The 144,179-nt window shown below is 38.7% G+C and overlaps 1 protein-coding gene across 1 annotated transcript; it reads left to right on the forward strand.

Annotated features, from left to right (window-relative positions):
• Positions 1-6,599: 6,599 nt before the first annotated feature.
• SLC6A11 (solute carrier family 6 member 11) lies at positions 6,600-119,030 on the forward strand (the record flags this gene model as incomplete). The annotated part of the gene is made up of 14 exons (XM_082487736.1): positions 6,600-6,819; positions 10,813-10,947; positions 11,113-11,253; positions 12,713-12,803; positions 43,643-43,775; positions 66,353-66,487; positions 100,737-100,840; positions 106,812-106,936; positions 108,863-108,975; positions 110,332-110,469; positions 114,444-114,546; positions 115,426-115,526; positions 116,609-116,779; positions 118,811-119,030. The coding sequence occupies 14 exons, from the start codon at positions 6,600-6,602 to the stop codon at positions 118,961-118,963; spliced, it is 1,863 nt and encodes a 620-aa protein (XP_082343862.1). The 3' UTR covers positions 118,964-119,030.
• Between the last annotated feature and the right edge of the window lie 25,149 nt (positions 119,031-144,179).

Below are 144,179 nucleotides of genomic sequence, written 5' to 3' on the forward strand. Positions count from 1 at the left end.
AGATCCAGCTTCCTATCAGGTTGATTTTTTTTCCCACCTGAGGTGTAGAGTTGTTAAATTCTTTGAACTTGGTAAATCCTAACAGTATCCCCACGTTAACTGGGAGCATACAGTGCACAAAGCAACTCCTTACCCTACTTTTTCTTCTACAGCAAGAAAGAATGTCTGGGATAAGATAAAGGACTTTAGGTACCTGCAAAGGGCACCTATAATCTGAATTCAGTTCTACCTTTATTTTAATACTTACTGTGTACCTTTAATAATACAAATTCTGAAGTCTTAATATAGTTGAAAATATGCCCAGAGGATCTGAGCACCAACTTTCCTCAGAGTTCATTCCTTTTCCAAGTTGTAGCACCTCTCAGTAAGTATGAGTTTGGCATACTGGGGTTATGCATAGCTACATGAAGACTGCAAGTTCAGTTTTGGATCTGGAAGAATGATTTTACTAGTAACTGCTAGTGGTAAGGCAGTTGTGGTGTTATGTATCTAATATTCTGAAGTAACTGTCTGGCATTTCTTTTATTTGGTCTCACTTGTAAGTCACATTAAAACATCATTCCATAGGCATCTTCTCCTTTAGTGCTGTCATTTATATGGATAGGTATTCTCTGCTCTTCACAAAAACTAGTGCATTTGACTCTTCATCTATGTCTTGTTGGGCACCTTTGGCTGCATACATTTGCTAAACTACTGGAGGGTGGTTATTTTTTGTCAATGTGTAAAAATATACTTCCTGTTGTCTTATTCAGAAGTACAGTGCCTCAAGGTTTACAGTCAGAAGCATGAGGATGCTTTTTTCATAAAAATAACTTCTTGCTTATTGTTTATTTTCTTGCTGCTCTAGGCGCTAGCAAAAGTGAAAACATGCTTTTGTTAACTGAGTCAGCAGATATGACTTTGACACAACATATAAAGGGTCTCTGTTCAATTTGGATAGATGACTGCTAACTTTTGGAAGTTGTGTATAAGCCTCACTATTGGATGTTCCCTCCAAGTGCTGTCTGTCTGTAAAACTCATATTTAGGAAGCTCAAGATACTATTAGCCACACTAGCAGAGAGTATCTCCATAAAATACAATGGGAATTGTGCTTATGTGTGGGAGGCAACATGAGGAACCTATGATGTATACCACCTTTTTCACGAGACATTAGATCACCTTTGTCGTATGTTAAAATACAAGCAGTCACCAAATAACTGTCAGAAAAGTCTGTCTGACACAAAGCACTGAGAGGAACCCTGTAAGGGAACTGAAGTTAACCCTTTCACACCAAGGTGCCTCAGAGGTGATCCAAAGATGAAGACATGTTAGCATAATTCTGTAGCAGAAAACCCATATTGTGGAACATATCACCCGCTCCTGTTTAGAAGATAAGATGGTCTGGAAGATAAAGTATGTCTAAAAGAAAATATGGGTCTCAAACTGACAGCGAAAGACGAGAGAAGGCCCCCAAAGGGCAACATCAATAGATGGAAAAAGCAGTTTTCACAGCTCTCTTGAACTCTGAATTCAGCATCTTAACATGGGCAATAAATTTGAGAGATCTCCAATGATAGATGTTAAGCCTTTCTAAATAGAAGACCAACATTCAGTTGTTGCTTAACTTAAAGTTGTTATGTGCAACAAATGAATCTTTTTTTTCCCATTGCAGAAAACTGATTAGGCACAAATCAGGCAGCCTATTGCTGCCTTTAGTCTGCCTTTAGTTTAGTATTACTTTAGTCTGTAATAGCATAGCTAAAGGTGTCTTTCTTCCCAGATTGCTTCATGATCTTAGGCTTTTGATCCAAAATACCGTGTCAGATCACTATCACTAATGAAATTCTTATTGTATTTCTTCTCTTTTGTGTAGTTATTTACCCATGAAGATCCTGACTTTGTGAAATCTTTACATAAGCCTTGTGCAGATTTTGCTTCTATCAAATCTAGACTAAAACTTTTAAATCTGGAGAGGATTGTTTTTCCCTCCTCCCTTCAATGATATTGACACAGGGCTCTATATTAGTTAAACAACACAGAAATCAACAGTTACTGTGGTTTAATAAGGAGAAGGTTTAATGGAGCCAAGTCCAAGCCTTTTCATTTCCACAGCTATATGACGTGACTTTTGCTTATGTCAAACTCGCATGAACGTTGCATTGATCGCTCTATTGTGAAATTGGCTCTGTTCATAGTAGCTTTAATCCTAGTGAGAATTCTTTTTTGGACAACTATTTATTTTATCTTTGTGTGTGTGTTTTGTTTATTCAGGAAAATGCAAAAATCTGGAGGCAGTCCTGAGTAATGTGCTCTAGGCAATGCTGCTTTAGCAGGGGAGTTGGACTAGATGATCTCTAGAGGTCCCTTCCAACTCTGATGATTCTGTGATATGTGGGCCAAAAGATAACACAGTGTAGCAGAGACTTCCCTCTTGTCCAACTGTAGTGTTACAGAAATGGCATCCTAACAAGGATCCAAAGTGCAGAATAAGCAAAACATCCTGATTTTCAAGAAAAGTTATACATCCAAAGCATAAGAAGGAAAATGTTCAACTGTATCATGCAGTTTTCTTCACGTGCATTCAGAATTGTGTAGGGGTTGGGCACTAATGAGAGGAAAAAAAGCAAAAGAGCTAATCCTCCACATGTGTTGGTATGTCTTAACATTCTGTGGATTTTTTCCCAAAAGTATGGAACAGGTAGAAGTCCCAGAACAGAATAAATGGAAAAATAGGCTGAATGCGAGTTCTGTCAGTAACCAAAGAAGCTTGGGTACAGTGGGTATTCCTTGGTGCATCTGGGCTATATGTGTCAGCATCCTGGCAGGATTCTGTGGGACTATGGCTTTTGGAGGTTTTTTGGAGGTTCTTTTTTTCAAGTTGCTCTATATATCAATTCCTCATCTTTATTAATTTTGGTTTATAAATCTAAATAAATGTATTTTAGAACACTTGGTACTTCACAGCACCTTCCTTTTGCTAACAGAAACATCTGGTTTCCACTCCCACCCCTGTCTGCTTTCTACAGAGTTTTAATGGTTTCCTTGGGACCGTGGAGATAAATCTGAATAAGGCAGAACCTGAATTCCTTCATTAGGTCACATCTTTTTAATATGGGACTCAAGAGGAATGGCCAGGAAACTTACTTCTGATGAGTGGGTTGTAGGCAACAATTTGAAATGCTTCTGCAGAATTGATGCTACATTATCAGGAATGAAGTAGACAATGCAGAAGAAATCTGGTTGGATGTAACTAGATTACTTGATGTATGATGCTGTGAGCCCTTCTACAGAGTATGTACTAATGTTTTAATTAACTAATGTTTTAGTAGCAGATATTGGTTTTACTAGTAACAGTCTTCTGATATCGGTAACTATCAGAATCTTGTATTACAGTACAGCCACGTTGCAAGGTTTGCTCTCATCCCAGTCACAGAGTTCAGCTCTGATTGCATTTCATGTGCAGGTCTCCCAACAGACTCTCAGAAGCAGGCATGAATTCGTGATGAGGAGCATGAGGAACATCTCAGTTCATGCACTAACCTAGTGTAACCTACAAACCAGAGATTTTTTTTTCATTGCAACAGAGGACGTTCCACCAGATTTAAAAAAAAAAACAAAAACAAAACAATGTTATCAACCTGTTTTAAAATTTGGGAAGTTTTATGTTGCAAACACTGTGCTGTATTTCAGTAAAGTATTGACAAAGATTAGCAGCTAGCAATTACCTTTGTAAACCCTTCATTTGGTAGGAGACTGAATGAGAATCAGTGCAAGAATAGAGCAGTGGATAAAATACTTGTCACTAGGAATTAATCATTTCAAATACCGAACAAACCAGCAGCGATCAAACACTTCTTGCATCTGCCAGTCATCCTACGGACTGTTCTTGGAGCAGGCCCCTTCAATTTGGTATCATTGGTCTATTTGAAGAAGACTGGTCTCTCCCATGTATTGAATCATCAGTCAAATGTTTACTGTCCCTTAGCTTCCCTCCATTTTTAGAATTACTTTCAGGAATGAAATGAGAATTCCGTTTCAGCTTTGATGTTTAAGTGCATCCTGTTGAGCCTGCTCAGCCTGGCTGGAGTACAGAAAAACAATGCCTGTTTTGATCCCTGCTGAAAACTAGATGGGGGGGGGGGGGAGGACTAAAACAAAAACCCCTCCAAGTTGAGTTTGGTTTGTACAAAGCCAGGTTGAGAAAAATGGATCTATTCCATCCTCAGTTAATGAATACCAGCTGCATTAGAAACAAAACAGAAGTAAAACACAAAAAGACCACCCAAAACCAAACCCAACTGTGGTGATATGTGTGGGGGGAAAAAAAAAAATTGGAAATCTGCAGTTCTATCATAGTTTTACCACTGGCAGTTTTTTCCTTCACAGCATAGGTTTGATTAGTGCTGTATATGTTGGTATCAATCAGAAAAGAAAGGGCCTCATCCTGCACCTGTTTATATAGTCAACAGAGTATGTAGGGTGAGGCCCCAACACCCACTCTTGTGGCATGCATAATTTAAAAATTTAAAAAATTTTAAAAAAATTTTAACCACAGTAGGAGCTTCTATGTGTAAACACGCTGAAGGTAAGTGTATAAGCAGGGTATGATCAGGCTCTAGGTTCCAAAGTCAGCTAAAGTTAATATAAAATCTGTCTGTTGTGGTTTGGGCCAGACTGGCCACTGAAACGAAGGATTATCCATGGGCATCTTTCCACTGTGTTCAGTAAGTGCTGGATAACAGTTTTCCTGGCACTATGAAAAGTTCAGGGAGCTGGAGGACAAGAGGGAGAGAATTCCCATGGAAGAGCACACTGTGTCTGGGACAGCATCTTCTGGCATGCTTAAATGTAATCCAGGACTTAAAAGTGTTCTAAGGTGCATCTCCTGTAGTTTCAGAGCAAAACGTTGATGATTGTAGCTGCAACTGAGAGGTTGGATCTCGGGGAAGATTTGAAGCTAAAGCCTGGGTTGGGTCTTGCCATTTGCCAGGGAGAAGCTGCAGAGATGAATAATGGAAGAGTTATTTAATTTGGGTTGAGAAACATGGCATGGAAATAACTGACCTACCAAAAAAAAGGGGGAGGGGGGGAATTAAATGGGAAAAATGTCTTTATTTCATTCAACCTGAAACATAACAGTTTATATTCTCTTTTCCTATTCTTGCTATTCCTATTTTACACTCATTTGGTTGAATTTTAAGCAAAACCCCGGCTAGAAATGTCCACGTGGGCCATTTCTACATTTTTCCCAGTGTAACTCCAAAGCGCCCACATTGTTTCCACACTTTCCAAATGTTCCCCCCACATCTTTTATTTTTTTTTTTTTTTAATCCCGCTCCCCTCTCTTCCTCCCCGCCCCTTTCCAACTGAAGTTAATGTCATCTGTTTTTCTGTTTTACGGCGGGTTCTTTTTTTAATTTATTTATTTATTTATTTATTTATTTATTTTAACTCGCTGGGCCTGAACTCCAACCATAGCCCCCCCGCCGCAATCGGCAGGCGCGGGGGAGCCGGCGGCCGGGGCGGTGGCGGGCCCGAGCTCTCGCCGCCGCGGCGGGCACTGCAGCAAGGCAGCCGGCAGGTGCGCAGCGAGCCGCTGCTGCGGGCCCTCCGCGGGCCGCATGCAGGTCGCCTCTCCGCGTAGCGGGGGGAGCCGGGGGGAGGTGTGCAGGGGAGCAGGGTTTGGGTACCGCCCGGTGCTCGGCCCTGGTTGTTTTTGCGCGGGGCGGGGGAGCGAGGGGCTGGGGATGCTTCGGGTGGTGGTGCTGGGTGGAGGAGGAGGAGGAAGAGGAGGAGGGGGGAGCTGGCGGGACAGCCTGAGGTGGGCGGAGGGGGGAGGCGGGTGTTATACCATCGCTCCGGGGAAGGCTGAGCATTTGCAGATTCCGGCTCCAGAGCGCGGGGAGCATCCTATTCCCGTCGGCCGGCCGGGCAGCAGCCGCAGAACAGGACGGGGCTTCCCGGCTCCTCGGTATCCTAACGCTGTCCGCGTTATCCCCGCCTCTGCCGCTGGGCGCCGGCGGCTGCCCTGCCCCGTGTCGCCTGTGCAACAGAGCGAAGAGCGGCAGCCCGCGGAGGTCTAGCACTGAGCTAGAGACCCTGTCCCTCTCCCAGCCGCGCAGGCACAGGCAGAGCCCTGGGTGAGTAGTCTGGGAGCTCCCTTACTCCTCCAGGCAGGCCAGAACCATTCAGGCCCCCTTCACCACATCCCTTTCTTCTTCTGCTCTCAATTGTGCGCCTGGAAGGTGCAGCAGATCAGTGTCCTCTGGTAGGTTAGTGAAACTGGGATCCTTGCTTGGGGAGGGATTGAGGGATTTTTGAAGGGCTTCACTATCTGTGCCTTAAAACAATGTCATACTACTAAGTTGCCTGTCTCAACTTGGAAATCTTCCCTTCCATTATACATAAGCTTCTCCCCCACCCCCCTTCCTTTTTTCCTTCTTTACAACTTTTCCAGCCTTACAGAGTTGCCTCCTTCACTTTCACCTGTAAGTTTATGTAGGTAATAAGAAGCCAATGATATGCTGAGGGACTTCTTCTGTCATTGAAGGTTATTACTAATGAGTGACTTAAAACATCTGTATGTTTTTCTTTTGTTCTCTCCTAGGCTGAACAGTCATGACAGCTGAAAAAACTATTCCTATAATTAATGGCAAGCCAGAAGATGTTTTGGACCCGGAAGCCTCAAGTACCAACCTCGTCCACAGCAACGATAAGAAAGTTCATGAAAGAGGTCACTGGAACAATAAGGTTGAATTTGTGCTTTCTGTGGCAGGGGAGATTATTGGGTTGGGAAATGTATGGAGATTCCCATATCTTTGCTACAAGAATGGAGGAGGTAAGATGGCATCATATATTGATTTACAGCTCACCATAAATCTGGGAAATAAACAGCTGAGAATGCTTTACAGTGATTTCTTGCACTACTAAGAGATAGGTATTTGGGATTTCAGTGTATCTGTTGATAGGGAAGTATCAAGCATCTGACAACTAAGAAAAAATAGCTGCGCTTCTCTGTCCTTCTCCACAAATATTGTGTGGTTTACTTCCACAAGTTTCTTTTGTGTTAGTAAATGGAAATATTTTTTTCTATAAGATTTTTAATGCAGAAGAAGCAAGTGTTCTGTTATGGTTGTATACTGTGTTTTTTCTTCTGCATATGAATAAAGACCCAAGCATACTTAAATAAGTTTGGCTGACATAGAAAAGAATGTAGCGGTTTATTTTTCACAACAGTATACTTTGGAGAGCACAAATATTGTTTTTGATAATGCTAAGAAGATGAGTTTTTTTAATTTGTCATATGAAAATTTCTTTATATCAACTATACTTTTTTGTTTTTTCCCCTCTTGTTACTTCCCAAGTCACTGCTGCGTGTTACTCAAAGAGAGCAAACCCTATAAAATTTAGAATAAGAATGTTATTTGAGAAAGAAAAGAACAGACTTAACTTCTACAAAAGTATAACATGTAGCATGTATTGGTTATAGTTAAGTATAAACCATGTAAGATTTGTGGCAGTTAAGAATAAGCATGTCAGCTGTGACTTGCAAAGGAAAGAAAAGTAAATTAAAAATTTAGTTTCGAATTCTGTGGACTGGATTCAACATTCTCCCCACTTAGGGCCTGAATCAATGTTAGTGTTAGCAGAGAGGCTGGCAGAAAAGTAGTATGTTCAAGTGGCTGATATGCAAAGATCTGTTCTTTAACAGGTTTATTTGCGAACAATGCTGTGCCAAGTTTCTTTCCCTTGTCCCTCCAAAACTAGGCACGGTTGTCTGAACTCAGGGATGGTTTTGGCCCATTTTGTCTGCTGTGTCTATAAGGCTAATGCTACTGTGGAGGATGTTTTTATGGTTTGCAGCTCCTTTCTTTGTATATCTGTACTTTGGCAAAACTAAGATAACAAGAATTCACCTGTTTTCAGAATAATGCTACGAAGTGCTGCCGTTGGTATGCAAATATTAATATGCTGGGTATAATATGCAAAACAGTTTCTTGGTTGACAAAGTTTTCCCAGAGAAATTTTCACAGAGGAAAAGATAGAAATTTTTGGGGGGTATATAATGAAGATCTTGTTTACACAATGACCTTTCTATACCCATTTGTATGCATATGCTAGCTTGTCAAAGTGTGATGTTATCATTTTTAAGAGTATAACATTAGGTAGAACAAAATCTCTAACCATGTTTTGGGGTGATTTGGTGGAAAAAGTAATTACTGAAATATTGTACTTAATCACCATTGTATTCTTTAAGAATAGAGTTAATGTGTGTGGTTTAACTGGTCATGTCCTGTCACCATGGGAAATTTGCCATTGACTTCAGTGTTATTCAATGAGGACTTGGTCTATGACCTGTGTTTTTGTAACTCTCTGGAATACCCTGCTGGAATTAGACCAGAGTTGGACTTGTTTGATGCATCAGATGTAAATACTGAAAACTACTTAGTGTGTGGTAAGTGGAGACAATGGTAAGATATATGAGCTAGTTCTGAAATAATTTGGTAGATACAGAATGAATCTAGAAGCAGTCGTATGAAACTTGTGAGGTCTGACCTCTCTTTGGTACTTACTCCGAGTCATAACAGGTGGTGTAGGCATAAGCTTCTAGAAATTTAATTTGTTCTTATGGATATTGAGGGTTTTTTTTAGGAAAATTAGTTTCTTTGCATGTTTAGGTATTTATTGGAATATGATCTGTTTGCAAGCTGGGAAATGTGATGACCTTAATTTTCATGATGTATACCTGTTGTAGAACAGTGTTGGAAGCATTAGCTTTGACTCTGTTTTTCCCATTTCAACAAGTTGCCATGTTAAGCTTGCTGTGATTGTGTGTATGAGTGGGCCGAGCTGGACTTGATACTGCAGTTCACCCAGCCTATAAGGATAAATCATACAGAGAAACCATGTTTTAGATGTAAGGATTCCATTCTTTGTGAAATCCACATGTAGTGCTTGAGGTGTAGCCGAGATTCAACTATAGGCAAATTCTCTGGTTGAGGGAGGAGTCTACCCATTAAGAGATCTCTCTTGATGTGCTGGGTCTGAAGAAAGAAACTGCGAGTCAAATCAGCTGTATTTAGTTGTCTCAACTTTCTAATCAAAGTGACTAAAACATAACAATTGTTGCAGGTTGTGGGTGTGTTGTGGTGTTTGGGTTTTGGTGTGTTGTTTTTTTTTTTGTTTTTTTTTTTTTAGATCATGAATGGGATGCCTCATTGCCTTGTAGTTGTAGAAATATTCCTGAAGTGTATTCAGAAACATTTTGCTCATAGTTAATATTCTGACACAGATTTAGTATTAGAGGGGTAGCTATTAAGATGCTGTTCATTAATGATCAAATTGATCTTCAGGACTTTCACTGAAGGAAGAAATGCTGCTATTGCTAGTTCTCTACAGAACTGATCAATGTTTGCAATGATGCACAGCACTGTAAAACGCATCTTCCTAGGAAAAACTGCATCCACCAAAACTTTTGTGTTTAGCATACCTTCTGTTGATTTGAAATGGAGTGAATGATGGGATGCTTACATCATTTAATAGGAACTTTAAATGAAGTTAGTGTTGTGGGATTATTAGTCTGGGAGCAAGTAGGTTGTGAGGCCTGGATACAACACATTATGTATGTTCTACTAATCTTTATCATCATAACTTAATTAGACAGTTAGCACTTTGTAATTTTCCTACAACTTCAGATAAATTAGTATGTGCAGTACTTTGTTATGCTAGTCTGCCTGGTTAAATCAGTAAAACTTTCTTGGTGTAAGCAAAAATGGCAGAATCAGTTATTTTGTGCTTTCTTCTCAGTATTTGTTTCCTTCTTTCCTTGTTTCAGTCTAAACCAATATAGTTGTTTGCTTTCCACCTCATCCTTTGACTCATCAGAAAATCCGAGTACTTGGGGAATGAGGAAGAAAATTCTTTATGCCGTATATGTTAACAGATTCTCTACGCAGTCAAAAAGCTGTATCTTATTCCTTACTATTCCTTATTATTTAGGTTCAGTTCTAAATGGAATGCTTAAAATCTACGTTATTGGCAAGTGACGTTATGTCTAATATATGTATCTCTCTCTTCTCCGATTTCTTTGCTTCGACATACTTCACAGCCATGTTCTTTAGGTGCTGTACCTAATAACGTGATCAATCATTAAATAATAGAGTTCTGCTCTGTGCTAATAGATAAGATATAATTTTTTGTTGTTGTTGTATACAATGCTTCAGCATTGAATTGTACTACTAATTACCTATGCTGTAGTTTACTGTTAGCATCTAACAAAAATGTTGATGCTTTGTTATTTTCCTACGATTTCACATTAATATTTCTAGCTGATAAGGACAAGCCCTGCTTTCCTGTTCTTGTAAGTAGTTCTGAAGCATATATCATCAGTTCCCTTTCATGATCCTTATCATCAGGCTCATCCAAATAACATAAAGGACTTCTTGGATTTAGTTTCCGTAACACTTGTTCATCTCTGCTTTCCTGAGAAAAGCAAGGAAGACAAGATAGTGTAGACTGACTTTGTGATGATCAGAGCAGAACTGTGTGAATGAGCAAGACTGTGCTCTTTGCTGCATTTGAGAGACTCATGAGCAGAATTTAGACTATACTGAGGAACTTTGTTCTGGTCTTTTTTAGTCCATGACATTGGCTTACAGGTTAACTTTTTTGATAAAAAAAGTGGGGCCAGGAGTAAACTCTTTCTGCACTTTCAGCGTGATGCCTGAGAGGTGGCTAATAGGTGATTCTTTATTAAGAAAATTAATTTCACACTGTGCTGTCAAGGAGCTGTATCCATTATAACCAGTACCCCCTCAATGTTTGCTTGTAGGTGCTTTCCTCATCCCGTATGTGGTTTTTTTTATTTGCTGTGGAATACCAGTATTTTTCTTGGAGACGGCCTTGGGACAGTTTACTAGTGAAGGAGGCATTACATGCTGGAGGAAAGTTTGCCCTCTATTTGAAGGTAACAAACAGTTCTGTGTTTTACTGCAAAATAATGCATTAAATTTGAAGTAAAATAAATTCTGTCAAAATTCAAGTTAGGATATACATAAAGCAGTAAGCATTTGTTTTTTAACTACCTGAAAAGTAAAAGTTTTCTATTGTGTCTCACTTTTTTTTTGTCTAGGTATTGGATATGCTACCCAGGTTATAGAGGCACATCTAAATGTATATTACATCATCATTTTAGCATGGGCTATCTTCTATTTGTTTAACTGCTTTACTACAGAGCTTCCTTGGGCTACCTGTGGGCACGAATGGAATACAGGTATGACCTTAGTAGAGATTACTGCTATACAAATACTTCCAAGTAATTGATTAATTTATTAAAATGTCAGGAACAAAACTATTCTGGTAGAAAAGTCTGGGGAAATGGGCCAATCACATCATGCTTATACCATGATAAAGGAATCCTGGAATGAGGACTTACTCATACCTTTTTGGTTTAGGTCAATGTATAAGCATTTTTTCCTGCAGAATATAATGTCAGACAGCAGAAGATGACTTTGGATTTTGTTAATTCTGTAAGATATTCTGGCTAAATCCCAAGACTCTCGTTTGCAATCATATCTATTCTCCCTGAATACAGTAAATGAATTCTACTGAAGAGCTGATGACAGGTTACAGTCTTGCTCTTTCACTCTAATGAAATCAGGATGAATTTAAATGGAGAGGAAAATATTAAATATGGAACTTTGGATTCTCTCTTTTTAATGCCAGATGTTGAGGGATAATGTTCATCAAGCTACTTCCGAAAATTTAGTCACATAAATAATTCTTACTGCGTGCAAAGTAGCCTCTTACATGAAAGGTGAGGTGTGCATTCATACGGATTTGCAGTATAGGGCTCTTCATCTGCCCTCTCATTGGTACTTTTAATGCTCTACTTACTGCATTTGAAGATCACAAACATCTATGGGGAGGAATACATACCAATGCCCTTATTTCCATGTTCCTGAAGTTTTTGCATTTATTCCTTATATTACTTTCCGATTTCAAATCATATACCAATTGTACTGTCTTTAATGGTGTTTATTAATTGGTCATTATTATGTTCTTTGGGCACACCTAACCTAAACTGCAAAATTTCAGATAGCTTTATGTTAGGGAAACCAGTCTTGGGCACAATAGATGTGGAAGGCTTTAGTGTCAATTTTGGCAACCCTGCAAAGGAGCTTAGCCAATGTTGATCACTGTTCAAACACTAAGTGTCAGCTCAGCAATGCCAAGCTGCTTTGATCTCCTTTCTCTGTATTAGAAATAATAGTAATAAGCCAGAGTGACTTTTCACTTGCCATATTAAGGCAAAGTGGAAACTTGTTGCTGGCAGTGTTTCGTAAGCCAGTTGTTACCATTAGCCATTGAACCAGCAGCTGGAGTAGGAGCATGTTGTAATTCCCAGCCAGCTGCCTCAGTTTCTCAAAGCATCTTTCTTTTGCCTCAGATGTTTTATTGGCCCTTGCCATTGCAACTGTGCTTTTGGAAAGTGTTATAGGACAATGTAGCATACTGCATGGATAATTTTCTGGGGTATACTTGTGATCTGGTGATCAGTGTTGCAGAAGTAGCAGCTGTGGCATTGTAGTGTACCTAGAAATTCTTTAACCACAAAGAGAAAATGTATTATAGAATGGTGGCTTTACAAGATGCATAAACTAGAAGATGCACAAGAAAAAAATGTGCTTACGTGTCAATATAGCAAACCATTTTTTTTTCTTCTTTTATAGAAAACTGTGTGGAATTTCAAAAACTTAATCTGAGCAACTGCAGTCAAGTCTCTTTACAAAATGCCACTTCTCCAGTGATGGAATTCTGGGAGTAAGTGCATATAAACCTTACATTTGATCAGATGACTCCTTATCTTCCTGTATCTTGATCATTTACACATGATTAGATACTTTGTAACCCTATAGTACTTAATGATGTGAGTTCAGCTGGAAATTTTCTCATACAGCCAAAAAGAGTCAGGATGAGAGTTTTAACTCTTTTTTTAGAGGATACAAGGAAAGGAATTCCATATCCTGAAAGAACATAGAACAAAGTGTGCCACTTGCTTGGGAGCTTGGCTCCTGCTGCTGGAGGAAAGAGCCTCAAATCCATACTAATGAGGAGGCAGAGGTGAAAGAAAGTGGATTCATTTTAATTTTTTTTTTTTTTTCCAGGATGTTGCTTCTCTTAAGAGTTTGAGAGTTGCATCTTCATACTTGTTTGAGCTAACTAATACTTTGGCTTCTGTATCTCAATTTTTAAAAGACTGCGTAAGTGTTAGTTATCCAGCTCTAATAACAGGAGAGTTTAACTCTTGTGTCTCCTTGATTCTGATTTCTAGTTAGAATAATAGAAGAGAATTGTATCTTTACAAAATATGGTCTGCTTTTGTGATGTCCCATATTTTTTCTTACTATAAATATTTAATTAGTGCATGTGTAGTTGCATATTTGTTCCTTGCAGGGTGCAGTGTGTTTTAAGACGGTCATAGAAATGGGATGTTACTTTTAACACTAAGTCATCTCACAGTTCAATGTCTGTTACAAAATTCTGGGTTACTAAAATTTCTTGAGGGCCCATTCTAATCTCATTAATTTTATTATTAAGATAGAGCCTTATTCCAAGGTTGTATGTTTAAAGCTCTGCTTTATGTTCATCACTTCTTTGTCTTGGTACATCAGTTACCTTAGCTCTCATGGGTGGTAGTTGTTGCTTCAGTAAATACTATTTTATTTAAAAATAAGAATTCCTAACCCCCAAATTAAATCTGAACAAGGCATGAAAATGCCCATGCTGTCTGGTTAAAATTGTTGTTTTAATTTCTGTTAAAATTTTCAATAATCTGAACACCTAACATGTTACATCAAAATATACCTACTCTACCCAATTCCCAGCTAATGTTTCAGAATAAACAAGGCTTTCTTAGGTGGCATCTCTTGCTATGACTTCATCATTTTAACAAAAATATCTTATGGTTCTTTGGGATAACTAGAACTGAGATTTCGCATAGTTAGAGTAAATGAGCAAAGTATTTTCTCCAGAACTAGCCTTCCTTACCCACTGTGTTTATTTGCTTATTCAACAATATTCAAAACTCAGCAGTTGATGGTAACTCCAGTTATCAAGGGAAGCAGGCAGTGTTCAGTTGAATTATACAGAGAGTACAGATTAAGTTTTATATCCTCATGTTTCTAGGGTTTGTGGGAGTGTTTTGTTAGTGCTCATCTTTGGATTGCCTGAATTCTAATGTCAGTGTTATTTTAATGCACATACAGATACTTTTGAAGCATGTCCCCTTCTCAGAATTCTCTAAAATTCAAGCTAAACAAGATTCTGTAGCTAAACTTGGATTCAAGTTGCACCTCTCGTCCTATCACTTGTCGCCAGGGAGAAGAGGAAACGGGTTCAAGTTATGTCAGGGCAGGTTTAGATTGGATATTAGGAAGCATTTTTTCACTGAAAGGGTTATTAAACATTGGAATAAGCTGCCCAGAGAGGTGGTGGATTCACCATCCCTGGAGGTGTTTAAGAAAAGGGTAGATGAGATGCTTAAGGACATGGTTTAGAAGTGGTGGTGTTTTTATCAGGGTAGGTTAACGGTTGGACTTGATGATCTTAAAGGTCCCTTCCAACCTCACTGATTCTATGATTCTATGATATTTGCCTACCTTATTTTGGCTGAGTTAGGAAGGAATTATGAAACTAGAAGGGATAATTAGATTTAACCTTTTCTCTAACTTGTTTTACGGTCTTGTGTATACAAAGTTGAAAATACACAGTCCACAACTTTTAAAATCACAAAAACTAAGAGAGATGGTAAAGAAATAAATTTGTTATTTATTTGAAACTTTTTTTCTGTGTTGTGGACAAACTTTTTGTAATACTAACAGTTTACTGCCCAAAATAGCTTAAGATATATTAAACTTTCTCTGCCCAAGCAAAACTGAAGTTGCATAGCTTTTCACCCTTTGAAAATGGCTGGTGAGGAAGGTATTTTTCCTAGTGAAAATGTAAGTAGGTATGACATTGCACAGCTTCAAAATAGATGTGACAAACTAGTTTAGTACTGGAAGAGTGAGTTTTAAATATAAGGACTAATTTTGCATTAAAATAACTAATTGAAATGAACACGAGATTATAATTAAGATATACGTTTTAAGTATCAGACATAAAAGCACAGTAGAAGTTTTGTGTATAGATGTGCAGTGCAGATCAGAGAGTAATTAATGGAAAGTAAATCTATTACTAGACTAATTAATTTGTCCAGCAAGTCATCTCATAGTCTGTAGGTAAGTGTTACCAGGAATCTTATTTCACTTAGCCAGAAGTCTTGTTCGCATGATGTTGCTTTACTCCTTTACTCTGGTGTCAGGAACCAGAAACTTATTGAAAGACTCTTTTTGAAACAAATAGTAAAAGGAAAGTTGATGGGGTAGGCTGCACAGAGCAGATGCTCATTGCTGTTTTGAGAACCTGTGTGGATAGTGCGTGATAATCTTCATTGCTACAATAACCAATCACAGGACTGAATTCACTTAAGTAACAACCAGGTTCCTTATGATTAAGTTGATGCCTGTGAAGGGAAGGGGAAGGCTCTAGGTTTCTTCTGAACAGTTACACCATTCAAAACCTTTACACTTTGCTCTCTGCAATGTCAAGTCTGCAATTGAAATTCCTCGAAGTTGTGGCCAAATAAAGCCAATTTATTGTGTAAAGGGTCATCTGGGGAAAGAAAAGCTTGGGTTTTGTGGTTTTTTTTTGGTGGTGTTTTTTTTTTTTTTTTTTTTTCAGTTACCATCTACTCTTGAGATAATCTGTGAATTAGAGTGGTGATTATTGTAAATAGTGATCCTCTTTGCTTACTCTGTGATCTCATTTACATGTAGAACTGAATTCTGTGTTTTTAAACTGTCAGGCTTATGTTACGTCCTTCCTTTGATAATCTTATCGCACTACCACAGTCTTCTAAATTATTCACAATATCATCAGACTTTTTTTAATTTAAAAAAAAACAAACCCAAACAACAAAACTGAGACCAAAATGCTTGGGGAAGACTCGGTATCTACAAAAAGGCATGTTTTAGCAGTGCTACATGTTTCTTTCCAGCACAGTGTTCTCAGTCTAAGGGTTATAATGGTGAGGGATATACAGGTTGCTATGTATCACACAGCAGACTACAGACTGGCATTATGTAAACAGCAGCAGAGGTTAGTAGCAGGAGCACAAATTGGACTTGGTTGTGTGTGTGTGTGTGCATACATAAATGAGTAGACCAGATCCAAAATGATACCTTTATTTCTGGCTTTAAAAAGGACTCCCCCTTCCCCTTCTTTTTTTCTTTCTTCTCCCTCCCCCCTCCCCCTTCCTCATTTAACTAGTACTACTAGGTCTTTTCCATCGTCTACGTTAAAAGGCTTAGCCCTTGTTTATTTGTGACTGGAAGCAAATCCAAATCCTCAATGGTTTGAGGATTGCAAATGAAGACTTCAGCCTCTCTGAAATATTTCCAGCTTTTATTGCTTCTGTGGCCCTGGCTACTCCTAAAGCTATAGCTGAAGTCAAACAGACACTCACCCAAGTGCAGCAATGACTGAGAGGGTACTTTGCAGTACTACAAAGCTTTTCTGGTGTACAGACTAGTTAGTTACCCTTCCTCAGGTCTCAGGTTCCTTGCTACGCTAGCAGGTATAGGCTTGCTTCCTCTGATAATTCAACATTTTCTACCAGCTTGGTTGGCTGGATCACATAGAGGGTGAAGGACTGTGTATTGTCTTGGATAGATTGTTTGCTGTTAAAGAAAAAGAGAAGACTTTAGAGATAAGTACTGCAGTAGGTGCTACGTGCTGTTTTCCTTTTGGTACACTCAGAAGAATCTCGTTGCAGGTGCAAGGACCTCAAAACTTAAAGTATTTTTGTGAGCCTTTAGTTGATAAATACTTACCTGTAGCTATACGGTGAAAATGGTCTAATCCTGCTGGAGGAGCAGTAGGCAAAGTCTGGGAGTTTGGAGCCTCTGTACTTGTTTTCCTGTTTAGAAATGTCTATCCCTGTTCATGTTTTAAGACTTCAGTCAAGTTAGCAGAACTTGCCACTGACTGCAGGTATCAGTTGACAACTCTGGGAAAAATTAGGAGATTAAAGGATTTCTTACCTTACTTAAAAGACTTTGCAAGCCACAGTCTTGAGTAGTTTCACATGGCATCTGCATAAATGGTTTTCTCAGGTAAGCAACTGAATCGATCAAAATTCACTTTTTGTTCTTCAAACTCACTGATGCTAGGTTCTGAAGGACAGGGAAGAGTCTGAAACTTCACTTTTCCTTTCATACTGGTGCCCAGCATTAAGAGACTGTCCAGATAACTGCTGTTTATGGTGTTTCTCTCATCCTAATCATATAGCTTTACTTAAGGGTTTTCTAAGAAAAAATAATTATAACTTCAAGGTACAGCACATGGAATTTTTAGTGTTCAAACTTTAAACAGTTAATAGTGGTAGCTGCAGTAATTATAGAGCTGTTGTTCATTTTGGATATGTTAAAGCAGCCCCGTGAAAGAGAGTGGTGGCCATGGATGAGGCTATATTTATAGCCTGGGAAACATAATAGAGAGAAGATACTCTATTCTGTTGTTCAGTATGCTTTCCTAGGGGAGGAAATTGGTAGGTATAGGGGGCAGCAAGCATGTCTGTGTATTCTTTTGGCAGCTCCTCCAGTCTGTCACCATGGTCAGGAATTTGAGGTTTCTAGTGCCTGGGAAGGGAGCTGGACAGACAGAGGACCCATGGTTTTGTGGCTGATTCCACCTCAATAGTTTTTTATTGGCTGTATAACAACTTAGTCCTCCGTTAAAGAAGGTCTGGTTGTTGGCCTGTCGTTCTCTGGAGGGGGTGACACATCCTTAGCATTTCCAAGTAAAGCCTAGTGAGAAAAAACATTTTTTTTGTCTAGGGAAAAGAAAAGGGCCTGTTCTCAGCGAAAAGGAAAAGGCACAAACACTTTCCTTGCAAAGTCAAAAGGAGTTTTTCCTGTTTCATTCAGGCTGCAGATGACTGCAGAAGTCACATTGTGGTTAATCCCTACTACCCTATGAAAAGTCATTAGCAAGTTGGGACTGATCCTGCAGTGCTCAGTACCCAGAGACCTGCAGCACCTCTCAGAACTAGGCCCTTTGTGCCTGCCTTGTAGAACATAGAGTTGTGCCAGAGTCACTTGTTTCTGTTTGGTTCATAAAAGGCCATGTGAAAATTGCTTTTTGTTTGGAGTGACATGAGCTCTACATCTGGTTTTGTGTCAAAACCACTGACTTTGCCTGGTTTCAGTTGAAAGAAGTAAATGGGATAGGTGTAAATGCCAAGTTGATTTCTTAATATTGAGGGATAAATGTTACCCTAAACTGGGCAGATGAACCTCTATGTTTTTTTTTTTTTATCTCGAACTCTGTAAATAATGTTTTTACTATGGAGAAAAAATGACCTTAAAAGGTGCAGAGCCAGGTATTTGGGTAGTACTAGAAGTAACGTCGTGCAGTTTTAAATTCACATATTACTTATAAATATGATCATCTTTAGTTGAAGAACTGCCTAATACTTTTTTCAGTAGATCTGCTTCGTTCTTGCTGGAGGCTGGATAGGGAGCAAGCACTGTGCAGGTATTCAATATTTTGTTGTTCTTCTCTTTGTTAATTTTCTTATGTTTCATATTCTCATTATTATTCAGTTCCTGCTCTGCTGGCAAAGTTATTAATTTAATCAAGGCTTCCTAGGGTGCTCATGGTGTCAGTGGCTTTGCAATCATAGTTTTCTTGATTATTTACATGTTCATGTATCTTCACAAAATCTTGATACGGTAAAATTGTTCCCATTTTACAGAAGGGTATCTGAGCTACATGGAGACTAAGAGTGCTAAGTATGAGAGGCCCAAGACATTTCTTCATACTATTTAGCATTATGGTTGTGCAAATTTTGTTGCAATTAAGAAACAAGAAAATGTACGCGTCAGTTTTGTCCGAAGATGAGGGTAAAAAAAATTTACTTAATTGAAGACACTGTAACATTTGATTGAAACAATTGATATTTTATTCCAAACAAAACATTTTTTGTGCTCTTGCAGGAAAATAAAAGGGAATTATTAAAAAAAAAAAAGCAGTAACTTTTTGTTGTCTTTGCTGTAATGACTCAGTATTTGGAAGTCTCTCTTCATTGTACTTTGCTTCCAAGAAATTGAATATGTATGTTTCACTTTATTGAACGTGTTCTGTATGGGGTGGGAATTCTATCATCTTCATTTGAACTTGCTCTAATTTGTATAAAAGTTAAATAATTGTGGAGTATAGACTGGGATCCTAACATCTTGCTTCTCAGGTGGGTGTCTTGACCAGAAGTTTGCAGGATCATTCTCCCATTGTCTCAGGACTTGTTTAGATGGTTTAGATCAAAGAGGATACTTGAGGACAAGAAGTATTGAGGCGAGACTCTTCTGATACTTTATAGGTTAATAGTTAAACTATCCAGTTCCAGTCTTTATGCCAATAAATATTTAATTGTTTATACACAGTACTAACAGGAGAGAATGGAAGCTTTTTCTGAATCCAACTACTGCAGAATAGCAGGAAGCTTGATAGCTAGGGAGTTCTCTTGATAGAAAACTTCATATGCTTTAGGGTAGAGGAGGGCTATGAATGTGGGTTTCCAGCATGATAGGTGAGCTTTTTTGACTGTTTGTTCCCTGTCCTAGCCTCTTTTCTCTGTTTATGAAAATCAACTCTTCGTTCCCTATGTTTCTAATCTTAGTTCTGTACAATTTCAAAGGTCTGTTCAGAGGGAACCTAAATGTTAGCATGTGTCTGTAATATTGGTGAGCTATCTTAGTTCTTATCTTAACTCCTCAGTTGATTTGTTACTCCCTGGTCCACAGCTTGTGCCTGGCTGGCATCCCCAACACAACTATCCATTTTAGTATCCTACTCTATGATCACATCCAATTCTGCCTCTTGCTGTCTCTTCTTGTATTGTAATTCATCCTAGTCCCTTTTCTTGGGTAGTTCAAACTGTCCTCTGACTTGTCTCTAAATCTCTTCCCACCTCCAGCCACCTAGTCCCTGTTGTTTTACCCAGCCAGTTGTCTGCTCCCCAAACTTGCATCTAGTCTCAGGATGTCTTAACTCCCTAAGCATTTTTCATCTGCTCCCTTGATTCACTGGCCAGTTAATCACAAATTGCTCTTCCTCCCACTCACTGTTCTCATCCTCTCTCATGCCTGTCTGCTAGTTTGAGAAAGACTGGCCTCCTTGTCCAGACAGTCTCAGTCCAATATATATTCTAGTCTCCTTAACTCCCAGTCCTCCAGGTGTTGTTTTCCTTCCTGATGTTCTGCAAATTGTGCAAAGTTAGTAAGTATGCAGTGTTAAAGCGTTTTTGACAGAGGAATCTAGGAAGATTTTATCTGTATCCTGATGAATTCTGTTGGCAATGAGTGCTTTTCTTTTTTGCTTCAATGATAAGGCTGTAAGGTTATTGCAATAATTTTTTTTTTCCTATGCCTGAGTTTTGCATGCAGGCAAAAAGTGCCATTAACATTTTTGAAGCTAATTATTGTTAGAACCTTTGTTTAAACAGTAGGAGTCTGAATTAAATATATTTGTATCTGAAAACAGAGTATTCTAATGGAAGGTTTTCGTCCTAATAAAAATAGGGTGTTAGGAGATGCACCTTTATGTTTTGGAAATGTAATTTTAAAATGTTACAAACTCTTCAGTAGTTGTAGGTACTTAAGGTAATCATAAACTTTTCTTTGATTATGAAGGTGCCATGAACAAATTTTTTCTTTTATTTTCCTACCTATTTAGAATTATACTGTTATGTCAGGCATAGTTCATAAAGCATTTATTTCACTATCTACTACTTAGAATGTCTTTTGGGAATTTGTAGCATTCAGGTGGTTCCTACAATAAAATATAGGAAAGAGGTTGGTTTTTAGGTTTTGGGTTTTTTGCCTATTTTTTTTTTTTTGCCTGTAGTGTTGGCAAAAACAGAAATTACATTTTGTAGCAAAGATCATATATGAGCTGTTTACAACTGTATAATTAAAGGATATTTTAAAAGTTCTGGCAATAATATTATTATCTACCAATAGTTGGAAAGCATGCACAGGGAGCTGAGTGACATGCTCAAGAGACTGTGCCCTTTAGAGGCTGCTGGCTCAGCTATCCAATTTTGCTGAAGAATGCTTTTTTTTTTTTTTTTTTTTAAGAATCAGTAACATTAAGGGCATTTTAATTATTGTTATTAATGTAGGAGTGTGTCTTTAAAGACATGTAAATCTATATATGTACTTTTTGATATTGTAGGGAAAGAGATATTTGAGAGAAACACAGTTTGCTTGCAGGGAAATTAAAAAAAAAAAAAAAAGTGAAAGGTCTAAAATAGCAAAACCATAGTTGTGCCGTGACAAGCTTAGCCAAATCCATCAATTGCAAAACGTGCCAAAACAACCAGGTATGTTTCTTCTGGCTTTTCTAGGATTTTAACTGGTTTCTCATAGATTTTGTTGTTGTTGTTCTTGCTTATATAAGAGAAGACCTCTACTGAAAGGCCTCCTTTCAGTTATGCCTGGTTTTGTGCAAACAGAAAAGTAAGCTCATCCCCTTCTTTAAGAGTTATTAAGTATATCCTCCTACACTTGTATCTAAGCAAACTTTTAAATCTTCTAGAAAACTAAAGGAATTGCTGCCTTATACCAGTTAGTTCACTTCAGTAGCTCCCCTGTAGAAGAGAGGTGTCTTGCACAGGACAAGCCGAAAAGTTGCGTTCATGTTCTACGAGGTTGCCCACCCCAATAAGTATTTTCTCCATCAGTTTACCACAGGCATTGGATTTGCAAGACTAGATGTGCAAGCAAATACCATGTAACTTTTCCAAGACGTATTTTTCAGTACCTCTGGAATTCTTTAAATATGCATGTGACTTTGTAAATAATAGACTGTAATTGTCAACTGTCCAAGAATGTGTCCATTAGAGCTGCTTACTGTCTTAAAATTGAGAATCTTAAGGACCTTGGTGCAAAGGATTTTAGAGATGCCCAAGTAACTCTGAAAACAATGTTAAACGGCAGTCACGTTCATTTACTTCTTGGCTATCTTAGCATGGGTAATGCATAAAGCAAATAGTTCCATGCAATTAAACAAGCCTGCATCTATTTTCAGCTCTTGAAAAAGTATCATCACAAGAAAAAAAAAAAGCTTAGACACTTTTTAGGAGTATTTCCCAAGTATGAATTTGTAGATTCAGGGCATTAACAGGGAAGGGTGGTTGCTTAGGTTTTTTAGTCAAATTAAATGCTCAAAGGAGAGACCTTCTTGCTGTGCAAAAATATAGTGAATGCAGACTGGAAAAAAAAAATTTTGGTACATTTTTCACTGTTTTCTGCTATACTTTTGTATGACAGCAAGAAAATTGACTTGTTGTTTCAGGAGGACTTCCTGAGGAAGACTCATTAGATATTGTTATGGAATTCCTATAAAGGTTGCAGAATATCAATCAATGCAGCTCATGAAACAAAGATGTTGGCATAGTTGTCCTCTGTGTGGAAAGGGAAATGACTGATATTCTCCCAAAGTCCCTTCCACAGCTATTTTTTAATGATTTCAACTCTGTTGACTATTGGTTTTAGTTTGAAAATGAAAAATCAGGCCAGTAGAATTTATCTAAATTTATTTAATTAAGAATCATACTGTTAGTTGCGAGTGCTACAGGAGAGTGGCATTTTATGAAACAGAGTACTTGGGACCTCCCAAAATAGTTCTTGTACGCTTGCAGTTGTCTTTGTTCTCTTTTGACCTATCAGCTCTTTACTGTCTTGTGCCCCTGCTCCTTTGCAGTTTCACTTCTTAGGTTTTTTTGTAAGTAGGATTTAGTGCAGGGCCAGCAAATATGAGACATAGGTTGACAGAGTAATTTTGTGTCAGATAATGAGTTTATATCGGCTCATTCCTTGTGGAAGAGATAAGAGCTTACCATCACTCATTTGTTACATGAGTTTTGTAGCCAAGAGTTCACTATGAAGGACTATTTTACAAGATCGTGGAATAGTTCTCAATTTTTTTCTGGTCTGTAGTTCCCATTTTACGAACATTTAGTTAAGAGTACAAGTCTACAGACTGTCTAAAAGGCTTAATGCAAATTTTGAGAGCCATCAGGCTTACATATATTTCTTCTAGGTGCTTTCAGTTCACAGCTGCTACTGGGTTCTGCGTGCTGAACTAATTTGTCACCCAGAAAGTAAATAAAAAATATTTTTTTGCCACTGCACGAATTCTTCAGAGAGGAGTAGGGGGAAAACTGCAAAAAGACTGAAGGAGTCATTGGATATATTAAGCGAGTACTAAGAAATTATAGAGCAGAGGTGAGTGAAACAGTACAAAAAAGATATTTGACAGGATTAAACTGTCGGTCTTGGTTAAGAAGAAGGTGCCATGACTTCAGTAAAAACTGTTGAAGGAGAATAAGTCGGGAATGGCGGGAGGAGAAGTGGGATGTTTTGTATTTACCCATCATTGTCTGTGTCCTATGGATGTACACACACACATACACATAAAAATGAAAAAAAGTAGTACACAGTAGCTGCTAAGCAGTGTTACATTACATTCAGGTAACTTCAGTACTGACTTTAATGAGGCAATAGTTGACACAAGAAATAGGTGCCATTATTTGCAAGCAATACTAGAAATTTTAGAGAAAAATCTGCTGAGGAATGTTTAATCTTACATTTTAATTTGATAAGAAGTCTGAAAATGAATAATGAATGGAGCAACATTCAACCCTATCAGGACTTTAAGAAGAAAGAACTAAGCTGAACAGGAGCAGCAAATGTGGCTCAACTAGGAATAATTCATTCTGATGTGTAGGTCACAGAAAATAGGCTGTAAGAGGTAAATATTTCAGAGCTGTGCATAATGCTCTAGCTGAGGCATTCTCAGTAATGTGACCACAGGGAATTGTCTGGCTGCTGCTTAAAAAAACAAAAAACAAAACCCAAACAAGTATGGAATTAAGTGGATTTCCAGAAAAGAATTGTTACAGTTTGAGAGAATTTTATTACAATACCCAATTTTATTAATTCTGTGATCTGTAGATTATATTCTAAAAGCTGAAATACATATTTCTGATCATTGAGCACTGGTGGTTGGAGACTACAAGTGGGATATTCAGCAATATCTGGCAAGGATTATTTGTAGCACTTCTAGAAACCTGTAGATATGTTATATTTCCTATTTTGGAATTTACATGAAACCTTAAAAAGAGATGCTTGTACCGTACACAGATTCTGTATCCTTTGTCAGTTCTGGATATACAACTTTCAGAAAACTGAAAGTGTCAGCTTATGTTGGCTTCCAGTGAGAATTCAGCACCTGTATTCTCTCTGTTCATTTCAAAGAACATATACTTTTAGTAACTTAATCTGCTACAAATTCACTGGGATATTACCTTTGTTCAACTTTGTAGTTGTATCCACGCTTGTTCTGGAAGTGTTTCAGTGATTACCACACTGCAGCACTGGAAAAAAAACCTGATGTGACCAGACCATTTTTAGTTTCCTAAATGTTAGAATCTAGAGGGGAAAAAAGATGGTCTGAAAAGAATCCTTTCTTTTTAAGGCATTCGCCTTCTCTAAGATGCATGCCCACTCTATGGTACTAACATTATCAGTATGTTATTCTTTCCCATGTCATCATCACATAATCAGAGCTCCGTGGGTTAGCAAGCCAAAAGATGGTTCATGCACTATCCAGTCATGCAGTGTGCCTTCTGAAAGCTTGTCTCCTTCCTTCCTACTAAGGTTCAAGATTGGAACAAGTTGCTCAGAGAAGTTGTTGAGGCCCCGTCCCTGGAGGTGTTCAAGGCCAGGCTGGATGTGGCCTTGGGCAACCTGGTCTGGTGAGAGGTGTCCCTGCCTGTGGCAGGGGGGTTGGAACTGGATGATCTTCAAGGTCCTTTCCAACCTAAACCATTCTATGATAACATGGATGCAAGTAAGATCAGAACCAATTTAACACACAGCCCGAGTCATACATGTTGCTAAACTTTGACATTTATTTAGGCACTGCAGTATATATTATATGTAGTATAAGAGTAGTATGTAGTATCTATTATACTCTGGGCTTACAATTACAAGGGTTATCCCTGTTAAAATATATGTTCCCTTCCTGTAAAAGGGAGAGGTCTCCCACACATTTTTGTTAAAGAAGTCCTACATCAGGTAGGTCCTCTTCTAACAAGAATTTTTATTCGTTCTGTTGATTGTTGCTCACTCAGTGATGCTCAGAAAGTCTCCTTTACTTTAATTGACAGCTACCTTTTAATATAGAGTCCTGTAAAGTATAGAACAGGATGTTTGATTTATATTTTAAAACTGAGAAACATTTCACAGCTTTCATATTGCTAGTATATAGAATGTTGCTATACTTGTTGACGAAGACAATATTCTACCATTCTGTATGTTTTCTTATGTCAAGAGATAATGAACCATGCTAGAGAAAAGAGAAACTTTGAAAAACAATGTGAGTAATAAGTACAGTAATAAATTGACTAGGGAATTAACAAGACGACCCTTTTTAGGTTCATTTTATTGAAGGATAATTTTTCTTTTTACCTTGTCCTATATATAATATATATATTTAGTAAAAAATCCCAAGAAGTTTACAAAGTAAACTGCTAGCCTTTTGGTTTTGTAGAGTTTTATATCATATAGCATTCAGCATAGATTTTTGTGAGGTGGTTATGTGAGTACCATTATCAAAAGTTATCATATGAGTATGTAAGGCAGTGGTGAGTACCATCTCAAATCTTCAGTATCTTGTATGCTGTTTAATACTGTCGGGTTTTTTTGTTTGGTTGTTTGGTTTGTTTGTTGTTTTTTTTTTTAATTCTCTGTGGGAGAAAAACCACTTTGTATTCAAAGAAAGGTGGGAAGCATGCAATTTTAGTGAACTCGCCTTCTCTTATCTGTTATTCCTTACTTTGAGACTTTTAATGTGTCTAGACAGTAAACTGGAGACTATTGACTCAAGCCGTAAAGCCTTCTCTGAAATATGGCTGTTTGTATGTTTCTGTACTAATATTAAAATAATCATTCTTTCAAAAGTTTTTGTTCCTCCTAAGCTGCTCCTTTTCCACCTTTGAGTTATGCAGTCTGGATCCGTGGATCAGCCTCTTGTCCAAATTAGACAAAAATTAGTACAGATTATACAGCCACAAAGAAATGTTGCAACTCCCTGAAAGATATTTCAGTTCAGAAAAGCTTCTGTACTGTTCAGCAGAGCTTAATTTTTTAATAGAATGAAAAGAGCAATTTCACTACCTGAGAGATCCTTTAAAGCTGCTTGCAATCATAAGAGTTGAGGAAGCACTGACTTGAGCAAGAATTCACAGCACTGCTGCTTAGGAAGGGTGCTGGAGTCAAGTGAGCCTCAGCATTCAATTTTTAAGATTCTCTATCAGACAGAGGGAAAGCTGCAGTGATTTAAATGAGAAACCAAATGCTGCTGGTGGGGAAACAATTCAAAATAGATGTTTCAAAGCCATTCCCATAGTTGTATTCTTGGCCACACTCTCATCAACAAATAATGTGTCACAAATACATTACATAAGCAGCTGCCTCTGATCTCTGTGACAAACAAAATGCCACTTTTTACTTACCTCTGCATCCCGGGCAAACATCTCAGCCTTCCAGTGAGTCTTGAAGTAGTTGCCATCTTTATGGTCTTACAAAGGAGGCTGATTCTATGACTGCTGACTAGTTGAATAAGCATCTGATAGTGCAACAATCCACAATGTGATTGTCTTTGTGCAGATGTTTTCCACAACCTTGGATGCGGGTAGCTCTCTGGCCTGGCAGTTTAGGAGTCCACAGAGGATTCTGATACATGAAATCTGAATCCCACTACTTTCAGAATTCAGTTAATATCTGCTCAAGTTTCTGCATGTCAGAAACTTCCACACAATACTTGAATACATTTGGGTATGGAATACTCAAAGCAATAAGTTTTCACAAAAATTAAAGGATATTTACTGCATAAAGTGCAATGCGAGAAAGTAAGATGAGAGTTTAGAAAACATGTCTTTGGACAGAAACTTAAACTCACTTTAACACAGCAATAGAGGATGTTTTGAGAGATATTGATACATTTCTACTAAACTGATGGGGAAATCTGTGCAGTACTGGTACTCAAATACGTTATGCTTTTTGTACAAGGAGCTCAGTAACAAGGACCACAGGGTAAATATGGACTAGGTCTGAAAAATCTGCAGGGGTGAAAGGAGCATACCAAAACATACAATAAGGAAGGCCACTGTAGAGTAGCACCACTGCTGCTTATTGGCTTCATTTTGTTTTCCTTTCATTCCCCACAGAATTCTCTGAGGACAGAGTCTGGCCCAGAGTAAAAAGGAACATTGCCACCTATGTTCCTGGCTGAACAGATACAGATGGAGAAGTGACCTCAAGAGGCTGCCTTCTTTGTTCGTTTTTTGTTGTTGTTGTTGTATTTTTTTTAAGAAAAATGTCTTGGAAACTGCTGCAAATCAGCGAGGCAACATGAAGGGACCTTCCTCAAATAGATTGAATCTGTTCTTCAGCTTTCCAAATCATGAAATAATGCAATAAGTACTCCCGGTACATTCCTTTCAACAATGTGTTGGCAGCAGTTAATCCTCTTTCTATTCAAGAGCCTGGTACAGCTCCACACATTTGAACACTTTAATAAAGACGCTCTTTCACAGGAAAATGCGGTGGTCTCACAGCCAATAATGTAGTGTTGCAAGCTTTCAAAACATCAGTTTTCAAATTTGGATGGAAAGGTTACTTTTCAGCTATGAGTAGTCAGAAGTAGCAGTTATCTCATAATATGCCCCTCTACAGCAATTCCAACAATGGAAGGGCCCTTCTTCCTCTTGGATGTACTACTATTAAATTGAAAGGCATTTTAGTACATTTCAAAAAAATTAAAAGCATTTTCACAAATAATTCTTGAAATAATTTCCCCGTGGGATTTTATCTTTCTAGATTTTGCTAGGGCATATACGTGCAATGATGTTAATTGAAAGAACAGAGGTAACTATTAGCAACAGTATGTTCCTGGAATGTAGGTAGCAAAAGGTCGTAGTATGCTGTCTAGTTTCTTGCTAAGGATATTATTTTAAGTGTACTTAAAGTATGCTGAAATATTTCCATAGTCCTGTTACCTCTTCCCCGTGCTGTCCATGTTTATTTGTTTTTATCCACACTTATAGTTTGATTCAAGTTAAACTGTAAGCTTGCAATAGGCTTTACAATATTTGGTACTATAAGCTGTAACCAGAATAAATCTATACTGTAGTAGTAATGTCACGATTTTGGTCAGTCTAGTTGTAAATGCTCGTGACCAGGCATCAGCATTTCTGACAGCTCACAGGAAACAGAAAGAATCCCATGCTTCAGATTTATGTCCTATTATTCCACTTAAATTTATCTTCTATTCATTAGATTCTTGTAACTTTTATCACTTTTCTTCTGTGTTATGTATAGGAAGAAAAGTTAAAATCTTACTTGAATAACATTTAGTCAAGCTATGTATGCGTGACTAGATGTAGTGAAACCTTCATAGTGTGCCATTGGATGTGAGACACGTTACAAATGCACTCTGGTTTAAATTTATTTTTCTATTTACAAGCAAAATATCCTGTGTAGAATTAATAGTTTGTTACTACTGAATTAAAAACCTTACTCTGAACTAACCGTTGCATTCCAAATTAACCCTAATACCAATTTCCCTCAATAATCTGTTTAAGATGTTCAAGTGCCACCAGTCCTCTGGCTTCTTTCCCAGGCTATTGGCCAGTTCAAGAAACTGAACTGCTGCGTATTTTTAAACAAAAAAACAAAACAAAACCCAAAACAAAAAAAAAACCAAACAAACAAAAAAAAAAACACAAAAAACCCCAAACAACTACAACAACAAAAAACCCCAAACTCAATATCTACAATAAATCTTTTCAAACTCTCATCAATTTCTATTTTCAGTGAGATCCAAAAATAGGTAATGCTTTGTATCTTCAGGTCTCTGTGCAAGACAAATCTTTTTTACAGCAAAGTTTCACATAGTCTTAAGTTTTTGGCAGCAAACTGAGTATACTCAAAGTTACACTGCTTAAAAAGGCCTGTACTAACCTGTGATCTTACAGTTTGTATTCATTCAAATGGCTACCTCCAGTTTGTTGGACTGGCCGCTACAGTGGTCCTCTTGGCTCTTCAGCTGTTTTCTTTTGGGATTGTTGTTGATTTTTTTATTTCTTTAAATGTATGATGATTCATGGAATATTTCATTTATTAAATGAACATTAGATAACCTTCCTGAACCTAGTATCTTTTCCCCTAAATGCCCTGCAAGGTAGATGAGTTTGCAATATTTTTTTGAAGGTAAGTATGTTCAGGCCTTAGGCCAGTGGCAGTAGTGAATTCTAGTCATAAAGTTTCAAGACATTCCAATGAAATATCTTAACAGACATGTCTATTAAGATATTTTTCCATATTTAATTGGGGGGGGGGGGGGGGGGGTTTACTTAAAGATCCTTAGCTTTAGTAGGTCTTGATAGATGTAAGGAAGAAGATACTTTTTCTTCTTGCTTTTTTGTTTGTTGGTTTGGGGTTTTTTTTGTGCAATATGAACCAAACCAGCTGAAGTAAAAGTGAACTCTCCAGGTTCTGTCTGTGTTTTTAATAGTGCTGGGAATGACAGACGTGTCATTCCTTTGGGAAAGCATACAGAATTCAAGAAGCAAAATCTTGGAGGCAATTACTGGACATGTCTGCTTTCTTACAGTATGTCTGGCATGTGGTGGCACCTTTGCTAAGTCATATGGCCACTGTCATTCTAATCCCTCCTGGGATATTCAGATTTGACAACTGAGAAGTTTTATCACAAAGAAATGTCTTGAGCTCATCCCTTAGCTCAGGTTTCTGATTCAGTTATATGAATTAGCTTCGTCTGTTATCTCCAGTGGCTTCCCTGAGACTGTCAGGCTTACATAGTTATTTAAATAAGGTGCCTCATGCTCAGGAAATGACTATTTTTCATTTTTACTTTTAATATCACCTGATAATTAGAATATAAGACCAGTATGAGTTTGTAATTTGTCTTGGGATCCCATTGTCTTATTTTACAAGACCACGTAGTATATAACTAGGGGATGCTTAGGGTGAGGCTGAGGCCCTCTGTTCAAGAATAATTTCACTTACAGTGACTGTAAGACGTTCACAACCTCTTCCCATTGCAATTGGCATAAATTATGCAATGTGCATAAATTACTCCCTTCTGTTCTGCTTTAATATGTGCAATCACAAACGATGAAACATTGGTGCAACCAACCTTTGCAGATTTGGCTATTCCTGGGCATCTCACTATAGAATTTCTTTTTCAAATGCTTGTTATTTCGAAACAGAGTATCACTTTCAATGCTGATTTTACTGCTCTTGTTCTTTCTCTCTCTTTTCCTGCACAAGATGAGGAGAACAAGGTAGCGTAGGGGACTTGCAGTGGTATGAGAAGAGGAGGAAGACATAGTAAAAGCTACACTATCTCTTTTTTTGTTGTCTGTGCAATTTATGCAAGATCATGGCTGCTTTTAGATAGAAGCTGAACTGCTGAGAAGCAAGCAGCTGTGATCAGCTGTCATCTTCTGATCCCTGCGTACATCAACCTCACTTCTTAGATGCAGGGGAGAATCATGTATTTTTAAAATGCTCCCCCATTTTGTTTTATTTAAGTTGAATAATACTAAGAGCAGATACGAGAGTATCTACAGTCAGCCTGAACTGAGGCTCTGTGAGAAGAACTTCACATTCTGAATGCCTCCTCCTTTCAAAACCTGCATCTGCTGCTGCTGTTTGAGATGGTTGCAGCAGGAGAGCTAAGGCCCTGGCATTAGGGAGAGCTGCATTGTGCCTGCTGAGGAAATCGCTGCTAGCCTCTGAGCAAGACTTTCTCTTCCTATGATCTATTCTTTGCATACATTGTATGTTATAGTTTAATTATTATGTTCTGGACTTGTTGCTGCTTACTTTCTAAGAAAAACACTAAACCTTTGTTCTGCTTGAACAAAGAAAATACAAAAAAAACTTAGTGTTTCAGTGTATTTAAATACTCATTACGGTGCTAACAGTTCCAGTTGATTGGCACCACGTGTTTTTTTTTTTGAATGGAGGCAGCAGGCATAATTGTGTTGAGGCCATTCATTTGCCATTTACCTTCTATGACACTCTTTACAAAAGAATTAGGCCAGGTTTTTTGGACAGGTAAGGTAGGTGTGTCTGCCATTTGAGACTTCTCAGAGCATTCAGAAAAGACTGAGCGTTGACTTTCTTCAGATGGCTGAAGAAGGAAACTGGTTTTCTTCAGAAGAAATGGCTTTCTTCAGAAACTGCTTGCTTTTAAAAATCCTCATCTCAAATCTTCACTGAGAATTGTGTTCTTAAGACAAAGTTGTCTTTTGGTGTGTAAAGCATTCTAACCATGAGAGAGAGTAATAACATTTATTTATTAAGAAGTTGTTATGCAGTTAGGGAAGAAAAGTATAGTAATTCAAGCGACTGACTGCTGGAATGGATTACTTTGACAGCTGGATGCAGATTATGGTGTGAGTCCAAAGGAATTCTGCAAGCTCTGTTTGAGCTCCGAGTATGCTAATGTATCAGTTATGTACTGCCATCATGGTCTCTCTTTTGCAATGTGGTGGCAGCGCTGTGGAATTATTATTGAACGCTTTCCATACCTTTTTCCCACAGCATGCAATTCTGCAATCATGCTACAAGACAGCTGAATAAAGATTGATATTTCAGTTCATGGCTCTGGAAGTTGAGGAGTGCTTATAGCCCTATGCATAACTGTTGGCAGGACGTGAGTGTTGAGAGGTACTGCGAGACTGCACAGGTGGTATTCATGGGAATTAGTGACTGGTGTGATGCAGTTCATTGTTCATATAGATGTACATGAATCTTCAAGTGAGGAAGTTTCCATCCTCTTAAGTAAATTTCCCAATCCTCTAATTGTGAAGTAGGCATTTCTAATCGGCATTTCTGTTGCTGGGGTTTTGTCCTGTAGTGGATTTTGTTACAAAGTTCATATCTACATGATACGACAGAGTGTAGTGCAAAGGTTCCAGGCCATCTGAACTGGCTAGCTCATGTACCAAAGCAGTGCAGCTATATCCATAGTATGTGTGTTACAAGTATCAACTTGTAATACTTAGCCCAGGCAGAGTGCTGTGTTAGCATGGCTCTATGCCATTCAGTGGCTGAATAAGCTTACATATTACTGCAGCCTCTTACATGTGTTCACACTTCCCTGTTTTGGAAAAGAAGTGCTACTTATTTATGGATATATACACCTAAACATATCATCTAAGTAGCCAGAAAAAAAATGGTTTGATTGAAACATAAGGAAATCTGTCATTATTTTTCAGTGAAATATAAAGCTCAAGGAAAAAAATGTTCCCATTTCACAATTATTGTGGCACAAACACAAACGTTTTGGGGTTTGGTTGTGGGTTTTTTTTTTTGGTTTTTTTTTTATTCCATGGTCTCTTGATTTAGTTTTCTTTTTCATCTTAAAAGAAAGTGTGAGAAACACGCTCACTATATTGAATTTTAGTCTGGGGCAAATTCAGTGGAGCAAAGAATATTTATTACAGCGCTGGGAGTTACACAGAGGATTTCTCCTCCTGTGGCTCATTTTTCCTTTACAAAGGCTTGTTTTTATTTTGTATTCTTTATACTTATTCATGTTTCTTCTTGGAACATAATTTGCATAATCAATGAGTTTTCGGAACACAACCCACCTTCAATTACATAATCAATAAGTTAGTGGAATGCAACTCACCTCCGAGCACACTCCCTCCCTTCTAGCGGCACAGGCGCTATGCTGCTTCAGGGGTCTTCCTAATAGTCATTGGAGGGAGGCTCGAAGTCTTTATCTTTAGCGGTTCTCTTAGCTACCTACACCACCCTTTGTTCTGCAAGTTTCGGTACTCCCAACTGTTGCTCTCGTCTGACATCCTGTCTAACACTATCCCTTTCCTAAACGCATAGTGGGCACACACCCATCTTAGCTGAAGCCATAGCAAGCACACATTCATTTGAGCTGAAGCAAAATTTTTTGCCAAATTACTTATTACAATTCCACCCTTTTTCTTTTTATCATCTAATTTTGCATCTATCTTGCAGGATTCTTTATTTTAGCAAGAATTTGAGTGGCTTCTTTGAGGTTGTCTTTTTTCTTGATTTTTTTCTCAAGAACATGATTTTCTGAGGCATGGCTGCCACTTGCAGTCTTTGGACTACAATGTGAATTAATCTTATGAAACAGGGTGTTTAAACAAGGCAGAAATAAGAAACTTGCTAAGCCACACAGCAGAATCAGTCTTAATTTCTTCCTCTAAGTGATCTCCAGCAATCATTTCACCAACTGGCGTTTACTATTGAATTTCCTTTTTGCACCAGCACATGTGCTATTTTTTTTATATCAGCAGCAATTTCTCATACTGCTTCTTCATTGTCATCAATTTTTAAACAACAATCAGGTATGTTAAATTTTATACACACCTCTCCTTTTACCGCTAGCAGATAGTCTAGTGCAAGCTGATTCTTGTAGAATGCTGCCCTTGTCTGAGTTTGTTGGTGGATTAACAGTTCTAGTCTTGAAGCTGTTTTGTTAGTGATCAGCTCAACTACTGCTTGTAGTCTTACAGTCTGATTCAGCATATAGATGGGTTTTTATATCCTCAGCTACTGTCGGGCCCACATGGCTGGTCTGTATGTCTTGGTTGAATTATTCTTAAGGTGCAGGTCTTTCTTCAGTCAAGTGGTAGTTCTGGGAATGCCCAGTTTCTACCTATCTAAACCAACTTATCTGGAGCCTGCCAAAACTTTTTCATTGTATCTTCTGCATTTTCTTAATATTGTGAGCTGTTCTTAATTCCTGAGAATGGATTCATACCTTCCTTCTTACATTTAAAGAGACTACTTTTTGGTACCTGGGTACAATTTTTGGTTTTGTGTTGAAATGTTAGATATGACCTTGGTTTTTGAGGAAACCAAGTTTGGGTGAAATTTGAATCTATTTGTAAGACTTTTTTTTTTTTACATAGGGTCTCCCCCATTCGATCTGTAAAGTTCCCTCCCTCCCGGGTTAAACAGACTTTTCTAATTACTGTGGAACTTATCACCTACTTGTCAGGCCTCCTTTTTTTTTTTTTTTTTCTCTCGTGGTGAGGGTATAATTCTATTCCAGGATTTCAATCAGACTCAAAGTTGCACTTCTCCATGGCCACTATTCAGTCATTGAAGGTCCCTCACAGACTCAGCAGTCAGTCATATTTAATTCTTTAGCTTTGTCTGTTGTTAGATTTAAAAACAAGTTAACTGCTTTTGCAGCTTTTTGGTATATGCTCTTGTTTTGTACTTTTAATTTTTTTTTATTTTGTTTGTTTTATAACTTGTCACGTTCTTTACTAGTTCTTTTTTCACCATATCTTGTACTCCTCCTCTGTTTGAAATATCTCAGTGACTTGCCTTAATGAAGCAGAGCTATTGTTCTCCTTTAGGACATCTTGCTTTTAATCTTGTTTTGCCTATTCTTAAGTTCTGTCTGACCCAATATTCTTGTCTGTTGTATTTGCACACTTTTAAACTCCCACGGTTATAACATTGGCGATTGATATGGGTGTGCACGGTCATAGTATAAAAGGACTATATACCTTAGGAGGCTGTCTGATAGCACTTCTGGCATTTGTCACCAGATACTAGAGATACCACTAGTGATAATACCACTAGAAGTGGAGGTCCAGCATGGCTTATACTCTTACTTCTCGTGCCTATTAGGGTGCCTCCAACAGCCGAGAAATATTTCTTCTTGGCAGTGAGTACAGAGGCCAACCTGGTCTTGCTTTCTATTTTCTTTAGTTCAGTATTTCTGATTTTTGCGGCACGATAGGGTTCTTTCTTTGGTCTCGGAACTCATATTGGACTTGATATTTCAAGGATTTATAAAACATTCTGGTTGGGTCAGTCCACATTACGTAATTCTCTGTGGGTTCTGCAACAATAATATCTAATCCACTGCCACTTATTTATTGGGGTTGTATACTCACATCGGATACACTAAAGATCGAGGACTTGGGAGAGGTACTGCTCCTGTCTGCCACGGGGACTTAAAATGACCTTATTACAATTAGTAACTGCTCTCATGCAGCAGCACTGACTCTTATGCGTCTTCTGAAAGCTCTCCAGGGCTTTTTCTGGTCAAAGCAAAAACACAAGACTTCCTTCTCATGGTTAATTTCCATATGCATAATTTGAATCTGTATAGGTAATGCCTTCTTTTCCTTGGAGATAATCTAAAGCTTTTTTCAGAGGGTATAGTTCACAACTCTGGGCTGACTAATTTTCTGGTAATCCTCCTTCTTCAATTACTGCTTTTTCTTCTTCATCGATGACAACATAACTACTTGCTCTCTTTCTATCTATACATCAGGAGGAACAGTCTATAAAAATTTTTTGGATATTTTTTTGTTTTTGTTTTTCTATATAGGGCATCGTTGTGTTTATTAGGTCTTCTCTTACCCTGGTTTGGTAATTTATAAAATCTAAACAATTATGTTCTGGCTCCCCACTTGCTTGTCCATACAGGAATTGTGAAGGATTCAGGTTTCTGAGGGTCAAATCATTCTTTTCTATTAAAAGGGGTCAAATCATTCTTTTCCATTAAAATGGTTTTGTACTTCAAAATTCTGGAATCTGTTAACCACGGGCCAGACTTCTGAGATAACATAGTTCTTACAGTGTGTGGGGTATGTACGATTAGGGTTCTTCTAGAGGTTAATTTTCATCTTTTTTCTACTAATATCGCTGTGGCCACTACTGCCTGTATGCATGTGGGCCACCCCCAACATACTGGGTCTATTAATTTTGGATAGATATGCCACCGGTTTCCTTTCTCTGCCCCATTCCTGCCTTATGACTCCATGCTCTATCCCTTCTTCCGCGTTTACAAAAAGGTGGAACTTTTTTTTTTCTTTTTCTAGGGAGGGGAGGGCTAAAACTGGGGCTTCTATTAACTTCTGCTTTAATTCTTTAAATTGCTCTTGTTTGTCTTCTGTCCACTGTATTGGACTTTCTTTTACAAGTTTGTCATACAGAAATTTTATTGATTTATCCTTTAACTCATAATTTACAGTACTCTAGTAACCTTAAAATCTTCTTTATTTCTCATTTCATTCTTGGGACACTTAATGCTGTAATTTGTTCTGGATTGATTTTTCTTTTTCTTTCACTAATTAGATGTTCTTACTTTCTTTTTGTACAAACTGCAGTTTTGTTGTTGAGACTCTTAATTCTTGTTCTCCAAAAAAAAATTTAGCAAACGTATCGATGTCTCTCTCTGACTTTTTGCTTTTTTTCTCTTTACTGATACCAACAGATCATTTACATATTGCAAGATTCTTACTCCGGGTTCTGCCTGGAACTCCCCTAAATTTTTTTTCTAGCATCTGTTCAAATAGATTTGGGGATTTTGTGAATCCTTGAGGCAGGGAGGTCTAGCAGAGTTGCTGCTTCTTCCCGGTGTCTGGATATTCCCATTCAAAGGCAGTTTCATAATACAAGACTTCTCAGATCCTGAGTCTACTAAAAAGGTGTAAATTTCTTCCTGGGGGCCTAATTTTAAATTTATCAAGGGCTCACTAATTCTTTCTTCCCCCAGGAGGTAGAGCCCTTGACACCCTTAATTGGTAGCGTATTCTTCCTGTTGACATATTTTAAACACTCGTTGATCTCTCTTTCGCCTGGGACACTCTCTTAAAATGTTCTTCCTGCCCACAATAGTAACACTTTCCGCCGTCTGGGGCTCCTGATTTCATTCATATGGGCTTTCTGAGCAGTGGCAGATGGGCTCCTTGTATCTTGTATGGTCTCATCACTGGCCCTGGATTCTGGGGCGCTTTATCTTTAGTTTTTGTTATTTTTTTTACAGTCGCTACCATTAGTTTCGCTTTTGCCCTCTGTTTCTCCTCATCGTGCCTGACATATACTTTTTGTGCTTCTCATAACAACTCATTGATTCCTCTCTCATGCCAGTTTTCCATCTTTTCCATTTTTTTCCTAATACCTGGCCAGGCATGTGTGACAAAATTTACTTTTTAATAATTCCTGGCCAGCCACAGTCTCTGGGTCAATCCCAGAAAACTGCTGAATATTCCTTCAGAGCCTCTCCAACCATTCTGTTGGAGATTCCTCTTTCCCTTGTTTACTATCAAAGGCTTTGCTCACATTTGACCCCCTCAGGGCTGCCTCTTTAATTCTCCTTAAAATTGCTGTCCGATAATCAGACATGTTTCTTCTCCTTGTGGGGTCATTTTGATTCCAATCAGGTCTTTGTAGGGGTAACTTTTGGTCCCCCACCGCTCTATGAACTTTTTTCTCATATTCTCATCCCTGCTACACAAATCATTTGTCTTTCTTTAGGGGAGAACAAAGTTCCCATGATGGATTGCAGTTCTTCCCAAGTGTATACATTTGGACTTAAATTGGTCTAATTGTTTTGACAAACTTGGGGGATCTTCCAACAATTTCTTCATTTCTTTTTTAAAGTTCTTGACTTCTGTACTGGTTAGGGGCACATTCGCAAATCCTACCCCATTTTGAACTCCTGGCATCGGGACTTCCCATAAAGGATGCAACCCGATTGGTTCCGTCATCTCCTTGTTTTCTTCCACTATGGTCCTCCCCACTTCCCACCTCCATTTCCTCTGGCTTTCCCTTCTAACAGGGGCCTGAGGCTCTCTTGCACTTTCCAGAGGGTCCGGGTTATATGGGGGAGGTAAGTATTCAAGAGGATCCTAGACTGGTCTCTGGTCTTCCTCCTTCTCCTTTTGTATTTCTCATTTAAAAACCCCTGCAGCTCCTTTCCAACACACTGCATATTCGCTCTCTTCTTGATCAAATGATTCTTTAGACTTAACATATACATTTAGTGCTTGACACAGCCATCCCTCTATAGAATCATACTTTGGCAAAAACAACTTGTCTGGCCTTATGGGCTCTTTGGTCCATTTAAACATACAATAATGAATCTTCTTTCCTTTATCCTTATCCCGGGTGCAGGACTCTCCTTCCTGCCCCCATTGTAACAACATCTCTAATGGACTATCTGGAGGTATTCCTGGAATTTCCCTTAAATTCCTTTTCACTTTTCCCTTGTTCCATTTTTTTCCCCGGGGGATCTCTCAACTCCAGCATTTCACTTTGTCTCTTCACCGGCCGGTCTCCTCGCAGAGATACGGAACCGCGGTTAGAAAGACTCCGCACTTGCTTTGCAGATCTAGTCTGCGTCTCATTCACACCACTCTCAATCCCCCGTCACCCAGCTGCCCGAGCAATACTTAACAGTCAATTTTCTTACCCGGCTCTCATGCACAAGTATTATCGTCTGCTGCGGTAATCCCTGGGACTCCTCTTTGGTCCACGAGCCCCTTCGCTGGGCTGTTGCCGCTGGTCCGTCACCGTGGACAGGGAGAACCTGAGGACTGCTGAAATCGGCAGTGGCGCGCTGTCCCAGTCTACTCACCCATCCAAGGCTCCGAACGTTGGCTTCAGGTATCCTGGACGAGCCCCCAGATTGTGAGAAACACGCTCACTGTATTGAATTTTAGTCCAGGGCAAATTCGGTGGAGCAAAGAATATTTATTACAGCGCTGGGAGTTACACAGAGGATTTCTCCTCCTGTGGCTCATTTTTCCTTTACAAAGGCTTGTTTTTATTTTGTATTCTTTATACTTATTCATGTTTCTTCTTGGAACATAATTTGCATAATCAATGAGTTTTCGGAACACAACCCACCTTCAATTACATAATCAATAAGTTAGTGGAATGCAACTCACCTCCGAGCACACTCCCTCCCTTCTAGCGGCACAGGCGCTATGCTGCTTCAGGGGTCTTCCTAATAGTCATTGGAGGGAGGCTCGGAAGTCTTTATCACCATGTCTTTCTTGCAGCTTCTTCATTTTTTACATTCCTGCGGTTCTCTTAGCTACCTACACCACCCTTTGTTCTGCAAGTTTCGGTACTCCCAACTGTTGCTCTTGTCTGACATCCTGTCTAACCCTATCCCTTTCCTAAACGCATAGTGAGCACACACCCATCTTAGCTGAAGCCATAGCAAGCACACATTCATTTGAGCTGAAGCAAAATTTTTTGCCAAATTACTTATTACAATTCCACCCTTTTTCTTTTTATAATCTAATTTTGCATCTATCTTGCAGGATTCTTTATTTTAGCAAGAATTTGAGTGGCTTCTTCGAGGTTGTCTTTTTTCTTGATTTTTTTCTCAAGAACATGATTTTCTCAAGAACATGATTTTTCTCAAGAACATGATTACAAAAACAACCCAAACTATTAATTTTAAAATGTAGTATGCCACTTGAAAATAAATATTAGAACCTTTATAAGCAAAACAACAATTAAAATTCTTTAGGCTGCCCCTGCTTGTCTTCTCAGTTTCTGTCACTTAGTCTGATTGTGAATCACAGAATCACAGAATTATCGGAGTTGGAAGGGACCTCTAGAGATCATCTAGTCCAACTCCCCTGCCAAAGCAGGATTGCCCAGAGCACATTACTCACGACTGATTCCAGGCGGGTCTTGAAAATCTCCAGAGAAGGGGACTCCACAACCTCCCTGGGCAGCCTGTGCCAGTGCTCTGTGAAGTTCAAACTGAACTTGGACCAATCTTTTTCCAACCTGCATCTTTAAGTCAGTATACTAATACTTCTCCAAAAAAAAAAAAATCGATTACAACTATAAACTGGAAATTGTAGGTAGTCTACACTTATGTGTTTTTGCAGAAATGTTGGATATGTATAGTGTCACAACAGAACTGTGTGATTTCCATATTGCAGGTATATACTGTGTAGATGCGTTGGCTGTACATTATGTGACGACAGACTGATAGTATGCTGCTTTCTTTTCACAAGGTTGCAAAAGATCAGAATGTTTACAACAATGTGTTTTTAATATTAGCAGCTGTATTTGTCAAAGCTGTTCCTCCTTAATCCTGGCACAGCAGAAATTTTACTTTTGAGTTAATACTGTTGGTCTGGGAGGCTCTGCATGGAAACACTGGTGCCCAAACGGGGAACATTAATGTATTTATTGGCTAGTTCTTTTCCTTGAAAGTAACTTATAGTTTGAGGCTTTTTAGTCCATTTAGAAAATATCTTTGGTTAAAAAGAAACTTTTTAGTACCTGCAATCAAAAGAGGTCTCTTTGCAAATGCCTGTTCTTTGCTTTGTCATCAGGTTTCTGTGGTGGACAATTCACTCTTAACATGTCTTTCAACATGATTGTCCATAGCCTGTTGTCAGTACACGTGTTGGCCTTTTTTTGCCTAGGCCCTGTTTAATCATATTTTACCACTTTTTGTCTTGGTTCTCTTGAAAGTAATACCATAATAATTCAAGGTGAGATTAGAATTCAAGGATTTCTTTTGCTTTTTGAATGAGAATTTATAAAGAGGGTGGATGTCATCCTGAGTCAAATTCCACATGGTATAATCTGTCAAATTGCTTAGAACAACTTGAATTTTAAGTGTCTATTTGTGTCGTCTGCCTTTCTGTATAATTATAGTTCAGTCATGTTATTTTCAATTCTAGACTGTAGGTGTAAAATATGTACTTCCCCTTCTTGATTAAAATCTATCCTTCATTAAAAGCTACCTCTCTTCATTTGTGAATGTATTTCAATATTTCAATGACAGTTCTTTAGTTCCTTATGGGTCTAGCTGAGGGTGTTCCATGCTAGATCACTTCTTTCCCAAACTACATGATGGCAGAAGCTGTTGCAGAAAAAGCTAGTTACTGCATGAGGAGGAATTGTGGATAAGGTGGCAATAATTTTACATTTAAGCACTTAAGACTTTCTGTTGCAAAAAGTTTGTGTAACCTTGTCCACTCCCCCTGCTCCCCCCCCCCCCCCCCTTTTTTTTTTTTTTCTTAATTGGAAACATCTTCCACCTCTGTCTTTCTTGGAAAATAAGACAACAAACTTCAGGCTTTAGGGGTTGAGGAGGGCGGGGAAGGTGGTGATTTTTCTTTAACCTGTTAAATTTTGTCCTGCCTTAGCTAAGCAGTAAACTTTTAGGACCTACATTGTAAATGGCTGCACCAGGAACAGCAGCTGCAGCTCCTGAAATGTGTGAAAGACTGAATAGGTTCTGCAGCATCCCTATGGCCATCTGAAAGACATGGTGATAATTAGATCTTTTTGTTTTCCTACCTTATCACCAGCTGTTGATGTCTCCATCCTCCTACCCCATCATCAGAGGCAGGTGAAGGAACTTCTCTTTATCCTCAACCTGCTGCTGGTGAAAGCAGAAAGAACCAGATCAGATTGCTGCCCAGGTAGCCCCAACATGTATTTATTTATTTTAAGTGTGCTCTTGAATTACATAATCATACTTTTTACTCCCCAAATTGATTGCCTTGGCCAGTGACTGAGTCAAATGCAAAAAGAATTCTTTCAAATGGGTAATTGTAGGTTGGACTTCTTTTAACTTAATACTCAACTCTTAACCTAAATATATATTTTATTGTAATTGATTACACTATCTATATATATGCACATCAATTATATATATGGGTGTTTGTCTCTCTTCCCAGGTAACAAGTGATAGGACAAGAGGAAATTGCCTCTAGTTGCGCCAGGGGAGGTTTAGGATGGATATCAGGAAAAAGTTTTTCACTGAAAGGGTTGTCAAGCATTGGAACAGGCTGCCCAGGGAAGTGGTGGAGTCACCATCCCTGGAGGTATTTAAAAGACATGTAGACGTACTGAGGGACATGGGTTAGCGGTGGGTTTGGTAGTGTTAGGTTTACAGTTGGACTCAATGATTTTAAGGGTCTTTTCCAACCTAAATAATTCCATGATCTAATATAGTGATTATTGTTATAGGGCTTTTAACTATATCGGAGTACCTGTGAAATTCAGTTAATTTGTTTTCATTTACAGCGTCTCTGGGAGGGAGGGTAGCACAAGTCTAGGGTCTCTGAGGTTGTATAGATAATGTGTAATACATTGCAGAGAAAACTTTGCTCAGGATAATTTAGGTAAGGTTGAATGTTGAAATTTTTATGTGAATGTGTGTATGCAAATATATTTATGGAAATGCACATGAAACGAGCTGTGACCTGTCCCTATAGAAATTTGATTAAGCCGATAAAAGGCATGAATGACTGAAATGAATTATTCTGTGTATATAATTAGCAAATGACTAACTGCTTGCTTTAAGTTGTTTAAAAATGGTGAGGCATTTCTAAATACCTGAATGTATGGAATTTAAATCCATATCAATTTCTGACCTCACATACCAGTTAAATCATACTTTTATTGGAAAATTGAGATGCCTGAAAAAAAGTCTTTTAACTATCTATAGGGTTTCTTTCAGGCTGAAGGACAATTAAAAAATCTCAAGAGAATACATAAAATCATTGAGCATTATAGGAATAAATTTCTGTTCTTGCCTTTAACCTCTTCATCCATACAGCCAGGAGTACCCATGTTTTATTTATGGGTCGGTAAATAATTTACATTTTCTTTAATCTGAGTGTTTATTTAAAGTAAAAATAAAAGGGCATGAAAGTACCATGCATCTGCCAGATAAAAGAATCATTCTTATATAAAAAAAATATTCTTGTGAATAAAATGCTAGCCCAGATTTCTGGAAACTGGCATTGAAGCCCCGTTCTGTAGGTTTCCCGTGTGAATACTAGCAATTCACTTGATTTTTCTGTTCCCAAATTCTTGTTTAAAAAAAAATAATAATTTGTCTCTCTCTCTCTTTTTCTTGTTTACTAACTTAGTAAATTCTTTTGCCCAGGGCTGTGAGCTTTGAGGGGTGTTCCTAAAATACATGAGGACTTATGTTTATAGAACCAAGTGGCTAGTATTTCAAATATGCTATTTTCAAACAGTAAATGCAATATACAGTTTTGCTGACCACTCTTCACAAAAAAAAAAAAAAGTTGTGGTTTTTTTTTCTTTCTTTTTAAATACTAGCATTTTAATGTTAGCTTTTCCTAAATAAAATCCATCTGGAGAATGTCATGATGCTTGACAGTTCTGAAAGTAAATGTTTTAAAATCATAGTTTCAATTAGAAAAGGAAATATATGAAAATAAATTTTACAAGGTAAAAATAAAGGTTAGAACTTTTTTTCTGAAAAGAATAGTGAATTTGAAAAAAAACATTTATTATTAAAGTGCTTTACCTTGGGCTTATATAGGTCAGTTATTAATTAAAATAATTTTGGGTGTTTTTCTTTGACTTTTACTTCATACAAAAAATATTTTTAAATCATTCTTTATTTTGTCACTGACCTGGAAAAATTAAACATTTGTTTATTTTAAACCAGATGTAGAATCCACTGAGAATATTTATTTTTTCCTTCTGTCTTAGTATGGTGCATTTTCAGTAGTCTCAGAAGTCTCCTTGATTGCAGTTGATTTAGTTTTAGCCCAGTGTTTTATATTAGTGTTGTTTTGCTTCAATATTATTATCTTCTTTTTTTTCTTTTTTTTTTTTTTTTCTTGGAAGACGAAGGGTGCTAGCTATATCTGATGGAATTGAACACATTGGGAATCTTCGCTGGGAACTTGCACTGTGCCTCCTTGCTGCTTGGACTATCTGCTATTTTTGCATTTGGAAAGGAACGAAGTCTACTGGAAAGGTGAGGTTAAAATTCTGTGTATCAGCTGTTTAATGACTCTCTTGTGCTCCAAACCTGTGTTGTCATTTATTTATTTAAATCATAAGGGTAATCTTTCACATGCATCCTGCATTGCTGTAAGTAATTATACTTAGGAGTATATAAATTGTAATACTAGATAGTTAAGAATCAGTCATACTTTGCATTGTTTTCTTCCTCTTGGTTTTAATGATTTGCTTTGTCCCTAATTCTGTTAGATGAGGCTGGTTCTTTTTGGTTTGGTTTTGTTAATTTACTACTGGCCGATCTTTGAACCAGGAAATCAATACTGGGTTGTGTTGATTTCTATGCACGAGGTATCCAAAACTTGAATTTTGTCCCAAACTGGCAGGATTTGAAACTCTTAGTGACACAAGAAAATTACACAGCAGCAGAGAGAATTCAGAAATACAAGCAACTTACAACAAATGCTAATGGAACACCAAAAGCAGAAATAATGAAAAAACTTGGAGATAAAGATGGACATATTAGGGGAAAAAGAGAAAAATATCTAGTACTTGTAACTTTTTGAGTGAATGCCATTCCCTACTGGACACCCAACAAAGAGGTACTACTTCACAGCCTCAGCGAGTCATGGGATGATGGAGAGGTTGCCCTGGAGTAGTAGCAGATGTAGTTCTGAGTAGAATATACGATTCATCAACTAAACAGAGAAAGGAAAAGAGCCATAGTTCTGGAGGGGGAAGGGGGTCTAAAAAAGCACTGGTTTCTCATGTTGGAACCAAACAATACAATGAAAAGAATTGGTGGATTGAAACATTTTATGCATTTAATTTTCAGTTGTTTATTACTTAGTTTGGAAGTGCAGTTGGATTTTTTTTTTATTTGTTTCTGGTTTAGTAGCCTACACTTATAAATGAAATTTTTGAAATGTAGAGTGTTTTTTTTAATTTAGAAAATGTCAGAGTGAAATTTTTCAGCTTTCTTAACCACACACATCCTTCTTCCTGTCAAAATTTTTGCTGAAAGTATTTGCTGAATTCTGTCTGTATTTGCCAACTGTGTCAGTCAATCTGGTGCTGCATTTTTCATCTAAGTATTTGCATGCACAGATTTATGCAGCTCTGCTTTTATCAAGTCATTGCAGGAAAAATGTTGAGAAAGACTGTCTAGGGATATGTATAAGCTTGAATAGTTTAGAGGAAAGGCGGGGGGGGGAACTAAAGAGAAAAATATAGAGAAGCAAAGGTGATATAAGGGAATGACAAGATAAATGTCCATATGTCTTTGAAGCATGCACTCCAGGGAGGTACAAAGTGGTTTGGAGTTGTCTGAGGAGCTACAGCCGGCAGTGAAGAAATGAAACTGAGCAAAACTAATTTTCTTTTTTCCATCAGAAAGAATGTCTGAAGATGGAGATCTATTCTACCGTAGTATAATCTGACCCAAGGGTGGAGGAAAAAACATGTATTGTGAATGCACCTGCGTGCGTTCATGCAAGGTTGTGCAAAATTGCACTGTACTTAAGAAAAATAGCGTTGGTAGAAATCATTTGCTGATAGGAAGAGGCTCTAGTGATTTCAGAAAGCATTCATTTTTTATTTCTGCATTTCTGTGGTTTACATTCACATTTTTATTGCTCTTCATATACATATCACACAAGATTCCTTCAGCTTATACCATTTCTCCAGAAACAGATCTTGCATTTTGGAAGTAATTAAATTGAAACTGACCTGTTTAACCTTTTTTTTTTTTTTTTTAACCTTTTTTTTTTCCTAATAGTTTAGCTAAAACCTCAGCTTACTAGTAGGTGGAAGAAAATTATTTGGTTTTATTTCGGTGTGGTTTTGATAACTGCCTTTCTGATGAGGTTAGGTGAAACAGACTGAGGAGACAGGTCTTGCCCACTTGAAATGGGATGATAAGCTTTTCAACTAAGCAGAAATGCACTTCCGTTGCAAGACTGGTAGTTAAAGAAAATGGAATTAATACCCAGTATTCAGCTTTATAGATCTCAAGCTTAAAAAGTTTAGATCAGGGTCCTGTAAGAAGTAGACTTATCATATATTTACACTACTTAGATCGGTTTACTATGAGCAGCAGTTCTGGTTCCAAAATCATGAGGAAGCAGACTGCTGGATTCTCGTGTTCCTCCGGAGACACTGTGGTACTCGGCAGTCTGCCTATGCAGAAGATCCATTGCTTCTCGAGATACATGCAGTAAAGATCTTTCATAGCCAATATTGGTCACTTCTTTTTACAATTCTGCTCCTGTAATTAGTAAGGAAAGCCTTTTACTAGATGAATCTGTGACATTGTAATTGGTTTCCAGTGGTACCTTTTTTTTTCCCCTGGATGTAAGCTCACTTTTTAGATGTATTTAAAAATTTTATTATTTTTACACTTGCCACTTGTTACAGCCAAAGTCACTGGAAATCTGTGCCATCTCACTGCCTTCCCAGACCAGCTAAACAAGGACATAGCAGTCAGGTATTGTGGATGATACCAAGGAATGAAATGCTTTGAAATATAGATGACTGGGCTGCAGTTTTCATTCTGATATATTTCAAATATATTTCGAAAGTTCATGTGTAAGCTCATCCAATCATAGTCCTTCACACTAGATTGAATTTGTTATATGCTCATTTCCAGGAAACATTTAAGATTGACTTCTGGACTTTTATCATAATATTAAGTGTCTTTAGGCTAGCCTGTTAAATTTGCCATATGCTTTAATTGGATTGAATAATTTCAATGAAATAACAACCTTATTCAAAGCGGAAAACTTCTTAAAGTTTTATTACTTTTGGAAACATTTTCAAAGCAAGGTGTCTGTGGGACAGAATAGCTAGAGCGAAAGAGGACAGGGGAACAGAAAGAAACAAAATGAAGAGGAGAGAGAGACTTACCATCTTCATACAGCTGTGTTCTGTGAAATATTTAAGAGGTTGGTTTACTCTTTTCCTCTTTTTACTCTGCATCCTAATGCATGGTGGAGAAAAAAACCCCAAGCCTTAAAAGCTGTCAAAAAATAAAGCCATCATTCTCCAACTAGCACTACCACAGAACTAATCTACCCAGATTATTAATATTTAATATTTTAAGGTATTAAATATATTAAATCTAACGTAAAGTTTAACTCCAAATGAAGTGCTTATGACACTGGTAACAAGGTGTTTCAAGCTTTTTCCATTACTGTTCTTGAAAGTAATTGTTTTCTCACAAAAAAATTTAGTTTTCCATTCCAACAAATGTGTAATATTAAAATAATTTCAGGTGGTTCTGACGGCTTTCAGGAGAAACATATTTGTGCCTTTCCTGACATTCTTGCCATTAATTATTCAGTTTTAAATCTGAAGTAATTTGTATGCTATCTTTCACATTAATCATAGAATCATAGAAAGGTTTGGGCTGGAAGGGGTCTTTAAAGGCCATCTAGTCCAATCCGCCTGCAGTGAGCAGGGACATCTTCAACTGGATCAAGTTGCTCAGAGCCCCATCCAATCTCACCTTGACTGTTTCCAGGGATGGAGCATCTGCCACCTCTCTGGGCAACCTGCTCCAGTGTTTTACCAATTTAAAATTTAAACTTTTAAAATCTTGCATATATACTAAATGCAGGCTCTTTAAATAAAAAAATCAAAAGCAAAAGGAGAAAAATATGACAATAGCGTTATCACAATGTTATGTGTATATTGTAACTTGCTGAGCTTGATAATACGTGACAGGCATCTTATGCAGAAGTGTTTTTCAGTAGCTAGCATTAAACGCTTCCAAATAGGAGGTAAGAATGATGTAGAAGGCTAAAGAAAGTTAATTTTCTAAACACTTAAAGTATTGTTCTAGACTCTGATCATTAGGGCTTGGTTTAGTATCTTATTTTTCCAAAATATTTATGATTGCTATTATGACAATTCTGAGTGTTTCTATAATGTATGTACCTACATAGTTGCTGAGTCTTGCTAATTTTTGATCTTCATATAACAGTCATGAAATCTTCAGGTACCAGGGAACCAGTTCTTTTTTGGATCTTGACTATCCATTTGTTAATTTGACTAAATGTCCTTGTACTTTAAACTTTGAGAAAGGGACACCAGAATGTCCTAATCTATTTTTCCTAAAATGCTTGCTGAAGAAAGTAATCCCAATATTTACCTTTTTTTTTTTTTTTTTTTTTTTTTTAAATGAGATTATGGGAGTTTTTTCAGATAGTGATCACTCCTCTGAGCTCATAGTGACTCCTCACTTGTAGCAACTTCTGCACAATTCTCTTTGAAGTGAGGAGGCTGGTACACTGAGTTATATAAAGGCATTATTCTAGTCTGTCTTATTCATCAGTCCATTCTTTTTCTGTTCAAGCATCTTGCTTACTTTTTGAATGCAGCGATGCATTCCTGTCTGGTGCTGATACTGTTTTTTGGAACCCTGTCAGGTACATGGGTTTATAGAATCACAAAATTGTACAGGTTGGAAGGCATCTTGGGAAGTCTCTTTCCCAGCCTCTTGGACAAAAAAGGATTGAGTCTTTCTTTCCTAGTCAGCATCATTGGCCTATTCATGAATGGGAGTGGCAGCTAATCAGTGTATAATATGTCACACAACCATGGAACAACTGATCAGACTTGCTCATCTCTTTATAATAGCATTGCATGATGTGCTTCTGTTCTCTGTGCTGTATAAAAGAGCACTACTTCTGCCCACTCTGTAGATGAGGAAGGGTTGAATCAAAAGTGTTAAAAAGCAACCCAAAGTCTTGCTATCATTTTCAAGTATGGATATTAGAATAATTTACCACATCCCCAGCTTTGCATTTTTAAGTGTAATATCTTATGTTTGAAAGTGAGCCACAAAGAGAAAAGGGAAACTAATATAATAATGACCAATAGTTTTGGATCCAAAGCCTGGTTGAGGCAAGTGAGTATTCGATGTGTAATAAAGTCCATAAACGGACCTTGTCCCTATGCAATACATTTCTTGGAAAAACCAAACTGAGACCCTTTCAGTCTTATTGAAAGAGTTGGACCTAGTGAACAAATAATGCAAAGTCTGCTGAAGACTTCAATGGGTCTGCCAAAGGGCGTTATAGGTAAACATTGCCAAAAAGGCAGGTTCCATCTTACAGAATATTTGTAACATGTAATATTGCCATGTGAATTTGTATCCCAAACCATTTTCTTTGCTTTGCCATGTATTCTACAGCAACAGAATATGTTATTAAATAATTGTTTGGTTATAAAAAGCAGACAAGAAGCAGTTTATGTTCCTTGCAAAATAGTAAACTGCATTCAGATTTACAGTGCATTCCAGTTTGTTCTCTGAACCCTTCCATAAAGATGTTTGTAACACAAATAAGTGTAATTATTTCTGATATAATTTGTCTGGGTAACACTAATTTGAAAAAAAGTCTGGATAGCTAGAGGAAAATTGCTTTTGGTCTGGGAAACATCGTTTAGTAAACAAACCAAAAATTAATGTCTGTTGTAAAACTGTAGGTCAGGTTTTGTCATCTTATGACTCAACACCAGGTTGGCATTTTCTGATATGAAAGGTGTACCTTTAAGATTTGTGCATTATTTAGTATTAGAATATCACACTGCTTGTTTGACCACTAAGACGAAGACTCATGTATTTTTTGGTTCTTTTTGAATAAGTTGTCATTAGTATCATAAAGACTATACTTCCATTCTTTTGCCAGAGCCAAATGCAAATAGTTCTTCCACACTGTTTTGTACTTCTCTGTTAACTGCTGGCTAATATGCAATGAGAAATCCTTCTCACATTGTTTCAGGATCATCTGGAAGAGGGACAAATCTCTTAAGAGTCCATTCTTAAATTTTTCTGGAACTAATTTGTGTATCGGAGAGATAGGCTTCAGTAATCACTGAATATTATGCTCTCTAATTCTGACTTCGGAATCTTTTGATCCTTTCCTGCTCTTTGTGTTGAGTTCGCTCAAGTTCAGCATCATCCTAATCTTAGAGTGTGTTAACTTTATTCTGTCTCTCCACTTGATATACTTTAAAACTACAACAGAAGGCGAGGATAATAAAAATAGAGGGTGATGCTGAAAGGTAAGGTCAGGAGCGTTGTCCTGACTTGACACAAGAACATGCAGAAAGCATAAACTCTTGTATCAAGTGGCTGCAAAGCAGAGTCTGAAGGAGTAGACCCAGTCCCCCCTGTAAAAAGCTGTGGATGTTGCACTAAAGCAAATTTGCTTGGAGGTTGTTTTTTTTTTTTCAGATCATAATCTTTTAAAATGTCTATCACACTGTCTCATTAAGCTTTGACTTGAAAATGTGCTAGAAAACATTAATATGATTCTGTTTATCTCTTACTACCCCCTTTCACTTTGTAGGTACTCTGTTAACCGTAGCACGGAAAGCATAGCTGAAAGGTGTTGGTGCACTTGCATCTGTTTAAGTGCTACATAAGAAAAAGCACTGATATAGCTGCTCTCTCTACATAAACATGAGGTGTCTAAGATGCTTGATTAAATAGTCCCTGCAAGTCAAAAGCTAAAATAATAGATTAATGATTACACACTATCTCCTCATGAAACATTTATGACTTTTCTCCTAATTTATCATTGGATAGCCTCATATTATCCTTTGTATCTCTAAAAAGGATACTGTTCGGTTAAAAAATAATTTGCAGTTCATCATTGTAAACTATTAGAAATGACCTTGCAGGTTTTCTTGGTGATGTAGTTATTGTATATAAGCATAAAAGTATGAGGCAGTCCTATTTTTTTTACTTGTCACTTGGATTACTCATTCAAATATTTAACTTTGTACCGTGATATTATTAGAAAAGTTATAAACACCTTAGCAAAGCAGAGAACTTTCTTTTCTTAAAGGAACAGCAGTACTGTTTTACCTACCATAGGTAAGCAGGATATAGGATTGAATATGTGTAAATGATGGCATAATTTGTTATTTTACTCTTATGCTATCATGTTTTTTCTTTTTTCTGTGTATGTCCATAGGATCTTAACTTGTAATGTTCTCTCTAATTCTTTTCTGCTTAATGGTTCTGATGGGAGCCTGTCTCATTCTAAATGTTACCTTTGGCAAACTTACTCAGATTCCATACGGACTCGCAGATTTTTCCTGGTTTGAGTGTTTTATTTAAGCTTTACATGCAAAGCTTAGACATGTATATAAATTGGAGAGACATGGATTTGATGGATGGACCAGACGATGGATAAGGAATTGGCTGGATAGCCACACACAAAGAGTTGCAGTCAATGGCTCAATGTCCAAGTGGAGACCAGTGATGACTGGTATTCCTCAGGGATCAGTATTAGGACTAGTGCTGTTTAACATCTTTGTTGGCAACATGGACAGTGGGATTGAGTGCACCCTCATCGCCAAGCTGTGTGGTGCGGTCAACACTCTGGAAGGAAGGGATGCCATCCAGAGGGACATGGACAGGCTTGAGAGGTGGGCCTGCGCAAAGCTCATGAAGTTCAACCAGACCAAGTGCAAGATCCTGCATGTGGGTCAGGGTAATCCCAAGCACAAATATAGGCTGGGTGGAGAATGGATTGAGAGCAGCCCTGAGGAGAAGGACTTGGGGGGTGTTGGTTGATGAGAGCTCAACATGAGCCGGCAATGTGCACTCGCAGCCCAGAAAGCCAACTGTATCTTGGGCTGCATCAGAAGAAGTGTGGCTGGCAGGGCAAGGAAGGGGATTCTGCTCCTCTACTCTGATCTGGTGAGATCCTACCTGGAGTCCTACCTCCAGCTCCAGGGCCCCCACCAAAAGAAGGACATGGACCTGTTAGAGCAAGTCCGGAGGAGGGCCACAAAGATGATCAGAGGGTTGGAGCACCTCTGCTGACAGGCTGAGAAAGTTGAGGTTGTTCAGCCTGGAGAAGAGAAGGCTTCAGGGAGACTTTATTGTGGCCTTTCAATACTTGAAGGGGGCTTATAAGAAAGACAGGGTTGGACTTTTTAGTAGGGCCTGTAGGGATAGGACAAGGGGCAATGGTTTTAAACTGAAGGAGGCTAGCTTCAGAGTATATATAAGGAATAGGGTAGTGAGGCACTGGAACAGGCTGCCCAGAGAAGTTGTGGAGACCACATCCCTGGAAGTGTTCAAGGCCAGGTTGGATGGGGCTTTGAGTAATCTGGTCAAGTGCAAGTTGTCCCTGCCCATGGCAGGGGGCTGGAACTAGATGATCTTTAAGGTGCCTTCCAACCCAGGCCGTTCTATGAAGGGTCTTGTAAAGGCTGCTAAATGCATTTTATAGCTGTGATAAATATAAGGGTCTTAAGCTGGACTTCATGAAATTTATTTAGTAACTGGATGGCTGTTGTCCTTCCCAATGCTGCACCGTTCCTTACTTCTTATTTAGTTCCACAGATCAGTTTGATTTGCTGAGCTGAACACAGTGAAGGGCCATTTAAGTGTAAATTGTCAAGAAATTGTATGGAAGTCTGTTATTAATTCTGTGTGTTAAAAGAGCAGAGATAAGAGAAAACAGTAAGGTACAGCCTGTTTGTCTGGGGAATCTTGACATAGACCTATTAACAATAACAGAAAAAGGGCTTGGTAAGTAGTTTTGACATTATTGTTAATCTGTGAATGTGATGGGCAGGAAACAATAACTGAAAACTGTAAGACCACTTATAATGAATAAAAAAGCCAATAAAATGTACATAAGATGTACTTAATTAGCATCCACATTTTAGCAAGGTTTAACTAAAGGTGTAGGGCCCTGTGGTTTTTTTTCACTCTGTAGTGCTTCTGAAGACCTTCTGTCCCAGGCTGCAGTTCTGATAGTCCTGAAGAGTTCGATACAAAGTAGACATCTGAGCTTTTGAGAGTTTATTGCAACAAATCAAACTCCTTGTTATGGATTACTTGGAAAAAGAAAAAAGTCTGCAACTGCACTTAACTATTGGTTGCATTTTCTTTTTCTTTTTCTTTTATTTTATTTTATTTTCTTTTTTTTTTTTTTTTTTTTTTTTTTGGTTGAGGAACACCCCAGAATTTGTGTGAACATCCAAAAATGCAAAATGTAAGCTGTCAGTCTCTGGCTGACTGGGTGTAGTGTTATCTCTCACTATTGACCTCTACACATTTCCCCTTTACCTCTCTTCTTATAGTCATGCTCCCTCCTCCACCTGCATTTGCAATGCTGGGGAGGGTAGGATGATTTATGGATGTTTCACTGTTCATCCCTCCCAAATAACTTCATTATCCGGACTGGAGGCAATGGAGGGCATACTAATAGTAAATTATTTCTCACCTTTCCCGCCCCTCAGATAGTTGAGAAGTTTTCAATTTTATGTAGCAGCTACTCGGAACGTCAAGATTTGAAGGCTTTTCCCCTTCATTCCAAGCCTTAGATTTTGCAAATCATCTGCCAAGGCCGTCACCATTGGAATGTATCCCCATGGCAAAAGACTGACCCCACAGAGCTTCCCACCACAAGAAAGGCAGAGAGGGTCAGCAGCTTGTATGCCAGCCCACCTCCACCTGCTTAAGCTGTCCTGTTTGCATGCAGACCTCTTTTCTTATGCTAGATAGGGCCGCATGTTGACTTACTTTCTCTGTCCTCAGGCAGGTCTCTAATTTACAATTTTTAAAAGTGCAAAAAGTACTGGCACATGGACCTAAACCAAGGAAAATCATTGAGAGGAGTGTATTGATCTGGTTGTAAATATGAGCAGACTCATATTTAATATGATATGTGTATGAAGACTAATGCACGAAAGAGGTGGAAAAACTGCTAGGAATAGGATGTTCCTTTTCCTTGAGCTGATTACCAGCAAGTCACTGCAAGGTATCTGGTGTGCTTGAAGACCCCAAATTCAGAGATGGACTTTTTTATACCTTTTACCCATCGTTTTCTCTGCCCTCCCATCAGGAGTTAAGCCTTGCTTGCCAGCAGTTAAAGACTCAGTCACTAGTCCCAAAGAAAATTTATTTCTCAATAGCAGGCTATATAAAGGCCTTAATGGGCTCAATGAGGCAGAAAGAAAAAGTAAAAGGACAGAAGAAAAAAAATAAGAGAAAGATGTGTGGAAGAAAAAAAAAAAAGAACTGGGGCCCATTGTAGGAGCTCAGGGAAAGGAACTAGGCAGCAATGATTGTATCTCCTGAAGTGTCTTTTGTTTTAGCCTAAAGTAATAGCAGAGAATAGCCCTTCATGGCGAGGCTTTAACACTCTGTCCAAGACTGATCTCTGTATTCAAAGGGGGAAAGTAGAACATTCATGAGATGCATGCAGAGTTCCTGCTATCCGCCTCCTCTGTGTGAGGTTTTAAAAGAGCTACTGCGATATTTTTTTCACTCTCCGGTGCACTGAGCATTTAAGGACACCTTGGATTTGTTAAAAAAAGGAGATTATTGTGCTTCTCTGAGTGTTTTTCCCAAACTTCTGTTTGGCAGCTGGGGAAAGTATGAAATAGTAAATTTAAATCAGAATCCTATCTTTATGGTTTCATACCTTCCCAGCCGCACCTTAACAGCAGAGATCCACTTTTATATGAATACTTACTTAGACTGGATCTCAGCCCTTGTCCACAGCCCAAGCAAGTCAAAAGTGTGTTTCAGTGCACTGAAGGACAGCTCAGGGCACATGCAGATATGAGAGTTTTGGAGCAGAGAAATCACCTAATCTGTCGATCCTTATGTATGAAAATTGGGGTGGGGGCAGGTGAGTCGGAGGGCAGAAAGCCAGCTGTGATATTTGCAGTCGTAATGCAATGAAATTTGCTGAGAAATTAAACATGAAGCTGGAAGGCACAGATTAACATTGAGGTATCTCCGTAGGAGAAATGTATTGATTGGCTAAAGGGAACACATGCAGGTTTATTTTTTCCATTGAGGTTACCACTTTTACTCATTATCAAAAATAAATACACATGACCCAGTAAAAAAAAGACTTTAGAAATGCAATTGTTTCAGTCATTTGTTCCCATATGACATCTTCATATTTCATTTCTTCTCTCACAGAACTTGCCCTTCCTTACCAGTTGTCTTATCCCCCACCCAAAAAAAAATAACCAGTGAACAATGCCATACAGAAGAACATCAAACAGGAGCCAAAACATAAGTAGTTCTGTCTTACTGTGCTTGTTGTTGATACACATGTGTCAGGGCTAAAACATATACCTTCAGGTATATGACACGCTGCTTGTATCTGTGATTTATAACTGTTGAGGTTTTATGAAGCTATGTTTTACAAAATGTTTGTGTGGTTGCCCACGTCCTAGTCTCGTTATGTACGTACAGAAATCTCTATAGATATTGCTTTTGTTGGATCTTAGTTTATATATTTGGAATATTACTTGCACCTTTTATTCAGCAAGAGCATACAAGGTATCTCCTTGGTCCTTCAACTCGAATACAGAAACATGAGATTTGGTATGCATTTATAGCACTGACAGTTTTAGTGATGCTTCAATTTCATTTCTTCAGCTGAAGTAGAATACATATAATCCCCTATTCTCACACTAGTAGTTTGTTCTCAACTAGTGCTAATCTATATAGCTTCACAATTGGCTCATTCTTAGCAATTTACAAAGTAGTTTATAGGTATCCACCCCCATGGCACTGTATGCAAAGGTTAGTGTTATATCAAATTCCTGCCAGTCTCTTTAGTTTCTGCAGTCAGTATAAGCCAGATTTTTGGCTTTATCTATGATGTAAAGATGTCTTTATGGTAGAAGTTTTGTTTACAAGGCTGTTCTTGTGAGATTTACAAACTTTAATTCTGTATACCACCCTGGTGTCAACTAACATGGATTGTATCCAAACTCAGTCTTCAGAATGGGAGAGCTTAATGAAATAAATTGCTACATGAGCAACAAAGGCAGCTTCAGGCGGCTGCTGGTGCTATGTTGGTAACTAAAACACATCCCTGAGAAGTTACTTGGCTGCCGTGCACCTGCTATTCACTTCTGCTGCTGCGCAATTGAAAAATTTCTGTGGTTAAAAAAGAAAAATGAAAAAAAACCTTGAAACTGCTGGTATAAGCTTGATTGTGTCATATGCAGGAAGCGTAAGGCACTGACACAAAGAATTAAATGTAACAAAAACTTCTTTGACTTATTTCCTGTGGGTATAAAATGTGTTTGTTGCTACCTGAGATAAGTAACCATAGTTGAGGTCAGTAAGTATTTTTGAGGTTTGGTTTGTATGTCACTTGTTCCTGGAGTGCATTACTGAGGTTAGAATCTCAGCGTACCGAGACTTGGATGAACACAGTGAGATGCCTCTGTTCCCCAAAGAGGTTGCCTTTATGTCCGCATATGAGACAGAGATCTCTGTTGAACTGAAGGGATGAAGGAGAGCAGAAAGCATTTGCCTAAGACAGAAAAATAAATCTGTGGCGCTAGCATACTTTTAAGTCACACTATATTCCAGCCCAATGTCTTTATTGTGTGATTTCTTTCATGTGTGATTTCTCTCATTTTTCCTATGCATTGTACCACCTCTTTTTCTGAGACTGAAACTCAGCTCAAAAACACAGTCAAGTCGCAGCACACTGCATCAGGTTGGTGTCCTACAAGTCAACCATGAGGTGATTTAGGGGCTAGATTTAGAGGCTGCTTAGTAGGGAAGTTACAGTGCAATAAGCCTTTAGGTAAAATAAAGATGTGACTAACTGCATTATAATAGATGTAGTAGCCATAGGGAATGGAAATGTGGAGAGTTATGGTCCAGAGAATAAGGATACTTGTTAGTTTAGGTGGTAAGGCTATTTATTATATTTCTGTTATATTATTATACTTAATACACAAGTGGTATTGCAAATGCTTTATGGTGAATACATCTGTCAGCTGTCAAGATGGTGATAAGGGCCTATATTCCTCAGTGGATGACAGAAAATTGTCTGTCATCCTGTGGGTAGGCAAGCACACACCTTTTTCAATAATAAATGGTAAGCTCTTTATTACCCTATAAACATCCCAAACCTTCCAATAGAATCGTAGAATGGTTTTGGTTGGAAGAGATCTCTACATCTAGTCCAATGCAGGAGATAGTTTCATGATTACAAAAATAATCAAAAGAAGGAAGAGGTATGAGTGTGCTATAGGGATGTCTTTTTTGCTTGCTTGTTTACAAATCACTTTTTCTCCAGCGTTTATTGCCCAAGATTAAATAATGCTGTGGTACTCAGAAAAAAGTGTGCAGAATTGACTGAAAAATCATTCAGTGATGGCCATTAATATATCTGCTTGAGTGCTTGGAAGTTTGATAGACTACATATCTAAAAAAAGCTCGTGTGTGACTAGTTTTGGTGCAAAGTTCTGGGGAAATTCCAAATTCCTATTGTGTTGATGTTTCATGGTTTTAATATTTGCAATTATTTAAAATTTCTAATGTAGCCATGTATTTATTTGATGACTTCACAGATGCTGGCTACTTTGCCTGATTCTTTTCTTACCTCCTTCTCAGTTTAGGCCTTTGTGCAGATAATATACTCTGATTGCTATATTGATCTTTGACTGGCATCTTTTTCCTTTCATGGCCACCTGAAGGAGGAGTTCTAGCTAGGAAACCTTACCTACTAATTCTTTTGGTAGATAATGTTGTAGCCACTTTCCAGACTGCGTGCAGTCATTTTTTTTCCTTAGTGGTGGTGGTCATTCTGGGTGTGTGTTTTGCTTTTTTGCTTGTTTGAGTTTTTTTTTAAAGACCAGTGAGGAAAATCAGGCAGAACAAGCAAGCAATCTAAGCTGGAGATGATAAGGAATGTTCTGGTAAAGCTCTGGTTCACTGGAAAATGTTGATTCACTGAAACTAGTCCTTCTTTAGAGCAACTAGTAATTACATGAGGACAACACTCATCTGGAAGACCCAGTTTCATGTTCTCTAGCAAGCAGTCAGAGGGCAAACAAACCTTTATTGTCCTCCAGTTCAGAGGAATGAACCCCGAAATTTTGAGTTCATTCCAGTGCAGATTTAAGATCTGACAAGTTTTTGTGTGACATGAAAATCATCTCCTGTCCTGTTCTGGCCCTTGCATCTTTATCTGCTCTACACATTAAACATTTTTAGAATATGTCAGAACCTGCTGACTTGAGCGTTCAGTGAGAGCTGGAAGGCACATCTAGAGTAGCTAAGAAATCAAATTCACTTAGCAACTTATCAGTCCCCCGTTTTTGCCTGTGTAAACTCAGTAACAAAACCGGAAATTCAAGTGCTAGTATGGCATAATTCTGACCCACTGTAAATTATTTTCATAGAAATAGGATTGTCCTATATCAGCAGTAGTTATCCCACATTAACCATTTTTTAAGCAAAATTCAGGTTTCTGTGCCTATATGTAACTAATATCAGTATCTGGCTTGTTGCATGTAGAGGCAAACTAGATAGCGTTCAGAAGTCTGAAAATCCTGGAAGATTCTGAAAAGGAACAGCTTTGATTTATAAAAGCTTGAACTTTTTAAAGACCTTTTCAAAATGGAAAAAATCCCTCAGTTGATTAATTAGTCCTAATTTATATTTAAAATTCTTCCTGAGTGATTTTTAAAGTTGACTTTTACTTGATTAAATAGCAGTCTTTGATTTTGAGATATTTGTGGCTCTGCAAATTCCCTACTTGATGGGAGCTCTACATAAACACTTTTGCTTGCTGTAATGAGCTTAGCCAAGATGCTGAAGTTTGCTTCCTCCCTATCAGTCCTCCTCTCCCTGTCCACAACCACAGAGCAGGTCTTCCTCTTTGTGCACTTGAATGTTAACAAAAACCATAAATTAACATTAGTCATAGTTATAGGATACCATTATTTCATTTGCCATTCTACTTGGTGGCTGGCCCATTCATGGTGGAGGTAAAACAATGAATTTAAATCGATAACCTCTTCAGGGTAAAAAAAACACCCAAACCAAAACAAAAACCTTAGACAAAACAAAACCCCACCACCACAGCCTATAGGTACCAGGGACAATAATACCCTGATTTTATCATCAGTTTGTTTCTTTTGTACTATGCTGGTATAGCTGTATCTGCTTGCTAAATTGTAGTGCTAAATGTTTTCTGCAACTTTCTCCACTTGAAAATTACACTACAGACCTCCCCTTGCTTCACAGAATTATTTTGGGCATAATGTTTTTACAACTGTTAGAATTTTTGTATTGGCAGTGTATTAACAATATATTAACAATATGACAGCACACTTTCTAAAAAATAAAGAGCATGCTCTTAGGTATGTTAGTGTTTACAATTGTTGCATCCTTTACTTTTTTTACCAACATTACTCCTCTGAGGACACTCAGGCAGTTGGTAAGTGTAGGATGAATTTTGGAGACTGAAGGAGAGCAGCACTGGGAGGATGCTAGTTGTTGCACTTAGTTCCTAAGATTTCTCCGAGTTGTATTTACTATAGGTATTTATCTAAGAAGTCTTCCTGCTTTCCTCCTTTGGCACTTAATGACAGGAAAAATGTAGTAGCATTGATGAAACAGTATGACTAACAGTCTCACAGTCTTACAGTTTCTTAATTCAGGCCAGCAAGATTAGCATTGTGTGGATTCTCTAGTGAATCTTTCTGTACACTTCAGAGCAGGGTCTTGTAAACTTAGGGTAACCATGCAACTAGTTTCCTGTAGGCCTTAATCTAGATAAAGCGAGTCTCTTTTCTTGATGCCCTGAATCAAATTTTGCTATGAATTTGACCAAGTCTTATTCAGACTGGAATGGTTTCTTGAAATACGTGAAACTGTGATGTAAAGACATTCTTTCAGGATCCAGCCCATCTATTATGATCAGTCCCACTTTATTAGAAGCTGTTGGCACATTCTTTGTAAGTGATTAGGTCATTATTAAGCTGTGCATGCATATGGTCAGTTCAAGAAAGAATTTGGTTATCTGCAGTTACCATTAATTAGTGTTTAAATGCAGGTCCTCACAGAATTGATTTAAATAATGTGATAAATTTAACTGCTTCTACATGTTATATATGCACTTTTGGCTTTACTGATTATGTCTGCACAGAGAGGAAGTTCTGTTCCAAGAAGCACTTCTTAATCAGTGTTTTCCAGTTGTATGTATTGGGCAGTCTCTGCAGGATCACTGAACTCCCTTCTACTCACACAGCAAGGTTCATTTCTGAAGGTGATGTGGGGAGTTGTGCACTCTCTCATTGTATCAAAACACCGAGCTGAGAAGTAGGGATAACCAAGGAATTGGGGTGTTGCTGGAGGTGCAGTGTGAAGTGCACCACTTCTGCAGTGTGGATACAGCTGTGTTGCAAGATATTTGTCTTGAAATCTCTCGGTCTATATTTGTGATCATTTCTGTTTTGGTTTCTCTTGGCAGTCTAACAAATTAATGTTTTGGGGCAGCAGTATCTGTTAAATTAGGAAAATTTTATACAAATACATGAAAATCTATCTTTGCATTTGATCTAGGCAGTACGTTTTTTGATTAAATATGAGGCCTGCAGACCCCATAAAAATAACTAACAAACTTGAAGAGCAGTTTTAGCAGAAATAAGACAAACCCTGATTTCAATGGTCCTGGGCAATCTGGAGACAAAACTAGCTGTGGTAATTAGCTGGGAAATAATTTCAAGTAACACATATTTAGAAAACTCGGTGCTGCTTAAAGAATATTTTGGGGACAAATAGCTCATCATATAAGTGAATTGTTCACTCACTTCAGCTGGGAATATGAGTGGCATTGATATTTTCTGCCGTTGGTACTTTTTCATCGCTTTCCAATTTTAGCTGTATTCCTGGATTGGCCTGGTGGACGCTATTACAGTGCTGGTCCTCGGCACTGAGTCAAAACTTCCACCATATTTTTTCTCCCCTCCTTTTGGAGCCTTTGACGACAGGTAGGCGGTTTTTGAACACGAAGTATGTTGTTGAAATGTAGTTTGGGAAGTGCTGAAAAATTCATAAAGTCAGACTCAATGTAGAGAATAATTTCTTGCTGGAAAAATAGGAAACAAACATTTTTCACCTATTTTTTTAATATTGAAATGAAGCTTATAAATAATGACTTTGGCTTGTTAAAGCATTTTTCAGCTGAGAGAGACCTCCCTTCTACTCATTCAGCAAAAATAATGCCAAAACAAAATGGAATAGAATGTAATTTATTTTTTTTTATTGACTCAAAATGAATTTTGAAGTTGAGCTTTCATTTCAATGTAAAGAAAGCTGTTTCAGCTTGACTCAGACTTTCATTTATTTTTTTATTGTTTTTACCACGACAAGGATAAAAATAAGGATGTGCACAGTCCTGCTAGATAGAGATTTTGCTGTGTCCCAGCCGATGACCTCAGTGTGATGTGATATTGGAAGTGTTTATTCCGTTCTGCCTTTTTTTTGTGTTATGTAGAATCTTTGGCTTCCTGTGATCACTGTGCATTTAACAACATTCTTACATGCCTTTGTTAAATGTCCTCTCCTCATTTCTATTTTCTAGTTCATCTTGCATTAACGGTGAATTTTTCTTCTGTGATACTTATTTCTTGGCTTTCAAATCTCGTTAAATTTTCTTACCTGTTGGTTTTTGAACTTCTTTGCACTCCAAGTGAAACTGTATGCACTCCCATGCGATTCATTAGTAGCTTAGAGGAAATTCTGCAGTTTGTAATAAATCTGGTTAAGGACAGTTCGCAATATCATTCTGGAACAAATTTCCCTCTGTGGATAGACAAACAAGATGATGCTGAATAAATTGATAAAACACAAAGAGAAAATAGAAAAATCAGCTATTTTGCTGATTGTATCTCCCCCATACCCTCCTAATCATACATCATACAAAACCACTCATCTGGTATTTTGTTGGGTTTTTGGTTTAGTTTCTCTTTCTGCATATGAAATTTTAGCTTTAAAATGTAGGCAGATCTAGATAATTTTTCTCCCCTTTTGACATAATGTTTAAAAACTCAAGAATCGGCTGTTGTTCCTTTATACTGTTCTGTGCCGGTTTTCCTGTAAATCAAATTAATGTTGAAAAAATCTCTTTTCAGTTGTCCTCTGTATGTCCATAGATGCTATAGTGTCCTATCAGCAAAAGACTCTTTTTCAAACGATGTTGTATGGAAAATTTCACAGTATACCATGGTGGTTGTAAAAGAAAATCTTTTATCGTGTTATCATCTGCTGTTAACATCTAGGAAACTAGAATTTGTGAAACTGGAAAAATATTAGTGTAGCCAAGATGTCTGGGTTAACTATGGCATGTAGAACTCTTTCAAATTTTGATGGAAATCATGCCCAAATAGGTAATACCTGGGTGTGACTACAAAGACACCAGAGCTGCCAGACAGTGGTAAGATAATTATATTTCTATAGTTGTACTAATATGCCCTCTGCATCAAGACTGTAAAGCAGGACAAAAATTACTCTTTTCCCTGTCACATCACTCAGCGAACTTTTGGTTCCCAAGTTGTTTCTCCACACAGGAGTGTACTGCGGTGTGGGCATAATTTTCTTTTATTTGTCCTGTGTAGACAAACCTTGTATGTCACTGAGATCTGAAGGTTGCTCAGCAGTCTCCTCTTAACAAAAAAGTTGGTGATGTCAGTCTAGTTCTTGGTGGTGACATTGTCTACTAAATAAATAGGCTAAATTTCAGCCAATATGCTGAAAACAGTAAATGAAAGATAAGGATGACCAGGGCATGGGGTCACGTCTTATTCTTCATACAACTCTTCTAATACCAAGTTCAGGCAAATTGCAGTTCTTGCATTGATACTACTTGTGTTTATAGCCTAATGGAGCAATAGAGGACTTTGGGGCAAGGGGATTAGCAAGCCAGTCATTTTCTGAAGCATCAAGTCAAATTAAACACTTTTATTTACAAAATGCAATTGGTTCATTATAGTGCAAACAAGCTCAAACATCGCAGCTTGCAGGAAAGAATTCCCTCAACTCCCTAGACTCAGAAAGTTATATTTTGTTCATCGCATTCTAGTTCAGTTATGTTTTCAGCAAGAGCCAAGCAAAGGATTAAAGTTCACTACTTCCTATTCATGACACCCTACTAAGAAGCTGCTGTGAGATAGTGTGTGAACATCAGGCTGGTGTGTTGTATAGCAACTGTAGCCAGACGAATATATTTTTAGGCTTTTAGATTTCTGTGGGTGTGTAGCTCAATTCATTGCATTCAGGGATTCTTCCTTATTCTCAACAGATTTATCATGTATTTGTTTTACATTTTCTCACAAGCCAGCCCACCTTCACTTGAACCTCTGTGGCATGATTTAGACAGCACGTTCAGAAAAGCACGTTTTCATTTAGGACCAGAAGTTCAACAGTCCCAGTAGCCAAATTTGAACCTGTGCACCACATTTGCGCTTTAAAGATACTTAGGTGTGAAAAGAAGCAAACTGGCAGCTACTTCAGTTCTCAAGATCTTTATTGTGCCTTACTCATGAAATCATTGCATCGATACCTAGATATCTCTATAACTACCTTGAGCACTATAGACACCTAAGTCTCTTCAGGTTTTGGTATTTAAAGTTCCAGTACATGGTACTTAGAGTTCATGGCAGTCAATGAAAAATCTATGCTCAGGATCTTTGGTCCTAATGTACTTTCAGTTAAACACCTAAGTATGCTTAAGAGCTGTTAGATGTCCAAGTAGGTGCCTTTCCACGTATTTGTATGTCTAAATATCTTTGTAAATTTGTCTTTGAATTATATTGTAGTAGGAGAACTTGGTGCAAAAACTAGCATGCCAGAATTTTTTATTTTGTTTCCAACTGCTTAAACACTGGCATTGCTCTGAGAAGGGTTTAAAAAAAGCATTTTGAGCATTGGAATGCAAATTATCATACCAAGCAATTAAAGTCAATTAAAACAGGATGCAGTGTAATTAGAAACAGTTGTGTTCACATTTATATTCAGAGAGGTTTGATGTGTTGAAAGAAAAGAAAACAATTCAGGAAACTTTTAATGCCTACAGATGTGATGATGATACTAATAATGGCATTTGATTTCTAAACTGCCCCATCCTCCTTCACCTCATGAGCTCTTGAGAAGCATGATAAAACCAGCACTGGAGGCAACAGAATCAAGTGGCTCAACACACTGGGACACTCGGACAACTCTGACAAGTGGTGGCCTTCTCTCCCCTCTCTGAACACCATACACATACCTATTGCAGTGCAAGAGCAGCTTGCAGTTTTAGCAGCCTCATTAGCTGTGAGCACTAAGACCGATAAATTGTCAGAACGTCAGTTGGCCCAGGAAGAGTGTATGTTTCCTGCATGTGCTTCCTTGGTATCTCTTTCATTGTTGTTCTGGGGATCTGCATTAGTATTTACTGCCAGAAATAGTGAGCCAGTTGCGCTGTATTTATATCCTCTTTTCTGCATAGTAACCAGAAAGGAAAGAGAGCCCTTACTCCTCTCAAGCTGAGGCACAACTATCCTCATGATAAAAAAAATATGCTAGAGGTTGTGGTTCTAGTACTTGCAGTAATATTAATAGGTGTGGATGGGCTGTGGAAGGCATTAAGAAAAGCCAACAGAAAACTGTGAAGTATAATTGTACACTCTTGGATGGCTGCTGAAGGATTACAGACTGCTGTACAAGGGTACCTGTACTTGATCTCTCTTGGGCATAGAGATGAGTGGTTTCAGCTTCTTCCTTGATAGAGCTAAGTGAAGAAGTACGCCCAAAGGAACCTGGGAAATCTGCCTCTGCAAAATTGCAATCTGTTTGCTGATGGAAAATGTTTCAAGGCAGTGACAGGATGCGCAAGATGGCAGGATGCACAAATTAGAAGGCTGCTAACAGTATAGTTAACCAAGCATGATGCAGTGACATGTTATTCTTTAATGTTATAACAGATATTCAGGTGCAATACCTTCCATTTCATCAAATGTATATGGGTTGACTATCCTCTGTTAAAAGCAACTATTGATTTAAAAGAAGTAGAGAAAAATAGCTGGCAAACAATTAAATACAGAAGCAAGAAAACCAGTTGCTGGCTACTTTGTCCTTTCCACCCAATAGAAGACTCAGAGCAGGACCATGTCCATTCCATGTGGTTTTTTTTTTTTTTAATTTCTTATTAACTGATGATCCATTTTTATTTGAAACCTAAATGTGAAGAGCAGTCTTTTTGAGACAAGGTCTGTTTAAGTTCAGCCAGTCATATCAGTTTGCTTTTTCCACTAATAGTCAATGATACAAAATGTAAACACTGGGATAAAGCTTTCTATTTTGCATTTTATTGACCTATGAATTCATCAGTTCAAGCTTCTGTGACCTGTAGGAATATAATGCTTGTCTCCATTTCCTGGAAAAATCATGCCTTCTATTTTCAAAAGGTATAAGACACCTGAAAGATATCTAGATGCTTACCTCCTGGTAAAGTCAGTGAGAGTGAAGTGTCTGAATATGTCTTGGGCAGCTGGACATGTTTGAAATCAGCCGTGTGATTTTAAGTTCCTGGATTTCTGAGTGGCACAGCTGAGGCAGACGTGAGATGATCTCATGCTTGGGGTTAAATACTCATCATGGTCTGAAAATCAAAATTCAGTTCATTAGTCATGAAAATGTGTTTGAAGATCCTTTCATGGGTGCATTCTCTTATGCATCTCTTTCATTTACATGGGCATGAGACTGGTAATGAACTTTTGCATTTAAAATGCATATTTTTGAGTGCTATACAGTTTATGTTTTTCACCAAATGACTTTCCCCATTCTTGCAGCTTTTTAATTAATTTTGATTTGTGCAAGGCAGTTGTAGAAGAGTATCATCTCATATTAGGATATTTTATATCTATTTTGTACAGGCAGAAATGGCTATAGGGAATTATAGAGTTAAGTTTAAGGTATGTTATTGTTTAAAGGAGCAATTTATAGTGACATGGAATTTATCATTTAATCCATCTCCAAGTTTGAGCAGCTATATACTGGTCTCAGGATTGTGATCGTAAAATGGAATCAGTTCTGCTCAGTTCTTCCTTTTGGAAAACAAGACTTCTTGCAGGTTTCCAGAAAGGTTCAGTTGGTCCCAATGCACAGAGTAAACTGATTTCCGAAAAAAACATGGCCAAATATGTGAAAATAGAAATTGCTGGGCTTGAGCACTTGAGTAATCTTGCCTGAAGGTGCTTTCCATGATAAGGGTACTAGAGCAAATGACACGGAGATATACATAGCATTTAACCTTTAGGCTTGATGAAATGTTTATTCCTCAAACACAGACATGCAGGCAAAGCAGTCTTATGACAGTTTAGTAATTACAAGTGGACTGAGAATTCATTGCATATGTTGTTATATAATACATAAATATAATGCAATTAATTACTTGTAATTCTGAGTCAATTCCCCTGTATCTGTGTTCGGAATGGTATGTGGTATAGTGTACAGGTACGCCATAGTAGAGTGTCTGGTCACCTGTCACAGAGAGTAAACAATATACTTGGAGAACTTCCCGGTCTCTCTATGAAAAGGTGTTGACCTTTCCTACAAGACATAAATAGTTTAGAAGGGAATATGTTTGGAGGATAAAAGTCACCTGCACAAACAAGGGTATCAATAGCACTTTTCCTCCAGAAAAGGATTTGTTTTTTATCTAATGGCAAAATGGATGTTGAAATGAGGTGTTTTTGTTGCAGTTGGAAGAAAATACTTTTCTAATGTTTGCTGCTTCTTGCTAGGTTGTGTATGTAACAGCCACGTTCCCCTATATCATGTTGATGATTCTTCTGATTCGTGGAGTAACATTACCAGGCGCTTCCGAGGGGATAAAGTTCTACTTGTACCCTGACCTTTCTCGACTGTCTGACCCACAGGTAGGACCATGGTCCATATATTTATTTTCCTCTTTGATTGGGAAAAACTGCATGAGACTCTTGATTTTGAATTGTGAATACAGGTGATTGCTGGAGATTGCTGTTCACTGTCAGAGATTTGGAATTGTGGATAGGACTTTAAGGCTGTCACTGCTTACATGTGTTGGAACATATTATTCTTTTAGTAGAAAAGTACCTTGGCTGATAAATCAGAATTTTCGGAAGTGTTCAGTTGCAGTTGCTGCTTCTGCTACTGAGGGGCATGAGCATTGCCACTGGTTACAATGGGAACAAATTTAACTAAGACTTACCCATTTTACCGTTCTTTGCTCATTCCAAATCTAAATCTCAGTCAAGATTAGTAGAGAAATTAATCATTCAGAAGATTGTTGTCTTTGAAGGAGAAGTCTCTATATGCAATCAAGGAGGAAAGAAATACTCAAACCAGGAACTCTCTCTTTTTCATTGTTTCCAGAATAAGTTGAACATGGAAATATTGCATTAAGTTGATTTTTTTCATTGACAGATGAGTACAATAAAACAGTTGTTATGTATCATTTTTCTGATATCAAATGACACCAGCTCTACAAAACCTGACAGGTTGCAGACAGCATTTTACTTGTCTGGTTTGGCAACGTAAAAGACATCATACAGTGTCACTCCCAAAGCTGTTACGATATTAAATAGATTCTGAGATGGAGATAGAAAGTAAGTTTGGGAATATTTGTCAAAATTAATTGTTTTAATCTGTTTACTGAAAATACGTTAGTGTTTTTTTTAACCTCTGCTTATAGTAAATGTTTTTTTTGGGGGTTGGTTTTGTGTTTGGGTTTTTTTTTCTTTTTCAAAAAATAATAGAGGGGACCCTTCAGCTTATTTCCTTGAAGCGTCTAAAATGACTGACGCATGTAAAGTTCACTTTAAAAAAATAATATTTCTACAGAAAAAAACAGCTACAAAGAAAAAGATTCATTTAAAATATTGAAAATTTTAGATGAAAATTGAATCTTGTTGCCACTCGTGGACTTGACGTGAAATGACAGAAACATTGTCAGCATAGATGGGCAGTGAAAGAAGCATTGTGGAAGGGCAGTGATGTGCTATGGCTTTCCAACGGCTAGCTTGCTCAGAGGTGGCCTCAGTTCACCTGAGAAATTAGCACAGTAACAGAGAAATACAACAGGATTCTCTGACATGCTGCTAGTTATTTGTTTGCAGCGTATAATACTGTAGTAAATATAGCAAGCAGGTCCAATTTCAAGTGAACCCCATGCGTCTTAACTCATATTAGACAAGAAATTTGACTGTTGTATGCTTATTTGAGAACATGGGTGGCATCTGTTTATTTTGTCTGGTTTTAACTAGGGTTTTACCCTGCTGTGTGGTTCTGACAACTAAAGTTACCCACTGCCTTAATGAAGTGTTCCCTGAGTACTCTTTTCTTGTACTACACCATGATGATTCCTCCAGCTGTGAAGTCTGCTGACCTAGTATGAATAAGAGGTAGTCTCGCTGCTTAAATGTTGATTCCTTCACTTGTCCAGTGCTGGGTGAGTGGCCTGTTAACAGGATTTTGCCCCGTGTGTGGATTTTTCACATGCCACTGACACCCTTGCTTCTGTTTGTCATTGAGGGACAGCACGCAAGCTTAGGCAACATTATTGTCAGGCTACAAGGGGGTTTTATATGCCTATTTACTATACTGTTTCCATTTGTAAAGAAAAACGTTGTTGTCATGACAATTTCCAAAGCACATAGTATTAGTCTAAGCAGTCCGTGAAGTAAAAAGCACTTAAAAGGCACGTGTGCATGTATCTGTTTGTCCCACACATATAGCTCAGCTGATACTGGAATGTCTTTTGGGAAGGCTTAATGAGTTGCTTTAACAAGCAAGTGCTTTAACTTTCTTCTCCGTTTTGATGAGACTTTAACTGACACATTGCCATACTTCAGCATACTCAGCCAGTATTTTAAGCACCTTTTTGTAGGAAAGAAGCTGAAGTATAATGGACTATAATAGAGATTGTGAACACTAATACTGGTATTTTAACTGTAGTATGTGTGATGAAATGGTTTTGGAGAATTATTTTTGTGTTGAAAAATGCTACTTCATTGAAATTGAAGTATTTTGTTAAGACTAATCAATTAAATTTTTGACGAAAGATTTCTGAGTTATGGGTGGGAAATGTAGAAATGAATAATGTTCAAACCCACAAATTTTTGCATCAAAACCCCTCATTCTATAAGCCTCTTCTCAATTTGTTCTAGAGATTTTTGCCAAGAAGCAAGTATAGGACAATTTAAGTAACCTTGACATTTGTGCTTCCAGTTTTCATCTTTACTCTTGTTTATTTGGATTTACTCCACAATATCAAAGCATAATGCATGTGTACTAGCAGAAGTTGTTTTCCTCTTCAGTTGGAGGTCTGTTTGAATAACATCCCAGGGAGAGTACTGTGTCTGTATTAGGAGAGTGGTATTTGAACCACAGTGCCAACTATGTTTACTGTGGATTAAATAAATAAGTTTCTCTTCAAGGCTCACTTTAGTTTGAAGTTCTTGAATCTTTTGTCTTTGTGTAATTTGCATTCCATGGTTCGTTATAGCTTTCTAAGCAGCTATTCATCTGTCTTTTCGGTTCCTCTTAGCTTTCAAGTGCTGTGTTCTCTGTTTCATTTTTATATTCTATCTTTTCAGCAGACTGAATCCTCTTGGTCTGAAAATGCCATCTTTTGTCCCATGTATCTGTAGAGCTCATACCAATCACTTTTCATTATAATAGTGGAGTACTATATTTAAGCTTCAGAAATGCTTTGTTTCCTCAACAGTAAGGTCTGTATAGCCTTCATGCTCAAATTGGCTTGAAATATGTCCCTCTACCCCCATCTGGAAGATACAGGTGCTGTTTATAGCTCAAATGCGGGGTCCTTCCTGAGTTATAACTCGCACAAAAAAGTATTTTACAAAGTTAATGGGATTGTTACAGTTTTTGTGTGCAACTCTGACTCAGATTGTGGTTCTTGTTGTCCCTCAACACATTTAAATCACTTAATATGTAATTGTGCTTGTGTGTGGTACTCACTGCTCCTTTTCGAGTAAAACATTTGGTTCTTCATAATGGGATTTTCCAAATGTTTGTGCATGGAAAAGGTTAAATTGGTTATAGGGACTAACAGACCTGCCAGTTTGATGGATCAAAGAGTAATATTAAGGTCAATGGTGTGGAAAACACAGATATGTAAATTTAAACCTTGCTGTAGCAGTGGATTCTTAAATTGAGCGGGGAAAATAAAAATAAAACCTTCTTGTTTATTGTGTGCTTATATGCTAATAACTGGCTGACTTACTGTTTTTTTATTAAAAAAATATGTATTGTTTTAATGAAGATATTCATTACAGCATCTGTAGGGGTGAACATGACAACATAGTCAGAATCGCACTCTCCTCTGAACAGTTGGTGCTTACCAAAATCTTGAACAAATTTAATTAATCAGGGCTTTGCAAATGAATTGCACGTTAGAATACATTTCTATGTGGAGAGAATACAGGTTGTGCTTTATCTCTGGTATACTCTCACGTGAATGTTAAGCGTGATAAATGAATGACAGTGCAAATTACATACAAGGTGCAGGAAAGTCTGAGCCATCACAGTTAGGATTGATTTTAAATTTCTCTCATTTTTTTCTTGCGGTGAGAAAGTGTTAAAAATACAGAAAAATTTCTGATGGCCGAAACATTTCTACAATTCACCTCTAGCATCTCAGCTATGAGAGCTCAACATGACTGTGCAGATGACTGCTCAGAGCTTCCAGCTGTTCTGGGGGTACTCTTGCAGTGGGTACTCCACCCAATTTGAAAATGGCTTCTTGAAGGACTTTTTCCCTAAATTTCCCTGGCACTGAAATTTGGTTGACTGGCTTGTAGCTCACTGGACCTTTCTTCTTGAAAATTAGTACCAAAACACGAACACACAGCAGTGAGCATCACCTTAACCGGAAATAACCCTTACACTAGATAAGTCTTATAGTACAAAGACAACTTTTTTCCATACGTTGCCCTCTGTCTCCAAAATGTATTTCTTCCTGCATTTTCCTATGTGGCACTTAAGCTAAGTTTTCATGGTCTGTGTGGTTATAGACAAAAAGAACATTTTAGTACATCGGATGTGTTTTAGGCAAAACACTTTTTTGGGGGGGATAGAAAATCACTTAGAATAAATGCACGTGATTTTTTTGCCTGACAGTTCTGGTTTTCGTTACATACTCCTTAATTTTCAGGCTAGCATGAGTTTATTTTGCTAGTTATTCGCTCCTTCCTTAACGTTTTCTTAGAATGTTTGAGCATATATATAAAATGATACTTTTAAAAAAGATGCTACTCACCACAGCTGTAAACAATGGCTATCCAGTTAGGCTAATTATAATATGCATACGTGTGAGACACATTTAGGAATGTTCTATAGGTGTAGAGATAATATTTTCTTAAATCCTCTTCTGAAAATCCGAACGAGGAAAGTATTGGAGAATTTATCTTGCCTTAACTTTTTATTTCCAATGTTTAATAGTGCAGAGTTGTTTTAGCAATGAGAGCTGCAGTAGTAACGTCACTCTGATTCTTTACCAAGAACTATCTTCTTAGCAGTAGAAGAAATAACCCAGATTGATTCAATTTTAGTACATGCAGCCTTGGAAGCAAGTAACTATCACAATTGTATCGCCACCTTGAGGCCGAATGAAACCTATGTTAGGCAGAAGAAAAAAATTCTCTCCTAGCTTTGAAGGTGGAGGAAGAAACTGTTGCAGTTTAACAAAAGCGTTAGGTCTTTGTTTTCTTAAAAAAGAAAAAAAGTAGAAGAAATTGTGATATCATTTTTGGGTGGTTTCATACTCAGAAAATCAAGGGAACTGTATGGATTCCTCAGTAGTGGATTTTAGACCTGTACTGTATCTATCTAAGCATACTCATCCTTAAAATTGAGACCTCGGAATTTTTATATTTTGCCAATTAAATGATATTTAATTGCTGGATAATTTTTTGATGCTTTTCTTTGTTTGGAATGTGACAAGTAAGAAACTTGCAGTCTAATGAGAAACTCACTTGGGGTGCATTTGATACTGGATGGTAAACGTAGTTTTTAGGCTTAGTACTTGGAGAAAAGGTTCATAGGCAGGTCGTGTGTCCTAAATCTTATCATCCTTTTAATACCACTAAGTCTAGTAATACCTTCAGCAATTTACGGCATTTTTGCCCGTTATAAGTGTATGTGCAGCTGTTTTTAAAAAAACAATTAACTGGGAAAAAATAGTAGTAATGAGAAGAGGAAAATGTCCTGTTCCCATCAAACTCATGCAGTTGTGTTAACAGCGATGGAATTTACTCTTCTTTTTCCTACCAATTTCTTCTCATTCTCTGTGTTGTTTGCTTCACCAGCTATTCACTTTCTGAACCAGGCGGTTGCAATGCATAGACATGTGAGTTGCAGTAAATTTAAAAGAGTGAAATTCCAGAAAATCATACAAGGTCCATAGGTATGAAAATCCTTAGCTGAATTTACTGTCTGCATAACTACAACTCCCACTTTACACGTGTATCTGTGAACAGTCTTTGTTCATTTGATATGGAAACTGAATTTCAAAATGTTCTTTCTATGAAAGGAAAAAAGTATTGCTACGGATTGTGAGGATCTCATGTTTCTGTTAAGTAGTAATCCTGTACCCAAACTTTTAAAATTTAAACTTGAAAAAGAATTAATTATTCTCAAAGTCTGCTGTTTGAACCACCATTGCACATTACTGAGATTTTTAAATTGTAAGGTAAGCACAAGATATAGACTGGTACAATGTTTAGAGACATTTTGCCCTACAATGCAGTTTATAATCTCCACAATGAGGAACTAATTTGTTTCACTATGCACTATGGCTTTTGCATTACAAATTGTTTATGTGGTTTTAAAGAATAGGAAGACCAATAAATTGCTGTAATGCAGTGTTCTTGCTGAAAAGGCAGAGGTCTTTAACAGAGCCATAAATCACTCCTGGGACAGAGTGGTTCCCATTTTCCCCAAAGAAAGACTGAGGGCAAGCCTGGGAGCACATTTCATTTCCCCTGCTCAAGGGATCATACATACTGCTCTCTCGCAGTGAATCCTCACTACAGTGGGCACATCCATTTCAAAAGGCGTGGGCTGAAGCCATTCAGGGTCTTCTCCTATGACAAAAAAATTCCTCTCTGCAACACATGGAACAGCTTAGTATTTGTTCACCACACAAGTCATTATATTGTGCAAAGATTTTAGGTATGTTGAAGTATGCTGTGGGAAAGGCGCAATGTAAATGGAATACAACATTTCTAAACTGTTGGTGTATGTGAGTGAACATGACGTGCCTTTTTGTGCCTCAGTATACAACTCTCTTTAACCAGCATAATATTGTGACTGTTGATTTTTATGTAGCACGTGCTTTCAGAAATCTAGTTAATGCTTTGGAGAGTTATTTCAAGCCCTGGACAAATAGTTTGCCTCCTTCTCCCCATGGTTTTTCCTTGTGTTTCTTGCTATTGCAACACAAGCAACAGCAAGCTGAGCAGGCAACAGCAGATCTTGGCAGTTAGAAGAGACTTGGTGAAAGAATGGGGTCGTTTTGTAATTTCCCTGGGGCTTCTAGGGCACATGAAATCTCTTCCAGCTATCCCTGCAACCCCTTAGCAACCTTGGCAATGGAGGGACATCATCTGAGTTTCAGGGAAACTGTAATTGCACTTTAATATTAGACTTTATGGCCAGTGTGACATGCCACTGGAGGGAGACAGGATCCACACATTAGCTCAGTGTATTGGCGTAACAGGGAGAGATTTTTCACTGTTTACAATGATGGCACCTGGAAAGAAGTACTAGATAATCTTGAAGAGTCATTTTGTGCATAAATTAATTAACATTCTCAGGAACATTTAAGGAATACTATCAATGACTCCTGCCTGTCAGCTGCTCTAGAAGTGAAGTCTCCGAGCAAAAGAAAAGCTGCAGTTAAAAATTCATTTGTTTCAGATTAAATTAAAAATTGATGCAAAAAATACCGTGATGCGTGGATATTAATGAGGAATAATAATGAGGGACCTTGTGAAAAGTAAGGACAGTCAGTAAGCAAGCAAAATAAATATTCCATGCTATTTCTGGGACAGTCACGAGTGAGTATATAATGCTATATAAATAGAGGCACCGGAAATATACAGTTATTTTAAGAATTGCTAACAGGATTCTTGTTAATCCTGTTATTCCAGAAGAATGAGAGAAAGAAAGAAAGAGAAGATTACTATATTAGTGGAATGATGTGCAGCTTACTGAAAATCTGTTATTTACTGTTTAAAAAATTGAGTGCTCCTAAAGATTTTTCTTTGAAGACCTATACCAAAAATGCTTTCTAATCCCCCAAAGATTTCGGACACACTTTTTATTTCCATTCTAGAATGGGAGTAATAGTTGAATTCTCAAAACAATCCAACAAAAAGAAGGCGGCGCAAACATCTGCAGAAAAATAGTAATGGCTAAAGTGTATTGTGTACACCCCACAAACTGCCACTGGGGAGATGCCACGCTGCAGGGGTTGACCGTGAGCCTGGAAGGGTCTCTACCTAAGGCTTTACAGTCAATGGAGTTGGGTTCACGTGCATTTTTTTCCTCAGAAGTAGCCCAGAGAAGATTAGTACTGAAGCTCTCTCCTGAAGGTATTCTCTGAACTAATGGAAATACAAAATGAGGAGGAGGCAGAAAGGAACAGAAAAGGCGCCTTTCTCCAGGGTGGTATGAGAAAGTTGGGGACTGCATTGAGCTGTGGGCTATGTAGGTATCTTACAACTACATGTGCCTTATGCTGCTCTTCCCTCTTCCTACCATGCTTTTTGTGTCTTCTAGCATATAGTTTGTATGACACTTGTGCATACATATGTGATTTATTTGCAAGGACAGTGTGGGAAAGGGAGAAAAAAGTGATAGAAGTCAAGGAGGGGGAAGCTGGGAGGAGAAGGTGGGAGGTGACTGATGACAGTTGCTGGCACACTGCCCTAATGTATGTGGGAAAACAAGCTGCCTCTCCCATCATGAACTGTCACCAGCTGCCAGGCAGCTCACAGTAAGGATCCAGGTCCAGGAGAGCAAATCTGAAAGATGAGATGTGTGTATTGACAGCTGTGACTTTCTGATGCTCTCTACTCTGAATGTCTATGCTGAATTGTTGACTATTCCTTCCTTGTGGATGAAGTAACTCCGTTGTATCAGTATAGTTTTTGTTGAGGGCATTGACGCTGGATTTGATTGTCGACTGCTTTACCTACCATTGTATATTTGTTTCTTCCTTGTGCTTTATAAAATGTTTATACTTGCATGCACACATATATACACACTAAAGTTATATCATCAAAATTGCCCACAAAGATAAATGACAGGATGGGATAGTCAACATGTTTTCTTAACTTCATATTCTGCTATGGTACATTACGTGACTTGGGGATACAGTTCATATTTTTTCTCTAAACTAAGAGTCTTTTAACAAGTAAGTTTATCCCTGTGTTAATGTTAAATTCCAGAAAATTTTGTAATGCAGGAATTCCTGCAAAGGTCATCAATGTTTTTAAAGATATCTTCCTTAACTCTGTTCACAGTCTTAGATTTCCATATGCTAACATATTTTCCCATATGGATGTTTATAGACAGCTACTTTAAACACTGAGGATCAAATAAACTGAGCATTCTGTGACCATTTGCACCAGAATCCTGGCTGCAAGAATATCTTTTTATGCAATCAGAGAAAAGAGGCAATAACATGTGTTTTGTCACACCAGTGCCAACCAAACACTACTACTTCAATTTAGGGCTGTAAATAAGGATAAGGAAAGAAAGCATTTGACTGTCACAAAGAGAGGCAATAAAATGCATTGAGTAAATTTGTTACAAACTTGGCAGGAAATCATCAGATGTTGATGCAGTTTGGGATATGGGTTCACCGATCTTTCATTTGTTTGTTTATTGTCAACCCATGTGAACTTTTCAGAGAACATTTGAATCACGAAAGCGTAGCTGAATTTGTAAAGAATGGGAGGCAGAATCTGGTTCCTGGTTATTTTGCACTTATCAATATGTGAACACAGAACCTATTTTAGCAGAACAAACACAAAACTTTTCACAAAGACCAGAGCTTTAAAAAGTCTTTTTATTTTAAAGAGGAATTTTCCTTTATTCTTTTTACTAATATTATTACATTTTGAAACAAAATCTTGTTTAGGAATTAAAAATCAAAAGGCTCATTTAAAAATAGAGAAATAACATTTGACTTCTTAACATAACCTTTCAGTTTTTGACCAAATGCTTTTAATATTTGAGAAAAATTTACAAGCAATGTAAATTAAACTGAATCGTCATTCTTCTGTGAAATTAAACATATGATGAATGTCAATAGTTTCAGTAGCTCTCTTAGTGTCAAGAAGTGCAGGTCCTACATAAAATTCTTAAATGGCATTTTTTTATTCTAGCGCTTTTTTTTATCTTGAACTTGGTTTTGCTTTAAGTTTCTGCCAGCTCTGTGGCGTAAATTGAAAGGTTTTTCATTGCCCAGCTCTCTTTAAAAAGGACTAGGCTCACAGCACAATTTTAGTGAATGTTGAGTGGCTTGTTTACTAAAATTTGCCAGTTGGGTATACAGTTCCTGTCACTCTAAAAACAACTCATGCTTTTAAAATCCTCTAAATCCCTCTGTGTAAAATAATAAAACAACATGGTGACTCTGAGGGATGTTCACAAAAAGGTATAGTGAGAGCTGGCACTTTACCAGCCTGGAGGTCTAAGTGAACTTGTTTATCTGTCCATGAAGGTGAGCAGAACGTAGGTGGAAAATGACTGCAGCAGTTAAAGGACTGAAAAAGGTATAGTTGGGGAACTAGCCTTCAGTGAGTTACTGTCTTATGGAGGAAGGCAGAAAATGTGGCACGTGATTAGGGATTACAAACTAAAATGTTTTTTTCTGGATCTTGATCTTCACAACAAAGTAGGTAAGGTGGTCCAGAGTTGTCATATTTAACCTTACATGTGTAACTAGCCTGTGTAAGCAAGGTTGTGACTTTGCAGATGGTTGACTGTTTCATCAGTGGAGAGGGAAAGGTGTCTGGGAAATGTCGTTCGGTCACCTACAATTTGCATGAATCTTATAAATTCCTTTTTGCCCTAATTCTGTAGGGCATTTGCCATGACCGCAGTCTTACAGCCAGTGCAGAGATAGGTACCTCAGCTGGAGTGAATGAGGCAGAGGCTAAATAACATAGGGGCTAATTTACTCTCCTAGATATTTTGAGACTGACCAGGCAATGACTTTCAGTATTGGTATATCAGTGATAATGGTATTTTTGTACTTACAGAACGCCACTTACCTGAATAAGTCAGTTGTTAAAGAATCCAGTCTGTCAAACACAACTCCAAATAATAAAATATTAATATTGCTCTATCTTTAGGTCCAAGACGGGTGGGTTGTTTTTGTTGTTTTTTGTTGTTTTTTTTTTTTTTTTTAATACACTGGTTTAAATTTTTGCTTTAGCTGCATAGTCATACAGGTACACGTAAAAGTAAGAACTGAGCGAGTATTACCAAAATATGTGTTATAAGAATGCAAGACTAAATGAGTTGGCAGCAAGTGGTAAAGGGGAAGAAATAAACAAAAACATGGTTGTTTTTGTCTTCTTTCCATTCTATTGTACCTAGTACTGTAGACTGGAGGTATCAGACAGAAGCAAGTCGTCCTTCAGATGAAGGAGGAACATGAAAGAAGTGATTCTGAGGGACAGACACAGCGTCAGAGATGTTTGTAGGTTGGAACGACCTATAGGTCGCTCCATGCTCCTGCCTGGATATGAGGAAAAATACCTACCAGCACATCAGCTCTTTGAACATTACAGATAAGCACTTTAAATAAGCCTAGGATATCAGCAGTACAATGTTTGTTTCCCGAATTAACTTTTCCAAAACAAATCCATCACGGGGAAGAGATGACAAACGTATGCCTGAAGGTCTAAAATAAATTTGCTTTATTACTTCACCTCTCTCCATCCCCCCTTGCATTTATTTATGAAAATTATCTAGGGAACTCATGCTGATTTTTATATCTGTTGAGCCCCTTATGGAGCTGGATGTTGTTAGTAGCTCCTTACCTAGTGCTGTGGGCCTCTTTAAACTGTCAGGTGGAGTCTCAGTGACTTGTAACTGAGAAAAAACAGAAAACCCAAAATGCCCCTTTAAAAAAAAAAATAAAAATCTTAAGATCTGAGATTGATTTGATAGGTTGTTGCTCTGAGCTTGCTAGAGGAATATCAGAGTCTTGGCACATAACCCTGGGTAGATGCCAGGTTCTTGGTCTAGTTCCAAGCAAATTCCAGCTACCATTCACCAGTAATTAACTCTGAGATGCATAGTCAGATGGTATGTACCAAGTTATCATCTTTGCATCGATGCAATGGTGCCCCACCGGTTGCAAAGCTATGGCCACGCTCATTCATCCACAGAATCAGATTTTTCCAAGTCCACAGACCAAGTTGATGGCTGATCTACCTACCTTTTATGTATCAGATCAAACTTCTTCCTGGGAGTCTTGGCCACGCACCCTTGATAGCAGTGCTTGCTGTCTATTGCAGATGCTACAAGGCTTCCCACCTCTAGCTGGCCATTATGTTTAGGATTGGAGGCTTCTGCAAGTTAAGAGTATGGGGAGAGATGAATTTACAGCTTTAGTTAGTTATTCTATGACTCTATGAAATGCCTAAGTTAATGACTATCACTTGCTCAGTACTTAATCATTGATGAAATTCAAGGAGGAAGAGGCTACAGGACAAAGAAGTAGAGTCTATGTGAACATGGAGTCTTGGAGAATGCAGTGAAGAAATATATATGGTTTTGTGGCATACATTTGCTGAGGAGGTAACTATAGGACTCAATATTCCGAAAAAATTTACTACTGGGCAGTGCTGCTACAGAATTGATATTCTGAAGGTTTAACTGTGAGGTAGCCTTAATGGATTCTTACTTTTGCTTCTTAGAATTGCTCTTCTGTTTTGACTGAGAAAGGTGAGTAATATGTAGCCTTTTGTTTTAACTCATTTGACTTTGCTGGACAGAGTGGGGGCACATCTATTTAGCCTTAATTGTTGCTTAAAGACATTTATTGGCTTTTCATTTCTATGTGCTTCCTTGGGCTATCACGCAGACAGTTCTGTGTATCCTTGACTCATTGCTGTTACTTGTCTTCAATGTTCCAACAACTGGATAAAATTATTTGTTTGTAGTTTGAACGTGATTGTACAAAACGTCAGAAAGTAGGGCAGCAAGCACCAAAGCTGTACCAAAGGCAAGGGCCAAGGTGCTCAGGCCAAGAGAGTTTCTCTGAGAACACCTGGGGCAGAGCGATAGTTTAAAGCCTGTTGGTTGCCCATGACCAGAAGATATGTGGTAGGGGTAAGAGATGGTGGTGGGACTCCCAGGCTTCCTGTGCAGACAGTGGAAAGAGAAAATCACCTCTGGAGAGCATTTCCATTGCTTTGTACTCAAGTCATTTGAACATATAATGTTATATAACATTTTGATGCAGTTTAAGTAACTAGAATAAAATTGGAATTTATTGGTTTGGTAAATGTTTGCTGTAGTCTTTCCCTGAGCATCTGGTTTTGGCAACAATTGAAAGAGGACAGTGGGCTACCTTTGCACCGATCGAATGTAGCCATACTTTTGTTATGTATTTATATCCAAATATGTATCCTTTGTACTTAAGTAGCTAAAATGAAAAATGCTTCTGTTTGAGGATCTTGATAGTAATTTCAATCCTTTCCATTCTATAGTCTTAAGTCATATTAAACAGAAAATGACAGTTCTTAAATGAAAAGGGGATTTTAGATGTTTTAGTCAAGTGATTAGTGCTCTAGATTAACTATATGGCTTTTCTTAGTTTTCTGGGGCATTTTTGCTAAGTTAGGATGGGATTATTCACATCTGTAGCTTTGTTGAAGGCTGAGTGACTAAAATGTGATTAAATTATAATAAAGTGATACCTTTTTTGTTTGTCATTTTGGGTTGTTGACCTGTATTGTCAGTACCAATATGTGGAGCACGTTGCAAAAGATTGCAGTTCTCTATGTTTTGAGATTACTATTTTAAAAAGGTAATTAACTTTTTGTTATTTATTCTGCCTAAGCGTTCAGGTTTTAGTATGCTTGCGAAGGGTAATGTTTAGATTATGTGGGCAGCATGCAATCAATGCTGACTTCAACTAAGTGTTTATTTGCGTAACAGAATGATAGGTAATAAGTTGTCATTTGGCAACTTTAATTGGTTTATTAGATACTGGTTTTAGTTGAGGGATTTTCTAGAGATATTCCTGTTAAATTTTAAAAACATTTTTCATTTTTCCTTTCGGTCTTTAGGCAAAAAATATACTTTGAAATAAATAAACCATAGTAGAGGTATTCAGTAGACATTAGCTGGAAGCTGGACCACAGTGTTAGTGGTATTGTAGACCATTAAGTAGTTAGAATGGCTTTTCAGAGAACTGTGTTGTATTTGTGATGCTCCTTAGAAGACTGATCTGCTCATTAAATAACAATGGTAGCTCTATAGGGCAGTATATAGCAAACAGTCACTGGTGGTTTTTTTGTGAAAAAGCAAAAAAAAAAAAAGTTTTACACACTGTCTGACCTGAAAGTGGAGCACAGTCCTCCTGGTTCTGCAGCCAAGGAACCATTCCCCGTTTGTGTGGCAGTCAGCCAGTAACTCAGGAGGTCCTACTGGAACCCTGCCTTTGATTTGGCAAAAGTCTATAAAAATGGAGATGTAGTGGGCTTAGAAAAATACAAAAGAATGTTCTGTTTCACACAATGAATAACTAAATGGTCGAACTCGCTGCTAGAGGATGTGGGAGGCCGAAAGTATAAATTCAGTCAATTAATTGTGGATAGGTCAATTGTGAACTGTTAAACACAAGAGTCCATGTACAACCTGTGGTTCCAGCCTGTTTCTGCTGGAGAATTTCTTTCCAGCTTCTACTGGCAAGTCTCCTGTCCTCAGGTGTCCACCCTGCAGGTGCAGTCTTCTGTGTCTGTACTATAAAATAATAAGTATATGCCAACTAGTCAGAACATGTTTATTTGAACAGAAAATAACACATTAGTGGCTGACTGCTACCGCTTCCTAGTTTAACTGATATCTAATCTTTTGATAGCAATTATGAATCATTTTTATTTTCCTATGCATGGATTGGTGGGGGAAGTTGTGCCAGAAGTTGTATGAGCATGGAAACATAATAGTCCTTGTTTGGATACTGGCATTATTAGGTGAGAGATGAAGAGAATTATTGAAATAAGCATAAGAAAAGAACTAGATAATGTTAGTTAGTGGAAGGGACAGTCAACCTAACATGATAATTTCTTCTGCAGAACAGGGAGCGTTAAAGTAAGCATCAAAACAATATGTTATTTGCTTGAAAGTATGTGAGATGATGCTTTTCATAAAAACTTACCTAGAACAAAGATCACGTAGCCCAGTATGCTGTCCATCCAGCAGTGGATCTAAGAGTGTTCCTAGGGCAATATATGAGGAATATATGATATTTGTCCCTTAAACTCTTTGGACAGCCAGGTATTTTCAGCTCAGATGATTTCCCGAGATGGCTTTTTATGTTCAGAAATCCTCAGTGGATTTCCCTTCCATGTAGTTTTCTGATCTCCCTTAGAGCCCATGAAGACTCTATTATCCCCAGCATCTCTTGGCAACAAGTTTCACAGGTCTGCTAATTGTGTCAGGAGGAGTTACCTCCTTTCATTCCAATTGAACTGGATTCTAGAAGCTTCATCTGATGAATCAGAAGTTCTTGAACTGGAAGAAACGGTGAACACAGTATCCGTAATCTCCTTTACTTCTCATTCATGACTTGTTAAAGTGCACTGACATCCCACCTCAGTTGAAGAAGTCCTAGCCTACTCAATCTGTTCTCATACAGAATCACAGAATAGTTGAGGACCATGTACAGTTGGGTTCTGAGTATCTCCAAGGATGGTGACTCCACAAGCTCTCTGTGGGCAACCTGTGCCAGTGTTTGATCACTCTCACAATAAAAGTTCTTTCTTATGTTTAAATGGAATTTCCTGTGTTTCAGTTTGTGCCCATTCCTTCTTGTCCTTCCAGCGGGCACTACTGAGAAGACACTGGTTCCCTCCTCTTTACTCGCTCCCATCAGATATCTATAGACATTGTTACAATCCCCTGAGTCTTCTCTAGCCTGAACAGTCCCAGCTCTCAACGTCTCCTCGCATGTTAGATGCAACAGCCCCTTAATGGTATTTGTGGCCCTTCAATGGACTTCCTCCAGTTAGTCCATGTCTGTCATGGACTGTCCCCCAGCACTGAACACAGCAATCTAGGTGTGTCTCGACAGCGCTTGGCAGAGAAAAAGGATCACCCACCTCTATTAATGTGCTGGTAATGCTCTTCCTCATGCTTAGCTCAGGATGCTCCTGGCTGTCTTTTCCCCAAGAGCACACTCATGGTCACCTTGTCCCTTAGCACCTTCTAGAAGGCTGTCCCCTAGACTGTATGGATGAGTGGGGTTGTTCATACTGCAAAATACAAAGTTATTTTTGGCTACCTGTTTTGTCTTTTTCTCGCCCTTTCAAATTCTGTTGTAACTTTTTTATGTGAAGAGACCATAGTGGGAATTGCATGAAGTATTCAAGATGTTGACAAATGATGGATTTAGTCAGCAGTGTAATGCTGTTCTCTTTCTTAGTGTTGCTTGTATTTATTCCTCAATAATGCCTAGCATTTAATTTGCTTTCTTGACCACTGCTGAGCACTGTTGGAAATATCTAATATAACTACAAGATAATTATTCCGAATCAAAATTATCAATTAAGAGTCCATCATTTCATAGGTCAAATCAGAATTGCTTTTTCTTCTATATATTAATTTAAATGTAATTCAATTTTATCTGCCGCTTATAAAAAATTTATTTTCCAGTCATACCAGCTCATAAGAGCCATCATCATAATTAGCTGTCATTCTTGCTAGTCTGGGTAACTTAGTGTCACTTCTTTTTTAATAATCATCTTTACTAGTCTGACTAGCTTTGTATCACTCCTTTTTTCTCGGTGACTTGTGAAGAAACTGAACAGCAGGGGCTCAGGTCATTGTAGTATTCCATTGGTGGCCTCCCTCCACTGTAAAAAACATTCCTTTATTTTTATCTGGTGTTTATCTTCTCATCAGTTATTTTTCCAACAGCGACATTCGTTCCTAAACAACAGATGCATAGTTTCCTAAAGAGCTTTTGGTGACAGATTTTTCCAAAATGCTTTTGAAAATCAAAATAGGCTTACATGACCTTCAATCACATGGTTGCTGACCGCTTCCAAAAAATTTTAAAGGAGTAATCTTTCTTGGTTGGGGTTTATCTTTTCTGCAATTTCTAAGCTTTGCCAGCAGCTTCTGTCATGTTTCCAATGCCAAGTATAAAAGAAACAGAAGGAGCAGAGGCAACAGGCTCTGGAAATAGAGAGAGATGAATTCTGCACTGGTAATGCTTTAGAAACTTGATTGGTTTCTTAATTTTTGAAATGCACTTGCCAGTGGCAGGATTCCAGCAGCTGGGCCAGAATCCAATGGTGAGGTGCCCACCCGCGGCACTATGCCAGTGTAGTTGAGAAGGGGAAATATGTTCTTCACCTCTGGGCAGTTCAACACTGCAGACTTTTGCTTAATTTGCCTTTGAGCTTTTATGCTTTTGGCAGTGGCTGGGAAAAGGTAACGCTGTGGGTTGGGAAGCTATGCTCTTATGACTGCTACTCTCTGCTTTCCATGAAGAGTCAATGGAGACAGATCACTTTCTTAAAATCACTTGTTGACTGTAGTCACTGAAAAAAGAGATTGTATAAGTAGAAACTACAGCCATAAAAAAAAAAGAGACTCAATGGAATCTTCCCCAACATAGTTGGAGGAAGGCAGTAATGTAATCTGATCTATTCAGAGAAAGTGTGAATCAAATGTTTAGTGCATTGATTGCCCCAAGCAGCCTTTAATGCTGGTGCTGCTACTGTAGAAAATGTGAAAACAAACAAACGACAAAAAATATGTAAAAATGAAGAGCACATTTTAAAAGAGCTGTTTCCATTCTGTCTGCTCTTTTTTGGTATTGACAGTGCCTGTCAATCTCTGCACACCCCACTCTAGAGGAGAAAGTAGGGTTATTAGATCTCATTGCAGGATGCAACCTAGGAAAAAAATTATGGTATTGGTACATAGAGCCAAAACACTTTTTCACTTTTCACTTGACACACTCTTCAGTCAAAGACAGTTCTTTTTATCAGGAGTTATGAGATCTTTGTGTATGTATGCAAAGACAGAATTAAGACCTTGGGTATGCATTACATACTAAGTTTGATATCTCAGATCTGCAAATCAACAGTATCTTCCAACTGACTTGATCAGATAGTGCAGTGACCTAAACAGGGAACTTCTCTGTCTTTGCACCAGTGTATACAAGGGTAGAATCTCTTTATATGCTTATTTTATCATATTTACTACAATTGTCCTAAAATCTAAATGCCACTGTTAGGGTTCCTCCTGCAAGATATTTGCCGTGAGGAAAATCTTGTGTGTAACGAAAGGGCTTTCTGAAGAGAACAAAGATAGGATGAACATGGATAAGCTTTTGTGAGAGAAACTCTTATTTACTGCTTAGAAAATTTGAATAAGTTCCTGAGGGGTATTTAGATGAGAATTTATATCATAAGTTCAATTATTGCAACCCAGCTCAACTTTAAATCCTTTATAATCTAAGGGATGAGTATTTTCTTAATTTTACTCTGCATATGGTGTCCTCAAGCCTATAAGTTGCCAAATGCTACATTAGAGTAGTCAAATATCATAGAATAGTCTAGGTTGGAAGTGGCCTTTAAAGGTCATCTAGTCCAACCCCCTCCTGCAACGAGCAGGGACATCTTCAACTAGATCAGATTATATATATATAAATATATATTAACTTTTTACATATTTCAAACTTTAGCTTGATAAATATTTCTGCAAGCAAAAAAAAAAAGCCAATAAGCAAGTCTTCTAGTTGCATTTCTTGTTTTCACAAATTCCAATTCTGTAAAAACTAGCAAGGTAAAATCTTGGCCCCTGGAAACTGACAGGAAAGCTTCCGTTAAATTTTGTGCCCTAACGTTGCAGTAGGAAAACTTTAAAGCATTCACTAGCGAGGTAGCACATTCTTTTTCTTCTGTTTTGAGTTTCCTTTCCTTTATCTTTTTTTTTTTTTTTTAACACTGTATAATGCTAAATGCAAGTTTTCCTTAAAACGGAAATCTTCATATTGCAAAGTAGAAATTAAAAAAAGCTACAGGTGAAATATGCAACTTGAGCAGAACCTTCAGGACTCAAAGTGGTCTGGGATCTTCAGCTCCCACAGGTCTCGCTGAAAATCACTGGGGACTCCTGAAGAGCAGAGTTCATGCCATTTGATATTAGGTATCCTACTGAAGAACCTTAATGGTGTGCTTTTAATTCCCTCTATAAGCAACAGAGAGAAAATAGGCTCCTCTAGAGAGTAATTTATCCTACTTAATGATTGAGTAACTTTTGAGGAGGGGCCGGTGTCTCTCCTTTGGCTACAGGAGAACTCAGGAGAGTATATTCTTAATTTAAGCACTCTCTTCAGACTCTAAGATAGGCGGCAGACAGACTTTGGCATCATAGCTATATTATAGTCACTAGTTGGAAGGAGCCAGACCCTTGACTGACACAAGAATCCTGAAAAATCTCCCGATATAGTTATAGCTTTTCTGGGAAAACAGTGCTTCTGATGTAACGCCTTTCTTTGATGGTGCAAATGGTTTGCTCTACAGGCAGAAGTTCTGTTTTCGTAACATAAACTGAATCCACTCTGGGAGTATCTTTCTGGCATCATACTGGGCACAGATTTACTGAGCAGGGAGGGAGACTGTGAGCCACCTTTATACCTGCTCCTGTAGGAGCATTTGGGTTTTGTTCCAATTCAGGTGTGCCTGCACAGCTTTTTTCCTCCACAGTACAGCTGGATTCAGCCCTGTAGTAGAGCATCCTCCTTGCATGGATGGAGTAGTGGTAGCCTGCATATGGCCATAGTAGTTGTTAAATTTTACTTTGTTGTGAGGCTGCTTAACAGTCAAGTACAGCCTTGACTATGTTATGCTGTCATATTGCATGACCTTGCTGTGGAACTGCCTAGCCTATAAACATTGAAAATGGACCAGGTCGCAACTATGCTACTGCCATGTTCTCAGTAGTATGAGATTTTCCACTTCTGCCTAAATGAAAAATAGCTTTATTTGAAAGTAATCTTTAAGGTGCGATTTTACAGTCTGTCTGTCTTTGAGTTGCAGGTTTACACAAACCAAAAGGCTCTTTGTTGGTTAGTATAGTATTCAAAGAGGAGGAAATACTTCTTTCAGGAAATCTCACTTCTATTTTAAGAGTGGTTCACATGTAGTTCAATAGAATTATGTCAGTTATTTTTACTAATATTTAGTATGTGTTGTAGTTATTATTGTGTATAAATAATACATGGCATTAAGTCACTTCATCGATACATCTGAAACTTTTGGGATCAGCATTCTACAGCAATAACTGTTTACATAACATCACATATACAATACACAACATTTTACTCAGTCAAACTTTGCTTTTGTTGATGGGTTTATGTATCCTTTTAGCACTCATCATTGGGTACTTGGACAGTGTCTAAATTGTAGAAATGAATGGAAATCCCCTTGTGGAAAATTTATTTTAGTATGAGGTTTAGGCTGTTTTCAATAAAAGGAAGAATTTGAAATCAAATAATTCTCATGCTTCTATAACTGTATTTTCTTCTGTTTCAAACCCTTTTCTTTTTAGACACTTTGTTAAAAGTGCAGATTCCAAGATAAGTGTTCTTAAGAAGATTGCTTAAAAAGAATTCTTGAGAATTATTACTTTCAAATAAGTTAGATGAAATAACAATGTTATATAACATAAGTATAATTTCCTCTTAATTTCGGAGTGAAAGGAATTCTTTGAATAATGATTCATGATTGCGACACTTACCCTTTTTTTTAAAGTATTTGCAATCAGGGCTGAATATGGTGTTTAAATATCTCCAGTGTTCCCTAGGCTTCAATCATGCTGAATTGGAATCTTAAGAAAGTAACCAAAAATGCTATCAGAGAAGGATCTGTTTCATCACTGTGATATTACGGTCAAGCAGTTCTGTAATAGCAATTAGGGATCTTGAAATTATCAACTTGCTGAGAGGATACGATACCCCTACATTTGCTAAAAGCCCTGCCTCGCTCTCCTCCCCCCAAAACTTAAGAACTAAACCAACCTCAGAGCCCTACCTTCTGGCAAATGTTTTGCAAATGGAATATTTGAAGAAAAAAGACCTTAAAAACATTTTGCTTTGGAATCAGAATATTCCAGAATCAGTCAGGATGACCTCTCTCCTCAATCCCTCCGTGCAACAGAGAGTAAATATTTTGAAACTCCTCTGACTGTCTATAGGCATTATAGAGCATGTGGGAGCTCTCATTCTGAGAGCATTTGGTGATAGTGTCTTAGTCAATAAAGAGGAACACTAATCAACACCCTCATTTTAGAAATTAGTTAATTGCAGTTCCTGCATGTATTTAAGAAAACAAACAAAAAAATGACATCTTTATTTATCATTTATAGGAAATAACATTAAGCGTGCATGCCCCCAAAAAGACCTGGTGAAGTCTGGCGTCTCTAGGACACTGAAAATACCTTCTCTATTGAAAAGAGAAAGAAAAGCAATGGCTATTTCTTGTGCTTTTTCATATCATGCACAGAATGAAAAAAAAAAATCAACTTCTTTTATTTCCAAATGCCTGAAGCTTTATACAATGCAAGTGTATGAGAAGGCAAAACTTTTGATGCTTTTAAGGCATGCTACAAGAGAGCTATACAGCACAGCTGGACCACGTGGGTGCTCTGGCAGTCAATGACTTTACCTTTCCAGAATGCTGGGCAACTGGCAGCAAGTGAGCGCTGTCAATACAAGCAGGCTGCATCCCAGAGGAGTGGTGCCGGCCATCCTGCTGATCTGAACTCTATGTGCATTTGGTCTGCAGTTACAAGAAGTGAGTCATTAAAAAAACCAGATGCTGCTCCCAAGAGATACTGGGATTTAATGATATTTTTTACTTTTATCAATACCTTTTTAAAAAGGTTTCTAGTTTGCCAGATTCCCAAATTTAAGCTACCAGTCTACTGAAGGCAATTTTCATTTCTTATCACTCGGACACAAAAGAACTGTTCCAGATACTCCATGACCTTTTCCCCCGGAAATCATGTTCATCATAGGGACATAAACGTTTTTACATGAGTAATCTCTCTTGCATATATCTGTGTATGTTCTATTGTCAACCTTCTCCTTACCTTATGCTCCAGAACAAAGTAACGGAAAAATGGTATATATTTCAAGGGAAAATTCTGTATTATGAGATAACTCTCTCCTTGCATGTATTCCAGGCACTGTGGTAACTATTGGCTGTCAATGAAAACATGCAAGATTTATCATAGTTTAGAGACATTCCTGGACTCATATCTACCATTGTAGGTGGGGTTTTTCCTTTGGGCAAAGTTGGAATGTTAGTATCGACTTTCCGATAAAGATAGGCCTGGCCAAATATTTGTTCTTTTGTTAGATCTTTTTTCTTTCTAAATATGTGAAAAGTCCTATGAAAATTATTCTTGGGATTTTGTATATCTGCACAGAAGAAATCAAGCAAGGCATAAGACAAGTTGTGCTATTAAATCGAAGTAAATTCTTTACCAAGGAACATCAGATAGCCATCTGTTCACACCTGTTATTTTGTTCGCACCTTTGAACTTTTTGGATGGTCAGGACAAGATAACTAGTAGCCATTGAAATACCAGGTGGAGAGAGCAGCTCCAAAGGGTTATGCCTTAACGATGCTATTTTACACACCTCCAGTTGCTCTTTGAGATGCAACTTTGTGACAGACTAAATCTCTGAACATGGTAGCCTGAAGGGGCGCTTTCATGGCCATAGCAGTCTCCTTTTCCATCACATGCAGGCAAAACTGCCCACGGGCGTTGCTGTTTCTGAGTGAAGTTGGGGACGTAAGACACGGGGACAACCCATAGATTAGAGCATGCTCTTAGCAGTGTTGTCACTCCTGTAGTGGCCCAGGCACTCTTTTGAGCCTCCAGGTCTCCACTTTTAAAAAAACCCACATAGCTTTGCACGTGGTCCACAGCCATGCACACATACCTGCTCTCTGAAACCAGCATTCAAGCCCCTGGTTATCTCAGCTCGCACTCTGCGGAGAGCAGTCATTTTTGGATAATATTAATTTCTTTTTTAATGAACATACACCTTAACTTATATGAGTGGCTCATGATTATACAAACAGGGAAGTACAACAGTACTTTGTGGCTGCCGGTTTTGGAATCACCCCAAGGCAGTCGAGGTGTCTCCTAAGTTTTGGGTTAAGGAGTTCAGGAAAGTCAACATTATTTCAGTCATGAAAAGCAGTCAGAGTGAGTGAAAGCATTCTTCTTCTAAGTCCCAGAAGGAACCTCAGTATGCTTTGCTCCAGCACCTGACTTTCAACATTGGCGGGCGACACAGAAACATACTACTAGTGTGGCTCCTGTATTGAGGAAGGACCTGTTCCATTTTACCAGGGTGGTACTTGGCTAGCAATTGTGCCTTGGAAAATTAGCATTTAAATATGTGTAAAGTAATCTGAGCTATAGTGTTGGTCTCCAAAGGCAGCAATGAATAAACAAAACTTCAAGTATTTAGGTCCTTCTCCCCCTCAGCTCACCATTCTCGTAATGAATATAGTGTATTCATCGGGGCTGTAAGTAACATTAGCAGAAGGTAGGAGAGAGACTGCCTAGCAACCCACAGAAATCCCAAAGAGAGGTGGAAAGGAAGTGATTTTCATGTAATTATTCACTTCTACAAAAGCTGTTGTCAGGTAGACACTAGAAACATAGCTGTTTTATTATTCGTCTAACCTACTTTTAATCTTTTGAGAATCACTACCATTAAAGAGAGGGGAAAAAAGAGCTTAATTCAGCCATTTTCTGCCTGGCCGTTTAAGTTGTGTTTTCCTGCTCTAATGAAGGCTCTGCTTTCAGAAGCTGTGTTGTCTAAAAACCCCTGGGTAGTAAACTTCAGAAACAAACTAAGTCCTGTATCCAAAACTCAACATTTTTTTTCCTGCTTTTTCACAATACATGGTTCATATTTTTGTTTTGGTTTAGTTTCCCATTTAATGACACTTCCCATTGAGTTGAGAGAGCAACAAGATAATTTTTTTTCTTTTTTTTTTTTTCTTTTCTTTTTTTTCCCAAGAAGGCATTTGGGGACAGGGGGCAGGGGCTAAAGAGCTTATTTACTTTAGGTAACGCAGTTGGTGCCAGCGTCCTTGGATCCAGCAGGTTTTGTTGCTTTACTTTTCTGAAGGCGGGGACCCCGGCTTTGCGCTCAGCAAAAGCTGAGCTCTGTCCTTGGAGTTGACTGAGGCTGCATTGAGGTAACAGAGGGATATTTTAGTACTATTCATGCCATCTGGATAAGCCTGGAGGAGTTGTATTTCACTTGTAAAACATGCTAAACTCTCTTTTACATTGATGACTGTCTGAACAAATAGTTGCCACTTTCAAGTAGCCTGAGGACAGCCACATTTTCAGGGAATACTCTGATTTATAGCCTCATTTTTCTACATCGCGCTTCTAGCATAGGTTCAATACATGTAGATTTGATAAACTTAGACATTGAAAGTTTTCTTTTAAGGGACTATAGTTAATGGAATATAAATATATCAGAAGTCCATTGAAATATTATTGAAAGTTGACGCAGTGACTTTCAGAACGGTTCATCACGAAGGTTGTCTTATAAGTTCTCAGAAGCTTTAACCTGGGCCTTTACTTAAAGTAATATTCTACTCAGAAAACTTACTTTAAAATTGCATTGTAACAGTCTCTTGCTCACTGGTTGTTCCAAGATTTCAGTTTCAAGCGGGAAGTTGCATTTTGCTGATCAGCTTTTCCTTGTGACCGCTGGGATTAACTAGTTTAATTTTGTGAAAAATGTTTTTGTCAATGGTCTTTTTTTTAATTAACTCTGTTGAAAAGATTGGTAAACTAAACATGTACCAAGGTCAGAAAATCAGTCTTTTCTGCTATTTTGTAGTCAAACGTGAGAAATTAAACCGTTAAAATAACTGCGTTGATTATTCAGGGAAAATGAAAATAATAAAGTTTATTCTTCCCTGTTTGATTTTTCTCTGCAGGATTCATAGGAATAAGATACATTATCAGCGTGCTGCTAGTCAGGAAAAAAGCTGAATGCATGCGAGGAATGGATTTATTCACTTTGAATGCCTGCATCTTCCAAGTGTTTGGGTCGGTTTTGAGAATAAAAAAGTACTTTGAACTGAAATATGTATTTTGCACAGTGGCATAGCACAGACATTCAGCTGATTTTTGTTAGCTGCTATTGAAGAAAAAAATTCAGTTGATTAAGAGAGAGTGACTAGGGAATAAATGAAAACTGGTTAATTTTCTTTTTCGTGCCTTTGAACAGAGATTTCAGTTGATGGCAGAATATAATGTTTTGCACTTTTTGCAACAGGATCTAAAACCACCGCACGTTACTGCCCAGCATGGCCGCCAGGGCTTTGGCCTCTTCTCCATCCATTTGACAAAGCATTCTGTTTGGAAACTGAAAATATCCAGAATGAATCTCTGTCTGTCTTTTCTGGTGGGGTGTCATGTGAACGTATAACATTCTTCATCTTGGTTAGCATACAAGGAACATAGGAAGTGTCAAAAAAAAACACCCCAAAACCAAACAAAAGCCACACATCCACATTGGCTGTTGCTTTCCTCTTCCAGTGTATCCTATCCAGCCTTCACACAGCAGGCTACTTGTCACCCTGGTGCTCTCTCCTGCTATTGTCAACTATGCTACACCATGCCAAACATAAGTTTATGATGTAGTTGAATGTTCTTCATAATGAGAAAGCTGGAAAAAAATTACTTTAATTGGAATAAGATCAGAGGTAAAATGATCAGTCCTCCACTACTGCCTATTTTATCATTTTTCTTAGAAGATGCATTCTTATATACACAAAAATGTAACTTGTAGCAGAGGAATGTAATAAATGGCGATTTAGGAAATGTTTTGGGAGTGATTCTTATAGTTGCACATTAACCTATACTGTGTAGGCCCAGTGTAATCAGTAGAATAATTCTTAGTTTCCTGGTGTCTTCAAAAGTTCATCTGAGTGATAGTATTGTCATTTATTTAAGAGACATGGGATCTAAGACTGGAAAAAATAGTCTTGAAAATAAAAAAATGGTAAAGCTTGCTGCCTAGGAAACTTCAGGTTACGTGGTATTTTCCTGTGGCGGTAGAGAGTATGTGCTCTTTATGTTTTTAATATCAAAATATTGAGTAGCAGAGTCTAGTGGCCCTGGAGTCCTGCTGATTGCTGCACCAGAGCAGTTACAGTCAGGAGCCTCTGCTCGTGCAGGATTTGTGCATTAGGAAGTACGTCTGCAGGAAAAACACCACCATTATGTATGAACATGGTTTGTTTACTTTAATATAGCTCTGAGTTATTAATGTTTGTCTCATGTACAATCATAGCTCTTTTTATTAGTGTCAATGCAAAATGAAGGTGTATTAATCACGAGAGGAAAGAAGGGTTCTAGTCTGACCTTGAAACAAGGTCAGAAGATCTTAGGAGGATCCGTCTATCCATCTGATTGTCCTCTGAATTGTATGTGTAGGCTCATAGCACAAGCACCTGCTGGTTTGCTGTGGGGCTACAGCAGCAAGGTCAGCTTGGTTTTCAATTTCAGCTCCTATTCAGCCAGACACGTTGGCTAGTAACCGAAAGCACTCTTTAATGACGAGCTGATAGAAAAGAATGACCCAGGCTATCTGAGATGAAGGGACAGGGTGAAATAGGGACTTTGGCTTTTTCCCAAAGTTGTTAGAAACTGCACTTTTTTTCCATCATATTTTGCTCAGCATGTATTTTGGAGTTTTCTACAGGTTTATGTCAGAAATTATTAGACCTGTTCTGACCCGCAGTAGCAGCGCTTGGAGCTGTAGTTGGCATTGCCAAAGGCAGTCCCCTGAACGCTTTTAGCTAGTTCAGGTGGCAGGAGGAGAGGAAGGAAGACTATGTCAGGGCCACGGCTGGCAGATTCTTTTGAAATGGTTTGATTCTCCAAAAGTGATCATAATTTAAACCTGTTGTTAATTTCTTCGTGTCTGATAGGGTACTCTTTAAGTACAGGTGCTACTTCAAGATTAAGACCTAACACTTTCATAAGTTCTTACGGTCCTGTCCTGTCTAAACCTGTATGATAATGAAGGAACGTACAGTAAGTTTTCCTAAAAGATGAAGCTAAGATCTTTGTCCTGGATACCCTGTCTGAGTTCCATTACTGGTTTTCAGTCTGTTTGCTGTCCATCTACTCTTCTTTTTTTCTACATTGCATATGGATTTTGTTGGATTTTTTTTTTTTTTTCTTCTGATCTTGTTCCTTCTTGTTGTGGTCTCCTCTATTCATTCATTGAATTTGCCTACCTTTTACAGTACATGAGGTACCCAGATAGCTTGACCGACTCCTAGGTGGCTTGGATGTAAACCATCCTTTGTGACCATAGAGGCACAAAGCATGTAGTTTAGAAGCCAACTTGAAAATACTAAACCTTGTGGTCTAGTACAGGTAGAAATGTTCCATAGCTGACATGATTTTTTTGACATTTTCCACACACTCCCCACATATTGTGAGAGACACTGGCACATGAACATTAAACCTATTATGATATGTAGGACTTAAACTCTAGTAATCCTCCTATTTAAGTCTATTTGGCAACAGGTTGTTTTATTCAGGCATTCTTACTGTTATAAAAATCTGCAACTCTTCTATGCCTTTACCTTGAAATTTCATTTATTATATCCTGACAGCAAAGGCTTTATTTTAAAAATAGGCAAACTGCTTTTTAAAATACAAACACTGCTGAGATTCATCAAAAAGTAATGAATAATTTAAATTAAAACTCTAAAGTGATTGCTCATTCTGTGATAACAAAATGGAAAAAATGACAATCAACATTTGGACCATGTTTTAAAGAGTGCAGCATTTAACTGGCCTGTGAGATGTCCCATATTCTCCGACAGAGTGCTTCATTATGGAATTGTCATTAACTGCTCCATAGTTAAGGATGCTTTCAGCTTTGCAGCTGAAGTGGTTGTTCATTCTCACTGTTACAAATGAAAAAAAAGAAAAGTGCGTATTTATGAAACTACACCACTGGGATGCATATTTCAGCCAGTACTCAGACACCAACGTGAAATTTATTTCCTTGATTTTGATAGGAATACGTAAGGAAGCAAACTTAAGTGTGTGGATACAAACATTAGCAGCCCTTCCATGTTTATCATTTCTAACAGATCCCTTAACTGTAGACTATGGGAAAGGCCATGGAAAGACAGATAAACAATACGTATGTTTTGCTTAATGGAAGAATCCTCATAGTGCTTGATTGTTCTTCTAGTTATGTATGGAGAAACATGGATGCTGAAGTTGTTTTAGATGAGCCATTACATTAAAAACTCTCTAAACTGTGTCCTGAAGCAAAGCATCACAATGATTTGGTACCATTAAGCAATCTGTGAAATATACTTTAGAAGATTACAAAAAGAGAAACGGTGACGTGTGTGTGTGTTTCTTTACATACACAAATCTCTGAAAGCACAATCCGCAGACACCTGAAGCCTATGGGTGAGTTCAGACTAGCATCAAGAACCCACAGCTACTATCTCAACATCCCTGCTGATGGTGGGAGTTCAGAGAGCAGTACCACAGGGAGGAAATCGTGACACCGGTCCTGCGACAGGTCAGATGCAGCTCTTGGGTCAGAGCCAGTTGGAACAACATTGACAATACTGTTTTCCTGTTTGGCATAAAGCTGGGAGCCTTACTCTATAGCAGCTTTATTCATTCCTGCTACTTTTCTTTGTGTGTAATTAGGCATATAGTTTATCACCTAGACACTGCCTGCTCTTTGGAGCTTTTCTGGGTTTTTTTGGTGTAAATTCCATCGTATCTTTCAGGCCCATAGATGGTCTTTCCTACTTAATGCCACAGTGACAATAGCACTAGTGTTCCACAGTGGTTATTCTCATCTGTTGACTTAAAGTAGAGAAAAAACTTCACCTTGCAATCGCAGTAGATCTGTGAATCAACAGTGAGAAGGCTGCTGTTACCACGTGTGCAGGGGCTTTGTGAGGACAGACAGGTACATGCACAACTGCCTGTAGACACGTTTGAACATGGAGTAAGTGTAGGAAGTGTTTGAGGCGGTTTAGTGCTGCACTGGGCCATTTCTAAAAAAATCATATTCTCTTTTGTTTGCTTTTCCCATTTTTACCATTATTTGAGCAACAGACTGAAAAATTAAACCATCACTGGTGTTTATCCCAAGAGCATGTCTACTCAGCCCACAGGCTTGATCCTCGCAGGCAGAGGCAACGTAGGCTGAGCAGGTCGTGCCTGCCTTCGTGGCCCAGGCACAGAGGGAGGTGCCTGGCTGTGGGCTCGAACATACAGCCTGCCACAAACAAAAACCAAAAAATTTCTGAGTATCACATTTTTAAGAAACCCCTCCCACTTTTGCTCAGAATGTCCTCAATGTGCCTTTTAGGCATCTTGCATTTTTCCTGTAGACTAATATGCAGAGACATGCACAACGAGACAGAACGGTGACATTTCACATATAGCTTCCTAGCTGAGGTGTAAAATGGAGCTTTTCAGGTGACAACATAATATATATTAAAAAAAATAATTATCTTTTAGGAGCATCAGACTGAAAATAACTACTTAATTTTCCCATGTTCCCCAGACATCAAACAATTTCACATCTTTTGAGTTACATTCCGCTGTTTGTCACGACTCTAAAGGCTTGTGGAAATGACAGTTAAAGTCAGTTTATCCTGGGACATGTTTCCTGCGGTCATGGGAAGATTCCATAATAGCTGCGTAGTAGTGTTTGCTTTGCTTTAAGAGCAGTAAAGGACTTCTGGAATGAGGTATGGTATGGCTTTAAGTGGTGAGCAGTATTCTCCCAATTACTTAATTGGTGGAAATGATAGGGACTAAGGGTGGCAAGGGCTCCCTCCTGAGAGAGGCGGCTGTAGGAGTCCCCGTAGGTCTTGATCTCTGTGGTCTCTCTATCCCAGCATGGGGAGTATGTCAGTGGACCTGTTTGGGAAGACACGAGTTCACATGACTTGTGCTGTGAAGCAGTTAGGAGCTGGCTGTGCCTGCGCTGAGTCTGCTGAACGCAACTCACGTGTAACATGTTACATGAGGCTGTCACGATGTCTGCTGCATGTTTCTTGTAAGGCAGCAGTAAGTACTAAGACGTGGCAGCAGTGATTCTGTATATGGAGGTATTGTCTGCCCAGCTGTCTAAACTGTGTACTTAGATATGGTACAGAATTACAGAAAATAAATACAGAGAGTACAGAAGGTAAAGAGAAGGTACAAAAAGAAAAAAACTGGAAGCTAACAATAGTCCTTCAGGCGAGCACTGTTCATTTTTATTCTATGCATTATGGAAATAATAAACATCAGCATGTAGCAGGTTTTGCCCAAGGTCTCTACTTTATTCGGGTACAGCATAAACTAAGCTCATTTTAGGACAGTTACGCAGTATTTTGTTTTATCCTTTTTGCTCGTTGCTTGGCCTTGTAAATATACTGCATATCGTTCAGACCTTGATCATCACAAAAAATGGCTCAGCCTTTCGAAGTGACTTATTTCTGCACTGTCCACACGCTTCATAAACCTCAGTTGTTTAGTTTTCAATATATGGCATGACCCCATCTTGCTGATGTAAAGAGATATATAGGGAGACTAAAATGAGAAACTGTCAGTCCTTTGGGGATTTTTAATTTGAAGTTGGCAGGCCTGGCTTTTTATACAGTTTTTTTCACTTGGTCCAGACGTGGCTTTCATTCACCTTGGTTGCAACAGTGAATGCTCAGTAATTTTGTACTTCACTTTGGACACCCATTAAATGAGGACTACCCAGTTAATGAACGTTTGAGAAAGGGTTGGTTTAAGTGATTTATGGACATAACGTCACATGGAAGCTTTGTAGCAGAGACATGAAAAGAATTTAATTCTCCAGAGCAGTAGTCTGTTGTCTTCACTACAGCACATCCCCCTTCTTCCTTCTTTATCCTTCTTCATTCATTACATGTGTTACAATCGTGGCAACAAAGGAGGCAAGGGATCATCCAGACAACAGGATCCTCTGTTTGACCAGCTCGATTCATCTCCCTGGGCAGAGAGGAATAGTCATGTAAATGAAGATGTGTCCTAGACCTACACACCAGAAGGCCAAATTAAGATTACTCAGGCGGGCTTAATATCCGGGTATTGCTAGCTTTTGAGAGCTGGACTTTGCAAAACAGCACTTTCAGTTTTTAGTAAAAAAATGTTATTGTTGATTCTGTTTTGTGGAATTGAGTCTGTACCAACATAAGTTAGTTATCAGCTGGGCGCAGCTGAGACCACAGCTAACGGTGAGAGAGAGGAAAGCTGTAAAGTGAATTGTGGGAAAGCCTCAAAATGGGGATCAGGGAACAGACAACTCTGCTGTTCCCCTTCCGCTCAGAAAATGGAAAGTGGAGGGACTCGCAGTCTCTCAGTCATGCCCCATTTCTACCTGGAGAAAGCAGGCAGTGCCAGAGAGTTGAGGCTTCTTTACTTTGCCTTCTCCCTTTGGGAACAGAGCTTCAGCACGTGGGCTCATTGAGCAGCCCCTTCTTCCTAACTAGCAAGAATTATTTCCATACAGGAGTCGGAGCAATAGCTGTGCTGCTGTGTTCTGAGCTGGGGTTTGCATTCGTCTGGTTTGTCCATACTGTTGCTAATGTTGCGCTGGGCTTACACATCTAGAAAATGGCCTTACCGTGGCCGCAAAGATGTAAGCATGGTAGATATAAAGGTTCTGGCCTTTGGCATTTGGATTTTTTAGATATTAAGGTATAATAAACAAAGGTTTTGTGCTTTAATTTTAATCTTGTTTTGACATGGAAATATTTGAAATGTGAGATGAAAAAAAGTAAGAAGAAACACTTAGTTCTATCTTTTAAAGTAGGAGCTAATAGAAGACTACAAAACACTTTCAATCCCCAAATTTATGAATGCATATTACTGAATTGACTTAATTATCACTAACCAAAAGATTTTCAAGGTACAAAGATTATAAAGCATGAACAGGATGTTCTCTGCTGCAGGTCCTTTCCTCTGGAATTTACTCATGCCAGAAACGTATCAAGCCCCATCTCTTTTCAGAAAAAACGTACTCCTTTTGTCGCAGCCTTTCACCAGCTGCTGGCTCCAGAACCCTCGGTTTGCAGCTTACTGGCAGTCTTTTCTTTGTCTCTGTCCTTCAGAATTTCATTGTTCTGCAGAATTGTGCTACATTCATTCCATGTTCTTAAAAAAATGTTACGGCTTCTAGTATAAGCTAGACATTGCAAATTAAGCACTCTCAGAAATAATGAATAATGCTTTTGTTGCTATAAGGCAAATGGATGACACCTGGATTTGTGAGTGGTATCTACAAGAGGCCATCTGTACCCACTATAAGTTTTAACCAGAACAACTTTCCCTGAGGTACAGTTTATGAATAAGACTGGGTGTGACTTAAACTAATAAAAAATTTGTGTACCTCGACAAATGAACCAACCATGAACGAGTGATGTTAAATATCAAACGGTCACTAGCTCTTGGGGCAAGAATATGAAGGACTGATCTGTAGTATCACTGCGTGGCTTTAAAATGTTGACATGTCTAGGTTTGTGACAAAATACAACATAGTCCATCTCTCATGTTTTTTCAGCTACAAAAATCTACCTGTGGTTTCTAAATTCATTTCCCTCTTTGCCGCTTTCTTGATCAGTTGTAGATGTTTTTGCCATTTCAGAAGCCTGAAATTGAAATATTAATGGTCATCACAAATTAAATGTCACTGGTTCTTTGAGTGTACAACCCAAAAGAAGCTACACTGATTCCATTATTCCATTCAGTAAATAAAATTACTTCCTCCTTCCTGTTTAAACAATAGTCCTAAGTTCTGATGGAATTTCTAGGTTGATCTCATATAATGCAACAAAAACAAAGGGTTCTTCAATCTGATTCAACTTTTATAGAATACGTGAACATTTGCTTACAGGACATGTTTCTCAAAGTATTTGCCACTGTTTATGTTGAATCACTGTCAGATGTCACGGTCTTCAGAGGAGAGTTGTTTTCTTTGAAGGAAATAATATGGGCGGAATTTTAACCATTTTTCTAACCAGGTACACAGGACCTCCGGAGGGATGTGCTCTCTGCTCTTCTTCTCAAGCAGCTCTGGAGTTTCTCACTTCCAAGTACAATTCTCCTTTGCCCCCGTTTCCACTAGTACTTGCTGTCCAAGGAATAATCAGACTTGTGTGGAGCTGGCGTATGCCAAGAGGAAAGGCTATTGCTCATCTGAGAGCTATACAATGCACTGCAACAACATTGTGCAAAAACTGAAATGGAAGGAAGCAGCAGATTCTACACGTGCTGATCCAGTTTCCTAGCTTTTGTTTATGCTTAAGAAGACCGTGCATTTTCAGTTGACCTATGCTACTTACAGCTTTTTGGGAGCTTCCGATCTTGTTAAAGAGCCTGTCTGTCAAAAGCCTTTCTCTGTGCCATTTTTTCCTTACCAAGTGGTGAAACTTCGGGATGTAATCAGCTGTATCTTATTCAGTATGACAGCAATGAAACCATTTAAGCCACTGATGCAAATCAAATGTGATCTTAATGTTATTCCTAAACAGAAACACACTCAACAACTCCGGAGACCAAGGTCTCACTTGATCACATGTAAAACAAATACATCCCCTTCACATACTTATGAGTATTTGATTACTATTATTAGTATTACTGTTATCCATCATTAAATCATTCCCTGCGTTACCTCTTTCCTGTCTCAAAGTTAGAGTAGCTAATGGCTATACAGCTGTTGCCTCTGGTTATCAGTCAGCGTTTTGTTATGTCTCTGAAAAGCACTTTGGTTGCTCTGCTTAAAAAAAAACAACAAACACACACACAAAAAAACCACCACAGCAAAAAAAAACCAACCTTGCAGAGTTCATTTATCCCAGGAAACCAGGAGTCAGAATTTATTGGACTGGAAATAATAGTGCAGCTGTAGATGTGGGTTCTTCACATCTCTCTCATGGCAAAATCAGGAGTTAAAACGTATATTCACCTCCAGTTAATAACATACCTAGACTCTGGTCGAATAAAATGAACAGTTTTGTTGGAGTATTTTTAAAGTTAAAAAAAAAAACTTGCCTGTTATATTAATGTTCTGAGATTGCTGTGAGGAAAATAATCTCACTGTGTCAGCTCATGCTTCCTTTTTTTTTTTTTCTCCTTTCTTTGATTTAGAATTTAATATTTGCATCATTTTAGGATATAAATGTTACCATAATGATATTACAAAGCTACTTATTTGCCAAGTTCTACAGAACTTTTATTTGTTAATTGTACAGTGACCAGAACAACTGTGTCCTCGTGCCTAATTGGGGCCACCAAATATTGCTAAAAAAGAAAACCCTTTCCCCGGATAGGTTGTCTCTTCAATTTCCTCAGCTTAATTTGTATATTATATATGAATGGCATATTTTGTCTTTCTTTTTTCACAGTAAATTTTTAAATTTGAATAATTATCGAGAATGAGCTGAATGCAGATGATTCTATTTAGGTTACAGTTACTAAGCCCTTATAGCGTTAATAAAACCATTAAAGAATTTATACTGGGTGAGGTTTTTCTCCAGAAATTCGGTCTTTGTACTTAGATTAGGTTGAACCTGTGAAGATCAGCTGAGTTCCTCCTTGTTTATACGACTGAGGAGGAGAGGGGAACTTAACTCACAGCATATTTTTTTTTAAGGTCGTGCCTTATAAAAGGTTTGCCAGACACTATTACTCTGTACAGGTGCCTCTGCAAATTTGCAGTCAATATATGCATAAAGGTGATTCCTTCTCGACCTTTTTTAACCACTCCATTTTTTTTGTCTTCAGGTGTGGGTGGATGCCGGTACACAGATATTTTTTTCATATGCGATCTGCTTGGGGTGCTTGACAGCCCTGGGAAGTTACAACAACTATAATAACAACTGCTACAGGTAATATCTTCCACACTTTATTTTTACACTTAGTTTCAGCGAGGAAAGCGTCCACGTACTTAGCTTCACTCAGAAGTACTTCCCTTTCCCTTTAGCTATTTGCATGATTAATCATAAGCATATGCACATATTTTTGTAGAACAGAGATTTATAATGTTCCTTAGAATTGTTTAGGAGGAACTCTTTTCCAAAATTTATTTGGTGTTTTCATCCCTTTTGATCATATCTGACCCTTGCACAGCCACAAGCCACTCAGTATACACAGGTATATGCAATTGCATGTATAATATACTGAATTTCATACATATATAATTGCATGTGTGTGCAGTATTTGATTGTATAACGTATATCTGCTTTAAGAAAAAAATCCTACAAAGAAATTGTCATTGAAACTCACCCGAGTTTGGTCTACACTCTGAATGTCACTTTTTCCTGTAGTTTACTGGCTCTTAGCTACAGCACAGTAGAAATGGATACCATTTCATTGCTGATCTCTATAGAAATCTGTCAGAGAAGTACTTCAGTAGGTTTTAATCTTTCCTGAATCAATGTCAAATGGGTACGACTCACAAAAAATCTTCATTCCATTTTACTTGCACAGGCAGGAATATCAGCACTACTTTTTTCTTCTGGCATCAATAATTATTGAAATAGTTTTCCTACTATGCAACACAGTATGCAAGACAGTAAATGACAGTTTGATTGTACTGACTCCATTATGAACAGGGAAATAAAATTTAATTTTTCTGCAAAGGAAATAATACAGTCCAAAAGAAAAGAACCCCAAATACACCACCCCTGAAACCCCAGAAGTGTAAGTATTTACTTGGAGAGTTCAGGAGACAGTTTTAGGAAATGCCACCTTCTTTCATGTCTTAGCAACAATTTGCTCTTCTGTCAGAGAAACCCCAAACAGTAGGACTCTCCAGAAAGAGGGAACTGGGATACTGGGAACGACAGAGATACGAATGTATCCACCAGCCAAATGTCTGCAAAGCTGTCCAGCGGCGGTTAAGGGTACTTTACTGTCTAAACATGCAAAGTAACTTAGTAGTAACGTAAGTTACTCTTTGCTTGGCTATGACGGCCAAAATTCCAAATGGTTTGCTGCATAAAGTAGTGTAAGTCCCCCACAATCTTCAGTGCTGATTGACATTGCTTTCAGAATAACGATCAAGATGCCCCAACAGTGGGTAATGAAAGTTTTCCCTAATTAGCATAAGTGATGCTTTAACAAAGGCGCTACTCCTTTTCTCTCTCATTTAATTATTTTTCTATTTCTTTCCAGTTGCATCCTACCTAGAAACTATTCTGTCACTGCCTCAAGGACTGCAGTAATCTTTTTGCTGTGGTTTTGTAACTCCTTACAAAAGCAGGAGTTTTGAGGTGTGATCAGAGAGCTTACGTAATTTTCCTTCTTTTCCTCTGACCTGAGCAGCGCAGGTTGCGAAAACATCAGCAGCTCTATTTTAAAGCTCCTGAGCAAGATGCATCAACAAAATACTTTTTACTGAATCCGGGTGCCAGAGCACTGGCACAGGCTGCCCAGGGAGGTTGTGGAGTCCCCTTCTCTGGAGATTTTCAAGCCCCGCCTGGATGCAGTCCTGAGTAATGTGCTCTGGGCAATCCTGCTTTAGCAGGGGAGTTGGACTCGATGATCTCTAGAGGTCCCTTCCAACTCTGAAAATTCCATGATTCCAAGCTTCACAATTCCTCTAACAAAACGTTTTCACAGATTTCCTGAATAGGACAGCTTTTGTTGTGTCCCAAAGTATGATTCTTAAGAAGTCTGAGGAAACAAGTAGGACAGAAGTCAAGTGCAGAAAGCAGCTGAGTTAAACAGGGCTGTTAACAGAGCAAGACATCCAAAGCAGCGATGCAGTGGAAAGCAGAATTATATTTGTATTCTAACTAGCACTTTAAAAAATTAAAATCAAGCCATGGATTTGCCTCTTGTGATACCCACAGTGTACTGGCTGATTGTAATATCTACTTCCACCCTTTGCGCTCTGTTTTACTGATTATTTTTTTCTAAGGGGCAGTTGCAGTGGAAAATAACAACATGCGGTATTTTAGTGGAGAATGGGAAAATCTAAACTGCATGTGGGTTTTTTCTTATTAGCAACCTGATCTAATTCATTAACATTGTAAATGAATTGCAAACAAGTCACTTCACATCTTTGAACAGGAAATGAATTTGTATTGTCCTTACTTATCTTTCGTTGTAATACGTTAATGCAGCTCCTCCCTGGATTTACAACAGTTTATATCAAAATTGGATCTTATGAAAAGATGAAAGTAATGGCAGTACCATCAGCAGGCAATGTTTTCCCCATATAAATAAAAGAAAGGTGTACTGATGTTTCCTCTAATTTTTAGCAAGCTAAGAATTCCTAATCCATTCAGACCTTCTTAAGGGATGGATTAACTTCAGACAACCTCAGTAGACAGAAGAGGAAGATGTTCTTGTTCCTGCTTCATGTGCTCTGCATTTGCAGAACTGATCCAGCTCCCCGCTGGACCCTGTGTGGTTCCCCACCAGGGGGAACGCCATTTGGTTTTAAAGCACCACTCCTTTGTACTGGAGGCTGCACCTCGGCAGGACGATTTTTATGCAAGAGCCCCATGTACAAACCAGGGGTTAGCTGCCATGTTGCTGCTGTGGTGCAGAAGATAAATCAGTGATTCCACACACTGTCAACAAATGGACAAAACTTTTAAGTAATGAAGATGTGTCCTTTATCAAGCTCCTGCCTAAGAGGAAAAGAGGAATGGGAATTGGTCTTGAAGGGATCCATAAGGGCAAGGAAGTAACTGGAGGGGATGCAAAAAGGCTCTGTGGGCTCTTCTCTCTAATCAGAGAAGCTCCTGAAGGAAGGCAGAATCAATTTTCAGCAGTATCCTGCCTGGTGGGCAGAGAGAGGATAAGGGATGCATGTCTTGAATTATTCAGGTGATTGGCAAGACATTAATTTGGAAGAATGTGAAGTTTTCATAAAAATTTGAAGTTTTCCTTTCATTTGAAATCAGTTTGGGCTTCAGTCAGGCTCTGATGCCTTCCTACCAAGGATGCTTATAAAAAATTGATGGAAAATTAGATAAACTTCATGTTGTCCTTCCAATGGTTCTTGGGCAGTTGTGTTTTAAAAGTCATTGATTTCACAATCAATGGATCCAGGTCCCCCTCTCAGTTTTCCTTCTCATAGCAGAAAAAAAGACTGAACTACAGGTTACATACTTCTGTAGAAGGAAAAAAAAAAACAACCAAAAAAAAAAAAACCCAAACCAGAAAGGATTAGTAGAATTCCTGCAAAGATAAAGGGAGGATGTCAATTAAAATTGGAGGTTATATTTTTATTAGGACAGGAAACACTGCTATGTCTCTAGAGAACTGTGTGTTTGGTCTATGACTGTCTAACTGGGGAAGAAAATGATAGAGCTGTGGCTGTGTTATTTCAAAAGAACAGGTCCCTCACTAACTGGAGATGATGAAAATCCCCTTAGGTTTGCTTTGGCCCATTTCCTTGGAGAAATGCTGATCTACCCTGTAACTATTTTGTACTGCGGCACTGTGGAAAAATGTCTGTACTCCTATTGTTCTCTCATAGATGATCTAGTTATATAGGACTGCCCAGATTCAACCACTTGGGCCTTGCCCTAGGACCTTCCGTCAAGAGGAAGCAGCAGAAAGTGCCAAGGGTTCTGAAGTGGCACTGGGAGCAATGTCTCTCCAGCTCAACCATTTTTCGCATGGTTAGGAACTAGCAGCTCTCAAATGTCCTGTACCACACCGTTCATCAGAAAAAAATATCATGTTGTTTGGATTGCATTTGAAACCTGAGAATAACCTAAAATAAATCTTATCTGCAGAAAACAGGCTGTTCTGAATGGAAGCACGTGCGACTGGTACACAGCCAGATCCATTCCACTGAAGTAGTACTTCTTTTTTTTTCCCCCCAAAGGATTAAAAAAGTACATCTTTCTGACATCTCTTATTGACAGTGTTTCATCACACGCAGTTTTAACTTCTCAGCATTGAACTCACCAGCTTCTTACGTGAGATAGGCTGGGGTGAGACTCTCTCCAGAGCTACTTCACTGCTGACGTACACCGAGAAGAATGGTTAGGAAGATGATCTTTGTCTTTGTTTTCTTTCTCTGCAAAGCACAAAGAACTCCTTGTTCCTGGTTGCTTTCTTTTAGATTGCTATTTTGCTTTAAAACATCCAAAGCGTATAAGTAGCCTGGCTGTGCATTACTACAGGAAGCAATTTCATATGAAAAGCAAATAAGTAACAGATTAGAATTCTGACCTTTTACAGAAAGTGTTTTAAAGGGCCTATTTACCCCTGCTAATGGACAAACACTGTTAGAGAGAGTCCATGCATGAAAGAAGTGTGACCATCACTGGACTTCTCCATGTCTGAGTCTTGATCTACAAATGGGAGTATTCGTTATTTTTAATTTCTAGACAAATTTTGGCAATTTATAGGTGATATGCCATATAGAAATTTTTACTATGAAATGATTATGAAAAGATTCTCAAAATAATGGTTAAGATTTACTGTAGATAAGGTGATGAAAGAGAGCCAAAGCATCCCAGGGCCCAATGGCCATAGTTCAGCTGATCACTCAGTTTGTAGTATTGAAGTATACAGCTGCTTCCTGCTGTTTAGAATGTGTATGCCTGATGCTAAGGTGAGTCAAAGTCAGCAACAGAAAGACCTTTGAACAGATGTGGGAGGCAGTGCAGGCCTCATTAGTGAAGGAATAAGATGCTGGAACTGGTCACCTCACCTTCAACTTAATAAACTGATGAGACAAAGTTACAAGATAAAAATACCAAATGAAACAAGCAACAGGATAGAGAGATTACCAAAGAAGTTTTGCCAGGACTTCAAAAACATGAATTGTCTGTGATTCTCAAGAAGTCACTACAAATGAGTGACAAAGATGGGAATCATTATTGAAGATGTAGATTCAGAACCTGTGAGACTTTACAGGGTCAGTTCTTCTCGTAGATACCAGAGTAAGGCATAGGCTTGGTAGAGCCACAGGCTTGCCTTGTGCTTCAGTGTTTTAGAATCCTAATTTACTTTCAGGCATCTAGGTTAGATTATTACTTTCTCAAGAACACAGCTGTCTCTTGCAGCAAACAGTCTTAAAAGACTGACTGTCATGATCAATCATTCCTACCCCATCATCTGTCAAGCCTGAAGTGCTGTCTGAAAGCAGGATAACGACGATATTTCACTGAGCTCTGGGGAAAGATCACACCTTTCTGCAAGAGTATTTTCTCGTTTTTGAAAGTGATTTACTATTGTGACGTTTCCAATCTGGGAAAAGAAATATTTCTTCACCTTGGCCTTGTAATTGTCGTTGTTTGATGGTTGAGAGATCAGTGTCCCTGCGCTGTCTTTGCCAACTTGTTAGGCAATTTTTAGGCATGTACACACTTCTTAGATTATGTGTGGTGCTTCTCATGATCACAACTTCTTAAAAAAGTTTGTAAACCAACCTTGAGTTGTATTTTGTATGGATATGTATTGACAATGTACTGTAACTGGAATAGAATTAGCTAAGATCTGACCATTTTTATATAGTTTATAAATGAGTTCATATCCTCTGGAATACATTATTACAACTACTGTAGAAAAATTGTTCTTAACAGCATTCTTACAGTATTTTTACATGTTCTTTTAAAGAATCTATCAAAAAACAGTAAGTGAGTAGCAACAGGCTTGCAATTCAACCAGCTAAAACACAAGCAAGAGTATTATGTTGGTATCTTCCTGCAAATGCTTATGCCTGACTGATTTCTCTCAGGCATAGTATCAGTTGGGAGCTTACTCTTAATGAGCAACTTAATGTCCATTCCTGCAGCTTGGGGTTCTGTCAGTCCTATGGCTCAGTACATGAAAGAAACCCAGGCTCTGGAGATCAACTGCAGTGTTTTTTATTTATATTTTCAGAGACTGCATCATGCTCTGCTGCTTGAACAGTGGCACAAGCTTTGTTGCTGGTTTTGCTATCTTTTCAGTTCTTGGATTTATGGCTTATGAACAAGGCGTGCCCATTGCAGAAGTTGCAGAATCAGGTAAGTTCCAAAAGCAGTCTTCTGATTTTAGAAAAAATGCCCAGAGGTTGCTGTCAGAATACTTAGTCTGTGCCATTATCTTATGGGTAAGTTGACTGTTTGGCAGGTAGTTTTACAGAACTCCTCTTAAAAACCTGTTACCTGACTCGTTATAACCACTGGTATAGAAGAGTTCTTGGCTATTTTTATGGTCATACGTTTATGTGTGAAAAATATTAATGTTACTGTGTATAGCACCAAATTCATAAAGTCAAGGAGTTATTGTAACACAACCTTACTCCAGCTGAGCATCCAGAAGATTGTTTAGCAGAGATATATTGCTCAGTTATGCCCCTTGAGTGTTATAGCCTCAGGAAAGGAGCATTCCATTTCCTTTAAAAGGAACGCACCAAAATCCACACAAATATTTGTTCCTTCTGGTTGATTAAGTATAAAAGTTCTTGGTTTGAGTCCAGAAAGGTACAAAGGCCCAGCTCTGTGAGAAATTAGCACCTAACATTCATTACCATTGCTTGGAGTTAGGCATCTAATGAAAGTTAACTGCTCTTTAACACCTTTGCTGGGTTTACATCTTTAAGCATCACTTAAAACTCAACAGAACAAAAAGAACAGGAGCGCTGCACAGGAAGAAAAGCAATATAATGCTGAACTGTTGAGAAGGAGAAATGACTCTCATGAAGTTAGCCAAGGTTAGCAAGGCAGGTAGAGCTTCACTGATACTGTCGTGGAAAATATTTCTCTTTTCCTAAAGCCCCCAAGACAACTGGCTATACTATTATAGAAGCTATATAGAAAAATGTTAAAAGACTACAGCAACTCTGGAAGCTATAGGAGCTTGCAAATACTGCATGAAATGAAGTGAAAAAGCAGTAATGTGTTGACAGGTCTTCACTGAAGTTATTGCAGCTGGAGCACAGAGGTACTCCTTGATCAGCCTTGTTGTGATACTGCCTTTGTATCCCTGCTTTAAAAGCTGGCAAACTTCAATAAAAGCTGTTATAGCATGAGAGTTTGCAGCAGCTGAAAAATGGGCCCAGGTAAATAAGAACACGAAAATACGAGTGAGGTGAGATGGTATTTTAGCAGATCTGAGAAGTTACCAGTGCTGTTGCAAAAATGTTCTATTTTAAAGATTTCTTTAAATATGCAGCCAATGAATTAATGTTATGTACCAGCAGCAGCACTCAAAAATGCAGAGCAGATTTTTAACAAACCAGTAGACATTTGGCTAGCACCATGTATGGCTTCTAAAACAAAGCTCTTACCATCGACTGTGTTCTACAAAATGTCAGATACACTCCTGTCTTAGGGAGAAAAAAAAAGATTCTAGAATATGTTAATGTTATATAAAGCAATCACAAGACCACACGCTATTATTTATTCAGGTATATGAGTCTTGCTGTACATCCACGCAAAGAAGATGGAGACCATGAAGTACAGTGCTGTCTTAACTGAAATCTTAACCTTCAAACATTTGGACAGGATGTAGGCAGAGTTGATGTGCCAACCAAGTCTCCATTACTGAAGCCTCATCACCAAATATTTAGACTATTAGAGATGTAGAGTTTGTCAAGGTTTTCAATCTTGTATTTAGCACCTCTTATCTGCCATAAAAGAGCGATCAAGTTGCGGTAGGTTAACCCTGGGCAGCATCCACACTGCTGTTCACTCACTCCCCCACGCTGGGGGCATGGGGAAGGGAACAGGAACAGAAAAAGCGAGGAAACTCGTGGGTCTAGATAGAGACAGTTTAATAAGCGATGCTGTGCAAGTACTGTTCAGCAATAGCCACAATGTTGGTGTTAGCAATGCTGCTCTAGCCACAAATCCAAAACACAGCACCATACAGGCTGTTATGAAGAAAGTTAACTCCATCTCAGCCAGACCCAGTACACAAGCATAAATATTTCCTTTCTTCCTTTTCAGGACCAGGACTTGCATTCATTGCTTACCCTAAAGCTGTTACCATGATGCCTCTTTCTCCACTGTGGGCAACTCTGTTCTTCATGATGCTCATATTCCTTGGATTAGATAGTCAGGTATGAAACAAACTCTATTTAAATATTTTGTCAGATTCCCTAGCACATGTATATCAGCATCCTTGATATAAACAGCATCTAACCTGATGAAACAATGAACCCTGACGTAATTCCTTGCTTAAACCTGAATTCAAGTTCCTTTTTTTAAATCTTAGTTATGTGAGAGTGGAGATTCTTTTATGATTTACTGTGAACACTGACTCAGCCTGACAAAAGCTTTCATTATTAACATGGAAATCAGTTTAAACTTAAATATGGGTGATTAAAATTCACAGTTCAGTAAAATACCAGTGTGCCGTCTTTTCCTGTTTTTAAAGCACCTTGGAATGAATTTTGAAACTGAATATCAGATAGTGATAATGTAAGTTCCTATGGTGAATTTATACTTCAAGATACCACAGCAAGAAATGCACAGTCATATTCTGCAGCAAAGTGACAGCATAGAAGTTGTCCTTCCTATGTGACCATAAAATTGTGAAAGCTGTTGTGTGTTCGTTTTGATGAAAAATGTAAAGTAGCTGGCATTTTGAGCATGCAGCTCAGCTCTCAGCATGATTTGGTTCAGAGAGTTCATGACTGTATACTGTAGAATAAAGCTCTTCAGTGCTTGTTTTGCATGACATTTCCAATCATTACACTTAATGTTTTAATAACTGCTCTTTTTCCTGATCTAACAATGTTTTTTAGAAGTCTTTTTTAAAATTAGCAATTCCAGAATTCTACTCTTGACTGTTCCAATGAAGCAGGCTTTTTATTGTCTGCTTTTTGTTGTCTACTTTTGGGCATTAATTTTATGCCTATTTTGAAAGCCTTGCTCCAGAGCCCTGAGTCAGAAGCTCGGGCCTCTTGCTTTCTGCTGATATTTAAAGTTAATAAGAATGTTCCTTCCCTCCTTCTTTAGGTGGACTTGGCTTGGGCACTTAATAGCTTTGTGGAACTTCTCTCTTCTGTAAAATGGAGAGAAGTTCTCCAAAATAACTGCAGTTCAATCAGGGTGCTTAGAGTGAAATCCTGCTGCAGTCCCAGGAATGGTTTGTACATTATTTAGGTTCTGTTCAAGCCACATTTGAAAAAGTTAATTTTTATGTAATCCATCTGCTGCAGGGCAAATGCATTGTGAGATAATATTAGTGGGTTCAACTATTTGAATTTGGTGGTAGACTGGAAATCCATAGCTTTGAGCTTTTTAATTCTGAAATTATGTTCCTCTCGGTTTGAGCTTCTGCTTATAGAGTGTTCTCAGGAATCATTCAGTCTCTATGGATATAAGGATATTTGAAGTGTTTGGTAGTAAATCCAAATCCCAACAGTGATGAGACACGTATTTCATTTGTACTTTCCTATCATTTGTTCTAGTTCGTGTGCGTTGAAAGCCTTGTGACAGCTGTTGTAGATATGTACCCAAAGATTTTCCGAAGGGGCTACAGAAGAGAACTTTTGATTCTCGGCCTTTCCATTGTGTCGTACTTCATCGGCCTAATAATGTTAACAGAGGTAAGATGTGCTTTGTTGGACTACTGCAGAAAAAAGGAATCGGGTTTCTGTTTATAATCGTAACAGAGAAATGCAAGAATATTTGCAGTAGACAAATTTCACTGTGAGGAATATGATTACAAAATACTTGAGAGACTGTTCCCAGCTACTGTGTAACATTTGAAATGTGAAATGTATCCTCAGTTTTTCAGTTGAGCTTAGGAAATATTTTAATCAAAGTTACGTAGCCAAGGAAGATTCCATCTACTTTGCACCAGCCAACCTGATGTACGGATTGTGGTTTCTGCTTACTTACTCTGGGCAGACCAGTCTGAAGGCAACTATATTTTGGATGAACAGATCAATAACGAAGATGAAGTAAAGTGAAAATAGAAAACTAAAATATCTTTGATTTTTATATCACCAGGCCAGGTCAATCAATACAGCCCACCTCTGATCAGAAATTGCTGCAGTAAAAGAAATACAGAAAAAAAAATTCCAACAAACCAAGATGTTTGCTTTGGGATGTTCTAAACCAAAAATTCTGAGGGTGTCAGTCCATCCCATCTGTTCATGATACGACGTGTCTGGCACTCCTGTGTTTGGTACCCAGGTTGGGGAGGGACTGTGGGATCCTTTGGCACTTGGTAGGGGTTTAGTCTTGCTGCTCGGCGCCTGCTTTACAGAGTGAGTTGTATCAACAGTCATCTTCTCTTTCGCGTTACCCTCTCAGAACACTCTCCTCTGCCCACATTCTTCTGCTTGCTGGGCCATTAGAGCCTCACTGCACCAGGGAATGAGGCAAAGAAAAGTTTCATGTCTGAGGAGCTGTAGAATGAAATGTCTAAGGAATGTGTGTCCGGGGAAGCCTGGCTGTATTAGCCAAGAAGGGCCACAACGTGTCTCTGTTGTGCAGCAATCTCAGACAAGGTTTCCCAGTGAAGCAGCCTCTCGGTCATTTAAATTCCCTCTACAGAGATCCATAGTCCTTAGACCATGTGCTGTTCAAATTGTTTTGTTACTGAAAATTAGAAAATTTCACCCCAAAAAGGTGGTAGGCAATTGTACACATGTTAGTCTGTTGTCCTCGGTCTGCAAGATTTTGGAATAATTCCTCCCACAGTGCAAGTGTTAAGCAGAGCACTGAGAGACATGTTATCGAGCGGTACTGGCTAAAAGAAACATAAGCATGAAGAATGAAGAGGAAGCAAGTTCTCCAAAATGACAGAAATATTCTTGCAGGAGTTTTGCAGAATTGTTTTCCTTGTATTGTCTTAGTTAGTTGATCTCTAAGTTTCCAGTTCGCTCAGGTATTTGCTGAACCTGACAGTGAGCTCTTTGCAGTAAAGATGTTCACTTGTAAGATTTTGGGAAGCAGTCAGCTGGCAGAGCTGACTAAAAGCAATGTAGCTAATAATGAAAAAAGTATCTACGTTAAGAGAGGAAAAAAAAAGTAATTTCATTAAAAAATTTTACTTCAACACTTGCATTCTGGTCTAGGAGGGCTGACATTCCACATCGCTTTTGCTATAAATTTTTGCTCTACAGAAACCTTAAAGGACAGAGAAAGACTTTTTTCTCAGTATCGCTAGAGAGACATAAATTATTACTGAGAGATGTGACTTATTTACATCAAGTAGGCAGTCACGCTGGTAGAGAACACTCCATTCCATGGTATTTCAGTAAGGCAACAAAGCATTATGCATGAGTGAGACTTCCAAGGGTGAATATATATCCCAACTCTGTGCTTATCCTCTCCTGCATTTCTAAATACACGTTCCTGGATTTTATTCAGGTTTTGGATTATTCATAAAAGATATTTTACCTTATAGAAAACTTTCTCATTCAGATCTGTGGTTATTTCCTAACAGCACTGGTTTTGCCAAATGCCTGCTTGGACATCGATGCAGTTTTATATACAATAACTTTAGAACAGCCTTAGGTTTCGTGGGATTTAGACAGGATTTCTAGTTTACAGAGTTCATCTTAACTTACCTTCAGTCAATTAATGCAGAGGAAAAAAGGGGGAAATCCTAGGTATTGTTTTTGATTTAGTTTTCTTTATGTTTTTATGTATATGTACTACCCAGATAGCATTGCCTTTCAACTGAAGAGATGATCTCGAGCCCCTGTTTCCTTCACATAGATTTCTGCAAAGAAGGAAGTCTTAGGACTCCTTTCTATTGAAACGATCTTTTGTGAATCCCCTCCTCATTATTATTTCAATATTGAACACATATGTGATAAAAGATTAAGTATCTTGCATAGAAAGTCGTGCAATATTATTAATATAATTTTAATAGTCAGATTATCCATACTGTTATTAATTGGACTTCATAGGTTTTCTTCTCATCTTGCCTCGAGGCAAAGGCTGTAGAAAGCCAGTCAGTTCTCTGAACAGTTCTCACTGTTGTAAGCAAGAGAAAAACACAGGAAAAGGAGTAAAGAATTATGTCCGACAGATGTGACAATCAATATCGTTGAGTCATAGTCAAACAGTAAGTAAGTGAAGATGTCTTAGTTAAGCCCATTTACCTTTTTCATACTGGTTGGTATTGTGGCACCACTGAATGCAGACAATCACAGAGCATTATAGGATCATGTGCATTGCGTATGGATGCCATGCTGACTTAGGACACTGCTTGGCTCCAGTTGCTCTCCTTTCTGGAAGTGCAGAGGTTGCTATTTTAAAGCCATTTGGAGAATAATTTTAACTTGTTAGGAAAACATTTTTAAAAAGCTTGCTTGGAGTCAGGGTGATTCTTATTTCACTTTCTGTCAAATAATAATGATTCGTTTAAGTAACGTGGCTTTAAAGGCTGTAAGCTACATTTAAACTTTGTAGGTCAGTTTATTCCTCTTACCGTCCCTGTGCCATTGAAGAGTGATTCTAGTAGCTACAGATTTTACCTTCCTTCCCCACATTTTACTAATTCTTTTACATATTAAATACACAGACACAAAACCAAAACCCCACATCTTAGAATCGTAGAATGTTTCGGGTTGGAAGGGATCTTTAAAGGTCACCTAGTCCAACCCCCCTGCAATGAACAGGGACATCTTCAACTAGATCAGGTTGCTCAGAGCCCCGTCCCACCTGACCAGACCACGACCCTCTGGATGCAACCATCCAACCAATTCCTCATCCACCAAACAGTCCACCCATCAAATGCATATGTCTCCAGTTTAGTGAGACGGATATTACAGAGGACAGCGTCAAAGGCCTTACAGAAGTCCAGACAGACGACATCCATAGCTCTTCCCTTGTCCACTAATGTAGTCTCTCCATCATAGAAGGATAGTAGGTTGGTCAGGCCAGGCTTGCCCTTGGTGAAGCCATGCTGTCCGTCTCAAATCACCTCCCTGTCCTCCATGTGCCTACACATAGCTTCTGGGAGAACTTGTTCCCTGATCTTCCCACGCACAGATTTTCTGTATGTTCAGGTTTCTCAGATGGTCATGAACCTGATCTTCTCTTACAGTGGGAGGGACTTTTCTCCCCTGCCTCACAATCCATCCACTTGAGAGGTGCCTGGAAAGAGGCTGCAAGTAAAGACTGAGGCAAAACTGTTGTTGAGTACCTCAGCCTTCTCCTCATCCATTGTTACCATCTTCGTGTGCAGTGACCTGCAGGTAACAGCACCTGTAGTTATCCACAGCTTGACACGGTAACGAATGATGAAAACAAGCATGGAGGTGGGAAGAGAATTTTAGAAACAATTCAATCCTCCACTCCAGGATTTACTACCTTAAAGCAAATGCACAGTATTCAACTGGCATAGGGAATAGTCTTAAGTACTGTGGAAGAAAAAATCTTTCACAATAACCAATCACTGAAAAATTAATATTCTGTGTTCAAGAAGAAACCAACTTTAGTAGGAAGATTGCCAAGGAACCAACAGATTGACTGTGTAATTAAAGCCATATCTGCTATGAAATATTCCTACAAGTGCCAACACAGTATTTTTTTCCCTTTTTCTGTTTTTGTCTTTCAGGGTGGGATGTACGTCTTTCAGTTATTTGACTCTTATGCAGCTAGTGGCATGTGCCTTCTTTTTGTTGCCATATTTGAATGTGTCTGCATAGGCTGGGTTTATGGTGAGTTGCTGAAAATTGCAGTGGTTTTGGGTTTTTATGAAAGTTTTCTATTTGCATAAAAGCAATGTCAAAGCCTTGTACCCTTACGGAGTGGGGCCCTCCATATGCCCATGCCCTACCAAAAGTCAGGAATGCCTTTTTTTCCACTCTAAATAACAAAGATAGTGCAATAGATTTTTTTTTTTTTTTTTAATCCCCTTGGTCCTGGGCAGGACTGACCTCCACCTTCCTTCACCAGGGAACTCCTTAGCTGCCTTAGAAAGTAGGGGTGGCTATAAGTCTGTCTTCCCTCACAAAGTGTCTGTGCAGGGCATGTTCCCTTCCACTCCTGACACTCACAGGTAAATCCAGGGAAGTTGGAGTTCATGCCTCATTAACACGAAAGGGACATAGTAGTGTCCCCAGCTCTGCTGTTTCTGTCAGCAAAGTCGAGAAACCACCACGGTGCTGGGAATGTCCATGGTTACACCCTTAAGTGTTTTTTGCATGCAAAGGACTGACAATTTTACTTTGTAAAACAACATATGAACTTCAGATCAGACATGCTCCTAGCTATGTAGGGATTCTCGCGCGAGCTTGTAGCATATATGTACTCTTTAACTGGGCTTGCTCAGACTGTTACTGACCAGAAGCCATTTCTGTTTGACAGCTCGCCCGCTTCTACTCTCTGTTCATATTGGTCAGACGTAGGCAGCAGTCTGTGCCACACGTACGGAGCAGATGACAGAGGGATGTATGTGCCAGGGAAGGAGATAGCAGCTTCAGTCTCTGCAGCTCTGTCAGAACCTGTTTTTCTCTTTACTGTTTTAAATACTGACCTATACGACCTCTTACATGTACATTCTACATCTGCTTTTCATTTGTTTTTTTTTTGGGCAGGCAGCAATCGCTTTTATGATAACATTGAAGATATGATTGGGTACAAACCACTGTCATTGATTAAATGGTGCTGGATGGTCTTAACTCCAGGTATTTGCGCAGTAAGTACAGAATATCCAAATAAGAGCATGTCTCATGCGTGAAGAAGGGGAAGGAATTTGCCTTAGCAGATGCTAGCAGTACTGGTGCCAACTCTGGCAGTCTGCCGTGGCTACATAACCGGGACAAAATCACAAAAGGAGTATGACCAGATTGCCCATAAATTTGATCCACAAGTGCTTGAGGACTAGGTACTAAAATCTTCCAGTTCTCCAGTACGTAAACGATAGCAACTGCAAAACCACAGATGCTGGGGCACCTGGAGGCTCAGGTTCCCTTGAGCTCTGCCAGTTCATTTGCAAACCTGGGAAAAATTCTGACTCGTTTTCACCAACTCTGAAATTAGAATCATAGAATCATAGAATCAGTGAGGTTGGAAGGGACCTTTAAGATCATCAAGTCCAACCATTAACCTACCCTGATAAAAACACCACCACTCCTAAACCATGTCCCTAAGCACCTCATCTACCCTTTTAACTTAACATCACTTGCTCTTGTACACTCTTGTCACTACTTTGAAGGAAAGTACATAGTAATTTTTCTGTATTTCAAAAATTTAAATGGTCCGAACTGCTTGATTAGACACCTGTCAAATTTAGACAGGTATATTTCAGCTTTTGTGAGGATGAAAGAGGCCTGCAGAACTGCAGATACACACAGTGGATTAAGGCAACTTTGAAAATTTTGGCTTTCCTTTTTCATCATGACAGTTTGGAGAGAACACAGCTTGTGTTACTTAATCACAGCTGGTTCACGGTAGCAAAACTTAATCCAGCAAAACTTAAACTGTCCAGGTACTGTTTGCCATCAAAGTGCAGGTTTTATTGTCATCGAGAGGTAAATAGGATTTAAACTTGAAAGGTTGTTCATTTCTGTGGAAGCTACTGAGACATGTTATTTAAGCTGTACATAAAAGAAGATATTGCTGGTTGTTTTTTTCTCTGACTGAAAAGCTTACCTCTACTTTCCATCTTCAGGGAGACAAGCCTTGCCTAAACAGTCAATCATTTTCTTCTTGTATGTAACAAGTGTTTTTTCAGTGTTTTTTCAAATGCCGCTAACAAGTTTCTCTGCTTTATTTCAGGGAATCTTCATCTTTTTCCTGGTGAAATACAAGCCTTTGAAATACAACAATGTATATATATACCCTGACTGGGGCTATGGCATAGGGTGGATGATGGCGCTCTCTTCCATGATCTGTATCCCTTTGTGGATCTGCATTAAGCTGTGGAAGACAGAAGGCACTTTCATAGAGGTAAGAGATATTTTCAGATTACTGTTACTGAAAAAAGAAGTGGGAAGGGAGTGTGAATCCTCACCTACAGGAGACTAAGCACCTTTCAATCACAAAAGCAATGCCACGTACCTGTTCCAGTGGCAGCTTTGGTTAGGCCTCTCAGTCACTGGTAGAAAGAGGCATCTGAATTTTCTCTATTTTCTTAGAATCCTAGAATCATTTAGGTTGGAAAAGACCTTTAAGATCATCGAGTCCAACCAGAAACCTAACACTGCCAAGTCCACCACTAAACTGTGGCCCTAAGCACCACATGTACATGTCTTTTAAATACCTCCAGGGATGGTGACTCAACCACTTCCCTGGGCCAAACTTCTTATTAATTTCTTTTTTTTTTTCTTTTTGCCTTCACTGACTTCAGCCTGTGGTAAACTAACCAATAATTTAAGGTGTTCTGTTCCTGCTCAATTTGTAGCTTAAAATGTCTGTAACATCAGCTAGATCCCTCAAGAAGGTTTGTACCAGCCATTCATTCAGGTCAGATGCCTTCTTTCCGTGATTTTGGTTACTAATGTTTGTGCTGCCAGGATTTTCCTCCAGGAACCGGGTAGTAAACACGCACATATGTATTCTGGACAGTATTCCTGATTACTCTAAGTGAGAAGTAGAGGCAAGAAGAAATATTCAGTGCAAATTACTAACATTCGGTATCAGGTTATCTCAGGTCTAGGCTGAAGTTAAGATTATTAAATATAAGACCTTTTCTCCAAAGAAAGACAGTGAAGAGTGGCTATAATGGAAGAAGCAAGGATATAACTCTTATTCAGCTGTTTGGGATTAATCATATTCCAGAAAAGCCTGATTCTGTCATCTGGAGTTCCTCAGATACTAGTCAGTAAAAGCAGGTATCCCAGTATGGCCTCCTTCTATCTCAATACATATGTGGAAGGGACTTTATTCAGCCCCTTTCATGCTTTCTCAGTCTTTCTGATACTCGCCAGGATAATGCCAACGTGAAGAACAAGAACAAAACAGTGGGAATTTCTGTGTCTAGGATGCCTGGGGCTCACTAACTTATCTATCACATTTGAAAGATCTGTCCCACACTGTATACTTACACTTTCAAAATCAATCTCCACTCAGAACCAAAGCGTATGACTTCTGAATATAACTGAGTATCTCTCAATGTAATAGTTACTGCATTCTTGAACGGAGAAGCTAACATGCAATTTATTGTGCTGCCTGATGGCATTCCATATTGAAATGACTCCATTAAGCTGATTAAATGCAGCCTGGAGACTACCTAGAAACTCCTTCCTATGGGTATATAAACAAAAAAATGAATTGTCCATAATATAGTTTTCTTAGCATGTCAGAAAAGGAAGTTTTGCACAAATCTTTACATTAAATATTTCCTTAATTCATGAACCTTACCCTGTCACTGCAAGTAGATAGACTTTTTTTATAGAATCTTGTTTTGCATTGCCTTGTAGTCTGAAGCACTGCAGGTAGGTCATTATCTTTTCTGTACACGAACGATGAGAGGGTTTTTTTAATTACAGTTGGAAGCTTCTCAGGAAGCCAACTTCCTGCAACATCTCTGCTCCCCAGGCTGTAAGAGGCAATGCTGCTATTGATGTTATTGCTATAACAGAGAAAGTTCTCAGCTGAACACATACCTTTCTTTTGTTCTTTATTGGCAGTTTCTTTTTTTTTTTTTTTTTTGGTATATATTCTTTGACTATAGCATGAGAAACAAAACGTACCCGTATAACAGGCCTTACCTAGCGCGTTGTGCTGAATTTCTTCATGGAAGGGAATGTTACTGTAAATCAGCATGAAAATTCACTTTGGCTTTGCCTTCATTCTCTAGCCTTTGGCCTGCTGTGGTTTGTAAAGGACTGCGTGGCATGCAGTTTCATGGATGTATCTAGAACAGGGAAATGAGAAGCAGACATGCAAGAGAAGAGGGTTTTATAGTCAATCTGTTTAAGAAACGTGTGTCTGTGACCAAGAAAAAGATGATGATTTCCATTTTCTCAAATTTTCTAGAAATTCAGGAAGTTGATTACACCTAGCTCAGATCTGAAAATGAGAGGGAAACTCGGAGGAGCAGCCTACATTGCAGCAATAAATGACTGCGATGCCAAACTGAAAGGAGATGGCGCCATTTCAACCATTACAGAAAAGGAGACGCATTTCTGAAAGAACTATGTTTTTTGTTTTATTTTTTTTTGTATAAATAAATAAATAAATTCACTTAATTATAGAGGCTGGCTTGTTTTGCACAAAATTTTATTAACCAGTTAATTTTAAAGTGAAAATTGTATACTTGTTTAAAAGTGATTTTTTAAATTACTATATAAGTAATGATTATGTAAAAGAGAAAGAAATAGTATTATATGGTATGTTAGTGATGACTTCTTGTAATATGGTGATTTCAGTAAACGTTTTTTTAGAAGTTAGCGGGACCTGTATAATGTGCTGTAAAACTTTTCTACTTTGGTTTCTGGCAGGTGTAATGTTGTATAGATATACGCATACTAATACGTAAGCATTTCAGACCATTTCAGCTTTTAATGTATGTATATAAAGGGGACCAGAATGTCCTTTTGTTTATATTGGAAGCAATTGTGAGGGGTTGGGGGGGGGTGACTTGTGACTGCTGTTGCATGTTGCTCTCTAAACGTGAAATCCCCGTTGAAATCCAAGGGAGCCTTCCCAGCTGAGGCCATGGCTCCTGCGCCAGGCTGTGTGCCCCTCAGCCTTTCCCCAGGCCAGGGCAGCTCTACGACGGAGTTTGCACCCAGCAAAGCTCTTCTTTCAGGGCAGGTTTTGTGAAGCCGACAGGAAGCACCACCTCAGCTGCTCTTATCGCCTTCCCTCCACCCTCCCGTTGCTTCAACAGGTCTAATAATGTGGTGGAATGGGCCCACTTCTGAGTCGTTGTTTTTCTGGAGATTGGATAGAGAATATTTCTTAGGAGCTATGAATTTCCCCGCTCTTGTAAGTTAATGGTCTCTAAGATGATGTGTACTGCTTCAGGAGACCGCTAAAGCTATTTCATTTTCTTTAGTGTCTGGGTGGCCAGTACTTCATTTCAGTTGACACTTCCCACCCCCTGAAGTGAAATGTGTTTGTCTATGCTTGTACAACAGGAGATCAAGGTTACTTTATGTATGTGGAGATCTTCTGAGGAAAAAAAAAGCAGGTTTAGAGCTCTGCATACCTTGGCCTGTCTGACTGTCTCTTTTATCTGTTTGCCAGTCTGGCTGCCTGTACATCTATTCATTGCCCTCGAAAGAAATGGAGGATCCTGTAATGACAATGCATAGCACTATGTAGCTTTTCTCATCTTCAAGGTGCTTTCTAGATACTCTGAGATTAGGTCCTGATCGCTCTGTCCGGAATGGTATTGAGGGTGGCACTGAAGTCAGAATAGGAGTTTATTTGGTGGAAGGCTACAGTAATTGGTCCTTAATTACAGAATCACAGAGTCATAGAGTACCAGGTTGGAAGGGACCTCAAGGATCATCTGGTCTAACCTTTCTTGGCAAAAGCAGTCTGGACAAGCTGGCCCAGCACCCTGTCCAGCTGAATCTTAAATGTGCCCGATGTTGGGGAATCCACCACTTCCCTAGGGTGATTAATCTCTACAAGAGTTCCAGGAGGTAATTTATATATGGTGCAGATAAAGGAATTAAGACAGGGATGTTGTGACTTCTCTGTTTTGCAAAAGGAGCATGATTGGGTTTGTGGTATCAGGGCCTTTTATTCTATCAGTTGTATGAACTGTCTCCTGATTTAAAACAGATTTTATATGTGAATCCAACTGATGGATGGTTGTTACTACGAGGTATGCAAATGCTAGCCCCAGGATCCAAATCTCTAGAATATTTCTTGGGGTTATTTTTTTTTTTTCTGCCAATATTCCAAACATTTTTTTTTGTCCTGTGTTTTTATATAATGGTTGTATGTGAATCCTGGGGAGGAACTACACTGCACAGTATTTGATGGGGAGAAATGAGCAACAGCCTAAGACAGCTCAGAAGAAATGTCATAAAATCTGCTTCTTCTCAGCAATTCAGAATCGCCAAAGCTCAGATACCACCATCTGGAGTTATTAGAAACAGAAGTGGCTGCTGGCCTTCTGCAGAGGAAACATTTCACTACAAGTCCCTCAGTATATCTTAATACTACACAGAACTCTATATGTAGTCAGCACTTTACAGTTACCTCTTAAAAAAGCTTTTCCGTAGAATCACTTTGTCTTAAGTCACAGCATTAAAATATAATAGATCTGTTTAATTTTACTTCATCTGATTTGTGTTTTTCATGTGGTAAGGTGGAAGTCTAAGAGAGAACTTCTCGACCACAATTCTACTTCAAGTATTTTAAGCCCTGCTTGGCTTCGCATGTGTCCATCGTTAGGTGCTTTGGAAAGGACATTTTCAAGGAGCCTGCCTTTAGGAAGGTATGGAACCATCATCATCTTGTGAATGCTGGTCTCCCTCAGAGGGAGTCTTCAGCTTGGCATCCAGAACTGGAGGTTACCAATGAAAATCACAGTCCCATTGGAAAATGATACTTCTGGAAAAGAAATGCTTCCAGAATTGAAACCACAGGTTGAGTTCTATAACTACAGAAAATAGAACAAAGCAACTTAAAGCTACATATTGACATTGAAAAAATGCCCACTCCAAAGCCTTAACATTTTTGAAAGTTCTGATGAGTGATAAATATTTTGAATCCAGTGTCCCTTTCCGTGATCTTTCTCTCCACCCATCATAGTTGCAGAACTAATGCCCCAAAGCCACGTATGGGCCCTAGGATGGATTATGTTCCCTCCCAGAGTATAAAGGTCAACACATTTTCTTACCAGTGAAGAGTGAGCAAATGTAGATCACTGTCAGGATACACTTGGCCTTGATCTCAAGGGAGTTATCTTCAGCAATCAGGATTCCTCATGAATGTTTACAGTAAAGCGCGCCAAGAGGTGGAACCCACACCACTCAACTGGCCATCCAGTAGACACAAAATGAAAATCCCAGGCAAGTCAAGATTGCCCTTTGAATCATACCACACGCTGCTGTAGCAGAAAAAAATTGACTTGTGCATTTTAGCTCATCAGTGTATTTTGAACAGTTGTACTCATCCAAATATCTCCACAGGAACTATGTACTTTGTATGGAACATGCTTCCTATTCTGCTGCTATGAACCATTTCACCCAAGGCTTATACACATACATATGGCTTGGCATGGTCAAAAGTATTATACAGTATTACTAATGTGCTGTGCTTGTAAATGTGTGCGTTTAATATCTGACTTGTTTAACACTTTACTGATTTTTAAAAAAATATTTTTTCTTTTGTGGGGAGGGATGTGGGAGGGTCAATTTCCTAATAGTATTAGTGTTTCGGTTTGGGGGTTTTTTGAAACAATATGAAGGAGTAAATGCAAAAAACAACTATATTGTGATGATTTTTTTATGCGGTAGAAACAATATTGCCCTTTTCTGAAACATCTGCAGTATTATTAAAAATAATACAATAAAAAATGAACAACCACTAAGGTTTATGTAACATTTCACACAAAGAAAGATTCTGTTTGGGTTTGAAGGGCACAAGATTTCGTCTACTTACTTGTTTTCAAAAATTAAAGGAAACAGGCAAAACCCATTCTGTGTATTTTAGTTTATATCAATGTATTTTATATGACAAATTAAATAATCACAACTACCCTGTTACAGTATGTCCCCTGATTTTAATTGGGGAACATAGAAACAAGAGAAGATTTAGCAACTTCTTTGAGCTCACCCAGTAAATCAGTGGCTGAAACAAACAAGTCTCCTGATCTCACAACTTAATGTCACTGTTATTTAATATAAATCCATGTTGCCACAGAGAAGTGCAGACCTCCTGCCGCTCTCCTCCCCCCACCCCCATCCCTCCCCACTTGTGGCTGCGTTTTGCTGTGGCCAGTGTTGTGTCGCTGGCGGTGTTAGGAGCAAGAGAGCCACCTCAGGAACCGGCCTGCCTCAAACCTCACCCAACGAAAGCGTATGGTTCGCTCTCAGTAACTGCGGCTTATTGCCTGGCTGTGCAAATGGTGGTGCTGAAGGGAGACACCGCAGGAAGGTGAATTACATCTTCCAGCTGCTACATACGTTATGCTGGATTAAAATAACCTTCTACCCACGGCCTCAGTCACAGGCCAATGCTCCGGCCCTTTGATGATCTTTTGTACCATGGTTTTATGCTTTTATACTCCTCCTTCTTATGTCAGCGGCCCATGTACAGGGAAAAATGCTTGCTTTGGTACATGACACACTGATGAAAAATTCTGATATTCTACCCTGAGGCACCCTATTACATAGTAGCCTGCTACACAGGAAATGAAGCTCTTTTCTTAAAGGCTGTTTCTCATCTTGATTAATGAAGTGTGGCTATAATAAGGAAAACGTGCTATGGATTTTGACAAAGCCTTTCGATTGCTCTCTGACTGTACCAGCTATTCTACCCAGCAGCAAAGATGCGGCAGGAATGATGTGTAGCCTCTTCCCCGGGTTGATGCCCTGACACCTACAGCAGCAGCCCGTGGCAGACCTAGGGTCCGGTCAGGCAGCAGGACAAGGTGCTTGGCCCTATTTTGCAGCTAAATATTGAGTAAATCTGAACATGTTGGGAAATTTGGCCTCAGATGTTGATGACTCCCCATTCAGAGGAATACCTGAACTTAGCCATCCACAGTGCAGCAGCGAGTCTAGTGAAGATTTCTAAAAATACCAATTTCTGACTAGATCAAAAATGTCCTGGTGGATTATATACGTGGACATTTAGCTGGAAGAAGATGTGAAAATTTGCACACAGACAGACATTCAAAGGAGAAAATTTGCTGGGATTCTCTTAAAAAAGATTTGGAGAAGGCTTGAAAAGGTTGTGAAGGCATAATGCACAACTGCTCAGACTCCCTAGATCTGCTTGAACAGTAAGGGGTGAGCACTAACAGTGTAAGGCAGCTTCCAGCTCTTCTTTCTAAAGCCACTCTTAAAATAGAAACTATTAATGACATTGTAATACAGCAAAAGGGACCAAGATTTGGGTGCTGATTTGAAGTGAGAATGTGAGAGAAGAGTTGCACGCCCCTTTCCTTACACACTATAATTTTAAAAGGATCAGCTCCTTCATTGTTTTTAACCTTTGCTTTCTGAGAGCTGCAACCACCCTCAGCCATGTCCTTTGCTCCCTCAAATTATTCCGAATTCCAGTTACACTCACCTCCTCGTTGGTAACCTGTGCTCACATTGATTGCAGAAGGCTGCTCTTGGGCTTTCAAGCTAATTTTGTGCATCTGCCTTCCTCCGTCCCCTTGATCATCACCTGTGCTTGCCCATCCTGCAAACAGAATAGCCTTGAGCTATATTGTTGGTAACGCCAAATCAGAAGCCCGAGTATCACACATTGTCACAAGTGGAAGGCACAAAAAATCTTTGCATGTTCCTAGAAACGTCTTGCCAGCAATTGTTTCTAGTGCTATTACAACATGTGCTAGAAGCCTCAATCAGGCCCCTCTTTCTCATGAGATCTTACTGATGGAGAGAGTCCTTCCACATCATGATGAGGTCCACGGCTTTTAAAAGGAGAGGGTCCTTGCCACTGTGGTATTCCTGTTAAACAAGAAGAGAAGCATAAAGATAGTCAAGAGTTCCTTGCTATAAATGGTTAGTGACAAAATATCGGGGTAGGCTTTCTATTTCCATCAGCTTGTGGTTAATACAATCAGTCGGCCAACTCCACTATCCATTCCTGGCACTTACTGCAGACCTATATAAGAGGCACAGCATCTTTTCTTAAATGTTTTTGTAAAATGTCTTATCAGAAACACAGAGATCTGGATGATCTCTTTTTATTTAAATGAAAACACCCACTTATTTAGCACACTATACACAGATGAATCATTCCTCTCTTCTTCCCAAAGGGCTAAAAACTGCGATCGAGGCATGCCATGCTCAAAAGACCAAACTACAGCTATTCAGGCAGATGCCTCCAGGGCCAATTCTAAGTTTGGGTGCAGCCAGTGACGTGGAATTTCGCTGTGCTCTGATCAGCACTGGCATCAGGAAGCCCTGACACCCACACACACAAGTGAGAGGTAGAACAAAAAGCATGGTAAAGGGACATAGTCAAGACATTGCATCACTTGTGCCTTCACAAGCTTTATGCATTCGGGAAAGGTATTACGTGGTGCATTCATATGTGACAGGAGATGTAAGGGTTGGTTTTGTGTTTACATCCTTCCATCTGTGAATTAGCACAACTGGGCTTGTCAGCAGCAGCAAGCTCAGCTGCGCGATGAGCAGCTGCTGCCAAGCTCCACCTTGCTTTCCACTCTGGTTAAGTAGGTGTGCCAAAACCCTGTGGTTCTTTCTAATCAAGCCCTACTCTTAGCTTGCTCCCAAATTAATCTGGAAGAATGGATATATAAACTTCAATAGAAACATGCCCAGGAATTATTTTGGACTTTATCAGGTTGCTTGGTTTTGGCATTTTGGTTTTTGTTCCTTTTCCAGTGAAATGAGTTTTGCTATCTCTGTGAGATGCAGGCAAAAATTACAAGCCAAATAATGTGCTACCAGGTCAGTAAGCAGAAATCAAGAGAAGAATAGGCTGTTAAGACAAGCAAAGGACAACTAACCTCTTTGTGTTGTCTGCAGGTATGAAAGCATGATGTATTACAAGTGACATTTAAATCAGTTTTTAACTTTTACCTCTTATTTTTAAGAGATTCTTTCCAGAAAACTAGCCCAGGTTATGTTTAAAAGTCTCTGCTTGTTTGCCAAGCTTTTGCCTCAGGCTTCATGGAAAACTTGTTGGGTTCTTGTAGCACAGACTTCTCCTTTTCCTCCCCAAGCTTTAGGACCTACTGCTTCTGTAGCTAATGCTATGCTCCTTCCCCTTCTATAAATCTGCACTTCCTCTTCAATACAATTCAGATTACAGTCTGCTTCTGCAGCGGAAGAAGTTGTGGTGTTAGGGGCTATCAGCTGATATGGATTAATTAAAAATAATTGCTAGCACATGGTAACCACGATTGGGGAAAGAAAGGAAAGTGATATAAGAGAAGGGAGGGAGAAGCATTAGGGAAGTGCTGCTGTGGATGGTTGTTGGGTACCATGCAGCTTTTGTCTCTTGGAGCTGGTCTCAGGAATGCAGTGGTCTGTTCTACCTTCCTCAAGCGCACAACAGGTAGGGATTGCAAAGTGTGGGGTGGGTTACAGAGTTTTGTCTCAACCAATTTTCTAGCCTTGTAACTTCTGGAATGAGTCTGTAGTTTTTCATATATTTCTGAATTGTATTGGAGGCCTTTGTGCTTTGTGTGCCAGTGATCTGAATTGGCAAAACTGTTGCAGGATTTGGCTAACAGAATGTGCGGGTTGTTCCAACCCTCACCAAATTCAACCTCCATGAGCTCCTGTATTAGCTATCGCACTTGTGCACAGTTTGAATTGTAAGCCTGGTTCATGTATCACAGTGCTGTTGCTAGTTAAAAACTCTAATTGTTTAAATCATTTGAGTGAGCTGGTTTAAAGTTCTTTGGAGTTACAGGGTTTTTCAGCAAATGTTCGCAAAACCTTGTATGTTCTCGTTGGAAACTGTAACACCTGGTCTGGCACGGTCCTATTCTATTGTGCGTCACTAGCCTGCATGGGCTCGGATGGCTTTAGAGTTGGTATATCAGGGTAGGGTAAACATAAGCTTTTATCTGTTCAGCTGAAGGAGTTTAATTTACCTGTACTTTTATGGAGCTTGGGGCATTTGTACGAGAATATCAAATGCTATAACAGACAGTTCTGTATTGGAAATTGTATTGTTAATTCTGTTTTGGGAAATAACCTGTGGGTAGGATGGAGTGAAGGTACAGCATTGAGGGCAACAAATGTGATACAGCATCCATGCATTGGTTACTAAGTAAAAGCAACTGTGGTACTGTCATGGACTAATAGAATGTTCTGAGGAATACTTAACTCAGTGAAATTTGTGCTCTTTGTGCAGTGGGAAGCTGCTTTCTTGTAGCAGCTACCATTCTTCGTTTACACGCAATTAGCCGAAACAGAGGGATTGTTTCTTCCTATTAAGGTGGAAATAATGAATGAAATCTCTGATTTAAAAACTGGATTTCCCCCAGCTGAAATTCCCATTTCAGAACTGAAATGGGGGAAGAGAGCTTATGCTGTTAGCAGCCTCTCCACTGTGCTATGCAATGATGTAGAGGGGTCCCCTGAGAAGGGTTTCCTTTTTTGGTGGGGGTGGAGAGTTGAGTTACCAGACAACAGCAGCCTCCTTGGCTGTTAGATGCTCCAGAAACATACCTTTAACAGCACTTCTGTGGTTCAGTGGGGACACCTTTTGGTTAGAACTGGTCTAAATCTGGTGAACCGAGGGGTTTGTATATAAAAACTACCTGCATACCCACTGTTTGCAGCAGGCAAGTAGTGGTGAATTCTATTATCAGCTCTTCCTAGTTCTTTACATGTAGTTGACGTGCACCATTTCAGGTAATTAGATTTATAAGTCCTTTCTGCAATGGTTTTGATGCAGTTCTGATTTTTTTCGTCAAAAGACTTGGTTACTGAATCATTAGGTGGCAGTACTGGCCACCTAATCAGTTTGTCCACATAGCTCAGCAACTAAACCATGGGACATGAAGTCAAGAGATATTTCCTTAAACTCTAACTGTCACGGAAAGAATGCATTTATAGTCTTTACAGAGAATCTATAAGAAAACCTCGTTTCTGTTAAATAGGTTCATGCTGAAGCTGCTATTGCGGTGTTAGAGTTGTTAGAGACTGCAAAGGTATAGCTTTTAAAAATAATGGGAAATAATGTGTAGTATAAGGAAAAATGACAACATCCTGTGGAAAAGAGAAGGTAGAAGTGTGCGGTAATAATTTTTTTCTCAATGATTAAGAGGCATTGCTGCTATATCCAAATTATTATCTTAAACAGTTTTACTGTACTCAAGAAAATATCTTTCATGATGTTTTCTTAGGACCAGAATTAAATTGTAATTTCCATGTGAAATAGAGAAGGCACAGTGTCATATTTTGCATTGAACAGACAAATATCAATCAAGCAATCAACTTAGCAGAAAATGGGCAGTGATGTGGCTTTTTGAAAATATAAGAGGGAATATTACCAGTGTGGTCACTCAGCCACTTATGCTCTTATTTATGTCTAAGAGATGCTGTAGATCATAACACAACTAACCCTCATCTGAGTTTTAATGAGTAATTCTCATAGTTAACTTTACCTTCTCAAGCCCACAATAAGGACGTGTTTGTAAATATTTTTGTGGTGTGACACACATAGCATTAAGCTGTGGAAGTAGGTTATGTAGCTACACTGTGAGAGTGGTGAGCTATTCGGTACATCCTTATTGGCCTTCACTGAAGGCATCTTTTCAAAGAATGCTACCAGAGATCGCTAGCTTGTATGTCTGCGCATACCTAAAATGCAGGTGTCAACTGGAAATGTTAACCAGTGTTAACTGCTGCAGAGATATCTCTTTCCCATTTCCCCAAAACCTCTGCTGTCAAATAGTCAAAAACTCCATGTGTAGAGACAACATAATTATTTACAAACCTCAAAACTTCTCATATTTGCAATGAGTATAAAATAGAAAGAATTAATTGCATCCTACATGTATGTAGTTTTACCACAAAGCAATTTCTGAGTTCAGGATTGCCTGTGTCTGTAGATACCCATGGATGTTGATCTCTACAGCAGTTCACTGACATCGCAGGACCACAGCTTTCTTGTTAGTAGTTGAAACAAGTGAATTTTAGGCTGTACCAACCAAGGTAGAAGGGAACTACCTTATTGTCCTGCATCCAGCACTGTTAAAATGCAGATAGAAATGTTTTAAATCTGGTTACTAATTTAATTTGTATTTTCTTCAAGTTATCTTCCTAAACGTAATAAAATAAGTTAGAGTTGTTTCAGACCTTTGGGAAGACTTGTAGAAAATGGTTATGGATCAGTGGAACCGTGTTTCATTTAAAACCAAACCATCAAAACTCACAACACCACCACCATCAAAACCACAAAACCCTGTAACAGTGTTTACCCAATAAAACTACTTTCATTCCAAGGTGACTCTTTCACATAACTTAGATGTATGGATCTGCTGTTCAGGTCTCATTACTTAAACCTTGAAAGTAAAATTAAAATTTGAAATTTTTTTTTAGTCCTCACATTATTCTTGCTCTATCTGAGTCATGTCAAATATTTCTGAATAGCATTGCAGAACATACAGTCTTCCTTACACACAACTAAAATGTCCCCACGGTCAGCTAATCCCCAACCATGACTATGGTTCCTGGATGTTTCATTGAGCGTCTGGGAATCAGCAAATTAATAGTTGATGCAAACCTCCTACCTCCTATTAAATTAGAAGAGGGTATAATTAGTACCTGTAGGCACAGTTTTATATACAGATGTGAGGTGATGAGATGTACTTGGTAAGCAGCAGGCAAAGGAAAATTGGAACAAGGTGCAGATATGTATTTAATCGTGTGTGTGTATACATACAAAGCAAAGCCTTCAGTACCTCTACATATTCTATGTGAACAGACCTGAAAAGTAGCTGTCTGAGAGGAAAAGTGCCACCTGAGTCTGGGCAGGACATTGAGCCTTGCTTGACTTTTTTTTTTTTTTTTTTTAAGCAATTTGCATTGAGGTTTTCAACTGAGAGCCCACAGAAGTTAGTGGTAGGTTTCTTATTAAACTGGACCTTTGGTGGTCTCCCAAGGTCCTTCGGCAGAGAGTTCTTTGAAACAGCTGATTAAATGCTGAGCTTGGACCCTTGGGGTTTGCCCTAGGGATTCTGTGATTCCTCAAAGCAGCTGCCTTGCTGAACTTCAGCTTCTGTCAATAGCAGTTAAAACTGGTTTCCCCAGTGCCCCCCTTCCCCTAAACCTTGTTAATGCTTCCAAGCTTAATCTTGGATTGGAGCCCTAAGCATCTTCAAATAATCTGAATTGTTTTGTCACCTCTGACTAGGATTTTTCTTTTTCAGACATAAATAAATATGTATACCTTACAAACCTCACATGAAAAGGGAATTACAGTGCAGTTCCAAACAAAGAGCCCGATTTGTAATCATAAGGAGGCCTTCCTTCCACTACTGCTAATAAACAACTGTAAAAGATGGTGACTATTTAAAGCTCCAAATTTACCCTGCCTTTCTCCTGACAAGCTTGCACATTGATTCTGACATGCAGACTGACAGCTTCATGGCATTTTGGAATGTTCCAACTGTACTAAGTATGTGGTACTATTTATTTTAGTACCCCCATTCCCACAGCAGCCACTGACTCACAAGAAAAAGCTAAGAGCAATATTTGGCATTTGTTTCCTATGCAGTACAATTTGCCTGGTTCATTAACCTTCTTTATGTAGATATAAATTCTGAGTCTGATGTGGTTATTTTTGGGGCGCATGTCAAAATGAGATTTGTCTGTCTGAGCAACATTTGCTTCTGAAAATGTTTAAAATTGCTTCAGCAATTTTGTCTTTTAAAGAGAATTTTGTATTGTATGTTAAGCGATGTTTGTTGTACGTTTGAATCTCTAGCACCATTACACTTGCAGGAGACAAAGGAGAGTGTATAAAACGCCACCTGTGTGACATTATCCTGTACCTGTTTTACCAGAAATAGTTTCTGCTTATACAACACAGCATTATTGCAGATTGATGGAGGCTGAACATGAGTTGTGCTGTCACTTGTAAATGAACCGGATTGGTTGTATACAAGCAAGCATACATAAAGAAGGGGCAAGGTTTATGTTCTTGCGGTCGTATGAGAAAAGGCTCTCGTATGTCTATACTTTTGTGTAGGTAATGCAAAATACAGCAACAATTAAATGCAGTCCCCATTTCTGCTACAGATTCCTTGTGTGATGCTGGTATATACAGCAGTGCTTTTCCTGCTGCAGTAAGAAAATTTGCGGAGGAAGCTCTTAACTATTGGGGAAACTGCTGTATGCTGTGCAGTACTTCACCTAGGATATAGCGAGGCCTCTTATTCATATAAAAGGGTGTTTTGTTTTTTGTTTTTTTTTTTTTAGGCCTGCATGATGAAGGCATGATGTAGCTTATGAATGTGCTGAAAGCCATGGTGTTTCCTACTAGTGTAAGAGTCTTGCACTAGTCCTACTAGTGTAAGAACTGTACTAGTTCAGCATTCTTGCAAAAAGGCTTGGCTTGCATTGGATTTATGACTTTTTGGTAAGAATGAAGATACTGGTCTACAGCTAGAGTCTGTTTGCAACTCATCTTCTGTCACATCAGTAATTTTTTGTATCAAATGTTATGAATAAAATGCATGCCGAGAAGAATGAGATGTGAAGTCTTGTAAATAAGCCGGGAATAGTACGTTAACTGAGGAACCACCAGCAATGAGTTTATTCATTGAAACAAATTTGCTTGATAACATGTTAATAAGCATAACATTTTGTCTTTTAAAGCACTCTTTCCAGTCCCTCTCCTCTGTTAGCCATGTTTACCAGGAGAAAGGAAACACTGCACTATAGCACTCCTGTAAAACTGTCAACACTGAGACCTTAACTCAGTGGGGACTAGCTCTATCAGCCCCTGATAACCTTTTCTACGTTTCTCCCCCCTTCCATTGTGCCAAGAACGGTGTGGGGAAGGAGGGAGGAAGAGAGAAATACATTGGCCCGTTTTGCTGTTACTTTTCAGGGTTCTTTCTTGGAAAAGTTGATGCTCAAAACATGCAACTTTGCTCCTGCCTGCTGTACACTTGTTTGGCCTGGGGCTCACCTCATGCACACTTTTTCTTTCTTCCCCATAAAAGAAATTGCATTAAGAATTAGATCCTCAGTGACCTCGCTTTCAGTAGCACCATACAGTTCAGCAGATGTATCAGTCCTCTGCTATGGTAGGCTGCATCTCCAGCTGCTGCCAAGGTGCAATTGGATTTGTTTCATCTCGTTTTCTTGCATGACCTTAAAACTGTCCCCTTGTTTGAAGTACAGGGCTCATTTTGGTTTCTCTTGTTGCCTGGCAAAAGTGTTTTCCAAAGTGTTTGGAGAACAAGTTAGCAGGAAAACATCCCCCATAAGCTTAGGAAAGATGTGATTTAATCCCTTCACATAGGGAGAAGTTAGTTACGAAGATCAGAAAAGATCTTGCATACTGAGCCAGATACTCCCTTTTTATCCTTTCTATGCTCTTCTTTGAACTACCAATTCACACTGAGGGTCTGGACTCAGACGGAAGTATATTCTCTGTATCAATACAAACCTTGTTTCAAATTAAAAAAAAAATACTTCCTAGATAGAGCATGGTTCTGCCATCCTGCAGTACAGAAGGATGTTTAAACTGTGATCTAATGTTGAAATTGGTTTAGAGATTGGGCATGTCTGTTCATATATGCTAAATAAATCAATGACTGAATCTTAAACATAAGCACGCAGAAGAAGCAGGCAGTAGTACAGGCTATAACTCTCATTGGAATGGCAAAACGTGTCCAAGTTGGTCCTTTCTGGCATGTGACTTCTACCTCAAATTAGAGCCTTTCATAATTTTAGCATGCCCTGCGTGGAGAAGGGCGGAGATGCCTTTCGCCTGTTTTTGTGTCTTCATGTTACTTTTTTTGACCAGTAAAAAACTAATTTAGGTGGGCTTTCTCTGCTGCCTTCTGAAGGTGGCTGCCTTCTGATAAATATTTAGTTTGGTCTGCAATGACCAGCATTTTTTCCTGTGACATTGAACCCTCCTTCAAGTTTACCACCTGACTCGCCCTGTTAGGTTCCTTTTCACAGGACTTGGGGAAAAGATGTCTACAGGGATCTATTTTTGAGGTTCTAATGACTTTTAAGTCATAGTAGCTGGATTAAAGAAGCTGTGCCAGAAAAGATAATGTTTTCTCAGGTTTTAATTCTGCAATTCCCAGCAAAGTATCTAGTTATTTCATGAATGCATACATTTAGGAATTTTGTGATATGACTATCTTAAAGTGGTCTTTGAAACCAGCAAGCTGGGATTTTCAGAACTGGGTAGTGGATCCATGCTTTTCAGAAGTTTCAGGCACCCACAAATTCCATAACTAAATGGAGTCTTCTGCCTTTCTCAATACTAGCAGGTAATTTATATAAATATGTTAAAAATCAACCCAGTCTGAAGACTTCAGCTGATGCATTTCCTTCTGATGTCTAAGTTAGTTACAGGATCATGAAAAGAAATGTTTTTCAAGCTGGTAGTACACAAATAGATTTATCGGCAATATGTTGCCACAAGCAAGAAAACTTTATATGCCACTGGGTGTCACTGTAACAAAGCTCAAAGTACTCTGGCAGTACAAATCTTTACACTTCCATTATAAAACAGTGTACAGCCTGTTGAGGCGCAGTGACTCTTGATCTCTGCTGAACACATTTGTTATGATTCTACTACCCCTTACATTCTGGCTAATCTGCATAAAACACTGACCGTGCTCACTTTCGCACAGACTGGACTACTTCCTACCTCTTTCACTTCAGCAGGGGCAAAGTAGTTATCTTGCACCATCCTTTTACTTTTGGTCTGAAAGACTAATGAAATGTTTGCACAGAGGCTGCAGCCACTGCTTAAAATTTAAATAGACTTACTAATTTCTCCTAAAATATATCTAATATCAGATACAGATAACTAGAAAATCCAGCAAGTACTACTGAAATATGTACTTGCTAGAGCAAGCTGGATAATTTTCATGTGTCATACAATAGAACAGAATGTCAGGGCACACTACAAAATTTTAATTACGTAATTAGTTGACTGAGTCATACAACTTTTTCTCCTTTAACTTGAGCTCTACTATGATGGTTTTGGAATGTAGCAAACTATTTCTTGGTATAGCTTTGTGTTCTTGTTCCTCACAGATTTTGAAACCAGTAGAAATCTCAGAGGGACCATCCTAGAAATTGTAGTTTGGGACTCTCTTTGAAAAGGTGATAAAAAATGAGGTCATCCTGAGATTTGCATTAGTGATGTAAGCTAGCTTCACAGATATTGTGAAAGAGCAATGGGATGATTCTTATTTGTCATTAATGATCTGCAGTTGACTTAGTGGCTACAACTAAAAAGCTCTGAATTCCATTACCCAGCTCATCTCTGTGAAATCAATGCATGTTTCCCTGATGACACATAAAATAGCTCAACCCTTTTAATAAGTGTCAGGAAGGGGCCTTCATTTTCCCCATGTGCCTCTTTATCATTCATTTAAATGGGCAGCAAAATAGAGTCCTCTTAGACGTTTCCAGGTTTCCACAACCTCATTAATACAAAATGCAAGACATGGATAGACCTCTCTCCCCAGGCAAATCCCCCAACTTGTACCTCTCCCCATTGCATGGGTAATGGCTGTCACTGAAGATGGGACTTGCATACTATTCTGAAAATATTCCCACTGAGATTTAATATGAGAGGATCTATCTGGATTGATGTGGTAGCCTCTACAAAAAAAAAAAAGCATTTACACCTATTTAGGAGGACTGGGTATGTTAGGCTCAGTTTCAAATTTAGGTTTGTGAGTGAATGTGTTAAGAAAGGAACCCTGAGAACGGAGCAAGATTTGCATGTCGCAGTCTTGTGAATCAGAGCAGGAATGTGCTTTGTGTCCTATGTGGTGTGCCCTTCTGCCCCAGGTGGGGAGCAATTCTAACTATTTAACCTGGAAAGAATGAAAGGCTGTTGGCAAACTCATTTGAAAGGTGTCAAATATCAGTGACACTTTTTTCAGGGTTCTGTGATACTCTCTTCCAAACACATAACTGCTGGGGTGTTGGGGGTAACGGTGGTGGTGGTAAATACAAGTTCTCATCAGGCAGTAGTGACACAGTGCATGCCTTTTTTTGCAGTGGATCCTTGACTGTCTAAACGCCACAGAAGTGTCCTGTTTTATTCACTAAATACTGTTGGCCTCATTTAGTCATAAATATATTAATACCCTGTCTCACTTTGGCAACTTCCTCCCTAGGGCATTAAAAAGGTTCTATCTTTCTTTTACTGTACCTCACCATAGTTTGATTAAAACAGTAATAAAAATAAAATAAAAATTAATTTGTAACAGGTAGTTGTGGTCTATTTCAAGGTATTTTGGTTACTATCCTGATTAGAAGCTTGATTATATTGGCTGATCGGTGTATTTAACTGCAAGTGTTACAAACCACAGATGGCTCAAACTAATGGTCATGAATGTCATTACCAAGTTACCTGCATGAAGCAGTAATGAAAGTCCTTACTCACAGTTGAGGATTGCTTGCATTATTATGTCATTCTCGCCACGCAAAATTTTAAAGAGTATGCGTTTTTCTTCATGGGACATAGCTCTGGTTGAAGTTCAATGATGCAAGAGAAACATGAGATGGCTTGTCTGAAGTTTGGTCTCCTCAGGTCTAGTCTACACATGTGACACAACCTGCCACATCCATTAGGTTGGAAAACTCTTCCATCTCTAGTGTAAATACAAACCTTGGTTCTACAGAACAGTAAAGCAGATCTATGCTGATGTCCAACCTGAATTGTTCCTTAAACCAGTATTTACTAGTTTACAAGGCTTTTTTTTGTGACTTCCACTCCAGAAGGTCTTACTTAAAGGGCTTTTTGCAACCTGGTGGGGATTGTCACAGATTTTGTCTCAAGGGAGGTAGCTCAGCTGTGAGTGCTGGGCTGTTTGTTATACTGCCCAAGATGTTTATTTAACTTCTTGTACCAGCTTGGTAATGATAACAGAGCCTTGGGCCTGTGCAAGTAGCTTAAAGCCACCTCAGCTCCATCTAAATGGGTTTCTAGTGTATATATAAACATCCCTGGAGCTGGGATTACAAACAAAGGCAGGAAAGAACCAAGGTTCCTATCAAGATGAGGCTACTTTCTGCTTTAAGTGATGGATTTTCTCACTCTGCTAGCAATACCTGCCCTCGTGCATATATATATTTTCATAACTCGCGTAAATCCGGATGAACAAATCTCCTAAAAAGAAATCTGTGGGGTGAGCAGTCTAGAAAGGCTTTCCATGAAGTTTCTGTTGATTTCATGAAAATCTGCTTAAGAGATTTCATTAAAATCTTCCTGCTTAATCTAGTAGAGTTCTTAACGCAAAATTATGAGATAGTGCTTCAGGGCTAAGTTTATATTTGTATCTGCAGTGGATTGTGAAATGTTTGCAAGTGGGAGCTCTCCTGAATACAGGTGAAGCTACAAACTCTGCCCTCAGCCTGATGTTGTTAAAAGGTTATCATTTTTTTGTGTAAATCTAAGCTCATGTTCATGTGGACTGAGATTATTACATTTGCATGGTAATGTCAGGGTCCAGTCAGAGCCATAGACCAAGACCCTATTGTGCACAATGAATTATAGAAAGGTTTGGGTTGGAAGGGACCTCTAAAGGTCATCTAGTCCAATCCCCCTGCAGTAAGCAGGGGCATCTTCAACCAGATCAGGTTGCTCAGAGCCCTATCCAACCTGACCTGGAATGTTTTCAGGGATGGGGAATCTACCACCTCTCTGGGCAACCTTGGCTAGTGTTTCACTGCCCTCAGCATAAAAAAAATTTATTCCTTATATATAGCCTGAACCTAGCTTCCTTCAGTTTAAAACCATTCCCCCTTGTCCTATGGCTACAGGCCCTACTAAAAAGTCTCTCCCCATCTTTCTTATAAGCCCCCTTCAAGTACTCACAGGCTTGCAATAAGGTCTGCCTGGAGACTTCTCTTCAGGCTGAACCCCAACTCTCTCAGCCTTTCCTCACAGGAGAGGGGTTCCATCCCTCTGCTCATTTTTGTGACCTTCCTCTGGACCTGCTCTAACAGGTCCCTGCCTTTCCTGTGCTGAGTAATCCAGAACTGGACGCAGGACTCCAGGTAGTGTCTGAGCAGAGCAGAGGGACAGAATTGTCTCCCTCATCCTGCTGGCCATGCTTGTTTTGATGCAGCCCAGGATGCGGTTGGCTTTCTGCGCTGCGAGTGCACACTGCTGGCTCATGTCTAGCTTTTTGTCCACCAGTACCCCCAAGTCCTTCTTGGCAGGCTTGCTCTCAATCCCTTCATCTCCCATCCTGTATTGAGACTGGGGATTGCCCTGACTCAGATGCAGGACCTTGCACTTGGTCTTGTTGAACCTCATGAGGTTCACATAAGCACACTTCTCAAGCTTGTCCAGGTCCTTCAGAATGGCATGCTGTCCCTTGGGAGTGTCAGCTGCACCACTCAGCTTGGTGTTATCTGCAAACTCGTTGAGGCTGCACTCAATCCTGCTGTCTGTCATTGATTAAGATATTGAATGGTACTGGTCCCAATACAGACCCTTGAGGACACCACTTGTCACCGATCTCCATCTGGACATTGAGCTGTTGACCACTACCCTCTGGATGCAACTATCTGACCAAATCTTTATCCATTGAACCATCTGTCAGATCCTTATCTCTCCAGTTTAGCAAGAAGGATGTTGTGGGGGACCACATCAAAGGCCTTACAGAAGTCCAGATATGACACCTATAGCTCTTCCCTTGTCCACTGATGTAGTCACTCCATCATAGAAGGCTGGTAGTTTAGTCAGGCAAGGCTTGCCCTTGGTGAAGCCATGCTGGCTGTCTCAAATCACCTCCCTGTCCTCCATGTGCCTTAACATAGCTTCTGGGAGAACTTGTTCCCTGATCTTCCCATGCACAGAGGCGAGGCTGACAGGTTGGTAGGTCCGCAATGCTATACAAACAGAACAGAACTTCTCCATGGAGGGCTAGGTTTGCAAATGGTTTGCAGACTTTCACTACTTGGACCAGGGCTTTAGAAAAGGTGTGGGACTGAGCTGCACTTCCTGTGCAAATGGATGGCCGTGTGTATGCACGTGCACTGGTTTGAAATGTCATAATTTCCTATCCATGTACTTGGGTTTTCTTTCTCTTTAATGGTGCCTGTACTGAAACATGTCCTACTCTTGTTTGTTTTCTCTCTTTATTTTTCTTTTAAAAAAATAAAAGCTTCATACTTGTTGCTTCAGGGTTTGATTCTGATGGGCAAGATCTGCTCTATATCCAGAGTGACTTCTGAGCGCACTCGGGATTATCCCAGGGTCAGTGAGCACAGTAGTCACAAGCACTTTAAGAACTCAATGGAACTTGTCTGAGTTGGTTCAAACCTGACATAGGGCAGCCCTGCTGTGTTTAGATATCCCATTTCTGGTTAAAAGCAGAAAATGATAGGTGTTAGGAATTGAAAAATCCTATTTTTAGATCCTTGCCATGTACACCTATGGAAAAATACACCGTACTTTAAAAATCTTTCTGAATATCAGTAGAAGCCTAAACATAGGTGGAAGGTTTTGACTTGTTTCTTTTGTTGAAATGGTTTCTTCATATCCAATTGTCATTTCACTCTGATGTGATAAAATGGGAAATGCGCCGAGACACAGCGCAGTAAATGTGAGGCTGTGCAGCGTGAAGTTTAAACTGAAAACCATGCAAGTCTAGGCCTTGAATGCCTCATACCAGTTCAGAGAGCAAGCATTTAGCCTGTTTGTTTTGGTTTTTTTTTTCTTTACTACAAATTTCTAGTTATTTGTGGGTTTGGATAAAGATTTCATGCAGCTCTTATCAGTGAGAGGCTGGCAATCATAGATATCACACTGTGTTCTTCCAGAGCACAAATATTGGTTTTGGTAAAGCATTTTGTATTGTTTGTATTGTAATACTTCAAAATAGAGCTGTTTCTCTTGGTACAAGGAAATAGATTGTAGCCACCTTTTCTCCTTTTCTAAAACTTCTCTAGTGAAAACCTACAAAAGAAACTTGATTAACTGTGCATCACGGTAAAATTTAGATCCTTAGTTTACTTCTGCTTGCTGTCTGAAGGCCATGCCAACCTGTAACTTTAAATTTTACTGCAGAAGGCAATAGTTCCTTTAAGCTATTCACACTACCTGAGAGAGAGTAAAGCCTTTAAGCTCATCATGTGGACCTGTTTTTATGTCTTCATGTCTTAGCATGCTAAACTGTTGAAAATGAAGTGATATCAGAAGCTGCTTAGCCAGTCTCCTTGGTAAGATGACATACAAGATGCAAATTCTGCTTAGGTAAAAAGATGCTTGATCAACGAAAGCTCTTGTCTAATGACCTCAAGTAATTTTGTTTTTTCACTTGGTCTAAGCCAGCATATTGACCACAGTGCTACCAGTTCTCTAACACCTTCTTGTTCATATCAGTGCTCAAATTACAGCTGCCTGCAGAAACCTTGGGTCTCTCAGCCTAGGATAGTGGCAGTACTGCTTTGCTGTATAAGCAGTTATGTGCAGTTTTCGCTGTCAGTACTTGAGGGGTTTCTTCCCTTCTCACAGTAAATCTTCTAGTAGCCTCCCATAGAAAGATAGTTGCAGCCATCATCTGGCCTCTGCATACCACTAACCAGGTATTTCGCACAATGATTGCTAAGTCTAATAACTTCTAATGCATGCTTTAAAAAGATAGTGAGGCTGCCTTAAAGACCCCAGTGATAATGTGTTTATTACTTCCCTTGCTAAGCTATTTCAACAGTTGATTACTCTGTTATAATCTTAGAGTGTAAAGTAATATGGTTGTGGCTACATCTCACAATCTAATTATAGAAAGGAGCATTTATAGCCCTCCAAAGTCCTTCTCAAGTAAGATTTCTTTGCTATTTCAAGTATTGGTTTTTTTTTTTTTTTTAAACCACTGAGATTTTAAATTGCAATTGAGTTCAGATTAAATGATCTGCTTTGTGGCAAGTCTTACAGAAAACTAACACTGATCACTTTCTGGCAACAAATACTTTCATTTCATCAATATATCTCAGCTCTGTTACAGGAGCCATTCTGTATGTATAAATGCCACCACTGCAGTATTCAAGCTACCTACCAATATGCCAAATGTCTGTCAGCATGGAGAAGAGAAGCAAAAATCCTAATTTAATTTTTGAAAAGATGCCAATAATTTGATTGCTACAGAAACCATAATTAGAAATCATTAACTATTAATAATGTGTTTAGAAGACTCAAAGCATTACTGATGGTGAACCATCATCCACTCGATTCATTTACATGCTAGACAAACTGTAAGGATTTATGCAAGAAGATTCAAGGTGACAGTGGAAAAACTAAGAAAAAATAATTTTCTAATCCTGCATTTCCTTTAATTTTACCACAGTTGTTACCACTAGCTTTTTAGTTGGCAAGATTCCTTTTCCAAAACTCAAGGGATTCATGACTGAGGTAACAAAGCAAGACTTTGTTAAAGAATATTTGTTGCCTATTTATTAATATTTGTACTTCTTTCTAAATAGTGCATAGTTTTACTGATCCATCTCTACTGTAACCTATAGGTTAAATCTTGAGCTACCACAATAGGAACAGCTACCTGTATCATAGAGGCATTTAGGAGTTTGTGTGGATCTTCTATGAATTTTTAACATAAAGTTGCTTTAGCGAACCATGCTCCCTTAACTGCAGAAGTTTTTGCTGGAGAGAGCTGGAAGGAGATGCAGTCATTATCCTGAAAATACAGTTAGATAACTGAGCCTAGACTGCAAATGTAGAACATAGCCTCCCCTCCCCCCCTTCATGGGGTAGATTTCTACAACTAAACTGAGTGTAGACTACAGACACCTCTTCTTCCCTCACACTAAACAAAGTACAAGTTTCAAATTCGCACATGAAAGTAGGATTGCAAATGCACTGCTTTGTCTGTGATAGGAAGTCTCAGATGTACTCTAAGCACCTGGGCCCAAAGTCTGTTTGGAACAAAATACAACACGGGCCTGTACTTCTCAGTTGCAGCTGGGAAACATAGTTGAAGGCAGCTGTAAATACCAGATAGAGTAACCACGAATGCTGGAAAAATGATGGGAGGTGTGTAGCAGCAGTCTTCAAGTGCCAGTGGCAAATATGGTCACCTTACTTAAACTGGAAATAATTTTGCATTCTTACTCATTTGAAGCCAAAAGAGCGCTAGATTTAGTAGCCTACCCATCTAACTCAAGTTTTAGTTAGAATAGCTTCATAGCAATGAAGTCAGAAGAATAATAACGCATATAAGTCACTGGGTTTGGCTGCATGTTTATCTGGCTCTTCTTTTTACAAGATGATAACCTGCACAGTAATTGTTTCTTTTGTGTAATCGGCTGCTCTCCTGACTTGATGCACTGTTGTAATGCTGTACTCAAGCCTGTACATACATATTTTTAAAGTAAACTTGTCTGCTTGTATTGGCTTTCCACAGAATTAAGATGTGTGGCTAAATCTATTGTTAATATTCATGAAATGGTTGAGCAGATGCTTCGGGTTTTTTTCTTAACCCTTACTGTCATTGCTTATTTCATTATACTGTTTTCTTCCATAGAAAGTGAACATAAATACCTTTCTATCCAAAGTAGATGATGATATAGGGGAAGGAGAGAGAGATTATTTAAACCTGGCTGTCCTACTTGGAAAAGAAAAGCTGTGAATTGTCCTGCCTACCAAGTCAACAATAAAATGTCTGAGTCACAAACTGTTAGTCACATAGGAAGCAGCTGTTAGTATCAGGAATCATAGCACTCCTAGGAAACATAGCTTATCGATGACAAAGCAATTTGTTTAAAAAGTTATTTTAAAAAGCTTCATCCGGTAATGTGTTCAACAAGTTTAAACCTCTCCTCTTTGTGTGTAAACATTCTGCTTATGTGAATCTTAGGAAAGCTTCAAAAATGCCACTTAAAAATGCCAAGCAAAATAAATATATTTTGCTTTTCGAACAATAACTGTCATGAAAACTAGAATAAAAGAAGCTATAAAACAAAAGTTATAGCTGATAAGATGATCAAAAAAGTCCACCTGAATGATTTAACATCTACAGTGCCTCTTCACATGAAGAAAATGTGTCAAATTTACACAAATGAAAGTCAATATGGCATGCCCTTTTTACAAGAGAACAAAACCAGCTGGTTAAAGTCATGATTCTGTTGGTAGGACCTTCAACTGCAACTCTAAACTATTGCTAGAAATAACGAGTTGAGGACTGAGAAAGATGCAATTCAAAATATGTAAGACCAGGGATGAAGGAAACTAGCAACAAAGCACTAAAAGTAAATATAGAAATTAACACAAGATCATCACAACCTGTTGCATCTGGAAAGAATGATGCAGAGTGAGCCAATCCTTAAATTAAATCCATCAGTATCTAACATGGAGATCCTCCATAATGTGTGTATATGAATAATTTAAGAGATTACTGAGATTATTGGCAGTTTCTCAAACAGAACAAGAATCTCATGCAGCCATGTGGTCTATTTGAACTGTAAAAGCAAGCAGGCCTACTGCTGACCAAGAGATGAATTCACTTGTGCTTAAATGTTTTACCCAAGCTGTGTCTCTGACCTAGAAACAGCTTTTGACTGATCAGTTGTTGCATTAAGTATCCAGTGGTTGTGGAGAAAATTATATACTAAACATTCCCTAGCTATAGTTTAGACAAGTGTTGAAGTAAATTTTTATTTCTGGAAATGTATAATCATCTTACATTAGCCTTCTGCCTTCGTGGAAAGGATTACTTGAGCAGAATAGCTGGGTCTGTGACAGGTTTGCAAGAAGAGTGGCAAGGGTGGTGTATGCTCCCAAATTGCCTCCCTAGTTGCTAAGTAACAGATGTTCAGCTCTCAAGTGACTGGAAGCAGCTTGATCGTCTGGCTGAAGGAAACTGCTGACTTCTGTACAGCATCCTTGGACAGACTTTCTACAGGGTTTAATAGTGAGGAAAGCCAAAACGTACTGCTCTGAAAAGAAAATGTTTTATATATACTTCAATCTAACATGTTTTGAGCGTGTTGTTTGCAGTGCTGTACGTAACACATTGTTCAGGTAGAAACTAAGCAACCGCACCAGGAAAACATGGTGTTTCCTTGCATGGGAGGGAAGCAATTCTGCAGGCAAGGTTGGTGGTTGTGCACTATGTTCTCTGTAGGCAAGTCTTAGAGCTGGCAGTGCTATGTTTATGAAGGCTCAGAATGGGAGCCCTTTGCTTCCTAGCACTTTAGCTCTTGAACTCTGGCCTTGAGTCACGCAAAGTATGAGAGTTCTTACTTGCTGTGTTGATGGGTAGGTAAGCTGTTGAAATTCATTCAGAAAAATGCAATTGCCATTTCTTCAGAAAACTCCCCTAGGATAAGTAAATCTAGAAATTATATTCTTTGGATGTCATTGATGCTCGATGCTCTCAATTAGCTTAGATTAACTATCATTTGGAACATCTTTGGCCATATAAAAAAAAAAAAACCAAAAACAAACATGTGTTTCTCTTACCATCATCCATGGCATAGCATGGCATCTTCCTGCATCAGTGTGACTAAGCTGGTGTTTCTCCATCTTTGCGGGACACCTCTGCCATTGCTGATCTTATCAGATATCTGCTGAAGGCCCCAGGTATTGTTCAGTGACTTTAGTGGGCATCAGATCAGCTCTTCCTGAGGGTCCTCATTTACAAAAGGTAATGACAGTTTGTGTGTTTTAGCAGAAAACTTTGCAACTGAGAACATTTCTTAGATTTTTGGTACATGACTGCAAAACTGTAACTTCTGAAGCCATTCCAGTAGGTACCAAAACCCAATATAATTTACATCCCAAATAGAACAGCAGCTCACTACCCAAGGTGATAAAAGCTTCTACTGTTGCACTGACTTTGCAGCAAAAAAGAATTAAAGACTATGAGATTTTGTGAAAAGGAGTGAGATTCACCTAATCATTTTATCTCAGATTGAAATCTCACCCTGGAGCACCACTCAGACGATTGAATCGCACACAGCTGAAAAAGGAGGAATATAAGGAGCTTTAACTCTGTGCTGGGTAAAAAGAAACTCTAAGAGGTTTTGAGAGACATGCCATGAGTCCAGCCCTAAGTGTATGTACACCATATAACCAATCAGCCACCTACAACTTCAAAAGAAAAACAGAACTGAGTTTTGAAGACCTGTTATCCTATTGCAAATCCCATGAAAACAAATACAGAGTATAAATACCATGTATGCAGAACAGTACATACACTTTTCGCAGTGCGGACTCGGCTATTTATTCCAGTTTAGTGAAACACTTCAGTCAGCATCTCATCAGGTTTGATGTGTCTGTGAGATAAAGGGCTTTGTGCTAGACAAGAAGGAAAGCTAATCTATCTGCTACTGTAATAAACTGATCCACATGTAGAAATGAATATATGGTAGCCTAAGATGCTATGAACATATCCTTCTTGCCTCACCTGTAAATCCCACTAGTGAATGCACTTGGATTCTCAAGGCCTAATGTGAAATACATTGAAATCAGTGTAAGAGAAGGATTTCTCCTTTGGGCTGTAATCATGCAAGTATACAATCAAACTGCTCCAAGG

This window comes from Vanellus vanellus (genome assembly GCF_965231255.1).
Source record: "Vanellus vanellus genome assembly, chromosome: 9".
Classification (NCBI taxonomy): Eukaryota; Metazoa; Chordata; class Aves; order Charadriiformes; family Charadriidae; genus Vanellus; species Vanellus vanellus.